This window comes from Muscardinus avellanarius, assembly GCF_963383645.1.
Source record: "Muscardinus avellanarius genome assembly, chromosome: 2".
Taxonomy (NCBI): Eukaryota; Metazoa; Chordata; class Mammalia; order Rodentia; family Gliridae; genus Muscardinus; species Muscardinus avellanarius.
The window spans coordinates 53522249-53644144 of NC_137787.1; the positions used below are offsets into that span (position 1 = coordinate 53522249).

At 36.7% G+C, this 121896-nt stretch overlaps 1 protein-coding gene across 4 annotated transcripts; it reads left to right on the forward strand.

Annotated features, from left to right (window-relative positions):
- Positions 1-18464: 18464 nt before the first annotated feature.
- NCKAP1 (NCK associated protein 1) lies at positions 18465-119420 on the forward strand (the record flags this gene model as incomplete). 4 transcript variants are annotated; one of them, XM_080688775.1, is made up of 32 exons in its annotated part: positions 18465-18572; positions 36254-36271; positions 37354-37464; positions 58553-58645; positions 59143-59199; positions 60072-60214; positions 60511-60601; positions 63844-63981; positions 65190-65238; positions 66760-66916; positions 71546-71602; positions 77556-77652; positions 77969-78075; positions 78775-78907; positions 82098-82179; positions 82969-83027; positions 86293-86438; positions 88890-89022; positions 92382-92501; positions 95957-96096; positions 97189-97320; positions 98321-98539; positions 98988-99118; positions 99296-99393; positions 101849-101942; positions 103314-103396; positions 104064-104144; positions 110228-110321; positions 113171-113287; positions 114125-114234; positions 118160-118249; positions 119304-119420. In XM_080688775.1, 32 exons carry the CDS (start codon positions 18465-18467, stop codon positions 119418-119420), a joined length of 3405 nt encoding a protein of 1134 aa, XP_080544901.1. The 4 variants fall into 4 exon arrangements, with proteins under 4 accessions (XP_080544901.1, XP_080544903.1, XP_080544900.1 ...); XM_080688777.1 differs by having other exon boundaries at positions 58559-58645; XM_080688774.1 differs by lacking the exon at positions 36254-36271.
- Between the last annotated feature and the right edge of the window lie 2476 nt (positions 119421-121896).

Consider the following 121896-nt stretch of genomic DNA (forward strand, 5'->3'; position numbering starts at 1 on the left):
AGGAAGTATTTTCTCATTATTTATGTTACATGTTATTATCCTTTTAACTTGATGCAAATTACTTAATGATTTATTTTATTATTTTTATTTTTGGTACTGGAGATTGAACCCAGAGGCATTATACCTCTAAGCTATACCCCCAGACCAATTTTATATTTTATTTAGAAACAGGGTCACACTAAGTTGCTGAGAGTCTTGTTAAATTGCCTAAACTGGTTTTGAATCTGCCTCAGCCTCCTAAGTACTGGGATTACAAGCATGTGCCACCACGCCCAGCTTTAATGATTTTTTTTTTTTTTTTTGATGTGGTCAGTGGTACTGGGTGTTGAACCCAAGGGCATTCTACCTCTGAGCTATAACCCCAGCCCTATTTTCATTCTTTATTTTGAAACAGTCTCACTAAGTTGCGGAGGGCCTCACAAATTGCTGAGGCTTGCCACAAACCTGCAATCCTGTCTCACCTTCCCAAGAACTGGGATTACAAGTGTGCGCCACCACACCAAGCTCTGATGATGTTTTTAAAAAGTGGTTTTGGCCAGGCGTGGTGGCGCACGCTTGTAATCCCCGCATTTGGGAGGCTGAGATAGGAGGATCACATAGGTTCGAAGCCAGTCTCAGCTACTTAGTGAGGCTCTCGGCAACTTAGTGAGACCCCTTTTCCAAATAAAATATAAAATAGGTCTGGGAGTATAGTCTGGAGGTAGAAAACCTCTGGGTTCCACCCCCAGTACCACAAAAATAAATAAATAAATTTATTTTAATTTAATTTAAAAAAAGTGGTTTTGACAATGTTGTAAAGTATTATACTTAAAAATGTTTAGAGTTTACAAGCCCTTCTACCACCAGAGGTAAGCAAGGCATGAAATTTTATTATTATTATACTACAAAAAAGAAAGGTATGACAAAACTTTAGCTTGCATGTATGCATGGGCTCTTGTGTATCTGTGTACAGAGAGAGCTATTTACATCCTAGTAGCATAGATGACTCTAACTTGCCAGCTGTAGAGTCACACACGTGTGTTCATCTCCATGGTAACCATTTCTAAGATAAATGCACTTCTGAACAATGGTCCCAAAATAGTCTATTACCCGTTTTTGTAGATTTCCATTGTGGCAGCAGAGACCAATTATGAACAACCTTGATCCATTCCTTAACCAACAAAAACAACGACAACAAACATATATCCAAACCTATAGAGAAAATATGGGTAAGTGATAACAATATCTGCAATAAACTCAAGATTTCATGGGGGCTGATTTTTATTTTGTGGATGATCTATACTTCTGCAATTTTTTGACTTTCTGCGCTTAGCTACTTATCTTTCGGCATTTTCTCATCTATAAAACGAAAAACATAAATGATCCCCCAGGCCTCTTTTAACTTTAACATTGTGTGATCTTGTTATTTCTCCAGTCATTATGAGAAGGTGAGCAGAAGACTGAAAGCAGTTGAAACTTTAGTCATCTTCCCCTTGCTAGATTAGTTTTTAAACTACCATAACAACTGGATAGTTTTTATAAATTCCAAATGCTTTAGTCTTTTTTCCTATTAAAACTGATTACATTTTATTCAAGTAGAACATATTAGCTTTCCAAAATGAAGTTAGGTTGAAAAAGAGTCTCACACTGGGGCAAACCCCTTTTTGTTTTAAAAATGCTCATTCTTGCCAGGTATGGTAGTGCATACCTGTGATCCCAGTACTTGGGAGGCTGAGACAGGAGGATTTCAGGCTCTTGGCTAGCCTTAGTAATTTAGCAAGACTCTTTGCAAAGTAGTAAAACCCTGTTTCCAAATAAAAAATAAAATTGCTCTGGGGGTGTAGCTCAGGAGTAGAATGCCCCTGGGTTCAATCTCCAGCACCACACATACACACAGGCATACACACATGGACTGCTCATTTATACATACCCTTTCACATCTCTTTGCTGGACTCTGTGTCAGACTTCCTCAAGGAGCAGGGAAGACTGGCTGGAGAAAATGGTAAAAAGCAGGGCTGATTCTACCCAAGCCTTTTCAGCTCCTGGGAGTCAAAAGCTGACTCCTTGCCTCCAGTAGATCTACTCTTTTCTCTCATACAACTGTGTAGTGTCATTGCCATTTAATTCTCTGTTTACAAGAGAGAGAGAAGAGAGAAGAGAGAAGAGAGAAGAGAGAAGAGAGAAGAGGAGAGGAGAGGAGAGGAGAAGAGAAGAGAAGAGAAGAGAAGAGAAGAGAAGAGAAGAGAAGAGAAGAGAAAGGGGAGAGGGGAGAGGGGAAAGGGGAGAGGGGAGAGAGGAGAGAGGAGAGAGGAGAGAGGAGAGAGGAGAGAGAGAGAGAAAGAGAGAGAGAGGGGGAGAGAGAGAGAGAACACATAGGGTTTTTATTTATGTAAAAGTAAACTAATTTAGAACAGCCTTTGGTAGAATTTCACACTCTCCTGTTTTTTGTTTGTTTGTTTTTGTTTTTGTTTGTTTTTAGGATGATCCTTACTTCAGGCCCAACTCTGAGTAGATTCCTCTTTCTGGTTTCTGGCTCTGGGAGAACCACATCTCTCATAGCATTCCAGAATGCTGACATGTCTTCTCCTGCTCTCTTCAGTGAAGGAAAATCTCTTCCTTCTCATGGCAGGGCTCAGGACACAGGACTCCTTATAGCATACCTTTACCAGACCACAACTATCACTGTTAATCTCTCCCCAGTTCCAGACCCACTCCCAAATATACTGACCCTCGAGTCTTCTGTGTTTTCAAGCTTAGGGCTAACAAGGGTAAAAGAAAGTTTGGATACAGGTATATTTTTAAAAAAGCAGTCCTTTCAGCTGGGTGTGGTGGCACATGCTTGTAACCCCAGTGCTTGGGGGGCTGAGACAGGAGGATCACACAGGTTTGAAGCCAGCCTCAGGTATGTAGTGGGGGCTCTCAGCAACTTAGTGAGACCCTGTTTCCAAATAAAGTATAAAATAAGTCTGGGAGTCGGTGCCACTGTACTTTTTGGCTAAAGTAAAGGATTCTGTGGACTTTAATGGGTAAAGCAGCAGCATGGAACACCTGTGAAAGGAATAGCCTGGGCAATGGCAATCCATGGCTCCTATGAAGTTGTCACAGAGAGTATAAATCATCCCAAGGACTACATTTTATTTTGGTGCCTGGAAATTTGTCTGGGTTTGGACCTTCAGCTGGAAATCTTTTTGTTAGAACTTAGAGAGCTGAAGTTGTGGCACACGCTTGTAATGCCAGCATTTGGGAGGCTGAACAGGAAGGAGGATGGCAATTCGAGAACAGCCTCGGCTACTTAGGGAGGCCCTTTGCAATGCAGTGAGACCCTGTTTCAAAATAAAGAATAAAAAAAATAGGGCTGAGGTTGTCGCTCAGAGGTAGAATGCCCCTGGGTTCCATCCCTAATACTGAAAAAACAAAAACAAACAAACAACAACAACAACAACAAACTTAGGCTGGGCTTAGCAGGACCTTACAAGTCAGACTCAGTCTTTGTCCACAGGCCAAGTGGTTGAGATAACTAAACCTGCCTTGTCCTCAGCCTCCCTCAGACCACCAAGGATAGGTACCTCTTGAGGCTCCACAGGTCTGAACAACTGGATCTTTGTCTGTGATTATAGCACCTTTAGAGAGGCGAGTATATATCAGGTTTTATTTATTTATTTTTCTTTTTCTGTGGTACTGAGGATTGAACCTACAAGCATTCTGCCTCTGAGCTATAACCCCCAGCCCTATTTTTATTCTTTATATTTTGAAACAGGGTCTCACTAAGTTGTGGAGGGCCTCAGTAGCTGAGGCTGGCTGCAGACCTGCAGTCCTTTTGTCACAGCCTCCCAAGTACTGAGATTACAAGCATGCACCACCACGCCTGGCTTCATCAGGTTTTAGTCAGACCTGGTATCCATGTTTTCTTTCATTGACATGTAATGTTTTAAAAAGGTCTGAGTGTGGGTATACTATAACTCCTGTAACTGTTCTCTACTGTGAGGATTTAGATTGTGTCTAATCTACGCTATTATAAATAGTATCCTTCTGTATAATTATTTTTATTCAGGATTTGTTCCTTAGGGACTATTTCCAGGAGCGGAATTATTCAAATGTATAAGTGCATATTCATATTTAGAAGGCATGAATAATTTGAATGCTCTTGATAAGTGTGGCCAAAGTGATCTCCAAAAACATTCCTGGATATTTTTGTATACTATAGAGAGGAAAGGCATTTGATTTCATGAACAATACAAAATCATAAAGGTTCATATTTCTCTATTTTATTATAGTTCTTTTTCTTACAATGACTCAGGCTTCACTTAAAATTGTGTGTGTGTGTGTGTGTGTGTGTGTGTGTGAATGTGTGTGTGTGTGTGTGTGTGTGTGTGTGTTGCTGGGGATTGAACCCAGGGATGTTCTATCTCCAAGCTACACCCATATACTGACTTTATTTTTTATGTAGAAACAGGAACTTGATAAATTGCTGAGAGTCTCTCTAAGTTACTGAGGCTGGCCTTGAACCTGTAATCCTTCTGTCTCAGCTGAGTCCCAACTACTGGGATTACATGCATGTGCCACCACACCTGGCTTAAAATTTATAAATAAAAGTTAAATAAAGAGTGTATTACTCAAGCTTGTCAATAAAACAAGTTAACTTTCCCAAAGCTTCAGCCAACGTTTTCAGCAAAAATGCTCTTTTATGATTCTTTGGAGGGAAGAGGGGGCCATCCTACCATGGGTCAGCTGAAACAACTTTGTAATTTTTCACTGGTATACTTACTTAGCAAAATGTTTAATACTGAGAAAAAAATTTAGTCAATAAAATACTTCACTATGATTCTGAATATTATCTGATTTTCTAAAATTGTTTTTGCTACACCTACAGAGCAGCTGGAGAGCTTTTTACATAATCAAAATGCTAGCTTACCATGTAGCTGCTTTATAATAAAAATATACTGAATAGTCAGTGGGTAAGAATTGTTATCTACAGAACAGGTAGCACTAAACTTGAAGGCTTCATGTTTCAAAGTCCTTAAAGAAGAGGGAATTATCTGGAAGAAAAAAAAAAAAACCCTCTGATTATTCAGGAAGTGATTTATCTTTCTCTCTCCCAACCTGGTGACTCAGCATAATGAAAACACTGGGTGTGTTCTTCATTATGCTTCTTGGAGAAACCAAGATTAGGAAGAACTACTCATAAAGCCATGGTAACACATGCTGTTAGCGTAGGTTCCGTTTGATGGAGAGATATGTATTTAACTGATCTTAATACACTTTACCCCTTGGTATGCCAAGTAGTGGCATATATTCTTACAATCTCCTCTGTCAAAAATGTTGCTGAAAGCCAGGTGTGGTTGTGCACATTTGTAATCCCAGTATTTGGGAGGCTGAGACAGGAGAACCGCAGAGTCTCGGCCAGCCTCAGCTACTTAGTGAGGCCCTCTGCAACTTAGTGAGACTGTGTTTCAAAATAATAAAAAGCAGGGCTGGGGATGTAGTTCAGAGTAGAATGCCCTGAGTTCAACCCCCAGTATCACAAAAAGTTAAAAAAAAAAAAAAAAACCAAACTCATTGCTGCTGCTTCCATTTTTGTGACTCTTTCACATCATATCTTCTGCCTCTTTCTTCTTCAGGCTGACTTCTGCTTATTAGGACTGGGGTATGAAGAGAGTTTCCAGATGTGCTCCTTTGCGCAGAGCAGGTATGATAGCTGAAAGGCTGGCTGGGTCTGCATTAGCAGCTTCTGAGACTAAATTTACAGATTTCTGCAATCATTCTGAGGCAGACTAACTATGGCTTATGTAATGCGTAGAAGTTACAGGCTCTCTTTAAAACACTGCACATTTCTTTTTTTATACTTTTATTGGTGCATTGTAGTCTCACATCATAATGTAGTTCATTGTGATGGTGACAAACACGCGCACAGCACTTGGTGGGCTTTCCCTCTTCTCCACTTCCCCCTTCCCCACACAGGATATTGAAATTGACATTGTCAAATACTCTCACATATGTACATACTGTCAATGGTAGTGATTCCTTCATTTATTCTCCTTCCCCACACCTTCCTCTGGACCACCTTCCTGGCTCCAGTGGAGTTTCTCCTCCATTATCTGAAGTCCTTCTGGTATTCCAATTACTCCCTAGCTTCCCTACATGAGAGAAAACATAGGATCCTTCACTTTCTGTGACTGGCTAATCTCACTTAACATAATGTTCTCCAGTTTCATTCATTTCCCTGCAAATGATATAATTTTGTTCTTCTTGACTGCTAAGTAGAATTCCACTATGTATATATCCTATAATCTTGTAATCCATTTATCTGTTGATGGACACTTAGATTGGTTCCATAATTTGGCTATTATAAATTGTGCTGTTATAAACATGAATATGCACATATTACTATAATATTCTGATTTCAGTCCTTTTGGAAAGATACCCAGGAGTGGTATAGCTGGATCATATGGTAGATCCATTCCCAATTTTCTGAGAGATCTCCATAGCAGCTGCACTAATTGAAATCTGACCAACAGTGTTGCTATTTTCCCACATTCACACCAGCATTTATGTTGTTTGACTTCATGATGATTGTCATTCTGATTGGGGTTAGATGGAATCTCAGTGTTGTTTCAATTTGTATATCCCTGATTATTAATGATTTGAGCTTTTTTTTCAGTATTTATTGGCCACTTGTATACCACCACCTCCTCCTCCTCCTCCTCCTCCTCCTCCTCCTCCTCCTCCTCCTCCTCCTCCTCCTTCTTCTTCTTCTTCTTCTTCTTCTTCTTCTTCTTCTTCTTCTTTTTTTGATGGTACTGGGGTTCCTGGAAGCCCTTCTACCTCTGGGCTACACTCCCAGACCTATTTTATATTTTTGAAACAGGGTCTCTTACGCCAGCGCAGCTGGCTTCCAACCAGCGTGATCCTCCTGTCTCTGCCTCCCAAGTGCGGGGATTACAAACGTGCGCCACCACGCCCGGCACGTATTTCTTCTTTTGTGAAGAGCTTACAAAATGGGAGATCTTTGCCAGTAGTCCTCTGACAGATTTTTAATATTTAGAATATATAAAGTACTTAAAAGACTTAAACATTAAAAAATAACCCAATCAAGAAGTGGGCAATTGAACACTTCACATTTCATTAAGGAAGCAGCCACTGCTGTGTTGCAATAGCACTGAGAAAAAGGGATATGTGGAAGAATGATAACTTGCAGATAATTCAAATACTTAGTGCTAAACAGAAGTTTCTCTTTTTCCTTTCTATTAAACTATTAAGACAGGGTGTCCAATTAAAAAGCAAAACAAAACAACCTAAAAGTTTCTGTTTTCACTTCTCCTTCAGTCTGTTGGAGGTGCCAAAGGTTTGGAGACAGATAGAGAAAACTTGAATAATTGATCTACAGTGATATAGTCCTGATAAAATGTCAACTACAGAGTATACTCTGTTACCAGAGGCAATTGGAAAAGAGACACTTTTTACAGTTCTGGACTATGTTCAAAACAGTTTGTTTTCTAACATTTAAGTCAGGTTAAACCTGGACACAGGATGGGATTACTTGGGTATACAATTGTTCCTATATACATGTTACAACGCAGAGTGGTTGTGAATCTAACCCTGAAACTTTATGTGGACCAAGTAAAACCATAAATTCTTTAAAATTGTGTTAAAAACTGTACTTTGTTTTGTTACAGTGCTGGAAATCAAATCATACTACACAAATGCTCTACCACTTAGCTACATCACCCAGCCCCATATATTTCTGATGAATAGAAAACATAGCTTCATTTGATGTATATGGGGCAGAGTGTTTTATTACCCAGAACTAATTACTAATCTTAGTTAGAAGCAAGAATTAATTTGGCCTTTAAATACCATTCTAGCATGTAAACAGAAAATGATGGCAACTTTATTTCTGCTTTGACTCCTTGGGGAAAAGGAGTAAAGATGAGCTGTTTATATCATTCCTTTCTTCTGATATAATTCATGGGCTTTAAATCTATCTTGCTCTCTTTTAAAACAAGAGTATGAGATAGGCTAACTTTATTATTTCCAGAATCAATTGCATAGCCAAAGTTCTCTTTTGGTGTTTGGAATTTCTATAGTTTGTAATCGAACAGTTGTATTTTTATTTAATTAATTAATTAATTAATTAATTTTGGTGGTACTGGGGTTCCTGGAAGCCCTTCTACCTCTGGGCTACACTCCCAGACACCTATTTTTTATATTTTTATTTGGAAACAGGGTCTCTTAAGCTAGCTAGGCTGGCTTCGAAACTGCACGATCCTCCTGTCTCTGGCTCCCAAGCTCGGGAATTAAAAACATGCGCCACCATACCCAGATAACAGTTGTATTTTTAGCTAACATACTAGATAACAGAAGTACCAGCATTAAAAAAAACTAATAAATTAAGTGACATAGCTAATTTCTTTCTTTCTTTTTTTTTTTTTTTTGTGGGTCTGAGGATGGAACCCGGGAGCATTCAATATCTGAGCTACAACCCCTGCTCTGTTTTTTATTCTTTATTTTGAAACAGGGTCTCACTAAGTTGCAGAGGGCCTCACTAAATAGCTGAGGCTATCCAGGAACTGTGATCCTCTGATCTCAGCCTCCCAAATGCTGGGATTACAACCGTGAGCCACCACGCCTGGCCACATAGCTAATTTCTACTTAAATTGACCTACAAATAGTAAATGTTCATGTCAAACAATTTTATAAAGACTGACACAAGAAACTATTTATACATAGATATGTATATGCTAAAGCTTGCTTTAATATGTTTCTGTATTTTAACTGATAGACTCAATATAAAATAAGTACAGAAATTGGACAGTAGTTAGGAAATATACCATTTCTCTCTCTCTCTCTCTCTCTCTCTCTCTCTCTCTCTCTCTCTCTCTCTCTCTCTCTCTTTGTGGTACTGGGGAGTGGAACCCAGGGGCTTTCTACATCTGGGCTATACCCTCAGACCTATTTTATAATTTATTTGAAACAGGGTCTCACTAAGTTGCCAAGAGCCTCACTAAGTAGCTGAGGCTGGCTTTGAACCTGTGTGACCCTCCTGTCTCAGCCTCCTAAGTGCTGGGATTACAAGCGTGCACCACCATGCCCGGCTACCTTTCCTCTCTTAAGAAGCTAAAAAATTTTTTCATCCTTTCATTTCAAATATAGTAAGCCAGGAGTGGTAGCTCATTTGGGAGGCTGAGACAGGAGGATTGCTGTTCACGGACAGCCTTAGCTACTTAGTGAGGCCCTTTGCAAATCAGTGAGAATGACAAAAAATAGGGCCAAGGGTGTCGCTTGGAGGTAGAATGGCTCTGGGTTCCATCCTCAGTGCCACAAAAAACAAACAAACACCAACAAGAACAACAAAAATCAAATATAGTACAAATGAGATCATCGAATAGGAGAAATGCAAACAGTAATTGTGAAAAATGTGACTAAATTCTGATTCTAAAAGTTCATGAAAAGACGGGTATGGTGGTGCGCGCTTGTAATCCCAGCAATTGGGAGGGTGAGACAGAAGGATCGTGGTTTGCAGTCAGCCTCAGGTACTTACTGAGGTCCTTTGCAACTCAATGAGAACCTGTTTCAAATTAAAGAATAAAAAATAGGGCTGGAGGTGTAGCCTGGAGGTAGAATGATCCTGGGTTCCATTCCCAGTACTGCAATAAATAAAATAAAATAAAATAAAATAAAAATTCATGAAAGAGCAATGAGTTGAAGCAATTAAAAATAATGTAAGAAATAGTAAAGTTTTAATATGTGAACAATCTGGGTGGGGCAGGATGGGTTTAAAGCAAAAAAATGCATTTGACATGAGCAACATAGTTTGTATGATAGTGGTTAAGTAACAATGGATTTGAACTTAAGTAGGAATACAAAGTTAAATTTAAGCACCAGTGAACACCTGATTTATTGTATACATGTAGACTTCAGCGGTGTTTTAATGTGGAAAAAATCACCTTATAATGAGTTTATAATATTTCAGCATAATGTACATTTTATAATAAGGAAAAACTTAATATCCTTAACATTTGTGCATAATCAACACTTAGAAGTAAAATGAGTATGGTGTGTGCCTAACATGAAATAGAGAAAATGTCCTATTCAGAAATTATTGCTTTGAAATAGTTTATCAAGCAAAGGAATTTAATACAATTAGGTAGGTTTTTGAAAATTTTTTGGCTGAATGCTAAAACACAATGAGTTAGCTATTTAAAGTAGGCTATTATTCCACAGCCACTACTCTACTCCTTTTCCGTTGTTCTTCCATTGCATTAATCTAAAAAAAGAAAACCACAATTCTCTATTTTTTTTCTGAATGTGAAGCCATATACTAATAATGTAGGAGATCACAAAACTGGGAAGACAGGGGCAATAATAATGGCCATAAGAAAAGTAACAACAAGCAACATTTATGGCTCATGTTAACTCTATAAGATACAATGCTTAAAAAAAAAATGACCTTAATTACTTCTTCACAACAATCCACTTAAAATGGGTACAATTTGCTGGCTATGGTAGTGCACACTTGTAATCCCAGTACTTGGGAGGCTGAGACAGGAGTATTACAAGTTAATGGCTAGCCTCAGCTACTTAGTGAAGCCCTCTGCAACATAGTAAGGCCTTGTTTCAAAATAGAGTTAAAACAGGGCTGGGGTATAGATGGGAGGTAGAATGTCTCTGAGTTCTATTCCAAGTACTGCAGGAAAAAAAGTAGGTACAATATTCTCCTTATGAGGTAAAAAGTTTAACACATGTTCAAGGTCACACTGAGATAAGAAATAAAGACAGGACTCCAACTCTGTGAATCTAAACATCAGAACTTAGGGTTTTGTTTTGTTTCTTGCCCAGTTAATCATGTAACTATATGATACAAATCTCAAATAAACATGTAACACTTTCTGACACATGCTTTCTCTTTTAGGATGATAAAATATTTCTATTTTGTTAGAAGATATGAGAAAACTTTCACAGCTTCCCCAAATCAATTCTACTGAAGTGCATTTGGCAGTGGTTAAAAGTAGGTCCAAAAAGCCAGGCATGGTGGTGCACGCTTGTAATCTCAGCATTCGGGAGGAGGAGACCAGAGGACTGCGGTTCGCAGACAGCCTCAGCTATTTAGCGAGGCCCTTTGCAACTCAGTGAAACCCTGTTTCAATAATAAAGAATAAAAAAATTAGGGCTGGGGCTGGGTATGTCTCTCAGAGGTAGAATGTCCCAGGTTCAAATCCCCAGTACTGAATAAATAAATAAATAAATAAATAAATAAATAAATAAAGTAGGTCCACCATCCCTTACTAACTATGACCTTAAGCACAACTTCCTCATCTGCTTAAATAGAAATGATAACGTTTGGCTACTTTAAGAGTTTGTTATGAAGATGAAACACAGCTGGGCATGGTGGTGCATGCCTGTTGTCCCAGTACCTGGGAGGCTAAGACAGGAGGATCACAGATTTGAGGCCAGCTCAGCAATTTAACAAGAACCTCAGCAACTTAGCAAAAGTGTTTCAAAATAAAAATAAAAGGGCTGGGGTTGTAGAACACCCCCAAGTTCAACCCCCAGTACCAAAAGGACAAAAAGTAAAAAAAAAAAAAAAAAAAAAAAAAAAAGATGAAACACATGAATACATGTAAAAGAGCTGGAACAGGGTATGGCACATTGCAAATGCTCTATAAGTGTGAGCTGATATCCTTATCTTGTTTTCTTTTACTCCCATCCTACCCTTGCCCCAATAGAAGTTTCATTTGGCCTTATTATCATGTATTTCCTCTCCATTTCATTCTCTCTTCTTTTCTCAAGGAAAGCCCTGCTTCTTTGATAATTCCTTTATTCTCTACTGAATCTTAAAACTTTTTTCTCTCTATAGGATAATATGACAAAGACTATTGAAAATAAATAGATAAAGCCCATCCCTTAGCCCTCTAGGTACTGTCCTGCTCTCCAGTCACCTGAACAATCAAAGGTTTTAAAAGGTTTGTGCTATGTCTGGATCGTTATATCCCATTCCTATCTGAAGTGTTCACTACTCTGCTGAAACTGCTCTTCTCAAAGTACCAAAGAGCTTACAAGTTGCTAAGTTCAACGAGTACTTTTCTGCTGTGTTCATCTTGTCAAGCTTCTCGGCAATTAAGCTATTTATTTGTTTTGGTTGCATTCTACCTCTGAGATATACCTTTAGAGCAATTTTTATTTTGAAACAGAGTCTCAAAATAAATTGCTGAAGCTGGCCACAAACCAGCAATCCTCCTGTCTCAGCCTCCCAAGTACTGGGATTACAAGCGTGTGCAACCACACCTGGAAAAACTATTTATTTGTTTATTTATTTATTTATTTATTTATTATTTGTGGTACTGGGGATTGAACCCACGGGAATTCTTCTGATCTGTGTGTGTGTGTGGGGGGGGTATTGGGGATGGAACCCAGGGACATTCTACCTTTGAGCCATACACGCAGCCCTATTTTTTATTCCTTATTTTGAAACAGGGTCTCACTGAGTTGCAAAGGGACTCACTAAGAAGCTCAGGCTGGCTGCCAACAGTGATCCTTCCTCTCTCATTCTCCCAAATGCGGAGATTACAAGTGTGTGCCACCATGTCCGGCTCCCAGCCCTATTTTATTCTTTTATTTTGAAATGGAGTCTTACTAAGTTGCAGAAGGCCTCACTCAATTGCTGAGGCTGGCTTGGAATCTGCAATTCTTCTGCCTCAGCCTCCCAAGTATTGGGATTACAGGTGTGAGCCACCACTCATAGCAGGCAAAACAATTTAAAAATGAAATAAATATTCATGTTAAATTTTTTTTTTTTAATTAGCTGGGTGTGGTGGTGCACACTTGTAATCCCAGCGCTTGGGAGGCCGAGACAGGAGGATTGCACAGGTTGGAAGCCAGCCTCAGCTACTTAGTAAGGCTCTCAGCAATTTAGTGAGACCCTGTTTCCAAGTAAAGTATAAAATAGGTCTGGGAGTATAGCCCAGAGGTAGAATGGTACCTGGGTTCCAGCCCTGGTACCACACACACACACAAAATTTTTTTAAATTAAATCAACCCTAAAAATGTCAACCATTATTTGTTTACATGGATATGGATTTCATCATGTATTATTTACATATACAAAACAAAACTCACAAATCCTTTGCATTGTGAAAATAAGCAAGAATAATTAAAACCAGTCACAAATTGTTCATTACATTAAATTTTTTTCAGAAAAATACTGAAAATTTTGAATGATTTTTTAATTTACTTATTTTTGGTGGTACTGGGGTTCCTGGAAACACTTCTACCTCCGGTCTACACTCCCAGATCTATTTTATATTTTTATTTGGAAACAGGGTCTCTTAAGCCAGTGCGGCTGGCTTCGAACCAGTGCGATCCTCCTGTCTCTGTCTTCCAAGCACGGGGATTACAAGTGTGCACCACCACACCCGGCGCCAGATTTTGAATGATTTTAAAAGGAAAGCTAAGTCTATAGTTAATTTTGTGGGGCAGAAGCAAATAAATGTGCATGAGTTGCAATAGCAAAGATCAGCAAGCTATAAGATGAATTCAATTGGATATGAATGGTCACATTGAGGTTGTGAGTAGTAGTAGTAGTAGTAGTAGTAGTAGTAGTAGTAGTGGTAGTGGTAGTAGTAGATTTGGTACTAAGAATTGAACCCAGGGGCATTTTACCTTTGAGATATGCCCCTAGCCTTTTTTCTATTTTTTATTTTGAAACAAGTTCTTGTTAAGTTGCTACGGTTGTTCTTGAATCTGTTATCTTCCTATCTCAGCCTTCCAAATACTGGGATTACAGGTGTGTGCCACCATGCCCAGTTTGAAATTAATTTTTCATTACTTTCTTTTTAAACTTCTCAGATCAGTTCTATTTCTGTCATCTCTTCTGCGGACTACTGGAGATATCTTGTGTTTCAGTTAGGCCTGTCTTGGGCTACTCTTCTGCTATACAGAATTGCACTCTCTGGCTGTCTTAACTCCTTACTTGGTTTACCACAGACAAAGGTATACTGTTGCACCATCTTTTCCCTACTCTCTTAGTGTCTTTTAGTGAATTCCACACCTTATGTTCTTTGCCATGTAGGAGAACGGAACTTGAATTACTGGTTTAGCATATATCTTACTATCTAGCCTTCTATGATCACTGTTAAACTACAGTAAAACCTATCATCCTTTCTCATGGGATGTCACCCAGAGTAAGTTTCGTTATGGTATGAATATACACAGTCTTCAAACAATTTAAAAAATGACAATTCCTTGAAAATCTCCATTAATTTGCTATTTACTGATGTCTGTCCCTTCCCAGTTTGACTTTTTACTCTCATCATTCTATTTATTTATTTATTTATTTATTTATTTATTTATTTATTTATTTATTTATGGCACTGGGGTTCCTGGAAGCCCTTCTACCTCTGGGCTACACTCCCAGACCTATTTTATATTTTTATTTGTAAACAGGGTCTCTTAAGCCAGAGCAGCTAGCTCTGAACCTTTGCGATCCTCCTGTCTCCACCTCCCAAGCACTGATATTACAAGCGTGTACCATCACACCCGGCTTGCTTATTTACTTATTTATTTATTTATTTATTTATTTATTTATATATTTTTGTGGTACTGGGGATGGAATTATGGGCATTCTACTCTGAGCTACACACCCAGTCCTAATATTTTTATTCTATTCTATTCATTTATTTGTGGTACTGGGGATGTAACCCAATGGTATTCTACCTCCAAGCTAAACCCCCAGCCCTATTTTTTATTCTTTATTTTGAAACAGGGTCTTACTGAGTTGCAAAGGGACTAAGTAGCTGAGGCTGTCCGCAATTTTCCTGTCTCAGCCTCCCAAATGCTGGGATTACAAGTGTGAGCCACCACGTCTGGCTTTTCCTCATTCGCTTTTGTCAGAATGTTGCTGTTTCCCAAAATCGTGGAGAATAGATAAACCTAATATATGTCTACTACCCTATTCTTGAACTGCTTAGAAGGGAAATTTTATTTCCCTTCTCTTTTTTATTATTTTTTACGAGGAATCTTATTCCTAGTAGAGATATTATAATGTTGGTCACAGAAACAGTCATTATTTTAAATCAAGTTTAGCTGTGAGTAGTAGCTCTCACTCCCAAGAAGCTGAAATAATTTCACATTATTTCTCTTTCACATAAAATCCAGAACTAGCTGGGCCAGGTTCAATATGATAGTTCTGCTCTAAGAAAACCCCACATACAACCTTTACCTCCATGTTCTGCTATTTTTACTGAGTGGTTTTTCTTCTAAGATAAAGGTTGTTATACCCTCACTAAATGTGGTTGATTGAAAGAAATGGGGGGAAAGAAAGCAGAGCAGGTTCTCAAAGACAGTTCTTGAAACTTAAGTCATATGGGCACAATAAGTTGCAAAGAAGGCTGGACAATATTGCTTTTTATATATATTTAAGGAAGAGAGAACACACATAAATCTTAACATCAAAATTATTTTTGATGCAAAATCTAGAGAACTGAAAAAATTGTTAAGACTTATTTAGATTTAATATTTTTTACAGTCTGGGGCTAATATGTCTAAATTGCCTGGCGTGATGGCACATGCTTGTAATCCCAGCATTTGGGAGGCTAAAACAGGAGGATTGAGCAGGTTCGAAGCCAGCCTCAGCTACTTAGTGAGGCCCTTTACAACTCAGTGAAACCCTGTTTCAAAATAAAGAATAAAAAAATAGGGCTGGGGGTATCACTCAGAGGTAGAATGCCCCTGAGTTATATCCCCAGTACCGCAAAAAACAAAAAAAGAAAAATAAATAAATAAAAATGAGACAGGAGGATTGCAGGTTCACAGCCAGCCTTAGCAACTTAGTGAGGTCTTCCACAATTTAGTGAGACAATAGTGCTGGGAGTATAGATCAGAGGCCAAACGCCCCTGGGTTCAATCCTCAGTACTAACAAAAAAGAAAAAAAAAGAAAAAAGGAGAAAATGAGCCAGTGTGGTGGGACACACCAGAACTCCCTGTACCTGGGAGGCTGAAACAGGAGAATCACAGATTTGAGGCCAGCCTGGGCAGGTCTCAAATTTAGCAGGGCCCTTAGTAACTTAGGCTTTGTTTCAAAATAAAAATATAAAAAGGCTGAGGTTGTAGCTTGGAGGTAGAATGCCCCTGTATTTAGTTAACCCTCCCCTAAAAAAAAAAAAAAAAAAAAAAAAAAGTTAAAATTGAGATAATCTTTCACTGATGGGATTAGGTCTGTGATTCTTGTGATTTAGTCTCTAGAATTGTTTTATTTGTGATTTCCCCAGTGTCTAGTACCTTTAAATTTCCTTACCTGGCTGCCTTCCCTTTCTAGGTCTGCTTTAACTATCCCAGACTTCAGGCCCTTGCTTCCTTTAAATTAAGATGTTATTATCAGTGAGGAAAGTAACTGAATAAATTAAATCTCTCAACCATTTAATGACTAATAGTAAATAACTCAGCAAGTGATCTCTCTGAGGAATTTGTTTTAAAAAAGGTTATATACAAAGTATTCATTCAAGGTAATGCAGCTCTATGTATAGAATTTCAAGCATAATGGAAATTCTGTATATGACTTTTTTCATAGGAACAGGGTTCAAAAATTTTTTTTTGTGGCACTGGGGATTCCAAGACTCATTCTACCTCTAAGCTACACTCCAAGTTCAATTTTATTTTCAAACAGGGTCTTGCTAAATTCCTGAGGGCCTTGCTAAATTAGGGAGGCTGGCTTCAAACTTCTGATCGATCTTTCTGTCTCATTCTTCCAAGAATTAGGATTACAGGCTTGTGCTACTAAGCTTGATTGGAGAACAGGGTTTTTTTTTTTTTTAATAATAACCATTAAATAAAATACGGTATACTCCTTTCTTGTTAGGATACTAAAATGAAGATTTTCATAATAGTAGATAGAATAGCTTTAAAAATGTTAGAAAGGTTATTCGTTACGATTGCCCTTTCAAGGTTTTTATGATCCAATGATAGCTTATTTACTCTTAGATTATTTTTTGGGGGGTGGTGGTGGTACTGGGGATGGAACTCCAAGGGTTTCAACCTCCGGGCTATATTCCCAGACCTATTTTTAAAATTTTTATTTTATTTGGAAGCAGGGTCTCACTGAGTTGCTAAGAGCCTCACTAAGTAGCTGAGACTGGCTTCAAACCTGTGCGATCCTCCTGTCTCAGCCTCCCAAGGCAGGGAGTATAAACTTGCGCCACTACGCCCGGCGAATTCCTTCCTTCCTTCCTTTCTTTCCTTCTTTCTACTCTTAGAACGTCTTTTATTGAAGGGGACGGGACATTTTGTTACTGACATTAAATTAATGAACATTATATAACAGATCAACACATAGAAGGTTAAGCCTAAAATATCAAAGCATCCCGGGTTCCCTGGCCCAGAATTCCTCAACCCAGGCAATTACTTAAGGTCCTTGATTTGTTCACTTTGGAACCCAGTCTAATGTATTTGATCAGAGGGAGTAGACCTGGAATTTTGATGAGAAGAAATTGATCGGGGTGTGACAGGGGGCGGGGGAGGTAGATGGAAAGGCAGAATGTTTCCAAGAAAGTGTGGAAATTAGGGTGGAGGTTGGAAAAGAAAAAGAAAAAGAAGAAAAAGGGAGAGGAGGGGAGCGTTCCCTCATTCACTGAGCATCTACTTTTGCCCAGGGCGTGCCAGGGCTTTTCTCTGTGCCTCCTCCGGATGGGTGCTCCGGGTCGACAATTCCCGATTCCGATGATGGCAGGAACTCCTCACTTCCGACCTCCGGGCTCGCGGGCCGGCGGGGGGCGGGGAGCAGGGAGCGGCGCGGGGTCGGGAGCCGGGGCGAGGCGGGCCTCGCCGAGCTCAGCATCTGCTGTGTTCCGTGGGGAGCGTCTGTCGAGCAGTGGGAGGGAACCGCGCCCGGAGCCGCCAGCCCGCTCCCGGGAGCAACTCGCCGGCCCAGCGCCCCTCCCTCTCCCCCAGGGCTTCCGCCGGCTTCTTTAGGGGCGGTGAGCCCGGCAACTCCGGGGAACTTGGCGCCGGGAGGCGTGGGGTGGAGCGGGGCGCGAGGACGCGACCCCCGCGGGCGCCGCGGCGGGGCCTCCCGGCCGGGCCCGCAGGCTGCAGCTCCCCGGCCGGCCTCGCGGGGGCGCCGGCGCGGCCGATCAGGTGACCGAGCGAGCGCCCGTCCGGGGCTGCGGGAAGCGGCCTCGTTCTCAGCCGCCGGAGACGCCGCCGTCGCCGCCGCCGCCACACCTAGTGGAGCAGCCGGGGAGGCGGCTCGGAGGGGGCTGGGGGCGGAAGGGCGGCGCGCGGGAGGCCGGCGGCGGCGCGGCAGGGCCCGGGGCGTCCGCGCGGCTCGCTCGGTGCCCGGCGCGGGCCGGGGCGCGAGGCCATGGGCGCGCTGCCCTGAGGCGGAGGTCGCGGGCGGGCGGCGGGGCGGAGGCCGGACAGAGGCCGCTGCGGAGGCCGCGGGCCGGTGACGGGGCGCGGGGCGGCCGGCGGCGGCGGCACCAGCACCACTACCACCATGTCGCGCTCCGTGCTGCAGCCCAGTCAGCAGAAGCTGGCGGAGAAGCTCACCATCCTCAACGACCGGGGCGTCGGCATGCTCACCCGCCTCTACAACATCAAGAAGGTGCGCACGGGCCGGGAGGCCGCGGCGGGCGGCGGGCAGGGCGCGGGCGGCGCCGGGCTCGGCTCGGCCTGGGCGCGGGGCGCGGGGATGCGGCGCGGCCTAGGCGGCGTCCGGGCCTCCGCGGGGGCTCGCGGGCCGGCCCGGGGCCGACAGAAGCCATTTCCCGGCTCCGGCGCGACGCGGCCCCGGCCCGGGCGAGGGGCGCGCGGCCACCTCCCGCCGGCCCTCGGCGCCCTGGCCCCCGGGACCGCGGCCCCGGAACCGAGGTGGGGGCGAGCGAGGTTCCCGGGGGGCCGGAAACTTGGGTGCCCCGGGCGAGGTTGCATAGCGCTGTGTGCGCCGGGATTACCGCCCCACCTCCCACAATTTTTGGTGTTTTTTTAAGCGTGGGAATGTGGGGGCAGGAATGGCCGACCGGGTGAACCCGGGTGTCCTTTCCACTTGGCCACTTTCTTTCAGATCGCCAAATAAAAGCCTTTTGAGAGCGTGTTGGCGATTTGGGATTATTTCGTTTCGAAGGTGGAGAGGAGGGAGAGTGAGGGTGGAACCAATTTTCTTCTGAGATACTTCTAGGCAGTGAGTCACTAGAACAGGAATAACAACCTTTTTCTTCCCTCTTTACTCCTCCTCATCTGAGTTTTTCCAACCCTATCTGATAGAACCAAAACGCCGTTTCTTAAAAGTACAGTGTTTGTACAAAATAAAGCTCAAATATATTGCTGTTCCTGCTGGTTTATAGGTTAGTCCCCGTAATCTGAGTGACTATAGCTAATAAGCCAGTTGAAAATCTACATACCTTCAGATCAAGCCGTATTGGAGTTAAGAAGAGTAGGCATAAACATGGAAAAAACTACATTAATTTATCTTACCAAATCGCTTTGCTTTTTAGGACAAAGTTGATAAAGTTTTAAAGAACTTGAAAAAAAGAATATTGAAGATTTGAAAGGGCATGATAGCCTAAATCTTTGTGAGGTTCCATTGTGTATTTGATTTCATATCTTCATAACTATTTTTGTTGGCTTTATAATATAACTGTTACCTTTTTAGTTTAGAGTTAGAGCTGTTGATTTTTTTTAAAATTCATATCAAGGGGTTAGACTATAACACTGATTTATTTCTACAATTTGATGTAGACAATGTAATTCTAAAGAAGACTCTTCTGAATATGATACATTTTGAAGAAGTATAGCTAGATTCTTTGACTGCTCACCTAATTGTAAGGATTAATGGACTTTAAAGCCTGTGCAATCCAGAAAATAACTACAGATCGCCCATTCATATTGTTATGTGGCAGGAGCTCAGTGTCACTACAAAGAAGCCTTTCTGCATTTACCCTGGAGCCTTGATTATAAATTTATATAGATTAGGAATTTAATTTTTAATAGTATTGTTTATGGGTTGGCTTAACCTGAATTTTTGGGTGAGATTATGCTGCTTAATGGAATTTGAAAATTGGTTCCTATATCAACTTACGAAATGAACAAGTCAAACATTACTAAAAGTTACTAGGCCTGTGGTATTGTGGTTAAAGGAAATGGTTATGATGGTTTCCAGAAGAGGAAGTGAGAGTAACATCAAAAGTGATTTGGGCATTTGGGCAAAATACCTTTTTTTAAAGCAATCATTAAACACTTTTATAGTATAAATGCCATCAAACTTTGATATCCATTTTCATAGATAAGATTAAAAGCTAAACATTCAAACTCTTATAATTCCAGTTCACTGCCTATTATAAAAGCACTATTTTTCACTTCCTGTTTTGAGAAACTCCAGGCTCTTGTATTATTAACTACTGAAATTTAAAATAAGTTGAATCTGATTATTGTTATATCCACATGGCAGATATTTTCAGTTATTTAAATATATTTCAGAATATGATATATTTAGAGCTTATTGAAAAACATTTTGCCTACCTTGCCTGATTATGAGTTCCCTTTGGGAAGCATAATTTATTTTTAAAGTATTAGTATTCAGAGCATTACTTAGCACATAAGGATATTGGTTAGGGATTGTTAAATGTAATATGCACACACACACAGAACAACACATACTGTTACTTTTAATTTTGGTTTGTTCCTCTTGTGTAATTTGCACATAAATGCATCCAGTAGATTTCGAATTTTTCAGCCTATGGAATTGTCTTTAAGACTGTTATATCTTCCCAGCTGGCTAGAGATTGAAACATTTGTTCAAATATCTTGCCAAAGAAGTGAGTAAGATCTGTTCACCATGTGTTTGTAAGGTTCATGCTGTCTGCATTCTTATGGGAATATTAAACCACATAATCTTTGCAATCTTAATCTTATGGTCCTCAAAAAAGTCTTCCACCTCATAATACATGTCTGCCAACCAGTTATCACATTTTTTATTAGTACATGTGCACACTAGATTGTCTACCAAATCTGATTTTTGTGCTCTATTTCAGTTGAAAGTAGAGATTGAAGTGTTTGGGATCAGAAGTATGTTGGATTTTGAATTCTTTTCAGATTTTAGAATATTTGAATATATGTGAGATATCTTGGCGATGGAACCCACATCTAAACATGAACATTTCATATGTATCTTATATCCATAGCTTGAAAGCAAATTTATAAATATTTTTATTGCACCTGCAGTTTAACTGAATGGGCTACATGAGGTCAGGTGTGGAATTTTCTGCTTATGGTGTCATTTAGATAATCAGAAGGTTTCAGGTTTTGGAGCATTTCAGAATTTGGGATTTCAGATTAGGGATGCTCAACCTGTATATAGTGGAAAAGACATTAGTGAGGTTATACAAAGGAAAATAGTGAGCTAAATAAGTTACGATAATACGATTTAACATTTATTAAGGGCATATAACATGGTTACTGAAAAATGTCTGCTTTTTAACTCATCTCAAAATTTTTTGGGATCTGAATAATTACAGGTTATGAGAATTTTAGGGACATGTAGTTTAATTGAAGATAAAATAACTCATAATGGAGATGTTATGAAAAATATGAAGATGACTGGTAGTTTTATGTTTAAATATTCCTTTTTTTGGGTCTGGGGATGGAACCTAGGGACATTCAGCCTCTTAAGCTACCCCCTCCACCCTATTTTTTATTCTTTTTTTTTTTTTTTTTTTTTTGGTGGTACTGGGGTTCCTGGAAGCCCTTCTACCGCCAGGCTACACTCCCAGACCTATTTTATATTTTTATTTGGAAACAAGGTCTCTTTTAAGCCAGCGTGATCCTCCTGTCTCTGCCTCCCAAGCGCGGGGATTATAAGGGTGTGCCACCACGCCCGGCTGCATTTCTGGATTTCTGAAATGGGGAAAATTAACTGTAAGAGGAATACTCAAGTCTATTCTAGCTCTGATTATGTCTGTTTTTATTAGTTCATTGTGAAGTAGTAGGTTACAAGTTATGATCCATTTTAGACTGTAATTGAGCTCAGTTTAGTTTTCTGTAAAATAGGGATGATAGTGCCTGCTCAGTCCACTTCAGAGGATTGATTGTAAAGATGAGGGATGATGCTACTATGTGAAAACCGTTTAAGGTTTCTTTGAATGTTAGGTAATATTTATTTGAGTCTGAGCAACTTTTTTGGCATTTGTTTTTGTTTTATGGCATTTGTTTATTGCTGCTTAACAAAACAAATACCCAGATCTCAAAAGAAAACATTTCTGCTGACTTTAAAACATATTTGGGGGGCACATTTATTCTTTTTTTTATCTCTCTCTCCGTTATCTCCCTACATCATCACCAACATAGGATTTATTTCTATCAAAGAGATCTCAGCACACACCTGTAATTCCAGGAGTTGGGAGGCTGAGACCAGGATGGTCATAGGTTTGAGAGTAGTGTGTGGTAACTTAGGGAGACTCTATTTTAAAATTAAAAAAAAAAGGTCTTGGGATGTAGTTCAGTGTTATTTGGGGGGTTTTAAGCACTTTTAATTTTTTTTTATTTTACAAATCTCCCCACTTCCCTGTCCTTTCTTCATGAGTTTTGATAGTCTTATTTCTTAAGAAAAATAGAATAGCAGTGCAAATTGAAAGTCTTTAGCTGCTATCTGCTTAATGAGTGGGGGGAAAAAAAGCCGCTTGTGAAGGGGATACTGCAGGGAGAAGGGAGGGATCTGGCTTTAGTGTTCCCTTTCAGAATTGTATTTGTCTCTATTTAGGGCAGTTTTCTCTGCTGGTCAATCAAGAGCAGGGAAATCAGGTCAGTCTTGTTCCAAGATGAATTGTGGCAATTCTATGCTAATAAATGTTATTAATAGAATTTTTTCTATGTTGGGTTTCATTATTGAGAGCCTTGAACATATTTTTAAAAATCCCTCAGTAAAGCTGAATTTAAATAAGATGTATGTATTTAAATAAACCCTATTATGTCTGCTTGTAGCTTTATTTTTCAAGGAAGCTGGATATAAAAGTAAGGGTTTGACATTTCTTTTTATTGGAGGGAGGCTGAGGAGATAAGATCATTGGGCTAGGGTGTAGCTCAGGGGTACAGTTCTTGCTTGCCTAGCCTTGGGTTCAATCCCAGAAACACACACACACACACACACACACACACACACACACACACACACAAATACACACACACTACAGGAAAATACAGAGGAAAAATAGTTATTTTAAATTTTTTAAAAGTGGTAAGGTTAGATTTTCCAAATTGTATTTTCTTTGTGGAATTGTTATGTAACTTAAATATTTAAAAAACATTTAATAATTACAAAAGATATGTTTATTATAAAAACTCTAATGATGTGTGACTTTTAAAAATTCATTGCTAATCTCCCTTTTTTTTGTGTGTGTGTGGTACTGGGGATGGAACCCAGGGGCATTGTACCCCTGAGCTACACGCACAGCCCTATTTTTTAGTCTTTTTATTTATTTATTTTTTTGCGGGTCTGGGGATGGAACCCAGGGGCATTCAACCTCTGAGCTACACCCCCTGCCCAGTTTTTTATTCTTTATTTTGAAACCGGGTCTCACTGAGTTGCAGAGGGCCTCACTAAGTAGCTGAGGCTGTCTGCGAACCGCCATCCTCCAGGTCTCAGCCTCTCAAATGCTGGGATTACAAGCGTGCACCACCATGCCCGGCTAGTCTTTTTATTTATTTATTTATTTATTTTTGGTGGTACTGGGGTTCCTGGAAGCCCTTCTACCTCTGGGCTACACTCCCAGACCTCTCTCTCTCTATATATATATATTTCTATATATATATTTGAAACGGTCTCTTATGCCAGCATGGCTGACTTCGAACCTGCGCGATCCTCCTGTCTCCGCCTCCCAAGCGCGGGGATTACAAGCGTGCGCCACCATGCCCGGCGCCTTTTTATTTTTGAAACAGGGTTTCACTGAGTTGCGAAGGGCCTTACTAAGTAGCTGAGGCTGTCCCCAAGCAGTGATCCTCTGGTCTCCACCTCTCCAGTGCTGGGATTACAAGAGGGTGCCACCATGCCCAGCTTAATCTCCCATTTAAAAAAATAAGCTGTATATACTTATACCTATTTCTATACAAATGTTAACATATGTGCATGCATATTTTATTATATTATTTAATTTGGTAGATTTTTTTTTTTACAAAAATAGAAAGTGTGATGCAGGTTTTTTTTTATAAATGAATTTAGAGCCCTTAGTTTGTTGTTTATGTATTTATACTAAAGAAAATTGTTAAAACACAGAGAGGCCAAGATGAAAAAGTTTATCAGTGTAGACAGTTCTTCTCCTTTCTGGCTAGGATGATTGAATATCTAATTCACATTCTTTGATAATTTGCAACAACAGGAATTATGGGCCAAATTTAGTGAATGTACATTTTTTTGTGTTATTGTTTGTAGAACTAATCACTTTTGTCCTATCAACTTTCTTAGACCAATTGTTCAATAATAATAGTTCAAAATAAAAGGGAAGCTAGCCAGCACATTGGCAACTGTATTGGGAGGCGGAGGCAGGAGGATGACAGGTTGGAAGCCAGCCTGTAATTTAATGAGGCTTCCAGCAACCTACTGAGACAGTTTCCAAATAAATAAAATCCGGCTGGGGGTAAAATGCCTCCGGATTCAATTCCCAAATACCAAAAAAAAAAAAAAGTAATGATAGCTGTTTACTGAGACTTTGCAGTTTGCTAAGAGTTTTTTTCTTTTAGGTATGCTTTAAGCATTTTTTCTTTTAGGTATGCTTAGTTCTATGATGTAGCTACTTACATTGTAAGGAAATTGAATTTTTGAGAGATTAAGTAACTTGCCTGCGTTCACAGAAAATGTGAATTTGGATTGATACCTTCTTTTCTTGACCCCTGATTCTTGGCTCTTAATTTAATTATTTTTTGTCATTGATTTACAGTCATTAGTGAATTATTTTTGGTAGAATGAGATTGAACTTAGGGGCTTTCTACCTCTTTCTCCTTTTTTGAAACAGGCCAGACATGGTGGCACACACCACTGATTTACTTCAGTCAGGCATTGATGAGAACTAGACACCATTATTTCATATTCTAGAACTTTTGTTCAGTAGAATAAATAGGTGAAGATACAAAATATACTAGGTTATAAAATATCCTAGTAATGCTTTTCTTGTAGGCATACAGCCTCTAAACTTACATTCTAAACCTTTTTCTTACCTGTAGGATACTCTGTAGACTGAAGACTACATTGTAGGTAAAGCTCTTAATACTAACTTATTTTTAAACTTGGGTAAATTATTCTTTGTGGGCTATACTTATATATAAAGGTAGGAGATCAGTAGTTCTTTGCTCCGATAGAATTAATTTTAAAGGTTTTAAAATCTTTTCACATATCTGATTTCTGACATAAACCTATTCAATCAGAAAAATCCCTGAAGTAATTCTGAGATTAAGAACCACTGAAATTAGTATAATGTAAGTTTTTAATACTTCTGATTTCTTTTTCTGGTAATTATGCACTGTCATGGCTCAGTTTTGTTATCTGGGTTATAACTAAATTTCTGAAAGGCTGCATATAGACTCTTGTTATGCTCCAAGATAAATATTTTGGCTTTCAAAATCACACTAGTTGTACTGATTTAATTCTGTAATCTTAAGTAGATACCCCAGTTCTCCCATGTTGTAGAATACCCTTTAAACTAATCTCATAGGTGGATAATTAAATGAGTTTATATGAAGTATTAGTACAGTATCTGATAAAATGTTAATGAATAAATGTTGGCTGTTAATAGTTCCATTTCTGGATCAAACTCAGGGTCTCAAACATGTTAGGCAAGTGCTTATCACTGTGCTGCCTCCCACCTTTTTCATTTTCCCCTACTGAATCAAACTCATAACCATGTTCAGAAAACATTTTTTACTTGTTTCATAGTTTGATATCTACTTATTGCCAATTACAAAATAACTAAGAAGTGTATTCTACAGTAGTGTGTTGAAACAGTACTTAAAAAACAACTATGACAATATATAACATTCTAAGAAACTATCTGTGTTTCATAAGCTGAAATGTTCTTATGAATTGGTAGCTGAGAAATGTTTAAGGGCAATAGTGATTTTATGAATTGAATAGTAATTAGTAACTCATTGAATCACTAAAAATTTTAATAAAGAACTTTGAAAGATATAATGGTTCAGGATCTTAGTTCATGATTATACTTGAATTTATGCCTAGAGAACAATAACCATAATTTCTGTTTATTTAGATCTGTTATTATTAGTCTTAATTAGGAAGTATAGTTATTAATAACATTACATTATTTGAAAGCATTTTCAATAACTTTATTGAACTCTTAATCTACACTGTTAACAATGGAGAAGTATTAATTTAAAACAGATTGGTTAGCCAGGCATCATGGCACAAAAACATCTGAAATCCCAGTACTTGGGAGGCTGAGACAGAGCATAGGTTTGAGGACAGCCGCAGCAACTTAGTGAGATTCTCAGCAACTGAACAAGACCCTGTTCCAAGATAAAATATAAAAAGGCTCGTGGTGTACCTTAGAGATAAAATGTCCCTGATTTCAACCCTCCTACTACCAAAATATAATAGTAGTAATAGTAAAAAATAAAGTAGGTTGGTTGGCAAAAATATAAATGATACCCAGGATAAAAAGAAATATTAGAAATTAAACCACTGAAACCAGAATTCAAGCTTTGTTTTGCTGTCCATACGTTTCTAGATATTTTTTATTGGTGCACTGTATTCATACATCATAATGGGATAAAAAAAAAAAACTTTTGTAGACGTACATGCACACATCGCCCAATTAGCCCCTACCCAATCCCCACCCCGTTCCATCCCCATCCCTCCTTCCCGTGCTTGGCTTAGTGGTTGACATCTAGTATTATAGCAATTTATCCAAAATTAAAAATCATAATCTCACATAACAGTTTCATTTGTATGATACCAAGCTTTTGATGACTTAAAGATAACATTTCAATATTTCTTTTTGTTTTCTTTCTTAACAGAATATTTTTTTCTTTTTAGGTGAAACTATCATACATTTATTTATTTATTTTTCAGAAAAAAATCTATCCTAATATGGAATATGGACTCTAGATACCCAAAATGATCTTGAAAAAGAACAAAGTTAGAAGATGTATATTTTCTGATTTCAAACCATATAAAGCTACAATAATTGAAACAGTGTAGTACTGTTATAAAGTCAGATATATAAACCATTGGACTTAAATAAAAGCCTAGAAATGAATTTTTCCATATATTGTCAAGTTATTTTTGACAAGGTTTCCACAAACATTTGGTGGTGGAAATAATAATCTTTTAACTAAATATTGTTGAAAAATAATTACATGGAAAAGAATAAAATTGGACCCTTACCTAACACCATATACAAATATTAACTCAAAATTGATAAAAGACCTAAATATAAATCTTAAGACTATAAACTTTTAGAAGAAAATTTGGGTCATAAAACCTCATAACATTGAAATTGGCAGTGATTTCTTGGATATGATTTCAATGGCACAGGCAACAGAAGGGTAAACAAACATAAAAAAAAAAATTGTATATCCAAAGACAATGTAGACAGAGTTAAAAGTTACTGATAGAATGGGATAAAATATTTCCAAATGCTATATCTGAAGGTATATTAATATTCCAACTAGAAATCCTAAAACTTAGCAACAATAAAAGCAAACAATACAATTTAGAGATATGTAAAAGACTAACAAAAATAATGAATCTCCACAGATAACCAATCTTAGTTGTCTGTTGGATGGAAAATCTTGTTTCTCTGGTTCTAGTGTGTGTTACCTAATTCTTCTTTGTAGTTAATCTCTTTGAGTATTTTCTCTAGTGCTGGATTTGAAGACATAAATTCCTTCAGTTTCTGTTTGTCGTGGAAGCTTCTTATTTCCCCATCTAATTTGATAGAAAGTTTTGCTGGGTAGGAAATTTTTGGCTGGAAGCTGTTTTCTTTCAGAGTTTGGAATATGTTACTTCAAGCCCTTCTGGCTCTCATGACTTGGTTTGGGAAGTCTGGAGTGATTCTAAATGGTTTGCCTCTGAATGTCACTTGGCCCTTTGTTTTTGTTGCCTTTAAGATTCTCTGCTTGGCTTCCACATTGGTCCTTTTGACAATTATGTGGCGTGGGGATCCTCTTCTCCAATCCTGTCTAAAGGGAGATCCTGTCTAAAGGGAATTCAGTTTCCTGGACCTGTGTATCGACCTCTTGCTCTATGTTTGAAAATTTTCTGCTATTACTTCCTTGAAGAGATTGTTGATCCCTTCCTTTGGTTTTACCTTCTTTTCCCTCCTCTATTCCAATTATTCTTAGGTTAGCTCTCTTAAAATGGGCCCATATTTCTTCAATGTCATATTCCTGCTGTCAGATATTTTTTTCTAGATTAGAAACTATGCGTTCATTTTTGGATTGCTCATCTTCTAAGAGCGAGATTCTATTCTCTGTCGCGCGCAGTGACGACTCTTACACGATCTTCCTCAAGCAGTTTTATTACCCCAGTTTCAATGCTCTCTCAACGCCCTCTCAGGTAAAACAACATCAGTCTTCTATCTCCTCCCTCATCACTCCACCAACCCTCCTCCGTGGCACTCTACGTCTTTGCTGCAGCACACACCCGTCACAGTGGTGGCTTTGTGAACATGTCCGTCCCAGCTCGGAGCCCGGAGCAGTCCGCCAAGGAACTGCTCTTCCTGTCCACCAACCCTCTTAGCTCCTTCTCCCTTTTCCCCGCTAGGGCATGCGCGCTTTTAACCTTCTCCTGGGCGGGCAGGTGGTAGCACGAGGCGTTGCGTCACTAATTATCCGTAAGGCGCCTGATAGGGCTCACTGCGCAGGCTCAGGGCACCGCCAGCCTCGTGAGCCTCGTGACTTGGCTGCAAGCCCAGGCGCCATCTTGAGTCCACGCTGGCAACAAGCCTGGGTGCCACCTCGGTCCTGCCGAGTGGGCCCCAACAATTCTCCATTTGGTCTAATCGGTTGTTTGTACTTTGAATTGAGGACTTTACTTCATTAATTGCATCCTTTATCTCATTTTGGCTCTCTCTGAATTCTTTTAGAGACACCTCTATTATTTCTACAGTTATTTTCCTGATTTGATCTTCTAGAAATCTCTGATTTTCTGTTTTATCGGGTTCTGATGTTGTGGGGTTGTGGGCATTCATTGCTCCAGTGTTATTCCTCTTTCCCATGATTTCGGAAGATTGTGCCTTCTCTGGGTTCTTCTTTTGGGTCACTATGACTTCACTTAAGGTGCTCTGGATCTCGAGTCTGTGGTATCTCAGTCTCCACTACTCCTTTACTAGGTTGTATGGCAGAGTCTCAGACCCAGGGAGTCAATCAAGGCTGCTTTAGACCATTGGGGGGGTGCCAGGTTGCACGTTCTCCTATGGTGTGATATCTCTGCCACCACCACTCCCCCACTGGGTCAAGTCCCTGGGAGTGCAGTACTGGGATTTCTTCTCTAGGGGCTGCAATTTGACTCACTGTTGTTGAGTGCGCTGATGGAGCTGTCGTGGACTCGGTGAATTCGCTGCTGCTGCTGCCGGTGGCAATATGGCGCCGCTGACACACCCTCGGCCGTGAGGCTGGCGTATTTCTTCTCTGGTTTTGAGCTCTGCTCTGAGCCCCTGCAGAATGTGTTGAGCCCAGCAACTGGGAGCTTTAGATGCTTCCTGCGCCGAAAAATCTGCCGAACTCTGCCCAGTTGTCCCGCAGAGGCTTACCTCAGCTCGCTGTCCGCCACTCCTCTCTGGAGCCTGGTGGGCTGTTGAGTGCGTTGGCCTGGAGCTGTCTGGTGAACTCGCCGCTGCCGCTGGTAGTAAGGCACTGCTGCCGCATCCTTGGGCGTGAGGCGGCGTATCTCCTCTGTGGCTCTGAGCTCCCTTCTGAGTTCCCCTTCTCTCTGGGGCCTGGTGCTGCAAGGGAAGATGGTGACTGCCGCTCCACGCAGCGGCTCCGGTCACAGCACTGCGGTCTGGTTTCTTTCTGGTGTCTCGTTTTTTCAGCCCTCTTTTTCTCTGTTTCTTGTAATTACATATTTTTTTTTCTCTGCTGATGGTGTTTTCTGGCTATGAAAGATGCTGATTTTGTGGTAATAGAGATTGGTTGTTAGCGGGGCTCGTAAGTCCCGCTTTTCTCCGTCGCCATGTTCCAAGTTTCTAGATATTTATTGGCAGTTTTTCTCACTATTGTAGTTCCTTTTTTTTTTTTTTTGGCGGGTCTGGGGGTGGAACCCGGGTGCATTTGACCTCCGAGCTACACCTCCTGCCCTATTCTTTATTTTTTATTTTGAAACCGGGTCTCACTGAGTTGCAGAGGGCCTCCCTCTGTAGCTGAGGCTGTCCACACGAACTGCAATCCTCTGGTCTCAGCCTCTCAAATGCTGGGATTACAAGTGTGTGCCACCACGCCCGGCTTTGTAGTATTTTAATGAGCTTAAAATTCAAACATAAAAGAATGACTAATAAATTGCTTTTATACTTCCTCAAGTGATGGCTAAAACTAAGGGGAAATCTTGGTTCCTTTGTGCCTTCAGTTTTGCGAAAACTTAAACTATGACACTTTTTAATATTGAGTAAAAGTTATATTCTAGCATAAATTGGTCACAGTTCATTTTTCTGTCCTCTCCTTGACATAATTCAAGTGGGTTTGGTTTCTTTTATGAACCCTCATAAATAGCATTCCTATTCTGGCCCCTGAGATTTTATTAATTTTTTTAATTTATTGAATTAACAAATCATTTTGTTCTTCAGTATTTTGTTAAAAGAATATATTTTACTGCAGAGTTAGACTAGAATTTAAAAAGTTAAACTGAGCCGGGCATGGTGGTGCACATTTGTAATCCCTGCACTTGGGAGGTGGAGACAGGAGGATCACGCTGGCTTAAGACCCTGTTTCTAAATAAAAAGTACAAAATAGATCTGGGAGTGTAGCCTGGAGGTAGAAGGGCTTTCAGGAACCCCAGTACCACCAAAAAAAAAAAAAAAAAATAATAATAATAATAATAGAATTAAAGATGTTTATAGGTACTCAGGCATGGTGGATCACACTTGTAATCCCAGTACTTGGGAGGCTGAGACAGGAGCGTCTGGGTTCTATTTTTTTTATATTTTTATTTGGAAACAGGGTCTCTTAAGACAGCGAGGCTGGCTTTGAGGGATTAGAAGCGTGCACCACCACACTCGGCTGCAGCATATGTATTTTTAGATAAGCTTTTCTAGGGTTCTGGAATCAAGTATAAATTTGTATTTGGGACCCCCCCAGTTAGTAGTTAGAAAACTTTAATAATTCACTTAATTTCTCTGAAGCTTAATTCTTCTCTGTTGATAGTTTAGACAATTTCTAAAACCTAGGTGTTTTTTTTGCAAGCAAGATTTGAGTCTTGTTTCTTGATTGTTGCTTAGTCTCTTATGAATATATAGGATTTTTCTCTATCTGATTTTTTTTAAAGAGTTCAGTTTTGGTGGTAGGGTTGCAGAAAGATTTTTTTTAAAGCCTTACTTTAAAATCCTATCATATCTAGCCTTGATATTTCTAGCCAGACTTTTTTTGTGTGTGGCCTGAGTGAAATATTATGTTGTTTCTAGAACATTTTTTTCTTTACTTTTGGCAGTAACATCACATATGTATTTTGTGAGAAAATGAACTTGGGGATATTGACTGAACAATTAATATTGACCTGGTATTGGCTTTATGGAAAATCTTGTGATAATTTTGAAAATCCTATTTCAGAATTCACTGTATATGTTCATAAATATATTGAAAATTTTTATTTTAAAAATGAATATTGGGTAAGGGCTAATTGGGTGATGTGTGCATGTATGTCTCCACAAATCTTTTATCCCATTAAAATGTATGACTACAATGCACCAATTTAAAAAAAAATGAGGGCTAGATGTGTTGCAGGCCTGTAATTCTAGTATTTGGGAAACCTTGACAGGAGGATTTCAGGTTTGGGGCCAACCTCAGCAAGTTAATGAGCTCCTGTTTCAAAATTAAAAATAAATTTGGGTTGAAGGCTATAGTGTGGAGGTAGAATGCCCCTGGGTTCAATACCTAATACCAAAAAACAAAACCAAAGCAAAACAACAAAAAACCTTGAAGATAATTATTAAGCAGTTATGTGAAATAAGCACATTAAAGCTGGGCGTGGTGGTGAATGATTGTAATCCCAGTACCAGGAAGGCCGAGACAGGTAGATCCTAGGTTCACAGCCAGCCTTGGCAACTTTAGACTGTGTTTCCAAATAAAATCAGGATGAGGGAGTGATTTGGAAGTAGAATGCTTTTGGGTTCAATCCCCATTACCAAAAAGCAAACAAACAAAACAAAACCAAAGAGTAAAAAATAAGCACTTTATATGTACTGTATTTTATTTTTTAAACATCTTAACAATTTCCCTATGAAGGTAATAACACTATCCTTTGTATTTAAGTAACTGAGGCTCAGAGATAAGCAACTTGCCTAAGGTGATATAGGCTGTTTGAATCACTTGACTCAAGAGATAGGCTTCTTAATTATTATATTTAAGTAGTTTCTTACAACAGTACTGTGATTTTATCGGCCACATTAAATAGTCCTAACCTCTTTAAATTTAAAGATCATAATTAAAATACTGGAGAATAAAGTTCTAATTCTGAGAACTAGAAATTTATATAAATTCATTTTGGATCATCTGGAATTTGGAATTATAGTACTTATACATTGTAAAAACATACTGAATTAAGAAAAAGTAAATAAGGTAGCGAGGAAGCACATTTGAAAAGAAATTCTTAGTGAATAGTGTTTTATTTAGTTCTTTTCTTTTGTGGTATGGGGTATGGAACCCAGGGGCATTCTACCTCGGGCTATACCCCCAACCCTATTTTTTATTCTTTATTTTGAAACAGGGCCTTGCATAGGGGCTCACTAAGTAGTAGCTGAGTATTAGCTGAGGCTGTCCTTGAACCTCCATCCTCCTGTCACCAAATGCTAGGATTACAAGCATGTGCTACCTCGCCTGGCTGTTTTCTTTAGTTCTATAAAAAATATCTTTGGTAGTGCCATACAGTTTAAGAATTTAAATGTAATTTTGCACTGTGTTAATTTTTTTTCCCTTTTGGATGGGGGTGGGGAAGGAACAGAATTGTTAAAAAAATATTAGTTGGTAATTTTTAAAATATTTTTATTCAGTCTTTCAAGTCTTCATTGTAAACCTTTCTGAAATGTATTAGTCTAAAATTTATTGGTAAGTATAGTAGTATACATAGTTTTAAAAAATTTGCTCATTCAAGGATAATTTAATAGTAAAGGATTCATTTTGTATAATATAGCTGTAGTAGAATGAGATACGGTTTCATGTGTGCTAACAATAGGCTATATTCTGGAAAATGCAAGTTGTCATCTTACGATTTCTTTGTCCTTGAAGTGAAATTTTTTTGTGAGGGTAGGGAAGAAGACTAATCTTTATGAATTGACTTCTGGCTAGTTGAAATTTTGCTCCATTGCTTTAGTATAATACAAAACCCTCCTTAATTGAATTACAGTTATAGTCTTTTGCTGGAATATTATGTGGATGGGAACTTTGTCACATCATAGGTTTTTCTCTTACCTTTCCCTTTTTGCCTATATATTCCTCATATAAGTGTTTCTTTTATAATCAAATAAATCAACTAAGTTTATTGTAGAAAAAGTAAAATGAAACCTATTAGCATCTTTTGAATGATCGTGGTATTCCAGATACTCTTGTAAGTCTCAGTCTGTGTCTCTCTCTCTCTCTCTCTCTCTCTCTCTCTCTCTCTCTCTCTCTCTCTCTCTCACACACACACACACACACACACACACACACACACACCATAATGAGTGAAAAACTTATTAGGATAGATTGTAATTACTTTCAGCAATATAATAGATGAAGATACTGAGGCATAGAGATGTAAAATTATTTGCTCATCATTATGCAGCTCTAAATGATGGTGCCAGAATTTGAATGTGGATAGACTATCCTAAAAACACATGTTCTAGCTGGGCGAAGTGGTGCATGCTTGTTATCCCTGCATTCAGGAGGCTGAGACCGGAGGATCGTGGTTCTCGGACAGCCTCAGCTACTTAGTTAGGCCCTCCGCAACTCAGTGAGACCTGGTTTCAAAATAAAGAATAAAAAATAGGGCAGGGGCTGGAGCTCGGAGGTAGAATGCCCCTGGGTTCCATCCCCAGACCTGCAAAAAACCCCAAAAAACCCACATGTTCTAACTGGGCGTGGTGGCTCACGCTTGTAAATCCAGTACTTGGGAGGCTTAGACAGGAGGACTGTATGTTCACAGCCAGCCTCAGCTACTTAGTGGGGCCCTGTTTCAAAATAATAAAAAATAGGGCTGGGGGTGTAGCTTGGAGGTAGAATGCTTTTGGGTTCAATCCCCAGTACTACCCAAAAATAAACAGAAACACATGTTCCTCCAGTCACCTACTGTTGGATATTTGATTGTTTCTAGCTTTTGGCTCTGGACATCACATACAAAAAAAGCCAAAAAACCAACCCAAGGTCTTTGGCTCAGGGTGCAGCTCACTTAGCATGCTTGATGCCCTGGGTTAAGTCCCAAGCACCAAAAAAGAAAATAAAACAATTCCCAAAACCTTATGTTCTTAACTGTAAGGCTAAACTATTTTTATAAGTCAAACAAATATGATATATTTAGGCTTAGAGTAAATGAAGGAAATATTTGATTGATGGGGGAATCCTAGACACATGAGGAAGTTAACACTAAATTGCTGGTTCTTACATATTAAGATAAAGACTATTATGATTACTATTCACAATGCAGTTTTATTTGGATATATATTATTATCATTATTATAACTATTATTAACAACAGCTAGCATTTTTAGAGCACTTTTGTGCCATTTTGCTAAATGCTCTTCATGGATTAATTACCCTCTTCATGTCCTCATAATGACTAAGAGGTATGTACTGATTCTCCCCATTTTACAAATGAAGAAACTTAAAAGTAGATGTTATATATATTCAAGGTCCCATGACTAGTCAGTGGTAAAGGTTGAAACTCTACTAGTTTTATTTCAAAATTTGTGTTATTAACCTCACTGGTAGAGTATGTTTAGATAAGACCACTGGACAGTATAGTATATAAAAAGGTAAACCAATTCTAAGTAAGGGACATTATGTAATGCTCAGTTTTTCTTTTTTCTTTGTGTTTTCAATATAAGAAAGCTCTACACACACACACATACATGCATTTCTTTAGTTTATTAAATTATTGCACAGTAAAATTTCTGATTATTGGAATTGGTGTTGTAGTCTATATTTTTATTTTTTGACAGTCACTGTTAGAATGGCTAGCTGAATTTTTAAGTAAAATATGAAAGATAATATATATCATGAATAAACAACATAATATATAATTGCTTTAGGATTCTGAGCTACTTCAGGCATGTTTATGAAACTTAATTTTTATTATATCATTGCTATAAGGAAATCCTAATATGGTTATTTTTTTAGGCAAATTTTAGTTATGTGTTCTTAGCTTTTTGTTATTATGTAATATCTTGAAAAGAAGAAGATAAATTGGAAGGTTAATTTATAAGAAATAATATTCAAAGACATGCTCTCTACTTTGAGGAAAAGTCAGCTATATGCTCATACTATGATGTTGAAATGGGATTTACATAGCATCCTTGTGTCTGGTTAATTGGTCAGTTTTCAATTTCAAATTCATTTTGTTTAATTATATTTGAGAATTAAGATTTTTTACCCCATTCCTATTTTCATTTATAAAATATAGGAATGTTTATGTTGTACTTTATACTTTGGCTTGGAAGGAAGCTAGGTGATATTTGAAAAGTAGTTAAAATTTGAGCTGAAGTGCAAAAGTCATCCAATAACAATTTATTTTTATTCTTGGCTACCGTTTCTTTTTAAGGTATGTAAAATTTAACTGATGGTTTGCTCCTGTTTTTATAGCTGCATGTAGTTTTTATTTTTTAATTTTTTCTAGTATTTAAGTTGGTTTAGAAAAGAACACTAAGATACTGACATGGTTGTACACGTACACAGTAGTATTTATATATGAATAGTATAAACTCAATAAATCTATTGTATACTAAAACTCTCTACTTAATATACCTTTAAAGTTATAGCACCATATAGTTCTGATCTTGTTTTGTTATTCAGTCTTCAGTGCATAAGTTTCTACTGAAAAGTATGTCATAGTTTGGCAATCATTGTTTACACGTAATTTTCTCTCTTTTTATTACAATGCTTCCCCAGCAAGGACAAGTTTGGAAGGTTTGCAAAGCTTTTCACCTTCCCTCTGCCCGCTTGCCCGCTTTCAGATCAGTTTCATGTTTCATAACTTCTCTTTCTGTAATCCACAACATAGCCATAGTAAATAATGAAAAGACATTAAATTGCAATACTGTATTTCCTCACACACGACAGACAGAAATAACTTTTCAAAGAACATATCCTTTTTAAAAATGGAATAAAATGAAATTAAATAGTGATGTTAAAATTTTAGTAATTCCCTAAGAAATAACATCTTACTAGCAAAGCAGTTAATTAAATGTCACATAATGAAATAGTGAACAGTATTCAAGATTATATTCTATATTGCTAAGAATTCAGGTAAAGGTTCTTTCTATAATACCTTACATTTGTATAGTGCTTTATAGTTCACTTACAAAGAAGGCTATGCTGCTGATGTGGTTAAATGTAAACATTTCCAATTGTTCTGTGCTTATGAGACATAGACCAGATGTAGATTCATCGTCTGAAGTGTTGCTGGTATAATGGAAAACAGTGTTGTAACTCAGATGTTCAGAGGAACAGGCAACACACTTTAGCACTGTAAAGACAATTTTAGCAGCTTCCAGTTCTTTTGAACTAGGGCTCTTGTATTAAAATGTTTAGAGTGAATGAGGAAAACATTTTGGAAAAAACATTTAAACTTAAGTATTTTATAACACTTAGAAACATGTCCAGTACTCTACTTAATATTTAATTTTGTACTGTTTTATTAGCTTCAGATGAATACAATCCTACCTCAAACCCAAAATTTTTCTTTTTCTTTTCTTGTTTCTTTTTCTTTTGTTTTCTTTTTTCTTAGGTTTGAGCTTTTTCCTTCACTGCTGTTCTGCGCTAACTGCTTTGAAACTTTCCATGCATTTTTTTTTTCAGTAGAAGAACATCTCTGTACTGTCTCCCATTGCATATTTCAGCTGTGACAATCCCTGCACTTTGCCTATTCATTTTATCACCTGCTCACCAAAAACAATAAATACCTTTCTAATTTCGGATTGCAGATGTGCTGTTATTCCTTGATTTTAGGAAGAAGATGCATTTCATTTTTTATTACTGTTGTTTTTTAGGCATGTGGAGATCCCAAGGCCAAGCCATCCTACCTTATTGACAAAAACCTGGAATCCGCTGTGAAATTCATAGTCAGGAAATTCCCTGCTGTAGAAACCCGAAACAACAATGTAAGTCATCTTTAGTTTTCTTTTACTTGTTTTTAGCTATCTGTAAGGAAAGTAATGGTTAGAAGAGTGCTTGTAGAAACTCTTTATTATCTAAATCTTTTTACTTTAATATACAGAGTATATACATTTGTTAAGAACATTTAAAGACAGTATTTACCTCTGAAACTGAAAAAATTACTTGCAGCTGCACTGCCATATCATTACAGAAAACAAAATCTCAATTTCATACACACTGTTTCAAGTTGCAACAAGAAGAAATAGATGTGTATATAGTATCCCAAATAGTTATGTGAATACTTGCAGTGTATTTTTTTCTTATAGTCATAAATGAAACTTTTATAGTTATTAATGACTTCAGAGCTTTTTTTATTTTGGATAATTAGCTGTCTAGTTCTTATAATTAACAAAAACATTTCTGAAAATAAATAATATAATATGATGGGGTTAGAATATTTACTATGCCTTTGTTATTAATCATGTGAGAATATTTTTTTCTTATATATTTAAGTATAGCCCTATTCAGAATCTTACTGGTGTAATTTACATATTTTGGTAGTTCTTTATAACAACTTTTTAAATAACTGATTTTAGAAAATTAGTTTTCCTCTAACCATGGCATTTTTATATAAATTTTATTGACTTAGAATCATTTTCTATTTTTTTCACTTTTGCAATTAATAGAGAAAGGATAGGACCAGCTCTCCAACATATAGTTATTGGTGGAGACTTCCTTAAGACCTTGTAAGCTCAAGAAATAAAATTGAGAATCAATAAATAAGATAGCATCAAATTTAGAAGCTTCTGCACATCAAAGGAAGCAAGACTGAAGAAAGCCTACAGAATAGGGGAAAATCTTTGGTAGCTACTCTGATAGCGAACTAATATGTAGAATATACAAAGAATTTGAGAAATTTAACACTAAAAAACAACCTAGCCAAAAAATGGGCAATTGAATTGAATAGATGCTTCTCAAAAGAAGTAATACAAATGGCCAATAAATATATGAAAAAATATTTAACATCATTAGCACTGAAGGAAATGCAAATTCAAAACTACACTGAGATTCCATCTAATTAGCTTCAGTTAGGATGACAGTTATCAGAAATACAAAAAGCACAAGCCTATAATTCCAGTTCTTGGGAGGTTGAGACAAGAGGACCACAGGTTTGAGGCTAGCCTCAGCAACTTAGGGAGAGTCTCAACAACTGATAGAGACCCTGTTTATTTATTTACTTATTTTTTAAAGGCTGGAAGTGTAGCTCAGAGGTAGAATACTCCTGGATTCAATCCCTGTTTGAAAAAAAAAGAATAAAACAATAATAAATGTTGGTGAGGATTTAGGGAAGTAAGAATTCTTGCGTACTATTGCAGGGCGTGTAAATTAGTACAACCACTAATTTACAGTATGGAGCTCAGTATGGAGAGTCTTCAAAATAAACTAGGAATGGAATCTCTATATGAGCCAGCTAAACCACTCTAGTATCTTTCCCAAAGAATCAAAGTCAGAATACTATAGTGATACATGCATATCCATGTTTATAGCAGCACAGCTCACAGTAGCCAAATTATGGAATCAAGCTAGGTATCCATCAATAGATGGAAAAATGTGCTATGTGTATAATAGACATAGACACACACACACACACACACACACACACACACACACACACACACAGAGTGAAATTTTACTCAGCCATAAAGAACAACAAAATTATGTCATTTGCAGGAAAATGGATGGAACTAGAGAATATTATGCCAAGTAAGTCTCATGAAGACAGGAGCCATATGCTTTCTTTCATATGTAGAAACTAGAGAGAAAATGGGAGACAAAAGGGACTTAAGTTAAATGAGGAGAGAGACCTATAGAAGAGTGAAGGAGATTGGGGGTAAGAGGTGAGGAGGGAAAAAAGGAGAATTGATGAAGGAAACAGTTCAAATAATGCCATGAAAAGGAGAATTGATGAAGGAAACAGTTCAAATAATGCGATGTCCATATATGAAGATATCACTACCAGTTTTGGTGACCTACACTGGGATGAGGGCAATAGGGTGGGATCTAGAGGATCATACCAACTACTGTGCACATATATATTTGTATCAATTTGAACTTCACTATGATGTATAATTACAAGGTACCAAGAAAGTTTAAAAATTTTAACATTTAAAAATTTTAACAATGCTAGAGTTCAAAATAAGTCAGGTAAGCTGGGCATGGTGGCGCACACTTGTAATCCCAGCATTCGGGAGGCTGAGACTGGAGGATCACGGTTCGCAGACAGCCTCAGCTACTTAGTGAGGCTTTTTGCAACTCAGTGAGACCCGGTTTCAAAATAAAGAATAAGAAATAGGGCAGGGGGTGTAGCTCGGAGGTCGAATGCCCCTGGGTTTCATCCCCAGCCCCATTAAAAAAAAAAAAAGAAAGAAAGAAAAAAAAGTCAGGTAAAGGTATTTTTAAATAATTTTTTTAAAGTCTATTGTGGTAGTACAGGATAGCAGACAGAGGTCTTGGCTTTATAGAATATTGTGTTTTAAAATCAGGGCATTACAGTTAATTATTAATTACACAAAGGATGATTCAAAACCTGCATTTCTTAAAAACATTGTGTGGAAACTCACTACTTACTGACATTTATTGGCTAGCTTATCTAAGAGATACATTCTAAGTGAGAATCCTTATGACTTATAGAATCCATCTGACAAACTCTTCAAGAAAGTCTTAAATTTAATATTTCTGTGTAAATTTTTATATATAGTTGCTGAGAATGATGTCTTTCTTAGAAAATTACCAAAAGCTAGCAGGGTATGGTGACGCACACTTGTAATATCACTACTTGGGAGGGTAAGACAGAAGGATCACACACAGGTTTGTGGTCAGCCTCAATTATTTAGGTTCTTTGCAACTTACTGAGACCCTGTTTCAAAATAAAGAATAAAAAATAGGGCTGTGAGTGTAGCTTGGATGTAGAATGCCCTTGGGTTCAATCCTCAGTACCACACACACACTCAAAAGAGAAATTTACGAAGAGCTGATTTATTAACAGCAGATTTTTTTGATAAAGGGCTGATTAAGAATCTTTGCTGCTCTTGATGTATTTAGCAAACTTGTATAGTAATGATGGTGTGCTTTTTTGTTCTTTAATAGTTTTATATCACTTTCAACTTTTGACCCATAAAATTAAATTTTTTTTCTTTGATGGTACTGAGGATTGAAACAGGAACATATTCTGCCTTTGAGCCACAACCCCAGCTCTGTTTTAGTTTTTACTTTGAGACTGGATCTCCCTAAGTAGAGGGCCTCCCTAAGTTGCTGAGGCTGGCCATGAACCTGTGATCCTTCTGTCTTAGCATCCCAAGTACCAGGATTATGCTATTATGCCTGGCTACAAATTAATTTTTAATAGAAACTTTTATTTATATATAAATGATACTGTGGTATTTTTTTTTTTTTTTTTTGCCGGTCTGGGTATGGAACCCAGGGGCATTTGACCTCTGAGCTACACTCGCTGCCTTATTTTCTATTCTTTATTGTGAAACAGGGTCTCGCTAAGTTGCGGATGGCCTCACTAAGTAGCCGAGGCTGTTAGCAAACCGTGATCCTCTGGTCTCAGCCTCCCGAATGCTGGGATTACAAGCGTGCGCTACCACACCTGGCTCTATGGTATCATTTTAAGTGTACCATTCAGTGGTTTATATTGTAGTCCCATGCTATACCATTCACCCATTTGGAGGGTACTATTCAGTGATTTTTAGTATATTCAGTATTCCAATTGATTTTAGAACATATTATCACCCCAGAAGGAAATTCTGAGCCTATTAGCATTCACTCCTGATTTCCTGCTAATACCCTAGCTGTGGGAAAACACTAGTATACTTTCTGTCTCTGCCTTATTCTTGAGATGTTCATATGTATGTGTGTATATATGTTAATATATGTGCATATATATATATAATCATATAGTATGTGATCAATTGTGACTGGCTTCTGTCATATAATGTTTTCAAGGTTTGTAAAAGTTGTAGCATGGTCATTACTTCAATTATTCCTCTCTATGGATGTAATTTCGTTTTATTTATCCACTCAAGAGTTGATGGATGTTTGGGTTGTTTTTACTTTCTTGGCTATTATGAATATGGTGCTCTGAACATTTTTATGAAAGTTATTGTGTGTATGTGTATTTTAATTTTTAGGAACTTATATACCTGGAATTAACATTGCTATGTTAGGTATAATTCTGTGTTTAACCTATAAAATTTATTGTGTAGTGTTACTGAATGTTATGACTACTTGTAGAATTTTCTTAGTTTTTAATTTTAGTTTTTAGGGTTTTTTTTTTTTTTTTTTCGGTACTGGGGATGGAACTCAGAGATGCTCTACCATCTGAGCTACACCCCAGCCCTATTTTTTATTCTTTATTTTGAAACAGGGACTTATTGAGTTGCAAAGAGCCTCACTAAGTAGTAGCTGAGGCTGTCTATGAACAGAGATCCTCCTGTCTCAGCCTCCTGAATGCTGAGATTACAAGCGTACGCCACCATGCCTGTCTTATAGAATTTATTCATTGTTTGCAAAACCTGAATTTTGTCATATAGCCTTTGTAGTATTTCTATCTGCTGAAGTACTAGGTACTGGATATTTGTGAGATTTAGGATTTTGGTTTTGATCTGAGTCTCCTGAACTATTAGAGGTTCCTAGCCTGCTTTGAGTTAGGAAATGAGAAATGGGGAGTTTAGTTTTATTATTAATTTTTAACTTCATAGAATGAGTTAATAGAGGTGTAGGACTTGGAAGGACAAATAGCATCTGGGATTGATAGTAGGGTGCAGCTTTCTGGCTCCAAAGTGCACTATAGAAATGGTATTGATATCATAGTCTTTGTGTCACAGAATTTATTACATTTATTTCCTCAAGGTTGGCACCATTTTGGTTAATTCCCATTTTATTTTCATTTATTTACTTTTTTTTGTGTGTGTGGGTCTGGGAATGGAACCCAGGGGCATTCAACCTCCAAGCTACACCCCCCTGCCCTATTTTTTATTCTTTATTTTGAAACAGGTTCTCACTAAGTTGCAGAGGCCTCACTAAGTGGCTGAGGCTGTCTGTGAACTGCGATCCTCCGGTCTCAGCCTCCTGAATGCTGGGATTACAAGTATGTGCCACCACGCCCGGCTAATTCCTGATTTAGATGTTTATCTTGTCCCTAATTTCAGAAGAGGCACTCATTAAAATACTAAGATTCTAAGATAGGTTCTTACATGAAGGTTATTTTTATATTTGTATCCAAAAATGTATTAGCTTTTGATGGTCTGAGGAACTTTTCTCATCCCATACCTTTTTATTTCACTAGAAGATGTGAACACATATCTATCTGAAATATTTTGAGGGAGGGCTTTTCTGACAGATGGAAGGATTGGTGTATTATGTAGCTAAATAGTGATGCTGTTGGACTCTCAGGAGTCATTTTTATTGTCTCATTCATGCCCTTTTGTGGTCATTTATAATCTGTATTTAGCAAAATTTTGTACCAAGGTGTAAGGTTCTTTTCTTGGCGATGATGTTAAACTAAATGGCCCATGCTTCAAAGTAGCTTGATGAAATGTGAAACAAAAGCCAGACCAATTTCATCATTTTATCAACCACTTATTTTCTGTCTAATGTGTACCAGGCTATGTCTTAATAGATTTCTTTAATTTCAGGTTACAGAAAGCATTTCTGAGTCAGGTGTGGTGGCATACGCTTGTAATCCCAGCATTCGGGAGGCTTAGATCAGAGGATTGCAGTTCGCGGACAGCCTCAGCTACTTAGTGAGGCCCTCTGGAACTCAGTGAGACCCGGTTTCAAAATAAAGAATAAAGGCCGGGCGTGGTGGCACATGCTTGTAATCCCCAGGCTTGGGAGGCGGAGACAGGAGGATCGTGCTGGTTTGGAGCCAGCCTCTCTGGCTTAAGAGACTCTGTTTCCACATAAAAATGTTAAAAAAAAAATAGGTCTGGGAGCGTAGCCCATGGGAGTGTATACTGGAGGTAGAAGGGCTTCCAGGAACCCCAGTATCACACAAAAAAAAAAAAGAATAAAAAATAGGGCAGGGGGTATAGCCCGGAGGTTGAATACCCCGGGGTTCCATCCCCATACCCGCAAAAAAAAAAAAAAAAAAAAAAAAAAAAAAAAAAAAAAAAAGGAAAAGAAAAAGCAGTTCTGAGTTGTGTCAAGAGATAATTTATCTCTAATAACACCTTCCATTATCTTGAAAGTATAACTGTCAAATGAAATTTGTTTTTCAGAGGTTTCTAATGATTTTCATGGGTACATAGGAAATACAAAGCAATTCCAGTTGTCAAAACTAGCAATAAAGTTGGTTCAAAGTTCTGTTAATTAGGGTCTGTTTTTTTAAATATAATATTTTATCCCTAGGACCTGATAGGTAAGAGACACTTAAGTAAATGTTTGATGAATGAATAACACCATTTGATATACTATAACCTCGCCAACTTTTACTTGTATTCAAATACTTAGATTTATTTCAGGACCCCAACTTAGACTTTTTCATATTTTTTAAAGTTAATTTCAGCTAAAAAAAGTTGGTGCTTTTTAGTAGTGCTATACAAATAAGACATCTCATTAATTATATTACTGAAAATGGGAGTCCCAGCTTCCAGAAAACATAAATGTACTTTAGGGGCAGAATGTAGAATTAGATGTAGGAAGGCTCTGGATATATACCCACTTGCTTTCATAAGGAGTTAGAAGGAATGATAAAGACACTTAATCTCCTACTTAGCAGGTCTATAAACTGGCATTTATTTTCTTCTCATGGTTTTTAGTATGATAGCTGTATCCTGGTTAAGTGGATGGATTTTGGAATCAGTGATCCCAAATTTGAATTTTGGTTTTCCACTTATTAGCTGAAGGACTTTGGCCAAATCATTTGGCGGCCTAAGGCAGAATTTTCTTGTGTCTAAAAGAAAGATAGTACCTAACTCAAGGAGCAATTCAGTGTTTCTTGAAACACTTAGCACAGATTGGTCTTTAAGACTGAAAGCTATTGTTTACATTACTTCTTTAACTTTTTGCTCTATTCTCCTGACTTTTTTTTTCTAGTGATACTTTAAATGTGGCTATCTCTAAACAACTTTCTACCCCTGCACTGCATATGTATAAAAACATTTAATTTTATGGCTACAGTGAAGTGATAACACTCTGTTCTGTCTTTGGTACCATGGAACCAAGTTTCAGTTACCCTTTGGACAACCCCACAAGCTAAACAGCCAGCTTTCATATGTATCTAACAAACACATGTTTTACCTTCATTTTGTTTTTTCTTTTCGTTCTCTCCCTTGAGCCATCCTCATCCACTTTGTCACCTAAACTAGAACTGTCACCATCTCCTTGGCCATTTTATAAAACATCAAGCTGGTCATTTATGGCTCATCATTTTTTTTTTTTTTTTTTTTTTTTTGGTGGTACTGGGGTTCCTGGAAGCCCTTCTACCTCTGGGCTACAGTCCCAGACCTATTTTTTATATTTTTTTTTATTATTTGGAAACAGGGTCTCTTTTAAGCCAGCACGGCTGGCTTCGAACCCGCGCGATCCTCCTGTCTCTGCCTCCCAAGCGTGGGGATTACAAGCGTGCGCCACCACGCCCGGCAGGTTGGCTCATCGATTTTGCCACTGTAATGTTTTCTGAATTTATCCCTTTCAGGTCTGTGTTGTCTGTTGGGATAAATGCTTTGATAATCCAAACACTGGTATTTTCATGTATGTCTCCAAATCTGTCAGCTTGATGGCCTTCCTTTCTTCCTCTAGTCTCCACCAGGGGAAATAGAACAAAACAAAAACAAGATTTTTCTCTGGTACCCCACATATCTGTCTTCTTGGACCATGCACTCAATCTTCGAATTCCTGTTGACTGGGAGTTAGCAGGCCACAATTAAGATTTTGATTTAAAAGGATGTGTTAGGTTGGAGAGTCCTATTGGAAATCTGAGTAGAAATAATGAGTAGGCACTTATTTATGTGAATCTAGAACTCAAGCTAAGGTTACCCTGAAGTGTCAAAGTGAAGAATTATTGAAGCTTTTAAGAGATAGGAGAAGGGCACAATTATTGGGAAAGTGGGTGAATTGACAATGAAATTGGAGTAGTGTTGTACTCAGTTAATGATCACTGATTATGAAGTCAGATTGTGACCAAGTCAGCATAGGTATATAATTTCTCCTACCGAAGGTTCATCAGGCAATTGTAATAGTGGAAGGGAAGGACAGTAAGTAATTATAATGATGGACCATTAGAATTAAGATGTGAATGTGGTGGTGCATGACTGTAATCCCAGTATTTGGGTAGCTGAGACAGGAGGATTGCACATTCAAGGCCAGCCTTAGCAACATAGCGAGACCGTTTAAAAAATAATTTAAAAATTGTAAAAAAAAAAGGGGGGGGGACTGGGGTTATAACTCAGAGGTAGAATGTCCCAGGGTACAACACCCAGAACCAGAATAAAAAAGATAAAAAAATTAAGATAAGTGAGAATGGAGGTAGGACATGAGCCAATGAATGGCAATAAAAAAGATGGTAGGATGAATAATAGGTGCTTCTTGGAGTTCAAACAATTGAAACAGGATAGCAGAGGTTTGAGTGAAAATTACTCTCCCACTAATGCCACCTCACCTGGTCTCCCAAATCTAACAAGAATAATAAGTGTCCAGAAAGACTGGAGAGTGGTCAAAATGCCTTAAAGACAAACCTTATTCCTGTTATGTATCCAGGTACCAGAAACAATAATACATGGGTGCCGCTCAGCACTGGGCCCACCTTCAACTTTTCCATATTTCTTAATATCCTCATTGCTCTTAGAAGCTCTGATTTTCTTACTGTAATTTTCATCATAATGTTATATAGGGTTTTTAAAAAATTTTTTGTCCCATTCCTGTTTTTATTGGTTGATGAGGTCCATTGTTTTGAAGGGAATGTTAATACATCAGTGTAGTTTTTCCAATCATCTTTTGAGCTTTGTACCTACAAGTTACGAAGTACTAGGATTACAGGCATGTATTACCAGGCCCTGCAGATATTTACCTAAAAAAAAAAAAGTGGTAGTGCCCTTTGTTACTTACATATTTATTCCTTGCTACACTATAAACTCAGGGTAGGGTCAGTGCTTTATTCATAATTTCTGTCAGCTTCTCCTATAATGCCTGGAAATATTTGTTCACAAATAATAAGCCGGGAGTGGTGGCACATGCTTGTAATCCCAGCGTTTGGGAGGCCGAGACAGGAGGATCGCACAGGTTCAAAGCCAGCCTCAGCTACTGACTTAGGCTCTCAGCAACTTAGTGAGACCCTGTTTCCAAATAAAGTATAAAATAGGTCTGGGAGTATAGCCCAGAGGTAGAAAAGCTCCTGGGTTCCACCCCCAGTACTACCCCCCCAAATAATAATATATTATTACAGTAAGTCTTTAGAGGTCAATTCTCATTCATTTGCTTGTCAGAATCACATCTGAGAACAGCTAAGAACTAAGGAAGGAAGCAGTTGCACTCCTAGAAATCTTCCCAAGAGAAAAGAAATGTTCCCATCCAAAGATATGTTTACAGTAGTATTTGTTATTCATAATTGCCCCAAACTGGAAAAAATTTAGATGTCCATCTTTTGATAATGGATAAATGAAGTGTGGCATATACTTTTACCTGGCTACTATTCAGCAATTAAAAGGAACAAACTATGAAATAATACTACAACTAAAAGAGGTTCTAGTACAGTGAAAGAAGCCAGGTGTATGTAAAGAGCTCTGCATAGTGTGTGCCTCTGTTCTGTAGGGAAGATCTAGAAAGATTATTGAGAGAGTAACCAGATTAGTATTTGCCGAGGGCTAAGGATGAGAGCAGGGATAATTATAAATGGATTCAGGGGAACTTTGGATGATAATGGAAACATTTTGAAGTTGGATGGGGTTGATGGTTTCATAACCATAAGTTTACCAAAATTATATAAAAATGAATGATTTGAGCAATAAGAAATGTATTTAATAAATGAAGATTATTAAGAGAGACTTTTTGGTGATCCTGTGACCAAACTTTTTGAGTTTACCTCGGAATTGTAACAGGTATATTTTCTAACCAAAGTTTATTTTCTAACATTAAAGTGTACTCTCAAGTCAGATGTGGTGGTGCATGCCTGTAATCCCAGTACGTGAGAGGCAGAGACAGGATTCCAGGTTCAAAGCCATCCTCAGCAACCTAGTAAGGCTCTCAGCAGTGTGGCCCAGAAGTAGAAGGCCCCATGGTTCCATCCTTAGCACCACAAAAAAAAAAAAAAAAAAAAAAAGTGCTCTCATCAGGAACAAATGATAATTGAAAGAGAAAGCCTTAAAAAATTATAGCAGGTAAGGACTATTTATTGTTGCCAAATTATGTTGTTTACAAACATGATAGCTTTTACAATCTTTACATAAATAGCTTCATACAGTTATTGATTACAAAGATGGCATCTAATCAGTAAAAAAGTTTGATTGATGTCTGCTGTCTTCAGGTTATGAAAGCAGAGTAAGCACATAATTTAAATTATTATCATTAAATGTAAGGGGACTAGCTTATTTATGTTTATACTTTTGTAATGGAAAATGGTGCGTGGTGGCACACACTTGTAATCCCAGAATTTAGGAGGCTGAGATAGGAGGATCACTGGTTCCCAGACAGTCTCAGCTACTTAATGAGGCCCTCTACAATTTAGTGAGACCCTGTTTCAAAATAAAGAATAAAAAATAGGGCTGGGGAAATAACTTGGAGGTGGAATGCCCTGGGGTTCCACCCCCAGTACCACATAAATAAATAATGGGTTGGGGTGTAGCTCGAAGATAGAAAACTCCTCGGCTCAATCCCCAGCACTGCAAGAGAGAGACAGACAGAGACAGAGAGAGAGAGAGAGAGAGAAAGAGAGAGAGAGAAGCTCGAAGATAGAAAACTCCTCGGCTCAATCCCCAGCACTGCAAGAGAGAGACAGACTGGGGGGAGGGGGTGTCATTAAATGAAGTAAGTTGTGTCATCCTTAATATGATGTGATGTCTTTTATGCAAAAATATTACACCTGACCATCTTTATTTCAGTAGGGAATATAATTTGTGATTTTTCTAATACTTAGGGTAAAATTAATTTCTTTGGCTTGCTTTAGTTTTACCATTAAATTACCAAGATTTTTACCTAAGACAAATTAATGTGCTCAGGTAGTGAAGTAGAGGTTATTTCATTACTGAGCTTTATAGTAATCATTATTTACAATTACCTATTGCTGCCTAACAGATTACTATAAAACATGTTGGCTGAAGACCAACAATAGCTTATTTTAACTTAGTGATTCTGGGGCTGCCTGACTAGTTTCTCTGTTGGTCTCACTAGCTCTAGGTTATAGTTGCACTCATCTGGTAGGTCTGCTAGTAGATGAGCCAACTGGGTCAGCAGATATGTTGAACCTCTCTTTCTTTGGAAAGATGTTGCAGGCTTCCTCACATACCTTGAGAACCATATCTCAAAAGAGCAAAATCAGAAGGTGTAAGGTCTGTTAAGTAAAGCCCTAGCTTTATAAATGACACCGTGCCACTTCTGCTACTTTTAATTGGTCAAAGGAAGTCACAGGCAGGTTTGAATGGAAGGAGAAATAAAATTTTATTTCAAGGAGACATGGACATACTTTTATGTCTCTATTGATTTTTTTGACTTTTAGTTCCTTTTCAGAATGAATTGACTTTTTATAATTATTTAAAAAATGACTAGCACAGTAACTTTGAAAACGTCTTTTTAATATACAAAATTGGAATTGAATTGGAAAAGTTTGTACAAGTCTCGGTATGTTTCGACTATAAATACAAATGTTTAGCTGGGTGTGGTGGCATAGGCTTGCAATCCCAGTGCTTGGGAGGCCGAGATAGGAGGATTGTAAAGGTTTTCAGCCAACCTCAGCTCCTTAGGCTCTCAGCAACTTAGTGAGACCCTCTTTCCAAATAAAGTATAAAATAGGTCTGGGAGTATAGCCCAGAAGTAGAAAAGCCCCTGGGTTCCACTCCCAGTACACCCCCCACACACACACACAAATAAATACAAGTATTTTCTAAGAAGAAAACATCTTTAGCTTTGCTTTTACAGTGCTTTCATTTTATTGTGTGGTGTCTTGAACATCGAAGAGGTTTCAAGCCTGAAATCTAATAGACTTGGGTTTTTTTTTTTTGTTTGATTTTGGTACTGAGGATTGAACCTAGGGGCATTTTACCTCTAGGTACACCACTAGACCTATTTTATTTTTAGTTTGAAACAGGATGTCACTAGATTGCTGAGGGCCTTGCTCAGTTGCTGAGACTGTCTTTGAACCTGCAGTACTCCTGTCTCAGCCTCCCAGGTACTGGGATTATAGGTGTGCACCACCCTGCCCGGTCGAAACTTAAATTGTTCTTACTTTTTCCTAGTGTACCAAAAAAATTATGATTAGGGGTCTGGGAAGATGGCGACCGAGAAAAGCGGGGCTTAAGAGTCCCGCTAACAACCAATCTCCATTACCACAAAAAGAGCGCCTTTCATAGCCAGAAAACACCATCACCAGAAAAACAAAAAAAACCACCAGGCTCCAGAGAGAAAGCGGACTGAGAACAGAGCTCAGGGCCACAGAGGAGACACACGCGCCCGAGGACGCGGCAGCAGCGCCATACTGCTGGCGGCAGCAGCGCCATACTGCCGGCGGCAGCGGCGAACTCAACAGACGGCTACAGCAAGCCAGGTGAGCCGCTGCGGAACAGCCAGGCGGGATCTTTCGGCGCAGACAGCATTTAAAGCTCCCAGTGGCTGAGCTCAGCACACGCTGCAGGGATTAAGAGTGGAAAACAAAACCAGAGAAGAAAAAATACGCCAACCTCATGGCCGAGGGCGTGGCAGAGGCGCCATATTGCCACCGGCGGCGGCAGCAGCAGTGAATTCACTGAGTCCAGTACAGCTACATCTGCGTACTCAAGAACAGTGAGTCAAATTGCGGGCCACAGAGGAGAAATAGCAGTATTGTGCCTCCTGGGACTTGACCCAGTGAGGGAGTGGTGGTGGCAGAGATATCACACCATAGGAGAACGTGCAACCTGGCACCCCCCATAGTTTAAAGCAGCCTCTATCGACTCCCTGGGTCGGAGACTCTGTGATACAACACAGTAAAGAAGTAGTGGGGTCTGAGATAATACAGACTCGAGATCCAGAGCACCTTAAGTGAAGCCATAGTGACCCAAGGGAAGAACCCAGAGAAGGCACAAACCTCCAAAATCATGGGAAAGAGGAATAACACTGGAGTAATGAATGCCCACAACCCCACAACATCAGAACCTGATAAAACAGAAAATCAGAGATTTCTAGAAGATCAAATCAGGAAAATAACTGTAGAAATAATAGAGGTGCTTCGAAAAGAACTCAGAGAGAGCCAAAAAGAGATAAAGGATGCAATTAATGAAGTAAAGGCCTCAATTCAAAGCACAAACAACCGATTAGAACACTTGGAGAACAGAATCTCACTCTTAGAAGATGAGCAATCCAAAAATGAATGCATAGTTTCTAATCTAGAAAAAAATTTCCAACAGCAGGAATCTGACATTGAAGAAATATGGGCCCATCTTAAGAGAGCTAACCTAAGAATAATTGGAATAGAGGAGGGAAAAGAAAGTGATACCAAAGGGATCAACAATCTCTTCAAGGAAGTAATAGCAGAAAATTTTCCAAATATAGAGCAAGAGGTTGATACACAGATCCAGGAAACTTATAGAACTCCCTTTAGACAGGATCGGAGAAGAGGATCCCCACGCCATATAATTGTCAAAATGACCAATGTGGAAGCCAAGCAGAGAATCTTAAAGGCAACAAAAACAAAGGGCCAACTGACATTCAGAGGCAAACCAATTAGAATCACTCCAGACTTCCCAAACCAAGTCATGAGAGCCAGAAGGGCTTGGAGTAACATATTCCAAACTCTGAAAGAAAACAACTTCCAGCCAAAAATTTCCTACCCAGCAAAACTTTCTATCAAATTAGATGGAAAAATAAGAAGCTTCCATGACAAACAGAAACTGAAGGAATTTATGTCTTCAAAACCAGCACTAGAGAAGGTACTTAAAGAGATTAACTACAAAGAAGAAATAGGTAACACACACCAGAACCAGAGAAACAAGAGTTTCCATCCAACAGACAACTAAGATTGGTTATCTGTGGAGGTTCATTATTTATGTTAGTCTTTTACCTATCTCTAAGTTGTATTGTTTGCCTTTATTGTTGTTAATTTTTAGGATTTCTAGTTGGAATATTAATATACCTTCAGATATAGCATTTGGAAATATTTTATCCAATTCTATTAGTAACTTTTAACTCTGTTTACATTGTCTTTGGATATACAATATTTTCTTTTATTTTTTAGGGAGTTTGTATATTCTTCTGTTGCATGTGCCATTGAAATCATATCCAAGAAATCACTGCCAATTTCAATGTTGTGAGGTTTTATGACCCAGATTTTCTCCTAAAAGTTTATAGTCTTAAGATTTATATTTAGGTCTTTTATCTATTTTGAGTTAATACTTGTATGTGGGATTAGGTAAAGGTCCAATTTTATTCTTTTCCATGTAATTATTATTTTTCAACAATATTTAGTTAAAAGATTATTATTTCCACCACCAAATGTTCGTGGAAACCTTGTCAAAAATAACTTGACAATATAGGGAAGAATTTAGCTCTAGGCTTGTATTTAACTCCAATGGTCTATATATCTGCCTTTAGAACAGTACTACACTGTTTCAATTATTGTAGCTTTATATGGTTTGAAATCAGAAAATATATATCTGCTAGCTTTGTTCTTTTTCAAGATCGTTTTGGGTATCTAGAATTCATACTCCATATTAGGATAGATTTTTTTCTGAAAAATAAATATATAAATATATGATAGTTTCACCTAAAAAACAGAAAAAAATATGCTCTAGTAAGAAAGAAAGCAAAAAGAAATATTGAAATGCTATCTTTATATCATCAAACGCTTGGTATCAGACAAATGAAACTGTTATGTGAGATTATCATTTTTAATTTTTGATAAATTGCTATAATACTAGATGTCAACCACTAAGCCAAGCATGGGAAGGAGGGATGGGGAGAGAATGGGGTGGGGATCGGGTGGGGGCTGACTGGGCGATGTGTGCATGTATGTCTACAAACGTTTGTATCCCACTATGATGTATGAATACAGTGCACCAATAAAATAAAATTAAAAAAAAATTATGATTAAACTGTACTTGATTGAGAAGGTGAAAAAATTCTAGAGATGGATGGTAGTGATGTTTGTACAGCAGTGCAAGTGTACTTGATGCCATAGAACTGCATACTTTAAAAAACGGGTTAAGATGATAAATTCTATGTTATGTATATTTTATCAAAATAAAAAGATGTACCTTGAAAAGTAGTTGTAAAATTAAATTTAGTGGTGCATCTTGTTTTCTACCTCTGAGCTACATCTTCCTTCCTTCCTTCCTTCCTTCCTTCCTTCCTTCCTGTACTGGAGGTAGAACCCAGGAGCTTTTTTTACCTCAGGGCTATACTCCCAGACTTCTTTTATACTTAATTTGGAAACGGTCTCATTAAGTTGCTGAGAGCCTCACTAAGTAGCTGAGGCTGGCTTTGAACCTGTGTGATCCTCCTGTCTCAGCCTCCCAAGCTCTGGGATTACAAGAATGTGCCACCACGCCTGGCTTTTATTCTTTATTTTGAAACAGAGTCTCACTGAATTGCAAAGGACCTCACTAAGTAGCTGAGGCTGTCCTGGAACCGGGATCCTTCAGTCTCATCCTCCCAAATGCTGAAATTCCAAGTGTGCCCTACCAAACCCGGCTTAGTGGCACATTTTATTACCTAGGTTAGACTTAGGATACTTTTCCCCAAAGTTTATTTATTTGCTCAGGAAGATGTGTTTCCAAAATATTTACTGCTAGTAGAATTATTTTTGTATATGACAAAAGGAAAATTTGAGAAAGGATTTAAACAGGATTCTGTAATCCTTATTAAAAAATGACTAATTACCAGGCGTGGTTTGCATACACGTGTGATCCCAGCATTTGGGAGGCTGAGACCTGAAGATTGAGGTTTGCGACCAGCCTCAGCTACTTCGTGAGGCCCTTTGCAACTCAGTGAGACCCTGTTTCAAATAATAAAGAATAATAATAAAGAACAAAAATAGGGCTGAGGGTGTAGCTGGGAGGTAGAATGCCCCTGGGTTCCATCTATAGAATCACATACACACAAAAGCGACTAATCTTTGTATTAATTTGGATTTTTAGTTAACTTTAGGAGATTTATTTTATATACATACATAATTTTAGTTGCTTTTCATTTCTCTTTTATGGTTTCCTATTCTAGGATGACATGAAATATTTTGTCCAACTTTGGAGGCTTATTCAAGGGAGTAAGTTACTGCTCTGTGATAGCATACAGAAACTCAGTTGGATATGAGTTTATACCCCATATTGAATTTGTCAGCAGTGGGGTTTTTTTTCTTTTCTTTTTTTTCTTTTGTGGTACTGGGGATCAAGTCCAGGGACATTCTGTCTCTGAGCTGTACCCTCAGCCCTGTCTTTTTATTTTGAAACAGGATCTCAGTAAGTTGACAAGGCTTCAGGCTTCACTAAGTTGCTGAGACTGGCCTCAAATCTGTGATCCTCCTGTCTCAGCTTCCCAAGTACTGGGATATAGGCATGTACCGCCATGAATGGTTTGAAATTTTTAAAATTAGGACTTCATGATTTTTATGTTGAGAAACTTGACCATTTATTTATTTGTTTATAGTGTGCCTACTATGTACCACCATTAGGAAATAATACAGACTCTTTGCTCTTAGGGAGTTTAAATTCAAATTGGAATGTTAGAAAACAAGTAAAGTGAATAAATAAATACTTTCATTTGGAAATAAGTGGTAGGAAGAAGTCGGGAGCAAGAAAAGAAGCTAGAAAATAATGGGGCAGAGGAGATTATTTTAGATAAGTGTACTTAATTATAGCCTTGCTGAAGAAAAGTGAGATGGAGTGAGCTGTGCTGAGAAGAGGAACATTCCAGACATGAGGAAGAACAAGTGCAAAGCCTGAGGTTAGCATCAGGCAGGAAGACAGTGTGACAGCTCCTGAGTGGAGGCTCACAGGAGAAGATGAGGCCACGGCTCCTGTCTAGATTGTATTTTGAGGCACTGGTCAGGACTTCCTGTTTTATTCTAATGTGGTGAGAAGCCATTGGAGTTTAAACACACACACACACACACACACACACACACACACACACACACACAGTATTTTGGAATAATACTAGACTTACAGAAAATTTAACAAAAATAGTAAAGAGTTCTCATATGCCCCCTTTTCAATCGTCACACAGAGAGAGAGAGAGAAAAATAATAATTTGTTAAATTTGTTAGAAAAAAGTTTCAATAATGAATGAAGGTAATGGTTGAAATGGGTACATAAAAAACTCTAGCTACATTTCTTTGTATTGAAAGTGAGTTAGATCTGCTAGGCATTGATTCTTCATAGTAATCTGCCAGTGCATTTTCTTTTCTTTCTTTTTTTTTTTTTTTGAGGGGTGTGGGGATGGAACCCAGAGGCATTTGACCTCCGAGCTACACCCCCTGCCCTATTTTTTATTCTTTATTTTGAAACAGGGTCTCACTAAGTTACAGAGGGCCTTACTAAATAGCTGAGGCTGTCCGAGAACCGTCATCCTCCCGTCTCAGCCTCCTGAATGCTGGGATTACAAGCGTGTGCCACCACGCTCGGCTTGCCAGTGCATTTTCTTTGAAAGAAATTATTTTAGATACTTATTTTTTGAGTGAAAAGTGCCCTGCCCTCCCCTTCTCCCTCCCTCCCTCCCTCCCTTCCTTCCTTCCTTCCTTCCTTCCTTTTTTTGGTATTAGGAGTATTTGGTATTCTACTTTGAGCTACATACCCAGAAACATGGTCTTGATACGTTGCTGAGATTGGCCTAGAACCTACAGGCCTCCTGTCTCAGCTGCCCAGTGTGCCATTGTGCCTGCGCAGCTTGAAAATGTTATCTAATTGAGCAAAGCATTAATTACTAATAGTTTCCAGTGCAGAGATGCTATCTTTGCAGTTTGCATGTTTGATGCCTACCTTCTTTACTTTCAGTTTTTCCACATTTTTCTTGAATATTAAGAATAATGATCACTAGCTAGAAATCTTGATGAAAGCATCATATAAACATTTCACCAAAATTTTTGTGTTATCACATGAATATACTTTTAAAGTATTAGTGAATAGAATCAATATTTTCAAAATTGTACTTTCTAAAGGTTCTATTGTATAACATCAAACAATTTACTTTTGATCTATGTTTTAAAATTATTTTATTTTTATTTACTAAGAACAATGAGATGTTGAATTAAGATAGCTTTTTTTTTTTCTGGACGTTGAATCTGAAATTCATACTTTTGGTAGCATCTACTCTCCTTTAAGAACTAAATGGAGCTCTCCCCCAACACTCCTGCCTTTTTTTCTTGTAGTTGAAGCTTGACAATTGTGGTTGTTGACCTCTTTCATGCAGGTCTTTATGGAGTTTATTTTCACTACTGCATAGGATGTTAAGAGGATTGTATGAGATACTTGAAAAATATTTAAAATAGTGCCTGACACTTAGTGGGTGCTATGTAAATATTTGCTCTTATTAGAAGTACTATAGAAGCTGGCTGTGGTGGTGCACACTCGTAATCTCAGCATTCTGGAGGCTGGGATAGGAGGATTTTGGTTTTTCAACAGCCTCAGCCACTTAGATCCTTTGCAGCTCAGTGAGACCCTGTTTCAAAAATAAAAAAAATTAAGCTGGGCGTGGTGGCACACACTTGTAATCCCAGCATTCGGGAGGCTGAGACCTGGAGGACCAGGGTTCGCGGACACCCTCAGCTACTTTGTGAGGCCCTCTGCAACTCAGTGAGACCCGGTTTCAAAATAAAGAATAAAAAGTAGGGCAGGGGGTGTAGCTCAGAAGTCAAATGCCCCTGGGTTCCATCCCCAAACCCGCAAAATAAAATAAAATAAAATAAATAAAATTTAAAAAATTAGAAATAGGGTTAGGGATATAGCTCGGAGGTAGAATGCATCTGGGTTCCATCCCTAGTATCGCGAAGAAGGAGAAGGAGGAGGAGGAGATTTAAAAGTTTTATTTTTTATATTTATTATTTATTTATTTATTTATTTATTTTTGGTGGTACTGGGTTTCCTGGAAGTCCTTCTACCTCCGGGCTACACTCCCAAACCTATTTTTTAATACTTTTCATTTGGGAACAGGGTCTCTTAAGCCAGTACAGCTGGCTTTGAACCTGCTTGATCCTCCTGTCTCCACCTCCCAAGCGCGGAGATTACTAGCCTGTGCCACCATGCCCAGCTATTTTTGATTATTTTGAAGAAGTAATCTACACACCTTTTATTATTCACCTAACATTAACTGCACAATTTCTGTATCCCAGGCATTGTTATATGTTCTCATTACCTTACCTTCGTTAATTTTCCACATTGGCTCCCATTTGATGATAAGGAAGCTTAAAGCTCTGAGATGTTATCTTACTTAGCCATACCTACCAAAATATGTCATCTGACATTGATTTATAAATGCAAAATGTGCATTATCCCCATCTAATAGATGTTTATATTGGATCCTTTATAATAGGAGTTGTATGATACGGACTGAGGAAATTAAAACTCTAGGCTGCTACATTGTTTTGTAATATTGGAGATAGCTGTGATTAAAAGGTGATAACTGCTATTAGAAATTATACGTATTTAGTGGAGAGAAATGGTTGTAATCAGGGAAGAAGTTCAAGCAGGAATAGTTTATTGAAAATGGGATTAGCATTTAAGTAGTGATTTAGGAGAAGCGAGGTTTCAATATTTGTTAAGTGGTGGGATTTTGACATTTCCATTAGGGAAAGTGCGGGCTTTATAGCAAGTTTTGATACTTTGAAGTAGTTTCTCATATTTTCTAGGTATCTCATGTTCTTTGTAAATGCTTCTCAGACATTTTGTGTGTTAGATCACTTGGGTATATCTTGTTAAAAGAGGACATTTTATTTAGCAGATTTTTAGGCAGGTGAGAGCCATTTCTCTTTTTTGATGAAGTCCTAAATAATGTGGAAACTACTGTTTGATAGACTATACCCAGGATATCATGGTTTTGGATAGTTTATTGAAATTCTGGCAGTCCTATTATAAAGGACTACTATTAGATTATTTCAAAAATCATATTAATAGTTTATTTTAAAGAAATACTAAGATTTAAAATTTTAATTATATCATGGTTTTGGATAGTTTATTGAAATTCTGGCAGTCCTATTATAAAGGACTACTATTAGATTATTTCAAAAATCATATTAATAGTTTATTTTAAAGAAATACTAAGATTTAAAATTTTAATTATATAGTTGATTGAAATAATATTTGTCTTTCACATTTCTCTCTTTCATATCTTAACTCTAGTTTTGCTTCTTTCTCATTTCTTTTTTTGTTGTTGTGGTTTTTGCTTTTGTTGAATATATTATTGTGTTTTGTGGATCTGGTCAGGGAACCGTTACTGTATTTTATGTTTGTATCTACATTTTATTTTGCATGCGTAACGTGGCTTTGCCTGGATGTTCTTTTTGGTAAGTTCCAAATTTATATAGCATTATTGTTTTTTGTAGTGGAAGTCGTAATGTTTTTCACCTTCTTTTCTCCCACTTCTAGTAATGTGATCATGCTCATGACTTATTTTTTAAATTTTCTTTGAAGAGTTCATTTGATAATTGTTTTTTCCTAACATTTTCCAATTTTCCTTAATAGTGGTGCAATTTGATACTAATCTGCTTTGACTTGTTTTATAGCCTCACACTATCAGTTGCTGATTACTATTAGCAGTTGCTGTCTCCTGTACTTTGGTTTTTTTTAAAAAAAGCCTTAGTCATTTAGCAGTATTATTCTAAAAGCTATGCTTCCATATAGCAGTCAATAAGAAGGTAGTTTATAGTAACATTAAATACTAATTTTTTCATGAAAATACATTCTAATTTTGTTTTTACAGCAACAGCTTGCACAACTACAGAAAGAAAAATCAGAGATTCTGAAAAATCTGGCATTATATTACTTCACATTTGTAGATGTTATGGAATTTAAGGTAAGTATTTTAATATAAAAAGTTAATATTTCAGAAGTGGATTTAATATGTTCATTATATAAATTGTTCTGTTACTTACAGATAATATAATTAGAATTTTCTGGAACTGAAATTGAAAATATATTTTATTTGTTTTCTCTTTTTTGTTATTTTGGAACTAAGGACTGAACCCAGGGGTGTTCTGCCTCTGGGCTAACCCAGCCCTTTTTATTTTTTATGTTTAAATAGGGTCATGTTAAGCTGCTGAAGCCATCCTCAAACCTGCAATCCTCCCATGTCAGCTTCTCAAGTACTGGGATTCCAAATGTGCTCAGCCATTCCTAGCTTTTATTGGTTTTCTGAATTTTTAAACTATTAATATAGGGCTACAGATGAGGCTCTGTGGGAGATCACTTGCTAGCATGTGTGAGGCCCTGGTTTGATCCTTGGAAGCACACACATGTGCATACACAATCAAATTGTGAAGAGAAAAGATTAAAATAAGCTTTTCTTTTCAGGATCATGTTTGTGAATTGCTGAATACTATTGATGTTTGCCAAGTCTTCTTTGATATTGTAAGTATCATTTTTTCCCCCAGAAAACTTTCTAATTCTCTTTTTTCTGTTTCCAGAACAACTCAGGAGACTGATTGCTTTTTTCTTAGAGAAAGTTACAAAACTGCAGTTAAAATATTATTAATTTGGCTTGTTCAGTAGCTTTTTTAAAAAATAAAAATTGATAATGTGTTTTTGTATTATCACTGAGTTTAAGTCTTGTACATACAGAGCAATATCAGTTAATAAAAGGTAAAATGGACAATTTTTTTTTATAAAAGGCATAATTGCTAAAAAAAAATTTTTTTTTGTACTGAGGATTGAACCCAAGAGCATTCTGCCTCCTAGCTATAGCTCTAGCCCTTTTTATTTTTTTTATTTAGAAACAGGGTCTTGTTAAGTTGCTGGTGCTGGACTTGAACCCACAATCCTCCTGTCTAAGTCTCCAAAGTGCTGGAATCACAAGGCATGCACCACCATGCCTGGCAGAAAGTTTTCTTAGTGTGACCATTTCTAGATATAGTAAGTAGAAATGAGAAATGTCTTTATTGACTTAGTGGTGAAACTTAAAAGCGTACTTCTTTTTCCCCTTCGATGAGATTGGTATAAGTGGTTTTATTTGTTGTTATTTTAAATTCTGATTTTTCTTTTGAGCTATTACCAATTTGAGTACAGTGTTCACAAGCTGTTATCAATAAACTGTATAACAAACACAGAACTGTAATACCAAATTTTGGTTGCTTTTAGTTAAAAGAATTAGATAGCATTTCAGAAGTAGAGATTAGATATAAATAATTATAAAAATTACTTTCAGTAGCTGCTATGAAACTAGTTGTGTGTGTTTAAAAGTTTGACAAATAGGAAGGAGATAAACTTGATGGTTCTTTTTCTAGACTGTGAACTTTGATTTAACAAAGAACTACTTAGATTTGATTATCACCTATACAACATTAATGATACTGCTGTCTCGAATTGAAGAAAGGAAAGCAATCATTGGATTATACAACTATGCTCATGAAATGACTCATGGAGCAAGGTGGGTCCACATTATCAATTTTTTAAGATTTATTTATTTTTGGTGGTACTGGGGTTCCTGGAAGCCCTTCTACCTCCGGGCTACACTCCCAGACCTATTTTAACATTTTTTTATTTGGAAACAGGGTCTCTTAGGCCAGCGCGGCTGGCTTCGAACCTGCGCGATCCTCCTGTCTCTGCCTCCCAAGTGCGGGGATTACAAGCGTGCGACACCACGCCCGGCCACATTATCAAATTTTTAATAAAATTCTTAATTTTATGGCTTACAATTCATTGAAATTTAATGTCTATTTTAAGTGACAGAGAATATCCACGCCTTGGTCAGATGATTGTGGATTATGAAAACCCTTTAAAAAAGATGATGGAAGAATTTGTACCCCATAGCAAGGTAAGAACTGGCTTTTAGATATGCTGTAATAGGCATAAGTGATCACTGAAGCATGGATAGGTAGATGAAGGAATAAACACCTTTTGGGAGAAAATTATAATGGGATATGAATAATAACCGTGTGAGTTTTTTTCTAATTGTGTACCAGAGGACTAGATTCACGATACTGTTTAAACACTCAGAAATATATTGATTCATTAAAGATTTTAGATTCAGTATAGTTTGAAGAGATATATAGTATTGTATCCTATCAGTATCTGAAGGTTATAATCTCAACTCTTGACAGTTACTGTCTATATAATACTGAATAAATTGCGCCACCACCACGCCCAGCTTAGACTTTTTAATAATATAATATTTACATACAATTTTCTCCTATTAAAGTTCTGAAAAGCTATCATTATAGTATACATACATTATAGTATACATACATGGTATATAGTACAGTATACATACATCATTATAGCATACATACATTATACTATACATACATATTCCAAAATCCAAAAATATCCCAAACACTTCTGATTCCAGCCATATTATGATGATGATGATGATGATGATGATGATGATGATGATGATGATGGTGTGTGTGTGTGTGTGTGTTACTAGGGATTGAACTCAAGGACTTTCTACCTTTGAGCTACACACCCCAGCTCTATTTTTATTCTTTTTTTTTTTTTTTTTTTTTTTTGGTGGTGCTGGGGTTCCTGGAAGCCCTTCTACCTCCGGGCTACACTCCCAGACCTATTTTAACATTTTTTTATTTGGAAACAGGGTCTCCTAAGCCAGCGCGCAGCTGGCTTCGAACCTGCACGATCCTCCTGTCTCTGCCTCCCAAGCGCGGGGATTACAAGCGTGCGCCACCACGCCCGGCTATTTTTATTCTTTATTTTGAAACAAGGTCTCATTAAGTTGTAGATGGCCTAAGTAGCTGAGACTGTCTGCGAACCTGCAATCCTCCTGTCTCAGTTTCCCAAGTACTAGGATTAATAATGTATACCACCACGCCTGACTCTCCAGGCATTTTAGATAAAGGATAGGCAACCTTTACCTACAAATTTATATAGGTTTAATGTCATAGAGTTAGCTGAATCATTAGTTTGAAAGAGGCTAGTGGATTGTTTCACTGCTGTAGTAAAACACATCAGGATAATGGATGGAAATGTTAAGATACATCAGAACGCTCGGCGTATCATGGTTGTCTCCCACCACTTTGGTTTTGGTGATGTGTTTTCCTCATCTAGAACTGTCTTCCTATTCCTCTCTTCTTTTCTCTCTGGAGCCATGTCATATTTTTCATATATGGCCTTATTTTTATTTAGCCACTTCAAATTTGATTCTTTACCTAGGTGATTATGCTTTTTAAAGTTTTTTTAAAGTTCTTTATAGTTCTTTAGATAGTGTTCAACATAGTAGGTTATTGATAATTACTTAGGAGAATTGTTTGAATCAGATCAGCTATTTCATAACTGATTTTTCTGATCTTCCCTTATACCTAAGAGTTTTGATTAAAAAAAAAGAAGAACCATAATACTTCTGTCAGATTTTTTTTTTTTTTTTTGTACTGAGGATTGGACCTAGGGCATTTACTTCTAAGCCTTACCCCAGCCTTTGTGTGTGTGTGTGTGTGTGTGTGTGTGTGTGTGTGTGTGTGTGTGTGTCTGTCTGTCTGTCTGTCTGTGTGTGTCTCATCGGAGATTGAACCCAGAGGCATTATACTTCTGAGTTAAATGCCCAGCCCAGTTTTATTTCTTATTTGGAAACAGAGTCTCATTAAGTTGTGGAGGGCCTTGTTAGTTGTTAGTTGCGGCTGGCTTTGAAACCGCGATCCTCCTATCTCAGCTTCCTAAGTACTGGGATTACAAGCGTGTGCCACCATGCCTTACCTACCATGATTTTTAAAAAATTAAATTCACACATCCTAATTTTAAAGCATTCTTAGTTGACTACATGAGAATTATTTGGTAGAGCTTAATAAAATAATGGATTCTGGTGTTTAACTCCCACAGATTTAAGTTCACTAAATTTTAAATATAGGCCTGGATTTTTTCTGATCAAAGACTCCTGTCATTTTTTTTTCCCGTGTGTGTGCACACGCACATGTGCTAATTACTAGGAGTTGAACCCAGGGGCATCTACCTTCAAGCTAAACCCCCAGTCCTTTCTATTTTTTGTTTTTAACAAGGCCTAACTAAATTGCTGAGGCCCTTGCTAAATTGCTGGCACAAGTAATCTTCACAAAGCCCAGCTATGCCTGATAGTTTGTGTATGGATAGATTAAAGAATCATTCTGTAACAGAATTATTATAAAGCATAACAATTGTAGCAAAGCAAGAATTGAAATGAAACATTAAATATCTTGATAAAATGGTGATAAACAAATCAAATAGATGTTAAGTAATTAAGATAGGATACAGTATATTATTTTTATAAACCATTCTTTTCTTTTTTTTTGCTGTACTGGAGTTGAACTCAGGAGCATTTTACCTCTGAGCTACACCCCAAGTGCTATTTTTTATTCTTTATTTTGAAACAAGGTCTCACTAAATTGTGGAGGCCTCACTAAGTAGCTACCTGGGATCCTCCTGAATCAGGCTCCCAAGGATTGGGATTACAAGTGTGTGCCACCATGCCTGGCCTTTTAGAAGCCATTCTTTTTTTTTTTTTTTTTTTAACTTTTTTTTTTTTTTTGGTTGTACTGGGGGTGGAACCCAGAGGCTTTCTACCTCTGGGCTATACTCCCAGACCTTTTTTTTTTTTTTTTTTGAAACAGGGTTTCATTAAGTTGCTGAAAGCCTCACTAAGTAGCTGAGGCTGGAGAAGCCATTCTTTATAAAGCATGTTAAGCTCTCTTAAAAGAGCTACACAACCCTGAAGTCTTTTTCTCCCTAAAATTGAGTTATCAAAATAGTTGTACAAAAGAATGACACTTGCTTTGTATCCCTTTTAATATAAAGATCCCAGAGTTGCCACACATTTTAACCTTTAAGAAAGTAGCATCATTTCCTGAGTTAATCTCTTGCCCAGAAATGTAAAATCTATGTAGCTTTTGTAGAATTAAGTCTAGAGGAAGGAAGCCATGATCCAACTCATATATTATAGGGAACATAGCTTTAGTTAGTAGGTTTTATTGTTTTAGAACGGTATAGTTAGAAATGCATAGCAGTTACAGCTGAAATTTAAATGGAAATGGAAATATATTTTTTATTATTCAACTTTCTTTTTCCTCATTTTACTAGTCTCTTTCAGATGCACTCATTTCTCTTCAGATGGTATATCCTCGAAGGAATCTTTCAGCTGACCAGTGGAGAAATGCTCAATTGTTAAGTCTCATCAGTGCACCCAGTACAATGCTTAACCCTGCACAATCGGACACTGTATGGTTCTGTTTCGCCCTTTTTTAATGAAAATAAGTAATTTTTAAAGCAGTGTTGAACATTTATGCAATATTGCTGAATTTTTCTAATTAGTAGACTGTCAGTGAAATTGACTATAAAGTGCTCAAGTCATACTAAACTTTAATAATTTTAGTTCTCAACAAAAACTTCAGTTGAATATAAATAATAACATAAGCATTTTTTTAAAGTTTTTGTCTTAGCACAGTAGAAAAATCAGGAAAGGTAGAAAAGTATGAAGAAAAAACCTCAAATTATCACAAACATAACCAATTAGTGAAAACCATTATTCTATTACATTTCTTTTCAGTCACTTCTCTGTATATGTGGACATTATGGAGCATAGACACACAGTTAACTGATTTGGGGGATACTGAGCATCCAGGCACATAAATCTCTTCAGTTGACCAAAACTTTATCCTTTGGACTTTTGGAAAAATGTAAATTTTGAAATAGGTCTGAACATTGGGAAATTGTCATTTACCAGACTGAAAAGAATTTAGCAATAGTGTTTTGTTAATGGTACTAGGGATTGAATACAGGGGCATTCTACCTCTGAGCTGTACCCCCAGGCATATTTTATTTTTTATTTTGAAACAAAGTCTCATTAAGGTGCAGAGGTATTTGAGTTGTTTTGGCTGTCCTCAAATTTGCGATCTTCCCATCTTAGTTTCCCAAGTCCTGGGATTACAAGTTTGTGCCACCATGCCCAGCTGCAATGATATTTTTAAAGAGAGTTGAGGGTGTGCAAATGTGAAAGTGGCACATCTCTCATTGTCCTTTATTGGCTGCACATTTCTATATAGGTTTTAAAACTTTTGTCCAAGCTGGGTGTGGTGGCACATGCTTATAATCCCAGCATTTGGGAGGCTGAGACAGAAGGGATCCAGGTTTGAGAACAGCCTTAGCTACACTTAATGAGTTCTTCTGCAATTTAGTGAGACCCTGTTTCAAACTAAAGAATGAAAAATAAGGCAGGGGGTATATCTCGGAGGTAGAATGCCCCTGGGTTCCATCCCTAGTACTGCAAAAAACAAACAACAAAAAAACAACTTTTGTTCAGCTTTTAAAATTTGTTATGTTATTTAAGCCAAGAATTGAGGAGTAAGAATTCTTAGAATAAGAGGAGAGTGACTTAATATGGAATTTTTGTAGAGTTTCTATTAATCACAAATGTATTTTTTTTTAAGATGCCTTGTGAATATCTTTCTTTGGATGCAATGGAGAAATGGATTATTTGTAAGTAAAATGGATTAGTTTTAGAATTACCCCTCAGGTTTTAAGTTTTAGAGAAAAACATTAGACATATTATGTCTTACATCTGTGCTTTGCACTGTCTAAGCCATCTGTGCTTTACCTTATTCAGTTATCTTCTTGAACCTGTCAGATTGTAGTCTATCTTATAGATGAAGTACAAAGCTTGGGTACACAGCTAGTGAGTGACAGAGATAAGGTAAGAGCCCAGGCTAACTGCAAGACTCATGAGCTACTTTGTATTGTCTTTTCAGTGTACCTTTATGTTTCTGTTTTGTTTTTTGTTTGTTTTGTACATCACATCAATTCTGTTATTAGTAAATACTTAGGATTAAGTCCTAAGTTTATTACTTTAATAATAATACAACCTTAGTTAAGTCATTACTTTTTCAACCTTGATGAAAGAAGGCTTTGCCTGTCTTGTCTACTACATAGGATAATCACATGAAATGATAATGTGAAAAGACTTATAAATTGCTGTGAAAATATAAGATGCTATTATTACCCTTTTTCTTTTGACAACTTAGAAAAGTAGATTAGCTTTTTGTGTGTGTGTGTGGTACTGGGGGTTGAACCTAGGGGCATTCTACCTCTAAGCTCCACTTCCAGCCCAATTTTTTATTCTTTATTTTTAAACAAGGTCTCACCAAGTTGCAGAGGGCCTCAGAAGTTGCTGAGGCTGGCTGGGAACCTATGATCCTCCTCTCTCAGCCTCCCAAGTACTGAGATTACAAGCATATGCCACCATGCCAGGCAGCTTTATTTTTGTTATTTTAACAACTGTAACGATTACTGTGTTATGTGTTAATTAGTAATTTCTAATCTTTTTTTTTTTTTTTTTTTGGTGGTACTGGGGTTCCTGGAAACCCTTCTACCTCCGGGCTACACTCCTAGGTCCATTTTATATTTTTATTTGGAAACAGGGTCTCTTAAGCCAGCGCGGTTGGCTTCAAACTAGCACGATCCTCCTGTCTCCATCTCCCAAGTGCGGGGATTACAAGCGTGTGCCACCACACCCGGCAATTTCTAATCTTTTGCTAAAAATATTTTTTAAATATTCCTTTCTGAGAATATTTTTTTAATTAAAATGACTTTATTATAACTCAGAAGTGACATTTACCCATATATACATATAGTATGTATGCAGTATTACCTCTCACTTAAAATTTAAGGCATAATTTAGTGATTGTGGTTATATATATATATTTTTTGTTTGTTTGTTTTTTGGTGGTACTGGGGGTGGAACACAGAGGCTTTCTACCTCCGGGTTATACTCCCAGACCTTTTTTATATTTTATTTGGAATCTAAGTTGCTGAAAGCCTCACTAAGTAGTTGAGGCTGGCTTCGAACCTTTGCGATCCTCCTGTCTCAGCCTCCCAAGCGCGTGTGCCACCACGCCCAGCAATTGTAGTTATATTTTTGTAATTTTACAAAGCTACATTTTTTAAAAAAGAACTTAACTTTGAATGTTTAACATTTGTGTTTGCTTTTCTTTTTATTTAAAGTTGGCTTTATTTTGTGCCATGGGATCCTTAATACTGATGCTACAGCATTGAACCTCTGGAAGCTTGCTCTTCAAAGTAGCTCTTGCCTCTCTCTCTTCCGGGATGAAGTTTTCCACATTCACAAAGCTGCAGAAGATTTATTTGTAAACATACGAGGGTATGTATGGCATTTTCAGTTATTTTGTCAGTTATTAAGTGGATTTTTTTAATGAGGTTTGGGGATAGAAAAGATGTTAGAGTATGCAGGAAGATGTAGCCTATATCATCTTACCCTGGTCCCAACAAGTTATTGTGTGTGTGTGTTGTGGTACTGAGGGTGGAACCCAGGGTCTTTTCTACCTCCAGGCTATACTCCAAGACCTATTTTATACTTTATTTGGAAACAAGTTCTCACTAAGTTGCTGAGAGCCTCATTCAGTAGCTGAGACTGGCTTTGAACCTGTGCAATCTTCTGCCTCAGCCTCCCAAGTGCTGGGATTACAAGCATGTGCTACCACGTCTGGCTCCAACAAGTTATTTTTAAAAACCATGCTGAGATAGTAGTGGTCATATTTTTAAAAGTAACTTCACACACACACACACACACACACACACACACACACACACACACACACGGTGAGAGCTGGGCACGGTGGCATACACTTGTAATCCTAGCATTTGGGAGGCTGAAACAAGAGGATTGCATTTCTTGGGCAGCCTCAGTTATTTAGTGAGGCCCTTTGCAACTCAGTGATACCCTATTTCAAAATAAAGAATAAAAAATAGGGCTGGGGTGTAGCTTGGAGATGGAATGCCCCTGAGTTCCAAGTCAGTACCACAAACAAACAAAAATCATTGTTCTTGTTCTTTGAAAACTTATGTTCTTAGAGAAGGAAAGAGATGTCCTCTTTTGTAAACAATACATGTTTTTTAGACATAAATATTATCAAATTTGCCATGTATGTTTTAGAGTTTTGAATTTTTTTTCTTTTGGTACTTAGTTTTTAGTCTTTTAAAAAAAATTTTTGAAACAAGGTCTCAACTGAGTTCCAAAGGGCCTCACTAAGTAGCTGAGGCTATCTGTGAACCACGATCCTCCAGTCTCCACCTCCTGAATGCTGGGTTACAAGTGGGCGCCACCATGTCTGGCCCTTTGAGTTTTGAAATCTTTAAAAGTGTTATTTAGCCGGGCGTGTTGGCGCATGCTTGTAATCCTAGTACTTGGGAGGCTAAGACAGGAGGATCGTGCAGGTTAAAAGCCAGCTTCAGCTACTTAGTGAGGCTCTCAGCAACTTAGTGAGACCCTGTTTCCAAATAAAATATAAAAAGAGGTCTGGGAATATATCCTGGAGGTAGAAAGGCCCTGGGTTCTACCCCCAGTACCACAAAAGAAAAACATTTGTTATTTAGCTGGGCATGGTGGTACATGTTTGCAGTCCCAATACTTGAGAGACAATGAAGGTCCGCTGCTAGTCTCAGCAACATGGGGCCCTCCATAATTTAGTGGGACCTTGTTTAAAAAAAAATTAGGGCTTGATACTGGGTTCAGTATCCAGTACCCCCCCCCCAAAAAAAAAAAAAAAAAAACAAATGGTGGTGGCACATGCTTGTAACCCAAGTATGTAGGAGGTTGAGACAGGGTGATCACAGGTTCGAGATTAGCCTCAGAAATTTAGACCCTATGCAACTTCGTGAGACCCTGTTTTTTGGGGGGAGTGAGGGGGTTATTTTGAAACAGGGTTTCACTGAGTTGCAAAGGGCCTCACTAAGTAGCCAAGGCTGCCCGAGAATTGCAATCCTCTTGTCTTAGGCTCCCAAATGCTAGGATAACAGGTGTGCGCCACCACACTCGGCCCATAGCCTTTTGTTTTAATTTGTGAATTTACCTTTAAAAATTAGATCACTACCATTACAGCATGGTTTTTATTTATTTAGTTAGTTTTTGGTGGTATTGGGGTTCCTGGAATCCCTTCTACCTCCGGACTACACTCCCAGACCTATTTTTTATATTTTTATTTGGAAACAGGGTCTCTTAAGCCAGCATGGCTGGCTTCGAACCTGCACGATCCTCCTGTCTCTGCTTCCCAAGCGCTGGGATTACAAGCGTGCGCCACCACGCCTGGCTACAGCATGATTTTTAAAAGTAACTTGTTGGGACCAGAGTAAGATGATATAGGCTATATCTTGAGACCCTATTAATAAAAAAAAAAAAAGTAGAGCTTGGGTGTAGCTCAGAGGCAGAATGCTTCTGGGTTTAATTATCAGTACCAGAATTAAACAAGAACAAAAAGTTGTTTAAGAAAATATTTCAAGAGATTAATTATAAGACTTAACAGAAGCCAGACCACTACAATGGGAAATCATATATACTTGTAATAGAAGGTATCCTAAGTGAATTCTTTCATGAAATTCTTTTGAAGCAAATAATTTTCTGAAATTTATTTCCTTGAATTTTTTTTTTTTTTTTTGTACTGGGGGTGGAACCCAGGGGCTTTTCTGCCTCTGGGCTACACTCCCAGACCTGTTTTATACTTTATTTGGAAACAGGGTCTCACTAAGTTGCTGAGAGCCTCACTAAGTAGCTGAGGCTGGCCTTGAACCTGTGCGATCCTCCTGTCTCAGCCTCCCAAGTGCTGGGATTACAAGCATGCTCGGCTCCTTGAAATTTTTAATGCTTTCATTTCTCTCTACCTGAGTTTCTGTAGCCAATATATTAAAAGTCAAGTAAGTCAAGTTGGATTTCGACTTGGTAGCAATTTTAAAGTCTTTTGAAATAAGGAACATCTAAAATAGCTCGGATCCTCTATACTTATGTTGAATAATTATGCCAGACTTGCTAGCATCAGATAAAAATAAAATTTGCTTATATTTTTTTCATATCTAATTTAATAATATCCCAATAAAATTGAGATAAAATTAAGCTTCTATTATTTATTAAAATAAGAAAATATCTAGTATTAATATAGTAAGTCAATATATATCTCAAATTTTAGTGTGTATAAGAATTACCTTGGGGTACAAATGAAAATCTAGGTTCTTTGGCATCATTTCTTTTTTTATATATATTTGTACCTTGGAGAAGTTAAAGGAACTTTTTTTTTATTCCTAGTACTTTACTGAAGTAAAATTTACAAACAGGAAAATAAACACAGGTATATAGTACAATGACTGTGTATATGACTACTCTATTGTGGTCACCACAAAGGAGTAGAACATTTTCATCATGGTAATAATTTTATACCTTTTCTGATCAGTTTTGCCACTCCTTGTCTCCTGTCCCCCCCCCCCCCGCCCTTCCCTTCCTTCCTTCCTTTTTTTTTTTTTTTTTTTTTTTTTTGTGGTACTGTTGATGGAACCCAGGAGCATTCCCTCCAAGCTATCCCCCAGCCCTATTTTTTTTTAATTATGAAACAGGATCTCACTGAGTTGCAAAGGGCCTCATTAAGTAGCTGAAGCTGTCCAAGAACCGTGATCCTCCTGTCTTAGCCTTCCAAATGCTGGTATTACAAGTGTGTGCCATCATACCCAGTTGAATTTAAGAGAGGTGTGTGTGTGTGTGTGTGTGTGTGTGTGTGTGTGTGTGTGTGTGTAGTATTGTATATTGAATCCAGAGGCATTCTGTTTCCCAAGCTACACCCCCAGCCCAATTTTATTTTTTATTTTGAAACAGGGTCTCACTAGGTTGATGAGAGTCTCACTACTTTTTGAAGTTGGCCTTGAACCTGCAATCCTCCAGTCTCATCTTCCCAAGTACTGGGATTATAGAAGTGTGCCACCACACCTGGCTATGAATTTAGAGTTTTTATAGCTAGTATTCATGAAATTATTTATTGTTATTTTTCCCTCAATGGTACCTTTAATATTGAAGTTCTATTTCTTTTAGTTAAGTCCTTTTTGAACTTGAAAATGAGAGTTTCCTAATGGTAAAAATCAACCATTATTCTCTCTTAAAATAATGTAAAATCAGCAAATGCTTTCTTGCTTAAAGCATTCATCACCATAAAACTCCTATGCTCAAAGGGTCAGTTAGGAGTTGATTTTAAGGTTTTATATGTCCTTTCAAAGTTTTTCTGTGCTTACAAGATAGTCTTTATAAAAAATCAGAAGCAATAGCTTTGTTAGCACTTTAGATTCTTGGAAATCACTCACTGTTAGTTACAATGAAAGTATAATTTTAATGTGTCTATCATAATAAAATAATAATATTTAATAAAATAAAAATATGATTTGGATGTGGTGGCAAATGCCTGTAATCCCAGCTAATCAGGATGTTGAGGCAGGAGGATCTCAAGTTCTGGACCCATATGGGAATTCAAGGACACCCTGTCTCAAAAGGGTTGCGGATGGAGCTCAGTGATAGAACACGTGAATAGCATGTACAAGTTCCTAGGTGAAATTCCTAATCCCCAGTACCACAATAAATAAGTGAAATAGAAACCTACATTGTGAAATACCTTATTTTTTGATTTAATGTAGTGTGAAATTTATTTTTCTAGGAAGGATTGAATTGGGCACTTAAGGTTCTAGGAAAAGATGTGGGTAGCTTTATCCATCATTTTGTTTGAAGGCTAGTTTTTTATTTATTTATTTTATTTTATTATTTTTAAAATTTTATTTTATTGGTGCACAGTAATCTCACATCACAATGTGTTTCATGTGACAGTGGCGTATGTTGACATTCACCCAGCACCTGTGGGCCAGTTTCTTTTTGACACTAAGTCATTTTAAATTGACAGTACTTATTTCTTTTGACTGTTATTTATCAAATTAAGATTGACATGGTTCAATTTTTTTGTTTTGCACATAGCTACAATAAACGTATCAATGACATAAGAGAATGCAAGGAGGCAGCTGTGTCGCATGCGTGAGTAGTTCCATTTTATGTTATACTTTAAATCGAGAAGATTTTCTTAAAGCATTCTTTTGTTGAAGTAAGTATATATTACCAATGAGTAAGTTGTGGTAATAGAAGAGGGGGACTTTCAATCAAGAAATAACTATATCAACCCTATATCTATGTAGATATGTTTAAATTAGTGTAAGATTTTAAGCATTTGAAGTATAGATGAAGTTCTCTAAGCAAGTACCATACAAAGAGCTTTGATTTTAGGTATCATCTCTTACTGTCTTTATACACCCCATACCAATATGTTGTGCTAAGTTTACAAGCTGTTCTGATTTTTTATTCATGGAAATCGATACAGTCTTACATTGACCCAAGTAATGAATACTTTTGAATGTATGTTCACTCCACATCTTTCCCCAATTTTAGTTTATTACATTAGTAAATATAAAGCTATATTAAAGTAGAAATTTGTATATTTAAGACCTTTGAAAAACTTTCAAGTTTTCTTATGAAACAATTCTACATAATTTGTTGTTGTACCTTGTTATATATATTATGCACTTAAATATTTTCTTCAATGAGCTTAGGTTAATAGGGAGATAATATTACCTAATCTATCAGTATTTCTGTAAGGCCAGCACCATTCCATGTGTGAAAATATAAAATCATTAAGTAGTTTTAAAATTTGTTTAGACTGTTGGATGGATATTGAGAACTTAAGCAATTGTTATTCATTATACTCATTCATTTGTTCCCTTTTTTTTTCACCTGATTAAAGCATACGTGCTAACATTATTTAAAAAATAATTCCTAGCCAGGCGTGGTGGCATATGCTTGTAATACCTGCGCTTGGGAGGCAGAGACAGGAGGATCACACAGGTTCGAAGCCAGCCTCGCTGGCTTAAGAGACCCTGTTTCCAAATAAAAATATAAAATAGGTTTGGGAATGTAGCCTGGAGGTAGAAGGATTTCATCCCCGGTACCACACACACAAAAAAATAATAATAATAATTCCTAAAACTAGCTGTGGTGACACAGCCTTGTACCCAGTTATTTGGGAGGCTGAGACAGGAGGATTGTGGGTTTGAGGACAGCCTCAGTAACTTAGGTTCTTAGGAACTTAGACCCCGTTTCCAATTGAAAATAAAATAGGGCTCGGGATATAGCTGAGAGATTAGAAGTCCCCTGGGTTCCACCTCCAGTACTACAAAAAACAAAACCAAAAATAATACTTAGTGCAAATAGCATACTTTGAAGTTTGTTAGAATTTCTTTCTAGCTGCGCATGGTGGCACATGACTATAATGTCAGTACTTGGGAGAATGAGACAGGAGAATTTCAGGTTTGAGGACATCCTAAGCAATGTAGCAAGACCCTATTTCAAAATAAAATCTAAAAAAGTTTGAGTTTGCAGGTCAGAGGTAGAATGCCCCTGGGTTCAATCCTTAGTATCAGCCTCTTTCCCCAAAAAAGAATTTCTTTATAGACATAATGAAATACATGATTGTCTTTTCTTCATCGGTAAATACACAGTATAATAGGTACCTTTCATAAAGATCTTTACAAACAAGATTTTTGTTCCTTTTATGCTATTTTTATATAAAAATAGTTATGAATAATAACCAGTAGTTAAGTCCTATAAGTTGATACCATTTACCAAACCTACATTCTTTGGAGACATTTCTCCTAGTGTTAATAAACACCACAGCCTACTCACAACAACTCTGAGTTACAGTAGTCAAAATAACATTCACTCTTCTTTGTAGAAATGATATCAGATGACTTTACTATTGTTAATGAAAAGAACTTGTCAATGAAATTATAGTAACATATCATAGAAGTACTATCAGGCCTTATGAAAGACATGTATCTTTTGATGTAGGTATCATACTTGTTTTATAGATGAGAAGCTGAAATTTAGAGAGTTGGAGTCTGAACTTAAGGGCACAATTTGATTTTAATTCAACTCATCTAAAACCAATGTATTGTGTTTTCATAGAATAATGTGTATTGTATACTTGGGATTTTGGAATGTATATTGTGTGTGTGTGTGTGTGTGTGTGTGTGTGTGTGTGTGTGTGTGTGTACATTCATTTATTTACCTATTTAAATTTTAAAACTTTTTTTAGGCAGTGTCTATTTTCATAGTATGAGGATTTTTTTTTTTTTTTTTTTCCGGGTCTGGAGATAGAACCCAGGGGCATTCGACCTCCAAGCTACACCCCCCACCCTATTTTTTTTATTCTTTATTTTGAGACCGGGTGTCACTGATTTGCAGAGGGCCTCAGTAAGTAGCTGAGGCTGTCTGTGAACCGCGACCCTCCAGTCTCAGCCTCCCGAATGCTGGAATTACAAGTGTGCGCCATCATGCCCGGCAGTATGAGGTTTTTTTTTTTTTTTTTTGGTACTGGGGTTCCTGGAAGCTCTTCTACCTCCGGCCTACACTCCCAGACCTATTTTACATTTTTGAAACAGGGTCTCTTACGCAAACGTGGCTGGTTTCGAACCTGCATGATCCTCCTGTCTCTGCTTCCCAAGTGCGGGGATTACAAGCGTGCACCACCACGCCTGGCCTAAGTATGAGGTTTTTGAAAACTTTGTAAACACTTCTTTTTCCTGTTAATATGTGAAAATAGGTTCTAATTTGCATTTTAATTAAATATACCAAGTATATGAATTTTATGTTGATTTTCCCCCTATTTTTGAACATAATTTTATATACTTAATAGTAATATACTTAATAAACAAGGGTCTAGATAACCAGATAATGTTTATCTCCATGTATGACAAAAATGTATATAAAAATGCAGTGCTTCCCTTTAAGAATTTCACAGTCCATTTTATAAAATGCTAAGATTTGTGTTATTGAAATTACAGAAATTATTTATTTATTTATTTATTTATTTTTTCAAAATAAACATTTTATTTTATTTATTTTTTTAATTGTTTTTATTTTTTATTGGTGCACTGTATTCATACATCATAGTGGGATACAAACTTTTGTAGACATACATGCACGCATCGCCCAGTTAGCCCCTACCCGATCCCTACCCCATTCCCTCCCCATCCCTCCTTCCCATGCTTGGCTTAGTGGTTGACATCTAGTATTATAGCAATTTATCTAAAATTAAAAATGATAATCTCATATAACAGTTTCATTTGTCTGATACCAAGCTTTTGATGACTTAAAGATAACATTTCAATATTTCTTTTTGCTTTCTTTCTTACCAGAGAATATTTTTTTTCTATTTTTTTTAGGTGAAACTATCATATATTTATATATTTATTTTTCAGAAAGAAAATCTATCCTAATATGGAATATGGATTCTAGATACTCAAAACGATCTTGAAAAAGAACAAAGCTAGAAGATATATATTTTCTGATTTCAAACCATATAAAGCTACAATAATTGAATCAGTGTAGTACTGTTCTAAAGGCAGATATATAAACCATTGGAGTTAAATACAAGCCTAGAGCTAAATTCTTCCCTATATTGTCAAGTTATTTTTGACAAGGTTTCCACGAACATTTGGTGGTGGCAATAATAATCTTTTAACTAAATATTGTTGAAAAATAATAATTACATGGAAAAGAATAAAATTGGACCCTTACCTAATCCCACATACAAGTATTAACTCAAAATAGATAAAAGACCTAAATATAAATCTTAAGACTATAAACTTTTAGAAGAAAATCTGGCTCATAAAACCTCACAACATTGAAATTGGCAGTGTTTCTTGGATATGATTTCAATGGCACAGGCAACAGAAGAGTATACAAACTCCCTAAAAAATAAAAAAATATTGTATATCCAAAGACAATGTAAACAGAGTTAAAAGTTACTAATAGAATTGGATAAAATATTTCTAAATGCTATATCTGAAGGTATATTAATATTCCAACTAGAAATCCTAAAAATTAACAAAAATAAAGGCAAACAATACCATTTAGAGATAGGTAAAAGACTAACATAAATAATGAATCTCCACAGATAACCAATCTTAGTTGTCTGATGGATGGAAAAACTTGTTTCTCTGGTTCTGGTGTGTGTTACCTATTTCTTCTCTGTAGTTAATCTCTTTGAGTATTTTCTCTAGCACTGGTTTTGAAGACAAATTCCTTCACTTTCTGTTTGTCATGGAAGCTTCTTATTTCCCCATCTAATTTGATAGAAAGTTTTGCTGGGTAGAAGATTTTTGGCTGGAAGTTGTTTTCTTTCAGAGTTTGGAATATGTTACTCCAAGCCCTTCTGGCTCTCATGACTTGGTTTGGGAAGTCTGGAGTGATTCTAATCGGTTTGCCTCTGAATGTCACTTGGCCCTTTGTTTTTTTTGCCTTTAAGATTCTCTGCTTGGCTTCCACATTGGTCATTCTGACAATTATGTGGCGTGGGGATCCTCTTCTCCGATCCTGTCTAAAGGGAGTTCTATAAGTTTCCTGGATCTGTGTATCAACCTCTTGGTCTATGTTTGGAAATTTTTCTGCTATTACTTCCTTGAAGAGATTGTTGATCCCTTTGGTATCACTTTCTTTTCCCTCCTCTATTCCAATTATTCTTAGGTTAGCTCTCTTAAAATGGGCCCATATTTCTTCAATGTCAGATTCCTGCTGTCAGATATTTTTTTCTAGATTAGAATCTATGCGTTCATTTTTGGAATGATTATCTTCTAAGAGCTAGATTCTGTTCTCCATGTGGTCTAATCGGTTGTTTGTGCTTCGAATTGAGGCCTTTACTTCATTAATTGTATCCTTTATCTCTTTTTGGCTCTCTCTGAGTTCTTTTCGAGCACCTCTATTATTTCTACAGTTATTTTCCTGATTTGATCTTCTAGAAATCTCTGATTTTCTGTTTTATCGGGTTCTGATGTTGTGGGGTTGTGGGCATTCATTGCTCCAGTGTTATTCCTCTTTCCCATGATTTCGGAAGTTTGTGCCTTCTCTGGGTTCTTCCCTTGGGTCACTATGACTTCACTTAAGGTGCTCTGGATCTCGAGTCAGTAGTATCTCAGACCCCACTACTCCTTTACTGGGTTGTATCACAGAGTCTCCGACCCAGGGAATCGATAGAGGCTGCTTTAAACTATGGGGGGTGCCAGGTTGCACGTTCTCCTATGGTGTGATATCTCTGCCACCACCACTCCCCCACTGGGTCAAGTCCCAGGGAGTACAGTACTGGGATTTCTCCTCTGTTGCCCGCAATTTGACTCACTGTTTTTGAGTTCGCAGATGTAGCTGTACTGGACTTGGTGAATTCGTTGCTGCTGCCGCCAGTGGCAATATGGCGCTGCTGCTGTGCCCTCGGCCGTGAGGCTGGCTTATTTCTTCTTGGTTTTGAGTTCCACTCTGAGTACCTGCAGCGTGTGCTGAGCTCAGCCACTGGGAGCTTTAGATGTTCCCTGTGCTGAAAAATCCCGCCTTGCTATTCTGCAGCGGCTCACCTCGGCCTGTTGTGGCCGTCCGGTGAACTTGCCGCTGCCGCCGGCAGTATGGCGCTGCTGCCGCGTTCTCGGGCGTGAGGCCGGTATATCTCCTCTGTGGCTCTGAGCTCTGTTCTCAGTCCGCTTTCTCTCTGGAGCCTGGTGATTTTTTTGTTTCTCTGGTGATGGTGTTTTCTGGCTATGAAAGGCGCTGATTTTGTGGTAATGGAGATTGGTTGTTAGCGGGGTTCTTAAGCCCCGCTTTTCTTGGTCGCCATCTTCTACAGAAATTATTTAGACAAAGCTGGGTACTGAGAAATACTTCTTTGTGGGCTTAAAAGTTGGGTATCATTTTGATAGACGAAGATCAACAGAATAAGTGTGGCTGCAAAAGTAACACAAGGCAACATAAGGTTAGACAAGTATAAAGAAGATTCTTTTTATTGGGCTTTACGCTTTCTAAAAAAAATACTTTGGAAATACCTAACATGATAGATAACTCTGCTATTAATAATTCTAGTAGAAACAAACTGTATTGGTGTCTTTCCCTATAGTGGTTCAATGCACAGAGAAAGACGCAAATTTTTAAGGTCTGCACTGAAGGAATTGGCTACTGTCCTTTCTGATCAGCCTGGCTTGCTTGGTCCCAAGGTAATTGATTTAATTCTTCAATAAGTGTACCATATGAAAAAATTTTAAAAACATTTCTTCTATGTGAGATTTTGCTCCAGTTTGAGTCAAGATATTTTTATTTAGCTGAGTATCAATTTGTTGACACTCCTACATCACACTTCACATTTTTCTCACTTTTTTGTGTGCATGCTTTTCCTTATACATACCTTTAAGTTCTTTTCTGTCCTCTTATACTCTCTTTTGAATATAATATAACTTTTACTTAGAAAAAGATTGACTAGATTTTGTTTTTAATCTTTGAATGAGACTAAACAATGTTATTTTTTTTAAATAGGCACTTTTTGTTTTTATGGCATTATCTTTTGCTCGTGATGAAATTATCTGGCTTCTTCGTCATGCAGATAACATGCCAAAGAAGAGTGCAGATGACTTTATAGATAAGTAAGTGAGCAACATTAGAAAAAGACTCTCTGTTTATTCTGACTTGTATTTTGTGGAACATGAGGACTTGTAGTTGAAGCAAAGTTATCTTTGAAAACTTTAGGGCTTTTTATGTTTGTTATAACAAAAATATTTGTAACATATCACTAGATGATATGAATTAGGGTACAAAATCAGCTTCTATTTGAAATTAAGAAATTTAATGTTTTCTTTCTAGTTTACTAGGTGATGATAAAATTGTTTTTTCTCTTGCTTTGCCCAGTAATAATTTCCTATGAGTTTATTTTTTGAAGCATTTACTACACAAAACATTTAAATAGGAGTCCTTAACAAAGTAGAGTTACAACCTAGGGTGTCAAATCAATGAAGTCGAGAAATGAGTGCATGCAGAGAGGAAAAAAATTATTTCTTGCTCATCCTCTTGCACCTGTGATTTAGCAATGTGTTTATGAGATATTCATATTTCGTTTTTATTTTAGATTTCTTGCTAACAATTTTTAGTCTTAGCATTTTTTTGTTTTTATTTCTTTCATGATTTCTTTAGTCATAAAATAGTTTTAAAGTGGAGTAATCAACATTAAATTAAATATTAAACAATGTTCTTTTTAAGGAAAAAGGATTTTAGAAACATCAAAAGTATTTAATATTTTCTTTGCTAACAGTGAGTTCTTGAAATGTTCTTCTTGAATTTTTACAAAGGCACATTGCTGAATTAATATTTTACATGGAAGAACTTAGAGCACATGTAAGGAAATACGGACCTGTAATGCAGAGGTATTATGTGCAGTACCTTTCTGGCTTTGATGCTGTTGTTCTCAATGAACTCGTGCAGGTAAAAACTATCTTATATTATTCTTTCTTTTGTTCTTTCCTCCCTGACTTTTTATTATATGTTTTGTTTGTTCACAGTATTTGAACAGACAACTGTTGTTGTCTAACTGCTTGTGCCAAGCAGTGAAGATAGAAATGTAAAAAATTCATGGTCATTATTTTATCAAGGAAATCATTGTGGAGATGAGGAAATAATTAGCTGTAGTGTAGTGTGGTAGGTGTTAAGCCTACGTGTATACAGAGCTCTGAATGAGCACGAGAAAGAGAACAATTATTCTCATGATGGAGGTATACCCTAACCAAATTATAGAGGACTTGGAAAAGAGCAGGTCAATCCTAACTCCAAAACACTACTTAGAAAGATCACGCTGACTCATTGTGGGTGAATTGCTTGGAGGCCAAGGGAAGAGGCCGAAAGTCTAGAGAGAAGAAAAATTACTACAGTAGGTTAGGTGAGAACTGATCAGAACTTGGACAGTGGCTATGGAGATACAGAGGAGATGACTGAGACATTAAATTAGGTTTTAGAGGAAAAGAAGAAAAACTATTTTTGAATACTGTATTAGAGAATGGCACGTAAATATTTAATCCAGACGTTCTGAATTTTTTTCTTTTGGGATTTTCCTCTGTTGAATTCTAGCCTTAGTTTTTTTTTTTTTAAATTTCCATCTTGTCTTTATTCATTTTTTTCATCTTAATATAAATTTCCTATATTTCTATTCAAGTAAATGGACTGAAAGGAAAATGTATTTTAATTTGCTTCTGAAAATTTGATTTGATTTCTAAAAGTCACAGATCTCTAAAATCACTTTAAGCCAATAAACAGAACAGAGAAAAAGCAGTAAAAAAAAAAAAAAATTCTTCTCTATTAAGGACACTCTGTAGCTTTTGGTTTTAAGCTAATCTATTTCTTCATTTATCCACTAGATGGAGCTCAGATACTTCCTTTTAAGAATGACCAATAAGAAAGAGAACAGAAAACTTGTTATATCCCCAGAGTATTACTGCCTTGTCCCAATTTTACTTGTGAATAGTTATTACCAGATAATCCAGGCTGTAGTTACTGTTCATTATTTTATTTCTACTAGAATCAAGTCTACAAAGGAAACCAAAAACTCCTGGTTTTATATTATTTTTGAAACTATTTTCTGGCTATTTGAGTAGCTATTAATAAATTTTACAGATTTTTTGATACAGTGTTAAAACATTAAAGTCACTTGAAGTCTATTAATGTCTTATATTAAGTGAGAAAATTAATTCCTAGTTTCCTGGGATTTTAGTCATATAAATAGTAGTTATTAGCAGGCATGAAGCTGGCATTAATAGTTGCTGGATTTGTTGATAGCATCTATTAAATTTATATGAGAACTCTGTGAGGGCAGGTATAGTTATCCTTGTTTGTTGGAGGAAAAAGATCTAATGTAACTTGCTTGAAATCACATAGTCCGTAAGGAATAGAGCTATTCACACTCAAGTCTTCAGTCTAAATTTGAACTTTTTACCACCCTCTTCTGTTGCAAAATACATCCATAAAACTTTAACTTCTTGCTAAGGTAAATTTAGAACAGAGTTTGTAAATGTGCTAATATAGTTCATTGTAATGTTAATTTTTTATTAAGGTAAAGTATGAATAACATATACCATTTTTTTGATTGATTGATTCATTGATGGTATGCCACCATCCAGGGGCTTTCTCCCTCCGGGCTATGCTTCCAGACCTATTTTATATTTTTATTTGGAAACAGGCTCTCACTAAGTTGCTGAGAGCCTCATTAAGTAGCTGAGACTGGCTTCAAACCTGTGCAATCCTCCTGTCTCGCCTCCCAAGAGCAGGAATTACAAGCGTGTGTGCCACCACTCCCAGCTTAACATATACCATTTAGGTATAGTTTAACGATACATTCAGGTTGTTGTATAGGTCTCAGTATTTTGAAAATGTATTATGTATGTTGCTTGTAAACTAACCATACTTTAAAATATTTTAGTACTCACTTTTTATTCAGTTTATCAAATATTCATTTTCCTTTCTTAAATTTTTTTCAGTGTTGAGAATTGAATCATGCTAGACAGGTGCTTTATCATTGAACTATACCCTCAAGTATTCAATCATTTTCTTAACCAATTTCAGAGAGGGGAGGATTTTTTTTTTTTTGGTCCTGATTTTATTGAGATGTAATTTGTATGTATTAAAATCACCTGTTTTTAGTGTATGTTTATACTTTTGGTAGTTATATATATTCATGTAATTACCTACCACATTCAAAGTGTGGAGCATTTGCAATACCTTTAAAACTTTTCTTGTGAAGCCGGGCGTGGTGGCGCACGCTTGTAATCACAGCATTCGGGAGGCTGAGACCTGTAGGATCGCAGTTCGCGGACAGCCTCAGCTACTTAGTGAGGCCCTCTGCAACTCAGTGAGACCCGGTTTCAAAATAATAAAAAGCAGAGCAGGGGGTGTAGCTCGGAGGTCAAATGCCACTGGATTCAATCCCCAAACCTGCAAAAAAAAAAACAAAAAACTTTTTTTGTGTACCTTTATGGCATATTTCCCCATATACCCCCAACAACAAATGATTTGCTGTCATTACAGTTTTCCCTTTACTAAATTTTCATATAAATGAAATCACAGGCCGGGCATGATGGTGCATGCTTGTAATCCCAGCGCTTGGGAGGAACTTAGTGAGACCCTGTTTCCAAATAAAATATAAAATAGGTCTGGAAGTATATAGCTCGGAGGTAGCAAGCCCCTGGGTTTCATCCCCAGCACCACAAAATAAATAAATAAAAAATAAATCACATACTTTATAATTACTTTCTACTTTTCTCACCTAGAATGTTTTTGACGTTCATGTTATAGTACATATTAGCATTTCATTCCTTTTTATGTCTGAGAAATATTCCACAGAATGGCTCCATTATCCATAAGTTATGGACTTAGGGGCTTTTTTTTTTTTTGTGGTAATGAGGATTGAACTCAGGGGCATTCTACGTCCAAGCTATACCCACAGCCCTATTTTTTATTCTTTATTTTGAAACAGGGTGTCACTAAGTTTTGGCAGGCTTGGTAGCTTAGACTGGCTGAGAACCTGTGATCCACCTTGTCTCACTTCCAAGTATTGGGATTACAAGTGTGCATTACCACATCTGGTTCAACTGGATGTTTTTAACATTACTCTTTCTTCATTTTCCAGAATCTTTCTGTTTGCCCTGAAGATGAATCAATCATCATGTCCTCTTTTGTTAACACTATGACTTCCCTAAGTGTAAAACAAGGTAAATCTTTGAAATATAGGCATAGTTTCTTCTAATTAGGTTTTTTAGCTTGATTATTTAGAGAATTTAACATTGCCATTGGAACCATTTTCAAAATAGAGTTCACTAATGTTAGGTTTGTTTATATTTGTTACATAGTCAAGCTCCAGAAATTTTTCATTTTAAAAAGATGAAAACTCAGTCCACTAAACACACTGTTTTCTTCTCTATCTGGTCCCTCAAAATCACCATTCTACTTTGTTTCTGTAAGTTTGACTGTTCTGGATACCTCAAATAAGTGAAACCATATAGTTTTGTCTTTTTGCAACTAGCTTCTTTCTTTTTTCTTTGGCGGGAGTCTCATTATATCTCCCAGGCTAGCCTCCAACTTCTTGGGCTCAAGAAAACCTGCTTTAGCCACCCAAGTAGCTGGGACTTCAGGTGCAATGCCACCACACCAAGCTTTATATGACTGTTTAATTTCACTGAGCATAATGTTTTCAAGGTTTAACTATGTTATATTGTGTGTCACAGTTTCAGTTTTAGGACTGAGTAATATTTCAGTGTAATTATATGCTGCATTTTGTTTTTTCCTTCATTTGTCCAGATGTAAGTTTGCTTCCACCTTTGACTATCATGAATATTACTGCTGTGAATATGGGTATAAAATATTTCTTTGGGACTGATTTTAATTCTTTTGGTTATATACCCAGAAATGCAGCAGTCTTTGCTCTTAAATTTTAATACATTATTATAGATTTGTAAAAACATTAATTTGCTTTGTTATCTTTTTTGTTCTCATCATTGCAGTTGAAGATGGGGAAGTATTTGACTTCAGAGGAATGAGATTAGATTGGTTTAGGTTACAGGTAAGAATAACTTTTATTGTTGTTCTCTTTTGTTGCTGAATAGTTAACATGAAAACTTTTATAAGCAAACTACATAAATTGTTATATGCCTATTGAAAAAACTTCTTAGTATAACTAACCATAAAAGATACAGTTCATACTAGTTATTAAAGTTGGATAAATATATTTCTAATTTAAACCAATAAAGAAGTTTTTAAATACATTTAAATGAAAGCACCCAGCTAGGCATGGTGATACATGCCTGGAATCTTAGTACTTGGGAGGCTAAGACAAGAGAATCACAGGTTTGAGGCCATCCTTACAACTTCATGTGACCCTCAGCTGTTTAATAGAACCTTGTGCTAGCTGGGCATGGTGGCACACGCTTGTAAATCCCAGTGCTTGGGATGCTGAGACAGAATTGCACAGGTTCGAAGCCAGTCTCAGCATAAAGAACCTGTGTCCAAATAAATTATAAAAAATAGGGCTGGGGGTATAGCCTGGAGGTAAAAATGCCCCTGGGTTTCACCCTTCAGTACCACACACACACACAAAAAAAAAGACCTTGTTTCACAATAAAATAAATAAATAAATGAAAAAAAAAGGGCTGGGGGTAGAATTCTACCTTGGAGGTGGAATGTTCCTGGGTTCAATTCCCATTACCATGATTAAAAGGAGAGAGGGAGAAAGGAAAAGGAAAAAAAGCACCAATTTTTTTTTTTTTTTTTTTTTTTTTTTTTTTTTTTTTTTTTTGGTGGTACTGGGGGTGGAACCCAGAGGCTTTTTACCTCTGGGCTATACTTTATATTTTATTTGGAAACAGGGTCTCACAAAGTTGCTGAGAGCCTTACTAAGTAACTAAGGCTGGCTTTGAACCTGTGTGATCCTCCTGTCTCAGCCTCTCAAGCGCGGGGATTACAAGCATGCACCACCACGCCCGGCAGCACCGAATCTTTGTTGAAAAATATTTATAATCCATTTGTTGACTGCTTTAGATCAAAATTTTAAGGCTTATACTACTCAATTCTACTCGTATAGTATGAGAGCAGCTATACAGGGTTGTGGCTATGTTCCAACAAAATTTTACTTATTAAAACAGCTAGTTCAAAGGCCATAATTTATAGTCATCACATGGTCTAGTGCCAAAAGCTTTAAAGTTTTTTATTTTTATTTTATTTTTGGTATTGGGTATTGAACCCCAGGGGCATTCTACCTCTGAGGTATATCCCCAGCTCTATTTTATTTTTATTTTGAAACAAGGTCTCACTAGGTTGATGAGAGTCTCACTATTTAATTATTCACAGTATAGGAAGCCACATGAGTATTATCATATACACATCATTTTTTCCATGTCTCTTTGTCCTGCAAGAGTGGTGGGCAGGTGGAGTAGGGGCAGATGAATGCTTAGTATGCAGTGGGTTTGTGCTACAGGTAACGAACACTTAAGTTTAAGGAACCTGTTGTTCTGTCATCAACAGTGTGTGTTGCTCTTTGTTCCAAGAAAAGCATTATTTCATGTCTCAAGTTTGATAGCGTCTAAACAGTCCTAAAAAGTAGCCTAGGAAATGAGTGGTCCAGACTTTATATAAAGCCTTGCATACCTAACTAGAGATATAGGAATACATGAGAATCATGAAGGAGTATTTTCCAACAGCCAGAACTCTGGCCAGAATCTTAATTCTTCTGTTGCCCATCACAGCTAGTTATTTCCTAGATTAAACTTTTTTTTTCTTCCCGGTACTGGGGATTGAACCTAGGGCCATTCTACCCCTGAGATACACTCTCAGCCCTGTTTTTTAATTCCTCATTTTGAAATAGGATCTCACTAAGTTGCGAAGAGCCTCACTAAGTAGCTGAGGTGGCCATGAACCTGGGACCCACCTCTCTCAGCTTCCCAAGTACTGAGATTGCAAGTGTGTGCCGCCACACCCGGTAGATTAAACTTGTTAAACTGTCACCACTCTAGATGAGACTATCATATCCTGCCCAGTTTCTTGTCACCATAACCTCCTAATAGATTTCTGCCTCCTTTGGTTTCCTGGTCACACAACCCCATATTTCCCACCTTTTTTAATACAGAGTCTTCTTTCTAAAAATAAAAATTGGCCATCACACAGAACCTCAGTGATTCACCAAAAATTTTAAATTCTTTTTCTTTTTTTTCTTTTTTCTTTATTGTGGTACTGGGAACTCAGAAACAGTCTACCTCTGAGCCACATACCAATCCTATTTTATTTTTTATTTGAAAACAAGGTCTCTAAGTTGCTTAGAGTCTTTTTGCGGGTCTGGGGATGGAACCCGGGCATTCAACCTCCAAGCTACACCCCCTGCCCTATTTTTTTTATTCTTTTATTTTGAAACTGGGTCTCACCGAATTGCACAGGGCCTCACTCAGCCTCCCGAATGCTGGGATTACAAGCATGCGCCACCACGCTTGGCTTTGCTGAGAGACTTGCTAAGTTCCTGAGGCTGGCTTTGAACCTGTGATTGTCCTATCTCAGCCTCTCTAGTATCGGGATTATAGGCTTGTGTTGTAGTGCCTGGTGTAATTTTTCTTTAATACCATGTAAGGGTGTATATAATCTAGTTAAATCTCATCTTTCATCATTTTCCTTCGCTTGTTTACACTCATTCTTGTCATAGTGACAAGTACTTAATCTGTAGTCAACTTTCCTATTCTTATTACCTGTTCATTATTCTGTTCTCTGTAGTATGGTATCCCAATTGTTTAAGTTTCTTTCCCTACAAACTGTTTTGATGGTTTTGTTGAAGTCCCACTACCTTTTTGTCTAGCCTACACTAATTTTTTACTATTTTAGTACTTTTATAGAATTCATCAAATTACTACTACTATCTTGTTTTTTGTGATTCTATATAATCTAAAACCTCACTGAATCAACATGTATAAATAGTACTTACTTTCCTTTGATGTTTTCTGCATTTGTTTTCTTTCTTCAAAGTAGGTTACAAATTTCTTTTGGTAAGTTAAGATGACAGCTAATTATTTTATACTGTAGGTATTGTAACATAAGTTTCTTTGGTGTTTAAGGTGAATATGTTAGATTCTACTTTATAGATGTTAATAGTTCAGTTTATTTATAGAAATTCTCGATGGGAATTACAAGTTAAGATTATTACAGTAAAGATTAAAAAATATTACTGATACAGTGTCACAATAGGTAGTTTAAGTCTTTTTCAGTAATGGATTTTTTTCCCTGTAAGATGAAAAATCTAAAAATCACTGTGTCTATTTAAACTACTTTTACTGTTTGTTGTACTTTTACAGGCATATACTAGTGTCTCTAAGGCTTCACTTGGCCTTGCTGATCACCGAGAACTTGGGAAGATGATGAATACAATAATATTTCATACAAAAATGGTAGATTCATTGGTGGAAATGTTGGTGGAAACATCAGATCTCTCTATATTTTGGTATGTTATAATTTTCCTTAAATCTGGATTTGAATTTTTCAGTACCCAAATATAAGTTCCTTAATTATTTATGTCTAGTATAGTCCTTAAGACATTCAGTAAGAGACTCTCAAGAATAAAGAAACTAGTAGTTTTCTATAAAAACTTGTTATAAAAAATAGTTCAAATTACTGTTAAGTCCCACTTTTGCATGATTTGACTAAGGGAGAAAAATGTTGTGAATCATTGTCAATGTTGGAACTAGTAACTTTACTTTGGTGGTGTTAAATATTGGTGTTATGATGATGTGAAGACTATTCCCTGCATTGTGCTTTACTCTCTTTTGCTTCGGACATAGCCCTTCTTATTATACTTAGTACTGTAGTTTACTTTTCTCCCCTTTTTTTGCCACCAGAAAATATGAAAGAAGGTTATGTTTTTGGCACATAATAAAGAAATACATGTTTGAATGAGTAAATGAACTTGGTTGGGAGCAGACTAATCAACAGTGGGGCCAGAATTCAAACTGAAGTATTCTGGTTCATAGCTCTATAGTATCAACTGTATTTATTTCCTGCTTCTTGCCCCCCCCACCTCTTTCCTTTATGAAAGTGAAATGGAATAGCCTATCTCTAAAATGCTTATATAATCTAATTATTTCTAAAATGCTTATATAATCTGGATAGATAGTAGTCATAATTTCTACATAATGAATAAAAGTCATTACGAAAAGCATTTTCTTTTATATTGGAAAATAATCTACAATGAATTAGGTGATTCATTCAAATGCCACACGTGCACGTGTGTATGTGTATGTGTGTGTGTGGTTACTGAGGAATTGAGCCCAGGAGCATTGTACCTCTGAGTTACACCCCAATCCTATTTTTTATTCTTTAGTTGGAAACCGGGTCTTACTAAGTTGCGGAGGGCCCACTAAGTAGCTCAGGCCAGCTATGAACCTGTGATCCTCCCATCTCAGCCTCCCAAGTACTGGGGTTACAAGCATGCACTACCATGCCTGGCTAGGATGCCTTTCATTAGTATGGTAAAAGAAATCTAAATCACCAGGTAGAAAGGCCTGCTTCTTTAAGAATTTTAAAGATTATTTGGAATCCTGTATTATCCTAGAAAGAAAATTAAAACACTTTATGTCTAGATACTTTTAGTTATGGAAAGATTCCTATTGCAAAAGAAGGATTCAACAATTAGTACATTCAGTAATGTTTAAATTTTATAATTTTCTGTTATATTTAATTTTTATCTGTATTTTCTCACAGTTGCTTTCTAATTTACATGCTGATATCTAATGTAAAGATATATTTATTATTTTTTTTCCTTTTTTTTCCTGGTACTGGGGCTGGAACCCAGGGGCCTTATACCTTCAGGCTACATTCCCAGACCTATTTATATTTTTATTTGGAAACAGGATCTCACTAAGTTGCTGAGAGCCTCACTAAGCTGAGGCTAGCTTCAAACCTGCTCAATCCTCCTGTCTCAGCCTCCCAAGTACTGGGATTACAAGCGTGGGCCATCATGCTTGGCAACTATTTCTTTTTTGCTCATTATTCTAAGATGTATTTATATACTATCAACTTACATTCATTGCATTTATTTATTTATTTTTTATTTATTTATTTTTTGGTGGTACTGGGGTTCCTGGAAGGCCTTCTATCTCCCGGCTACACTCCCAGACCTATTTTATATACTTTTTATTTGGAAACGGTCTCTTAAGCCAGCACAGCTGGCTTCGAACCTGCGTGATCCTCCTGTCTCTGCCTCCCAAGCGTGGGGATTACAAGCATGCACCACCATGCCCAGCTTCATTCATTGCATTTAGATTAATATCTTAAATTTGTAAGTAAAGCTGGGCATGGCAGCGCACGCTTGTAATCCCCGTGCTTGGGAGGCAGAGACAGGAGGATTGCGCAGGTTTGAAGCCAGACTGGCTTAAGAGACCCTGTTTCCAAATAAAAAAATATATAAAATAGGTCCAGGAGTGTAGCCCGGAGGTAGAAGGGTTTCCAGGAACCCCAGTACCACCACCCCCAAAAATAATTTTTAAAAATGTGTATGTCGTTTAAAATTGATAGCATGTGACTATTTGGCATTGTTTTTCTTTCTTAATATTACTTAAAATAGTGGTATTTCTTAAAGTTGTTAATGACTTAGCTTTAATACTGTATAAGTCTTAAATGTCATATAATAATATTCCATAAATGGCTTTTTAAGATTTTATTTTAAAAATGGCAGTTAATATATAAATAGTATTACTCTGAAATGATTATTCTCATAGAAAAGATATTTTATTGGGAACAACTATGAAGGAAATAAATGCAACCCTTTAGTAACTTTCACTTGAATCAAAGTAAGTTAACTATAGGTTACTATTTCAGAAAAATTTTAACTATAAACTATATAACTATACTACTACAAAAATTGTAATTTTGATTTTCAATTTGTTTCTCAATGCAGTTTTTATAGTCGTGCTTTCGAGAAGATGTTTCAACAGTGTTTGGAGTTACCCTCTCAGTCAAGATATTCAATTGCATTTCCACTACTTTGTACTCATTTTATGAGTTGCACACATGAACTGTGTCCAGAAGAGGTAATTTCATTATAGTGCTATAATTTATATGGATATAGAGTAAACTAATTAAACGTATAACCAACCCATTACCCAATTTCATGTCATATCTAAAGCATCTCTGGGCACAGTCAGAAAAATGCTGAGTAGCTAATGTTTTAGAAGTGTAATAGATTAGATATATATGTGAATAGAGAAACATACATGTGTGTGTCACATATCAACATACACATATCAGCATATAGTAAAGCCTTTATTAAATGATGGATCATAGCCGGGTGTGGTGGTGCATGCTTGTAATCCCCGTGCTTGGGAGGCTGAGACAGGAGGATCGCATAAGTTTGAAGCCAGCTACTTAGTGAGGCTCTCCGCAACTTAGTGAGACCCTGTTACCAAATAAAATATAAAATAGGTTTGGGAGTATAGCCAAGAGGTAGAAAAGCCCCTGGGTTCCACCCCCAGTACCACCACCAAAAAAAAAAAAAATGATGGATCAGATATTTATGATAATGAAACATGCAGTAATTAAGTTTGTATACTTGTATTTCCTATTAATATTATTAAAAGGACTTGAAAAATTAGTTTCTGGGTTATTGAATAAACATGAAATAAAGAGAAATCTCACTGTTAATATAATAGATGTATTAAAATACAAGTTTATTGATATTTGTGAGGCAGACACACATATGTGTATACACACAAATGCAATTAATGAGAAACTGAACCAATCAATAGTTTTATTGATCCCAAATATCTATCAAAAATATACACACGTTCAAAGTGTCGGTTTGACCAGAGGAATATGTTTCAATGTTCTATCACATAGCAGGAAGACAGTAGTTTATATTATATGTTTTTAAATTGCCAGAAACTAGATTTATTTATTATTATTATTATTTTTTTTTTTTTGGTGGTGGTACTGGGGATGGAACCCAGGGGCCTTCTACCTCCGGGCTAAACTCCCAGACCTATTTTATTTTTTTTATTTGGAAACAGGGTCTCTTAAGCCAGCTGAGACTGGCTTTGAACCTGCGTGATCCTCCTGTCTCAGCCTCCCAAGCGCGGGGATTACAAGCATACACCACCACACTCAGCTAGAAACTAGATTTTTAATGTTTTTACTACAAAAAAAATGAATTGATAAAGTAATATGTTATTTAGTTTGATTGTATTTTTCTACAGTATACACATAGATTAAAACATCATGGTGTTGTGGGGTATAGCTCAGTAGTAGAGCTCTTGGTTGTGTAAAGATGGCTCTTGGTTAAATACCCAGCAGTGCAATAAAACAAGAAAAGCAACCCATCACATTGTATCCCATAAATATACAGTTATCATTTGTCAATTGGAGATAAATAAAAAGAGGGGAATATTTGAAGATATTTTGTTGTGAAAGTGATTTAAGAATACATGTTAAAAGAAAGTAGCCAGGTGTGGTGGTGCACACCTATAATCCCAGTACTTGGGAGGCTGAGACAAGAGGATTGCAGGTTGAAGACCAGCTCCAGCAACTTAGCAAAACTTTTTTTTTCTTTTTCTTTTCTTTTCTTTCTTTTTTTTTTTTTTTTTTTTTTTGTGTGTGTGTGTGTGTGTGTGTGTGTGTGTGTGTGTGTGTGTGTGGTACTGGAGTTGGAACCCAGGGGCATTCTACCTCTGAGCTACACCTCCAGTCCCATTTTTTATTCTTTATTTTTAAACAAGGTCTCACTGAGTTGCAAAGGGCCTCACTAAGTAGCTGAGGCTGTCCACGAACCATGATCCTCCTGTTTCAGCCTCCCAAATACTGGGATTACAAGCATGTGCCACCACACCCAGCTAGCAAAACTTCTAAGAACATAGTGAGACCCTGTTTCAAAACAAAAATTAAAACTGGGCTGGGAGTGTAGCTTGGAGGTAGAATGTCCCTGGGTTCAATCCCTGGTGCCACATTAAAAAAAGTGGAAGATGAGAGAATGAATTTTAAACATTTTATCTCTTTGTAAAGTATTTTAATACATAATAAAAAAAAGAGAAAAAAAAAACAGAAGCTGGGATGTGGCTCAGTAGTAGTATACTTGCCAAGCTTGCTTGACGCCTTCAGCTAAACCCCCACTAGTGCAGATAAAGAAGAATAAAGTAAATTTGAAAGTGTGTGTATAATATCCTCCAAACTAAATATAATTTTCCCCTCTGTTTTCAAAGAATGCATATTAATCTTCTCATCTTTTTCTTTTATTCCTCCCCCAAGGGTGGAGGTTGATTTCAGAAATTTTGAATGTCTTGTAATTTATTAACTTGATTCCCAGTGTTTTTACTTAAGAATTTGAGCTTTTTTTTTTTTTCTGTTTATACATTAGAGTTGTGTCAAAGTTTACATTGCTAGTTGTAAATTTTTAAATTATATGATTGGAAAACCTTAAGTCTGTTCTTGGTCATGGTATATATATTTTTGGTGGTACTGGGGTTCCTGGAAACCCTTCTATCTCCGGGTTACACTCCCAGGCCTATTTTTATACTTTTTTATTTGGAAACAGGGTCTCTTAATCCAGTGCGGCTCCTCCTGTCTCCACCTCCTAAGTGCGGGGATTACAAGCGTGTGCCACCACGCCCGGCTAGTTTTTTAATGTTTAATAACTAGATTTAGGACTTTGTGGAATTTGAAAATAAAATGTATTTTTTGTGGATCTCCCACCCCTTTGGTACAGGGGATTGAACCCAGGGAGATTCTACTTTGGAGCTATACCCCTAGCCCTTTTTATTTATTATTATTATTATTATTATTATTATTATTATTATTAATTATTATTATTTATTATTATTATTACAGTACTGGGGATTGAACCTGGGGGATTCTATTTCTGAGCTTTATTCTTTATTTTTTGAAACAGAGTTTCATTAAGTTAGAGAGGGCCTCACTAACTGTGAGGCTGTCTGTGAACCTGCTATCCTCTTGTCTCAACCTCCCAAGTACTGGAATTACAAGCATGGGTCACCACACCTGGCCTGTTTTACTTTTTGTTTTGAAACAAGGCCTTGCTAGGTTGCTGAGTGTGTCACTGAGTTGCTAAGCTTGGTCTTAAACCCGTAATCCTCAACTACTGGTTTTACAGGTGTGCACTACCATACCCTGCTGAATAGATTTTTATGTTAAGGAAATATTGAACTTTAAAGATTTCTCTTAAACATACATTTCTTATATAACCAACAAGTACTTATAATTTTATATTAAGTATGTGCAAATAAAATTGGTCAAATAAAAAAGTCAGTTGCTACAAGAGATAAATCGGTTACTCTCTTTATTGCAAAATAGAACTTGTAACTTAATTTTCCATGTTTATTTAAAATGTTTCAGATCAGACTACTTTTTTGTAACTATTATCATCATCATTCTGCCTTAACAGAGACATCATATTGGAGATCGCAGTCTTTCCTTATGTAACATGTTCCTGGATGAAATGGCCAAACAAGCCCGAAATCTCATCACTGATATTTGCACAGAACAGTGTACTCTTAGTGACCAGGTAGGATTTTTTGTTTTTTTTTTTTTTTCAAATACTGAGGATTGATCCCAAGGGCATTCTACCTCTGAGCTGTACTCCCAGCCCTATTTTTATTCTGTTATTTTAAAACAGAGTCTCACTTAGTAGCTGAGGTTGTCTGGGAACCTGCAATCCTTCTGTCTCAGCCTTCTGAATACTGGGATTACAAGCATGTACCACCACACCCAGCTAACTAGTTAATAATTTAGATGTTTTTTATTGATAGGAAATTTGTGTGTGAAAACAAGAAAATAAATGAGATATAGTTACTACTTTACCTTCCTTTTCTAGATTCTTAAACTCTCAGTTAAGCCCATTATCTTTTTTTGTGAAACTTCTTTAACAATTTATTGTCTTTCAGATCTGATACTTTTGACAAGATTATATGTAGTATTTGTGGTTTTCATCAAGGGATACATAGTGTCTAGTTATTTGGTATTTTTTTTTTTGTGGTGTTTGCACACAAAAAATGATTCTGTTCTTTCAATGGTGGTTGCAAAATACTGTTGTTTCTTTTTCATATATAATTTGTGATACATTTTCAAATATATTATCCATATTGAAGATCACATTGTACCATATTTGTCCAGTGGGGGGACTTTCAGTGACTTGAGAGCTTTTATACTGTCTTGCAATCTAGCATGATAAGCCTCGTCTTTATATGTTTGTAGTCAGACTTGGAATCAGTTACTTCTCCTGGTTCCTTTTAGTGGGAAATAGTATATCTTTCTGTGTATGTGTTTGTGGTATTGGGGATTGAACCCAGGGACATTCTACCTCTGAGCTACACCCTAGCTCCATATTTTATTTATTTATTTTTTGGTGGTACTGGGGTTCCTGGAAACCCTTCTACCTCTGGGCTACACTACCAGACCTACTTTTATACTTTTTTATTTGGACACAGGGTCATTAAGCCAGGGCGGCTGGCTTCGAACCTATGCAGGGATTACAAGCGTGCACCACCATGCCCGGTTTATATTTTATTTTTTATTTTAAAATAGAGTCACACTAAGTTGCAGTGGGCCTCGCTAGGTGTCTGAGGCTGGCCACAAACCTGTGGTCCTCTTGTTTTAGCATCCCAAGCACTGGGAGTATAGGTGTAGGCTCGCACGCCCAGCCTTAATCAAACTTAACTTTAGTTAAGGACTAAAATGTACATATTCTAGGTGTGTGCAATGTATGGGCTCTGCTACAAGTTCTCGGTTCTGCCAGTGTAGTGGAAAAGCACCTATACAATAGCATTTGAACAAATGAATGGCTGTCTTCCTTTAAAACTTTATTCACAATAGTAAATAGTTGGCCAGATTTTGTCCACTGGCAATTTTTGACACCCTATCCTTAGTATATTCTATAGGAAGGGCATATAAGGATCAGTATTAATTCCCTATGATCTTTCATGCTGCTTATTGTTTGTGCCCTTTGTACCAAAATTTCTTGGCTTTTTGCATAATCCTGTTTTACTTATCTGAATATTTTAAACATTTTTTCATTTTTCTCTGGTATAAAGCTTTGCCATGAGAATCTTATGAGATTCCAATTTTCTTTTTTTAGATCACTTGCAGTTTTTTACTAAATAGCTGTAAAACGCGTGTGAAATTAATTTTTCTGGTCTTGTGCAAGGAGTTGTTCAGGATAATTTTTTCTTTCTCTCCAGATTATGGTTTTCTGTTATTTACATTTAGCATTAACAAATAAGATTGCTTGAGCCATGCATGGTGGCTCACACTTGTAATCCCAGCATTTTGGGAGGCTGAGACCTGAGGATCGTGGTTCACAATTGCTTGCTATTCCAAATTTTCTCTTTTTCCTACCTCCCATATGTATTTTCTAGTTTCTTCATCTCTTCTTGTAATACTGTCTTGGTAGAGAGCCCTAGATGATCATTTTGACAACTAATCAGGACCAGAGTATTTCAGCCCATTTAAACCTTACTGTAGGCCCTTGTAAACACCTACTGTCAAGTGAATACTGTAAATTCTGTGGGATTCCCCTTTCTCAGGTTCATCATTGTTTCTGTTGCTTCTCTCTCTTTTTTTCATAGATATCATATTATTATATATCCAAAGAAATATCATATGAACCACATATGTAATTTAAAATTTTTGAGTAGCTATGTTAAAAATATAAAAAAGAGCTAGGTGTGGTGGTGTATGCCTATAATCCCAGTACTTGGAAGATGAGACAAGAATCACAGGTTAGAGGCCAGCCTCAGTAATGTAGCAAGGCCCTTAGCAACCTAGTGAGACCCTGTTTCAAAATAAAAATAAAATGAAGCTGGTGGTAGAGCTTAGGTAGAATGTCCCGGGGTTCAATCCCTAGTATCAAAAAAAAAAAAAAAAAAAAAGTGTGTGTGTATGTGTGTGTGTGTAGAAATAGAAAACAGTTTTTGTAATATATTGGATTAACCTAACATGTATATAGTTCATTATTTAAGCATATTATCTTGGTAATAAAATATTTTGCATTATTTTTAACTAAATTTTAAAAATCTGGTATGTATTTTACACTTAAAGAAAAACTGAATTTGGGCTAGGCACATTCCTACTGTACAGTAGCTGTATGTGGTACTTTGCTGCTGTATTATAGTACAGCTCTGCTTCTGCCTATAAATAGTCTTTCTCTTTTTGTTTGCCTGGTATGTTTCCTGTCAAACTGAATGAATTATTTACTATTTTTACCTTATGTGTTTTTTTGTAATAATGGTATTAGCAGATTAGATTGAAACCTTTGTGTCATTTTGATTCTTCTTTATTGCACCGCACATCTCAGTTGCCAAATTCTGCTAATTCTCTCAGAAGTCTCAAGTATGGGTGCTTTTCTTAATTTTTATTTCATGTGCATTATTTTTTACCACTATTTAACACATTTTCTGGTTGTCCTTGTTACTAGTTTTGTTTCAGTGTGTTCTGCTAGCTTTTTAGAGTTAGTCTTAGAAAATAGCTCCTCATGCTTTAGTTCTGTTTGTAAAAACTGCCACCATCATTAGGATTGCTTACAGTTTAAAACCTAACCTCTGGCCTGGCATTCAGGAACCCTGACAACTAACACCTCTCTACTTCACCTTGCACTTTATGCTCCACACCACTCCAATTCTCATTACACTCTGAGTTCATTGTTTCTTTACGTAGTTTGTTTTTATAGGTCACTTAATTCTAGTAAATGTTCTTATTACTTGCTTGCCTGGTATGTTTTTACATACTCTTTAAATAAGAATTTAATAGTCATGATATAATTTCCTCTGTGAAGTATTTATTCACAAAGATTTACCTGTTTCTGTGTGGCTACCCAAGTTGGCTAGGTAAGCTGGACTACTCGCTTATATCACTGTTGTTACTACTAACATGATATTTGCTACGTAGTTGGCTTCAGCTAAGATTGTTTGAATAGTTATGCTTTCAAAGTGATTGATTTAATGTTTCATTCTTATCTAAATTCAGTTGCTGCCTAAGCATTGTGCCAAAACCATCAGTCAAGCAGTGAATAAGAAATCGAAAAAACAGACTGGTAAGAAAGGGGAACCTGAAAGAGAAAAACCAGGTGTTGAGAGCATGAGGAAAAACAGGCTGGTAGTCACCAAGTAAGCCCACTACCTTTGTTTATCTTACTTTTCTGGAAGAAACTTTATTTTATCCTTTTTACTTTATTCCTGTGGCAGTAGTGCTGAGAAAATGGTAGTAATTATGTATTCTTTATTTTCCAGTCTTTATTATTTTAATCTTTGTAAGCTTGATTAGCCTGTTAGTGTTATTTTTTTCTAAAATGTAGATTTTGGAGTTGTAGAAAATAACATATATAATAAATGGTGTTTGTCTTGATGTATTCACTGTAGAAGTCCAAAAATCTGTCTAAAATTGTCTGGGGTACACTATTAGCATGTTGTAATTTTTAACTTACTTAAAATCAGGTAACAGAGACTTTATTTTGGCATATTATAGTATATTAGAATATGTCCAATGCCATTTCAAAATGGAAATATCAGGCCGGGCGTGGTGGCGCACACTTGTAATCCCTGCGCTTGGGAGGCTGAGACAGGAGGATCTCACAGGTTCGAAGCCAGCCTCAGCTACTTAGTGAGGCTTTCAGCAACTTAGTGAGACCCTGTTTCCAAATAAAATATAAAAAAGGTCTGGGAGTATAGCCCAGAGGTAGAAAGCCTCTGGGTTCCACCCCCAGTACCACCCCCCCCAAAAAAAAAAAAAAGGAAATATCAGAGAAGGTAGTATTTATGGATTCTTTATTTACTCATTTGATTATTTGAAGGGGGAGGTATAGATGGACAGGCAGTAATTGGGTGAATATTCTTTTTGCTTAAATTTCTAATAAAAAGCAAATTTTCTATTATTTTTCCAAGTTGAGCAAGCCATTGCCATTTTATAAACAGTGTTCCTTCTCTCATTAAAAAAAATTACAGCAGCAGTTGGGAATAAGTCAGTATAGCCCTTATATTAGCTGAATATAGAAACAAAGGAATAATACTTTTTTAAAAAGTGCTCTCATAAGTTAGTTGTACACATAAAGATCCTAAACTTTGACAGTTTAAGAAAGAAAAAAAATAAAATTCTTCCAGTAGTGGCTTTAGATAAGTTCTGATATGTTTATGAAAATTAATTTTGTATTAACTATGGTAATGTGCCATATACTTTATTAACTGTTTATTAATATTTTTCAGCCTTGATAAATTGCACACTGCACTTTCTGAGTTATGCTTCTCTATAAATTATGTACCGAACATGGTTGTATGGGAACATACCTTTACCCCACGAGAATATTTGACTTCCCATCTGGAAATCCGCTTTACTAAGTAAGAAAAAATATAAACTGTTTTGTTTGTTGGTTCAGTTAATAAGTTTATTGTATTATTAATATTACTACAGTGTTTACTTTTACGAGGAAAAGCATTAGTGGAATCAGTGTATTATAAAGAATAGTGAGCTGAGAATTGCTTAAATTACTCCTCAGATTTGCATCCCATACCTGTTATTAACAGGTAACACTGGGTCGTCCACTTCATCTCAGTGAGTCTTAGGTTCTTTATATGCAAAATTAGATAATTGGAGCACCTTATTGTGTATGTGGGGGTGTCTGAGGGTGAAGAACTGGGGTTGAACCAGGGATATTCTACTTCTAATCTATACCTCCAGCCCTATTTTATTTTCATTTTGAAATAAGGTTTCATTAATTTGAAGATTTTGTTTAGTTTTACATAAAGCCTAAAGTACTACTGAGAACAGTATCAAATGATTTCAAGCAGTGGACTAAATAAGTAATCCATTGTTCCTTAACATAAATGTATGTAATTTTTGAAACCCTCTTTATGGCTGGGAATGGTAACACATGCCTGTAATCCCAGTGCTTGGGAGGCTGAGACAGGAGGATTGCAGGTTCAAGGCCAGCCTCAGCAACTTGTGAGACCCTATCTCAAAATAAAAAATAAAATAGGACTGGAAGTATAGCTTGGAGATAGAATGTCTCTGAAGTCAGTCGCCAGTGAGAGAGAAACAGACCAACAGACAGATACACACCAGTCACATTAAAAAAAACTTCTTTTTGCTTATATCATTTTTGTTACTGTTCTTATGTTTTTAATCATTTAAATTTTTGTTTCATTGCAGTTTTAGTTCAGTCTTTTAACATTTTTTGGAATAATGACAGTAGTGATTTCATGGCTTTTTGAAAAGTTATTTTAAAAATCAGTTTTATTACATATTTAATATTAGATATTAATAGGTTAAATCACCTATTTATATAAACAGAAAAGCCATATCTCTTATATTATTCTCTGCCTCCTTCCTCTTCTCCAGGTCAATTGTTGGTATGACTATGTACAATCAAGCCACACAGGAAATTGCAAAACCATCAGAGCTTCTAACAAGTGTAAGAGCGTACATGACTGTACTCCAGTCAATAGAAAATTACGTGCAGATTGATATTACAAGAGTATTTAATAATGTTCTTCTCCAACAAACACAACATTTAGACAGTCACGGAGAGCCAACCATTACAAGTCTTTATACAAATTGGTAAGCACCACATTTGAAAGTTTGGAGTGGTGAGGTAATGGAGGGTAAAACCTCAGCAAAGCTGGAAAAGGTAGGGGAGGAAAGAGGCTGAGGTTGCTTAATGGAGGAGCTACATTGGATTATGTGTATAAGTGTGAATGTAGCATCATCAACCTGGACACCCATTGCTGGGAGGAGGGAGGGTACCAAGTACTGTGTGAATGTATGCCGTTGTCAGTATGATCCACATTATGATGTGAAACTACAGTGTACCAATAAGTATAAATAAATTCCCAACATTTAAAAAAAATTTTGGATAGAAATTGCTTTTTATAATGAACTGCCCAGGAAAAATTAATTAATTATGGATAAGTGCTCATTCATTTTATCACTCAACTTAAAATTATAAGCAAGATATAAGTTTGAATTAAATAATTTCTTTCAGTTATAAATGTACTTTTCTCTATAGGTATTTGGAAACTTTATTAAGACAAGTCAGTAATGGCCATATAGCTTATTTCCCTGCAATGAAAGCATTTGTGAACTTACCTACAGAAAATGAACTAACATTCAATGCAGAGGAATATTCTGACATATCAGGTGAATAATACTGTAACATGGTTTAGAGAATGAAGAAAACTACTTTTTTTAGCTTTTGATTCTGTTGTGACTATTTTCTTTATAACAGACTTTCCTTATGGTTTTGTGTTAATTTGTTCCTAAAATGGGATATTTTCATTCCATCAAAAGCATAAAATTAATTTTATTTATTTTCAGAAATGAGATCATTATCAGAGCTACTAGGCCCATATGGTATGAAGTTCCTCAGTGAAAGCCTTATGTGGCATATTTCATCACAAGTTGCTGAACTTAAGGTAATACAGTCTTTATCAGCTTTACCTTTTGAATTATTAATTTAAAAAAATTTCAAGAATGAGGACAGCAAGCCTAGAATGTCAAAGTAATAAACATGAAAATATGAACATGTGAGTGAAATTAAGGAGCTAGCAGAGCGTTTTTTGGCATCTTAGTTATCTTGGTTTTACAGGTGGGAAAACAGAATGCTTAAAGAGGTGAATTCACTTTTCAATTGGGAATGAAACCGTTTTCTTGACATTTTTAGTCAGCCCTCATTCTGTTGTATTTGATGTTGTACTTGAAGTAATCAAGGTTGAAATTCCAGCCAAAGTTACGTGTTCATATTTATATATGAATAGATGGTGATCCTCCTGTCTCAGCCTCCCAAGCACTGGGATTACAAGTGTGCGTTACCACACTCAACCTTGCTGTTTAATTGAATTTAATATTTTGGTAGAGCAATATAAATAAGCCTATTTTGTATCTCAGTATTCAAGAGAGTTCAGCATGTTCTTAACAGACAGCTGTAGAATCTGGCCTCCACTTTTTTTCAATGCTTTTCCTGCTCCAGCCTGGCTGGCCTACTTGGTGGTGTGTCATCAGAGAATACCCTACACCGAGAAATTGTCCTAGCTTACCTTCCTTCTCATAGCATTGATGTATGTTTCAAATGTCTCTGTATCAGAAAGAATGTCCTTTCCTGACCACACTTAAAATAGCAAATTGTGCTTTATTTTTTTCTAACCAGCTATATGTATATCTTACTTGTGAATGCCTGCCATTGTGTGAGACACTGTTTTTGTCTCACTGGGATATAAATTTAATGATAAATTTTCTTAAAACTTTTAAGAAATAATGTCCAGTACATAGTAGGTATTTTAGTAAATTTGTTGGGGTGAAAAATAAAAATTGCTAGCTTTCTTAGTCATGTGTAGTGGTGCACGTTTGTTATCCAGCATTTGAGAGGCTGAACAGGAGGATCACGGTTCAAGAACAGTCTTAGCTACTACTTAGGCCCTCTGCAAAACAGTGAGACCCTGTTTCAAAATAAAGAATAAAAAATAGGGCTCGAGGTGTAGCTCAGAGGTAGAATGCCCCTGGGTTCAACCTCAGTACCACAAAAAAAACAAACAAATAAAAAAATTTGCTAGCTTCCTTGACTTTGCTTTGCTCTCATATTAACTTCTTTTAAGTCCTTAATCGTCCTTAGAAACTAGGAAAGAAAGGTCAGGAAAGATTAGTGAGTAACTTACCAAGGCTCACATGTGTAATAGTAGCAAATCCAAAATTTGAACCCTTGTAGTTATAAGCTAGTTCCAAAGCTACTATGCTGTATCCTATCTAGAACCAAGAGCTATCTCAGCAGTCATCTAACCCACTCTTATCTGAGACAGGAACATACTATATTTCCCTAGGGGTTCGAGGCCAGCCTCAGCTACTACTTAATAAGGCCCTCTGCAACTCAGTGGGACCCTGTTTCAAAATAAAGAATAAAAAAATAGGGCTGGGGGTGTAGCTTGGAGGTTGAATGCCCCTGGGTTCCATCCCCAGTACTGAAAAACAAAACAAATAAAAGCTTTATAGAGATCAGGAGTTAAATCATAAATTTATTTGAATTATGAAGGAACTAGGAAAATGTGATAGTAGCAAACTTAATTGTAAAAGTACTTGGCACCCGTAACAATATGACAGAGAACAATGTCTTATTTGTTTGCCCTCATAGTTCTAAAAACTTAGTTTATTGTTGTCCAGGCTTATCTGTTAGAGTGAAATTAATCATTTTTAGATATAATTTTTAAGCTGAATTATATTTATGTGCTGCTTTTAACAAAAAAATTCAGTAATGTGTTACACTTTTCTTGAATAGCTCTTCTTCACTCCCTTCCTTTCCCTATATCTCATTCTTTTTTTTCTCTTTTCTTAGTGGCCCTTTAAGAGTAGATATTTTTATTTTATATTTTATTTGCAATAAAATAATTGCTTTAAATATATAATTCATGTTGGGAAACATTGCTTTAATGTAATTCCATCAAGTGGTACTACTTTGCAACACGTTATTCTCCCATTGATTGTATGTGTTTAGTGATACGCTCTTTAAACACATACAGTATCCTGTCTTTGGCCAGCTTTAACTTAAGAAAGCTCTTTTTGTTTTGGTTGGAATTTGTGGTTCTCTGTATCCACTTTAGAGTCTACTTTATATTGTTGATACTGTTCTGTATTAAAGCATGAGGACTACTTATCTTTGTTGCTTTTCCTGAACTCATCTTGAATTTGCAAACTGAAGAAAAACAATCCTGTGTAAATAATTTTAAGATTCTTTTATTGGTGCAACAAAAATATATAGGACACAGCATCTGGATTTTATGAATTTTGTTTTCTATTTGCCAGATAATAATTTTCAAGCATACTTTTATCTTATTTACACAAAGAGGTCTATGCCTGACCTAGGATCTTTCTTTTATTTTTTAGAAACTTGTGGTGGAAAATGTTGAAGTGCTAACACAAATGAGGACCAGCTTTGACAAACCAGACCAGATGGCTGCACTCTTTAAAAGATTATCATGTGGGTAACTTATGATACTTTTTATAAACATTAAGATGATCTTTATACTCAATATTAACTTTTGCCCCAAATTTATAACATAAATGCAAGAAACTATGAAAGGTACTCTTTAGCTTATGAAAAAAACTAGAAAATTTTTGTAGTAGAAAAAGTAGTATATGGTATATATGTTTCAGAATTTTTGACCATATTTTTAACAGGTGTCAGTTATTAAGTGAACATTGTCATTATCAATTAGTTCTTGAATCTGTTAAGTTTAATGTAGTAAATGTGCATCAATTTAGACGAAGAATTAATTTCTGAGCCTGTAGTTTTCTAAAAATCAACTTTATTGAGGTGTATAAATTACAGATAATAAAAATGTATGCATTTAAGTGAATAACATGGTAGATACAAGTATTTGAAGACTGAATTAACCATTGCCAAAGTTATGATACAGAATGGTTTTATCACCTCAAAACGTATTTTTGTAGTAAGTAACCCAAACCCAGAAAACATTGATCTAATTTCTGTCGTGATAGATTAAATTTGATTCTGAATTTGATAAGTGAAAACTTAAAATGTTTGTGAAATTCAGCTATCGTGTTAAGTGACAATTTGTCCCTTTTTATTACTAACTAGTATTCTGTTGCATGAAAACCTGAGCCTATAACTTAAAATTTTTTAAATGTCTTCGCAATATTCATTGCGAGTTGTATAGTTGAAATAGTAGAGAATCTTAAGTATTTATTGAAAAGTATTTAGATGAACAACTGTTTGAATGCATTTGAATTAAATTTATTTTATTTTGATTTTTATACTTGAATCCTTAAAGTTCTAATTAAAAATTATTTTAAATACACTTTATTTTAAAATTATCTCAACACTAAAAAAAAGACAAATTTTGAATAAAAGTTTTTATGCTGGAGAAAACTGAAGAAATACTTTACTTTTCTGAATAAAAATCCTGGGTTCTGGGGGATATAGCTTAGTAGTATTTGTTGACTCAAGATAACAACGTAAGTCTTCGCTATTGAGGATATAACTCCTATCTACTTTGATCATTATCATCTTCTATTTCCTGCCTCCTATGACCACCCTAAATACAAGTAGCTTCATAAAAGATTATTTGAAAATTCTGGTGAACTATATAACCCATTTAAAAGGAGTTTTTCCTATATATTTGAAGTAATAAACTATGATTAACTTCAAAGTTTAAGCAGTTAAATTGCAGCAGCTGTCAATACTTTTGTTTCTTTAACCATTTGTTGTAATCAAATTGCCATTAATCATGTCTTTTATCACAGAAATGTTATGACAAGACTTTCCTCCAAGGTTAAGGAAGAATCTAATTCACACTTTTTTCTTCTCCTTCCCACCCTTTAAATTTAGCTGTTGACAGCGTCTTGAAGAGGATGACAATAATTGGTGTAATTTTATCTTTCCGATCATTGGCACAAGAAGCACTTAGAGATGTAAGAAACCATTAAAAGTACATATCCTATATACAGATAACCCCTTTTACTTTCCCAGAACTTAAACAGTTACAATTTGAATTAAGAGCTGGCAATAAATTTCAGTTTTCATAGTTATATAAAATAAAGTATATATGAAGACTTTCTTAAATTCTTTGATTTGGTATTGAATTTTGGAATATATAACTTGTTTGATTATTGCACTACTTTTTCAACTTTGCTGTTTATTATTCTTTTCTTCTTTTTTTTTCTTTTGGGGTGTGTGTGCGTGTGCTGCGGATTGAACCCCAGGGTGTTCTACCTCTGTGCTACACCTCTGGCCTGATTTTTTTATTCTTTATTTTTTGAAACAGGGTCTCACTAAGCTGTGGAGGGCCTCCTTAAGTAGTTGAGCCTGGCTGCAAACCCAGATCCTCCTGTCTCAGCCTCCCAAGTACTGGGATTCCAAGCATGAGCCACCATGCCTGGCTAAAGCATTTTATTTTGACTATACTCAGTTTAATACTGATTATATTTCATTTCCATGTATCTTGGTACTTTAGAAAAATCACATGAAAATAGGTAAATAATTTTTATGAAAACTAGAATTAATCATTTGGTGATATTTCATAAATATAGAGATTACTATTTAACACTAACTCTGTGTTCCTATTCATTGTCCACTTAGGTCTTGTCCTACCACATTCCTTTTCTTGTAAGTTCAATTGAAGATTTTAAGGACCACATTCCAAGGGAAACTGATATGAAGGTAAAAATAAAACTTTCATTTGGATTTTGTGGTTTCTAAACTATAGTATTTAAGTTGCATATGAAATAAAATGTAATAAATTCCAAACGACTGTAAAGTTTGCTGTTTTAGAGTTAATATGCTTGCTTTTTTTTTCTTCATTTATTTATTTATTTATTTTTTAATTGGTGCACTGTATTCATACATCATAGTGGGATACATACTTTTGTAGACATACATGCACACATTGCCCAGTCAGCCCCCACCTGATCCCCACCCCATTCTCTCCCTATCCCTCCCTCCCATGCTTGGCTTAGTAGTTGACATCTAGTATTATAGCAATTTATCAAAAATTAAAAATGATAATCTCACATAACAGTTTCATTTGTCTGATACCAAGCTTTTGATGACTTAAAGATAACATTTCAATATTTCTTTTTGCTTTCTTTCTTACCAGAGAATCTATTTTTTCTATTTTTTAGGTGAAACTATCATATTTTTATATATTTATTTTTCAGAAAAAAAATCTATCCTAATATGGAATATGGACTCTAGGTACCCACAACGATCTTGAAAAAGAACAAAGCTAGAAGATGTATATTTTCTGATTTCAAACCATATAAAGCTACAATAATTGAAACAGTGTAGTACTATTCTAAAGGCAGATATATAAACCATTGGAGTTAAATAAAAGCCTAGAGATAAATTCTTCCCTATATTGTCAAGTTATTTTTGACAAGGTTTCCACGAACATTTGGTGGTGGCAATAATAATCTTTTAACTAAATATTGTTGAAAAATAATAATTACATGGAAAAGAATAAAATTGGACCCTTACCTAATCCCATATACAAATATTAACTCAAAATAGATAAAAGACCTAAATATAAATCTTAAGACTATAAACTTTTAGGAGAAAATCTGGGTCATAAAACCTCACAACATTGAAATTGGCAGTGATTTCTTGGTTATGATTTCAATGGCACAGGCAACAGAAGAGTATACAAACTCTCTAAAAAATAAAAAACATATTGTATATCCAAAGACAATGTAAACAGAGTTAACAGTTACTAATAGAATGGGATAAAATATTTCCAAATGCTATATCTGAAGGTATATTAATATTCCAACTAGAAATCCTAAGAATTAACAACAATAAAGGCAAACAATACCCTTTACAGATAGGTAAAAGACTAACATAAATAATGAATCTCCACAGATAACCAATCTTAGTTGTCTATTGGATGGAAAATCTTGTTTCTCTAGTTCTGATGTGTGTTACCTATTTCTTCTTTATAGTTAATCTCTTTGAGTATTTTCTCTAGTGCTGGTTTTGAAGACATAAATTCCTTCAGTTTCTGTTTGTCATGGAAGCTTCTTATTTCTCCATCTAATTTGATAAAAAGTTTTGCTGGGTAGGAAATTTTTGGCTGGAAGTTGTTTTCTTTCAAAATTGGGAATATGTTACTCCAAGCCCTTCTGGCTCTCATAACTTGGTTTGGGAAGTCTGGAGTGATTCTAATTGGTTTGCCTCTGAATGTCACTTGGCCCTTTGCTTTTGTTGCCTTTAAGATTCTCTGCTTGGCTTCCACATTGGTCATTTTGACAATTATGTGGCGTTGGGATCCTCTTCTCCGATCCTGTCTAAAGGGAGTTCTATACGTTTCCTGGACCTGCATATCGACCTCTTGCTCTGTGTCTGGAAAATTTTCTGCTATTACTTCCTTGAAGAGATTGTTGATCCCTTTGGTTTCACTTTCTTTTCCCTCCTCTATTCCAATTATTCTTAGGTTAGCTCTCTTAAAATGGACCCAGATTTCTTCAATATCAGATTCCTGCTGTCGGATATTTTTTCCTAGATTAGAAACTATGCGTTCATTTTTGGAATGATCATCTTCTAAGAGCGAGATTCTGTTCTCCATGTGGTCTAATCGGTTGTTTGTGCTTTGAATTGAGGCCTTTACTTCATTAATTGCATCCTTTATCTCTTTTTGGCTCTCTCTGAATTCTTTTCGAAGCACCTCTATTATTTCTACAGTTATTTTCCTGATCTTCTAGAAATCTCTGATTTTCTGTTTTATCAGGTTCTGATGTTGTGGGGTTGTGTGCATTCATTGCTCCAGTATTCTTCCTCTTTCCCATGATTTCGGAAGTTTGTGCCTTCTCTGGGTTCTTCCCTTGGGTCACTATGACTTCACTTAAGGTGCTCTGGATCTCGAGTCAGTAGTATCTCAGACCCCACTACTCCTTTACTGGGTTGTATCACAGAGTCTCCGACCCAGAGAGTCGATAGAGGCTGCTTTAGACTGTGTGGGGTGCCAGGTTGCAAGTTCTCCTATGGTGTGATATCTGCCACCGCCCCTCCCCCACTGGGTCAAGTCCCAGTGAGTACAGTACTGGGATTTCTCCGCTGTGGCCCACAATTTGACTCACTGTTCTTGAGTACGCAGATGTAGCTGTACTGAATTCGGTGAATTCGGTGCTGTTTCCGCCGGTGGCAATATGGCGCCGCTGCTACGCCCTCGGCTATGGGGCTGGCGTTTTTTTTTTTCTTGGTTTTGATTTCCACTCTGAATCCCTGCAGCGTGTGCTGAACTCAGCCACTGGGAGCTTTAGATGCCCTCTGCGCCGAGAAATCCCGCCTGGCTGTTCCGCAGCGGCTCCCCTCGGCTTGCTCTGGCCGTCCCGTGAATTCGCCGGTGCCGCCAGCAGTATGGCACTGCTGCCGCGTCCTCGGGCGTGTAGCCGCGTCCTCGGGCGTGAGGATCTCCTCTGTGGCTCTGTTCTCAGTCCGCTTTCTCTCTGGAGCCTGGTGGTTTTTTTTGTTTCTCTGGTGATGTTGTTTTTTGGCTTTGAAAGGCGCTGATTTTGTGGTAATGGAGATTTGTTGTTAGCAGGGCTCTTAAGCCCCGCTTTTCTCGATCGCCATCTTCCCGGAAGTCTCATATGCTTGCTTTTGAAATTGCATTTTTGAGAGTATAGCACTAAAATGCTACCTAGGCATTCTGAAAATTTTTGATCACCTGTGACAATGTAAAAATCAATCTTATTTTTCCCTTAAAGTGACAGCTGTATAATTATTATAGTAATAAAGCAAAATGGGAAAGATAGGAGAGTTGTCTTAAATACGGTTTATAATCAGGTTTTTAAGAAATTCATGGTAAAAAAAAAAAAGTCCTCCCCCCACCTCCTTGGTACTGAGGATTGAAACTAGGGACTCTAATGCTGAGGGGTACACCCTGCCCTATTTTATTAATTTATTTTTATTTTCTTTTGAGAGAGTGTCTTGCAAAGTTGCTGAGGCTGGCCTTGAACCAATAATCCTCCTGTCTCAGTCTGCCAAGTACTGGGACTTCAAGTGTACATCACCACCCAGCTATAAAAAGTCTTTTTTTAAATAAAAAGTTGTTGTAGGCTGTAATCAAAACAATATTTTAGCCGGGCATGGTAGCACACCCTTGTAATCCCCACACTTGGGAGGCAGAGACAGGAGGATCATGCAGGTTCGAAGCCAGCCTCTCTAGTTTAAGAGGCCCTGTTTCCAAATAAAATAAATATCAAAATAGGTCTGGGAGTGTAGCCCGGGGGTAGAAGGGTTTTCAGGAACCCCAGTACCCCAAAAATAACAACATTTTAGTGTCTTGTTTTTAATTAATAAATGTAAGATAGAAGATTGATAGCCTTGCGTGACCCTAGTTTTTGTTTTGGAAATTTATTGAGCCATGAAATAAAATCATTGATCTAATCCCAGCAATGATTTATATACTAGTGGTTACTCATTTAGTATGTGACATATCCAGATTCATATCTGTGTGTTCTAAGCTTTCATGTTTCTTGGAGAAGTTATTGCCTGTGTTGCATATCTTTCAGCTAAAAGTATTAGCTGAAGCCGGGCGTGGTGGCGCACGCTTGTAATCCCCGTACTTGGGAGGCGGAGACAGGAGGATTGCACAGGTTTGAAGCCAGCTGAGCTAGCTTAAGAGACCCTGTTTCCAAATAAAAAAGTATAAAAATAGGTCTGGGAGTGTAGCCTGGAGGTAGAAGGGTTTTCAGGAACCCTAGTACCACCAAAAAAAAGTCTTAGCTGAAAAAAATAGCATGGAAACTCTTCTGTAGGGCACTCAGCTCAGTTCTAAAAGCGATGCTGATTAAGCTTTTTGAGGCTTTTCACCACTTGTTCTTTCTTCTCCCGCTGTCTTCCCTGTCTTACTCTGCTTCTCTTTTCATGTGTATCCTGTGAGCTAGCCAGATTTGTGCGCATTCTGATGTGGATCTTTTTTATCTTCTTAATTTATTCTCCTGAAAACACTGCTGTTTTCTACTTCTGCTTTTTGAAATTGTGCCAGTCTTTTGAGGCCTGTTTTATTTGCTATTTTCTAGTGATAGGGAAATTTTTTCTTATGTTATCAGAGAACTTTTTGTATAGTAGAGTTGTACATATTCTGCCTCGTGTTATATTTTTTCCACATATATATTTACTAAATAGAAAACAGCTTGAAGATCAAAACTTTTCCTCCCTACTTCCCTCCCTTCTTATATACTTTTTGCCCAATGGCATTTTACCTTCAGACCATACCCTAGTCCTGTCTTTTTTTTGTGGGGTTTTTTGTTGGTTGGTTGGTTGATTGGTTGGTACTAGGGATTGAACTCAGGCATTCTACCTGTGAGCTACACTCCCAGCCCTAATTTTCTTTCATTCATTCATTCATTTTTGGTGGTACTAGGGATGGAACCCTTCTACCTCCGGGCTATACTCCCAGACCTATTTTTATATTTTTGTATTTGGAAACAGGGTCTCTTAAGCCAGCGAGGCTGGCTTCGAATCTGCGTGATCCTCCTGTCTCCTCCTCCCAAGCACGGGGATTACAAGCATGCACCACCACGCTGGGCTTTACTCCTTTATTTTGAAACAAGGTCTCACTAAGTTGCAGAGGGCCTCGCTAAGCAACTGAGGCTATCTGCAAACCGGTAATCCTTTCATCTCATCCTCCCAGGTACTGGGTTACAAGTGTGCACCACCATACCCAGGTTCTGGTTTGGTTTTTTTTTTTTTCTTTTATTTCTTTTCTGTGGTACTGGGGATTGAAACAAGAGACATTTTACCTCTGAGCTAAACTCTCAGCCCAGTTTTATTTCTTATTTGGAAATAGGGTCTCACTAAGTTGTGGAGGGCTTTGCTAAATTGTCAAGGTTAGCTTCGAACCTGCCATCCTTTTTTTTTAGCCTCCCAAGTACTGATATTTCACTATGCCCGGCCAGCTTCTGTTTTTTATTTTGAAGCAGGGTTTCACTAAGTTGCTGAAGCTGGCTTCACGCCTGAAATCCTCCTGTCTCAGCCTTCCAAGTACTGGGATCACAAGTGTGTGCCACTCACTACACCTGGTTAGTTTTTATTTTTTATTTATTTTTTTGTAAAAGTGCCTTACAGAGCCAGTCGTGGTGGCACATGCTTGTAATCCCAGAACCTTAAATTAGTACTTCTTAAAATTTTATTATAAGCCAGGCATGGTGGTGCATGCTTGTAATTCCAGTACTTTAAAGGCTGAGACAAGCGGTTCGAGGCCAGCCTCAGCAAGTAAGCCCTTCTCAACTTAGACCCTGTTTTGAAATAAAGCATTAAAAAAAGGGTAAGGATATGGCTCACAGGTAGAATGCCTGTGGGTTCAAGCCCCAGTATCACTATAAAAAAATTATAAGCAATCATATTAATAGATATGATTAAATATTTCACCATTATAATGTTTTATTAAACATCTAAGAACATAAACATAGGTCAAGTTATACTGATTCGCTTTTGCTTACTCATCTCTCTGACTTTGTGTCTGTGCTTCTAAGAAAAATAGTAATTTTAGAATGATTTTGTTGGAATTTTCCACAGAAAGTATATGTTTGGTCCAACAGTAGGAAGTTAAAACCAGGAGTGCATCAGAGTACTATATCAGTTCTTCAGTATAGGTTATACTATAGTTCTAGCTTAAGTGAAGTTTTAGATCTTCTCCAGTGTTCTTATGAGCAGATTCTGATTTGAATAGTGTATCTTTTCTTATTAAACTCCTAAGTTTTACCAGACTAGTTCTCACTCTGTAATTTTTGTGTTTTTATTAGGTTGCAATGAATGTATATGAGTTATCATCAGCTGCTGGATTACCTTGTGAGATTGATCCTGCCTTGGTGGTAGCTCTTTCCTCACAAAAATCAGGTAAAATGCATAAGGAAATATGTAGTGCTTGCAGTTAAAAGTATCAGAGTAGTCAGGTGCAGTGGCACACACCTGTAATTTCAGCTACTTCAGAGGCTGATGTGTGAGGATTGCAAGTTTAAGACCAGCCTCAGCAACTTAGTGAGACCTTGTCTCAAAATTAAAAAGCAGGGAATTTGGCTAAGTAGTTGAACATTCCTGAGTTCAATTTCCATTACCTTTAAAAACACACCAACCAGCACAACGTATAAGTATAGCTGTGATACTTACCCACTTAATTAAATGCCTGCTTTGTGTTCAACATTTCTTTTTTTTTCTTTTCTTTTTTTTTTTTGGTGGTGGTACTGGGGTTTCTGGAAACCCTTCTACCTCTGGGTACTCCCAGACCCATTTTTATACTTTTTTATTTGGAAACAGGGTCTCTTAAGCCAGTGCGGCTGGCTTCCAACCTGCGCGATCCTCCTGTCTCCGCCTACCAAGTGTGGGGATTACAAGCGTGCGCCACTACGCCTGCCGTTTCATTATTTTTAACAGTGGGAATATATCAACAGAAGCTTATGCTGTGACATAGTCGTCACGCAGATGTCCAAGCCATAGGACTGGATGCAGTTACTAAAGCTTTTGAGTGAATGTAGATGGAACAGTAAAGAGAATCAGAGTTTGAAATCTGAGCCACTCCACCTCTGAGCTCGGGGGGAAAGGAAGAAGTTGCCAAAAAAATGAATGGAAAAGGGGAAGGATCAGTGAAGTCGAAGAAAAATTAAGAAAGAGCAGCTTGCAGAATACTAGGAAGAGAATGATTGGAAAAGTTGGGGGGCAAAGGACTTTATTAGAGAGCACTTAATAGTGAATAGGAGATAAGGAATCAGAAACAAGTCTAAAACCAACTCTTTCAAAAAGTTTAATTGCAAGGAGAAACAAAGAAATAAAACTACAGCAGCTAGAGGCTAGAGAAAAATCAAGAGAAGGATTTGTGTGTGTCTGCTTGGGATCAAACTCAGCCTTGCACATGTTCAGTGCAGGGTCCGCCATTGAGTTATACTCACAGCCCATGAGAAGGATTTTTTTAAAGATTAGAAAGGTAAGAGTATTCATATACTAATGAGCAATGGTTCATTTGATAGCCAAAAAAAAAAAGGGTGTCCTATTTTAATTAGCGTTATTCACCATAATTTATACATTGTTATGTAATATTAAACATTTAGAAATTTTTAAGGTATGCTGTTTGAAATGTAGTACTCAGAATGCTCTAGATAACTATGGATTTGATATATATCTTTTCATCTGTTTCTGATATTGAAGTGCCCTCCCCTATCACCTTGAGGTAGTAGAATGGTGTTCAGCTGGTTCATCAGTTCTTTTTTCATTTAATAATGCTGTTTGGCAGCCGGGCGTGGTGGCACATGCTTGTAATGCCAGCATTTGGGAGGCTGAAATCAGAGGATCGTGGTTCATGGACAGCCTCAGCTACTTAGTTAGACCCTTTGCAACTCAATGAGACCCTGTTTCAAAATAAAGAATAAAAATTAGGGCTGGGGGTATAGCTCAGAAGTAGAATGCCCCTGGGTTCCATCCCTAGTACTGCCAAAAAAAAAAAAAAAATGCTTTTTGTTTCTTCATATAGTATATCAGCTATAGTCATCTGTATAATTATTATTTGATTTGCTACAGCTATTTTTTAAATAACCAAATTTTAAAAACATGCCTTTTTTCTTATTTTCAATTCTCTGTTATATGTAATGGTGAATAGTAGGATAACTCGAATTCCCAGATACCAGTCAAATGTCTCAATAACTCACTTTTTGTGTGTGTGTTGGGGATTGAACTCGGGGACATTCTACCTCTGAGTTAGACCCTGACCCCTCATTCTTTTTATTTTTTATTTTGAAATAGGGTCTGATTAAGTTGCTGAGGCCAACCTTGAACCTGTAATCCTCCTGTCTCAGCCTTCCAAGTACTGGGATTATAGGTGTGTGCCTTTGCACCTGGCTTGGTAACTTACAATTTGAGTATACATCACAAATATTTTAGAATAGATTATTGTTTTAAAATATTTAGGGTAGTTATAGATATTTTTATTCATGATTAGTTCCTTTTGTCTTCTTAAGTAGAGATACTGGAAATACAGTCAACTTTATACCTATGTATTTTTTAAATAGTAAATATCCAATCATATTCACATCTACTTCAGGAAAAAATAAGGATTATTTTTGTGATTTTGTTGTATTTATGAGATTAATAAAGTTACCAATTGCAGTATAAATTTTTTATGAAATAATTTTATCAGTTTTCAATTAGATTTTATAATTATCCTACTTACATTTTTACCCTATTTTCTCACAAATAAAACCTTGCCTTATTATATAGAAATTTTTGATATGTGCCAAGTAGTTGATAACAGCCAGTAGTAATAAATATTACTTCCACTATAGTCTGTATTTCTTATAATAAAATTAAGACCAGTTCTGTAGAGCTCTAATAAAAAATATTTTTAAGTAAAATAGTAAATTTTAAAATAAAGTAAATAATTTTTATTCAAAAATTTATTTTGTCTAGGTTTTTAACTATTAACTAAGCTTTTTTTTAAAATGGTATTTAGGATTGAGCATAGGGGTGCTTTACCACTGAGCTATACTGTCAACTCTTTGACTTTGTTGTTGTTGTTTGTTGTTGTTTGAGACTATATCTCAAAACAAAGTTGTAGAAGTTGTAGAAGTTGACCTCAAACTTGCAGTCTTCCTGTCTTAGCCTCCCAGTACTGGGGTTACAGATGTTTGGTACTACACATAGCTAACTCTTAACTGATCTTAGAGAAATAGCTTGATTTTATTCTTAAATTTCTCTCTTAGAAAATATTAGTCCTGAAGAAGAGTATAAAATTGCCTGCCTCCTCATGGTCTTTGTAGCAGTTTCTTTACCAACACTGGCCAGTAATGTGATGTCTCAGTACAGCCCTGCTATAGAAGGTAATAATGGTTTAAAATTGTTTTGGCAATTAAAAAAAAAATCTTTGGTTTTGATAGAGTAGATATTTTTGTCTTCAAGTAGTTGATGCTCTTTTATAATAAAATATGGCTTAAGTTTTGCCATTTATTAGCTGATAAACTTGGGGTAGTCTGTTTCTCTTTTTTTTTTTTTAAGCCCTCTTTTGCTGATAGATAAAATGTGAGCTCACTCATCATGAATGTGTGCATGTTACAGCATGCACACTGTATAGGTTATTTTAAGGATTGAAAGATGAAATACTTCAAAGCAGCTTAGCACTCACTCTTTCAGTTTCTAACATGGTATAAAGTAGATATATGATTTTTGGAAATATTTTCCTGTTGAATATAATAACATATCTGATCATTTGTTGCTGCCTTGCTATGCTGTTTTAAAAAATACTAGTCCTAGCCGGACATGGTGGTGCATGTTTGTAATACCAGTACTTGGAATGCTGAGATAGGAGGGTTGCAGGTTCGTGGCCAGTCTCAGCTACTTAGTGAGGCCCTCTACAACTTAATGAGACCCTGTTCCAAAATAAAGAATTAAAAATAAGATTGGGGGTGTGTCTCAGAGGTAGAATGATGCTGAGTTCAATCTCCAGTTCTTGGGGGGGAAAAAAATAGTGAGTAAAAAAATAAATAAAAATACTAGTTCTTATGAAAATAAAAGAGCAATTCAGTTTGTGCTCCAACTCTACTTTTAATCATTATTTATATGTAGATTGCAAAGTCATTGAAGACTTTTTGTCTCTTACTTGATATTTGGGGGTCACACAGATATTTTGGGCTTAACACAACCAATTTGCACTTTTCTAGGGCACTGCAACAATATCCATTGCTTGGCTAAAGCCATCAACCAGATTGCTGCAGCTTTGTTTACAATTCACAAAGGAAGCATTGAAGACCGTCTTAAAGAATTTCTCGCGGTATGTATAATTAGATAACAAGCTATTTTGTAAAGAAAACAAAAAGTTATGACTGAGATATAACAGGAAATTCTCTTTATTTTGTAACATTTTATTTAGTAAGCATCCACTAATATTGTTTTTTTGTTCTCAAATTATTTTTTCAAGTATGTTAATTATATTTTTCTTTTAAGCTTTTCTTTCTTTCTTTTTTTTTTTTTTTCCTTTTTCATGGAGGTTGGGGGGAGGAATGGGTGAAAGCAGGGCATTAAAAATCACTGAACAGGCCGGGTTTGATGGCACACGCTTTTAATCCCAGCATTCTGAGACCGGAGGATCTTGGTTTGCAGACACCCTCAGCTTTTTAGTGAGACCCTTCACAACTTAAGTGAGACCCTGTTTTAAAATAAAGAATAAAAAGTAAGGCGGGGAGTGTACCTTGGAGGTTTAATGCCTCTTAGTTCCATCCCCAGACCCGCCCCCCCTCAAAAAAAAATAAATCATTGAACAAAGGCAGGCATGGTGGCGTGCACTTGTAATCCCAGCTTTTGGAAGGCTGGCAGGAGGATCCAGGTTATAGCCAGCCTCAACTACTTAGTGAGGCCCTTTGCAACTCAGTGAAACCCTGTTTCAAAATAAGGGAAAAAAAAAGAGGACTGGGATTGTAGCTCAGAGTAGAATGCCTCTGGGTTCAATCCTGAGTACCGCAAAAAAAAAAAAAAAAAAAAAAAAAAAACATTGAACAAACTGGGTGCAGTGGCATAATCTGTAATCCCAGTATTTGGGAAGCCAGGCTGGAGGGATCACAGGTTTAAGGCCAGCCTGAACAACTTATTGAGGTCCTCAGCAACTTAGATGCTGTTTCAAAATAAAAATAAAGCTGGGGATGTAGTTCAGAAGTAGAATGCCATATGACTTTTTTTCCCGTAAGCTGATGTTTGGGCTTCCCTTAAAGTTTCCCAAGACTTTAGAAAAGGAAAGGGGAAAAAAAAAAAAAAATAGAAAGTTGTGTCTCTTTTTTAAAGAAAATATTTACTTTTAAAAGTTTTATTACTATTTCTATTACTTTGGAGGAAAAACATTAATGGTGACAAATTCAGCCAAGTCTAGCCCTTAATAAAATATGGTTCTTAGTTTCTAAATCAGTGTAGGTTTTTCTTTATCACTATAACCTTTTCATATTTCGCTTAAAGGAAAGATACACCATAGCATAATGAACTCCTGAATATTTGCTTCTTTTTTACTTGTGAATGCTATTAAGTTTTTTAAGTTTTTTTTTTTAAGTAGATATAGCAGTAACTTAAGAGGAAAACTTTCCTTTCAAGGAAAACAGTATTTAAATGTATAAACTTTCTTTCTTTCTTTTTATTTACTTTATTTCATTTGGGGCTTAATGTGTTAATCTCAGTATTTCTGTGACATCAGACCAAATGTGAGGTTGTCTTCTTATTTCAGACGTAACTACATAGTGCTCTTTTATGTTTAAGGGATGCATTCAAGGATGCTTGAAGCCATAGATAGCACCAAACCAGATATATATGGTTTATGATAAAGTTTGACTTGTAAATTAAACATAGTGAGAAACTAACAAAAATACCTTGTGATGAAATGGAAAAGTATAACAATGTACTGTAAGAAAAGTTACAGTGGTCTCTCCCTCTCTTTCAAAATACCTTATTGTATTCATCCTCCTTATGATGCTATGAGGTGATACAGTGCCTGTGGGGTGAGATGAGGTGAGGTGAATGGTATATATAGTCTTTGTGATGTGATATTAGGGTACCATTCATCCTCTGACACTACCCCAGAAGGAGAATCATCTGCCTCTGGTGATCCTGGGTCATCAGGTCATGAGCGTGTCAATGGTTGGATGTTAGGAGTAGATGATATCAAAGGTTTCTTGATAGTTTTTTGTGTTTTGGGGCAGGGTTTGGGGTTTTGTTTTGTTTTTGTTTTGTTTTGTTTTGCACAAACCTTTTAGAAGAACATTGTGATCATAAGTTATTCTTTTTGAGGTTATAATCCTCGGTGAAATCAAATGTTTCCTTTGCTGATTCTGCTTCAGTTTCTTCTTTATCTCTCTTCCTAATAGATGATTCAGTAGGTTAATCCAATTCCTCATTTGTTAACCTTCCCAGTGGCCTGTAGTGTGTTGTGCCACTTAGTTCTTCTCCACCAACTTACCTTATTTTATGCATGATTTTTTTGACTTTTCCATTCATCCTCAGAAAACCTTTAAAATCATTTATAACTTCACTCCATAAGTTCTTCATATAGTTTCTGCCTTTTATTCATTGCAGTTTTGATGAATGTTGGTTCATAAACAATAGTAATGATTTTCCAGTACTGCATTATATCCAGATTAGAGTTTGCATCAATTGCTGGTTAAATGCTTCAAATATCAGATGAGTGTATGTGGCCTAGACATACTGGGTAATGCCCAGCTCAGTGGGCTAACACAGTGAGGTATTTGGAGGCAAAAATAAAACTTCTACATTTTTATTGTTTTAGCAGCCAGATCGAGGATAGCCAGGTGCATTCTCTATTATTAATAGGGCATTAAGTTCCAACATTTTTTCTTCCACATATTTTTCTATGTCTCAGATGGAGCCTTGGTGGAACTATTCCACAGAACAGATAGTTGTCACCTACATTTTCTGATTATGTTGCCAGAATATGGGCAGGTAGTTTTTTGGTTTGGGTTTTGAGAGCACATGGGCTCTTGACTCTGAACACTGATGAGCTTTATCATATTCCCTCCTGTAGTGTTGCTACATAGTATCGGAGTTCATCTGTCCTTCATATTTTGTGCCCTACTGCTGCCTTTGTACTTTTATGAATGTAAACTCTTTTTCCAGAAGAGCCTGGTTTTACCTCAATCTATGGCTTGCTTTGGAGAACGTATTCTTTGACCTTCTGAAGCAGCTTTTTCATTGGCAGATGTAGCCTCTCCAATAATTTTAAGAGTTTGCAATCCAAACCTATTTGTGAGTCAGTGCAGCCACTTATAGTAAATGCCTTGAAGTCACTCTCAGGTGACCCCCTTGCTGTAATCCTTGGATATTTACAGTGCTTTCTGGCATAATGTGCTGTCATTGTTTGTAATATATTTTTTGTTATGTCTTCTACCCCCAAATATTATGCCGTTCCATTATAACTAAGTACTAACAACATACTATAGCTATAATATTCACAGTTTGAGGTATGATAGAAAGACTAGCACAAATTTCTCCTTCCTTCTTCACAATTGCAGAGAGATTTGTTCTTAACTGTAGATCTTAGCAGTCTAATAAGTTGAGAACTTTGACCTTTTCACTTAAAGAATGTACTTAATTGCTTCTCTTTGGAGTATTCAAATCGCCCACATCATTGCTATTGTGTTTTTGATGTCATTATTAAGTGAAATAATGTTTAGTGGATATAAGAATTATATTGCTGTGATAGTTAACTATATAGTATCGATGTGCTGGAAAATTATGATTCATTTTTCTAGCAAAGTAGAGCATGATAATTTCATCACCTTACTTAGAGTCATGTGTAATTTAAATCTTATAAATCATGTATTTCTGGAATTTTCCATTTAATAATTTCTAACAATGGAAAGTGAAACCATGGTAAGGGGTAAAATGGGGAGACTACTAGATAATTAATACAGATACTTGGAGGAGAGAAAATAATTTAAAGCATTTTAAGAAACAGACTTATTTTGAAAAAATAATAGTTTTAAAGGCCAGCAAGAATACTTTGAGTGCATTTATACCATAATAGCTTTTAAAATTATTGCTTGAAAATAAGGTATCTAAGCTCATCTTGTTATTTAATTACTCACTATTTTTTCACTATTTTATATATAATATATGATTGAAATGTGTTTGAAGGGGAAGCATCCTGAAAATAAGTTACTTGATGAATTATTAAAAACTCACTTTGTATATGTACTTTTAAGCTTGCATCATCTAGTCTACTGAAAATTGGCCAAGAGACAGATAAAACTACAACAAGAAATAGAGAATCGGTTTATTTACTGCTAGATATGGTGAGTCTCATTTTACTTTTTACTAATAACAAAAAAGTTCTAGCCACCCAGGTGTCATCTTTTTATCTTGTGTGATCATTACACCCAAGCCATATATTTTGTAGAAATTGTTGAAAAAACTGGCATCACTATTTTACCTATAGACTAATACCACAAAACAAGGAAATCAAAGATTAGCATTGCATAGCATATTGTATTATGGGTAGTTTTTAAACTTGTTGGGAAATACTTGGTTCTTACATTTTCCTGGTGTGTCAGTTTAATTTCTTTCCCAGTTACTTAAATTTTGTACATTCTGACTATATTTTGCCATGTAGTATAATTTTCTCTTGTTCTCTGCCTTGTCAGTTCCTTCTCTTCAGTTCCTATGGACCAGCTATGCTTGTTTCTACCATGTAGCTCTTTTTTTTTTTTAATTGGGGGTTGAAGCCAGGGTCATTCTACCTCTGAGCTGTACCCCCAGCCCTATTTTTATTCTTTATTTTGAAACAGGGTCTCACTAAATTGCAGAGTGCCTCACTAAGTAGCTAAGGCTGGCCATGAACCTTGATCCTCCTGTCTCAGCTTCCCAAATGCTGGGATTACAAGCATGCACCACCATGCCTGGCTTGGCTCATTCTTAATTCTTTCTCCTTATCTGTACCTCTCCTAAAGACTCAGTAAACCTCATAGTTTAAATCATTTTCCAGATGGTCTTCCCTGACTATTCTGGATTTTGCTTTCTAGCCTAGTCTTGAGTCCCTAGTTAAACTTAATAGTGTAGACCATATTTTGAATATTTTTATTTTCTCTTTTTTTGTCTAGCATATTGTTAAAGACAGAGAAAGTACTCACTATATTCCTGTTGATTGGTTCAATTGAAAAGTAACATTTTTTTAAAGTAGCATTTTAAAAACATTTGGATAGAATTTGCTGTGGCATGTTTACATTTTAGATTTTAAAGTAAAGGGAAAATTATCTGTGACTAAAAAAAAGAAATTATGACTTGTTCATTGTTAATAAATGTTCCCATTATAAGTAACTTGAATTTTGATGCATTTTTGGAATTTTTCAGATTGTACAAGAATCACCATTCCTGACAATGGATCTTTTGGAATCTTGCTTTCCTTATGTGTTGCTGAGAAATGCATACCATGCTGTCTACAAACAAAGTGTTACATCTTCTGCATAAATATCTGCGTATTCAAGACAAGCAAGCACGCATTTTCTTTTCTTTTGCCTCGGTTTTTTCTGTAAACTGTGGAACTATTTTACCTTAAGGCCTGAAAAACAGTGGACTCTAATTACAGTTTTGTGGATTATAATTTTCTTTCATATAGTTGTATTTTCTGATCATTGCTTTCTTAATATTGTTGTATTACAGTATACTTGGTTGATTTAGGTTGCACATCACTGAATTCACTGAAATTATTCCTATAATTTTAGAGTATCCTTTGTTTGAAAGACATACATTATCTATATGTTTTGATATTTGATAATGAAAGAAAACCTTTGCTTGTTTATTTCTGAAAAAGAATTGTATTTAGTGATTATTTTAGATAGTGATATTATAGCATTCATTGTGTGTAAATTATTTCATATAGGGAAGAGTTCAGATCAGTACCTATGGTTCTTATTGAAAACAAAATTGGATGTGCATTTCTGTGATGTTATGAATACATTTCTACTTTATTTTGAAACATTTGCCAAACTAAATACTCTAATGCTGTATAACATTAAAAATGTTAAAAGGACTGCTTAGCATTAGAAGCAGATCATGTCCCGAAATTCTAAAACAGCAGCATATGTTGTTACTTGTATAAAGCCTAGTGATAATTTTTAGACTAACTTCCATGGTGCCCTGTTGGCGTTAGCACTACCATTGTATCCTGCTGTATAATAAACAATCTTACACGTTTATCAACTGTTGATACAAATGTTAGTCCCTAACCACTTTTTATATGTTTTAAATTTTTGAAATTCAAGTGTATCTGCCATAACATAAAATAAACACTAGACTGTATCACAGTTTGAATGATTTCTTTTATTAAGATGTTTGGAAATCTATTCAATGGTGTGAAGGTGTTAATTCATACTTAATTTAAAGTAAACTTTGGTTTAGGAATATCTTCAGGATAGCATTTGATACCAAATCTCCCAGCTCCTTGATCTTAGGCGCCCCAGACTTTCCAACTGTGTGAAACTTCTGTAGCCATCTAGTCTAAGGCTTTTGTTAAAGCAGTCCAAATGTACTGATGACTTGGTTCTATGTGGCAATGGAGTAATGTAACTGGCTTTTAAGATGAAAACATTGCTTCTGAATGTGCATTTGTAGATCATCTTTAATTGTATGCACAACAATTTCAGCGTCTTGAGCCAAGCTACAGGAAGTATCATGTGAGAAATACTTGCATTCTGAAGGCACATTCACTTTCAGTTGATGGATACAACTTAACATAAAAACACATAAGGAAATTCTTCAATTGAAGTTATATAAACAATGCTTAACTTTATTTATAAGAGAATATTCAATTGATAATAAATCAGAATGACATAGTAAGTAGGACCATAACCTGTATAATCAAATGACCACTGATTGCACACAGTCCTGGATGCCAGCAAGCACAATAAAGCAGATGTTGAGCTGTTAGACCTTGCAGAGGCTGAGGTAATTGCAATTTCTCAGATTGAAGCTGAGCATGCATTCATTCCTGATTCTTACCTTCATCCAAAATGTACAAGGGTCTTTGTGTGCAAGGTCTGGCTGGCAGAATTGGGGATGGCAAAGAAGGGAACATTTGACCTTGGATGATGTTAGGGGTTTTGTCCAAGCCAGAAATCCTGGCTAGAGGAATAGTTACCAAGAGCTCACCATATACCAGACACTGTGCTGTTTTATCTAACTTAATCCTCTTTAAGCCTTGCTCACTTAGTCCTCAGAATAACCCTATATGATGATTAGCTTCATTTACTCTTGTGGAAACTGAAGATAGAACCATTTGTACAAATTCACATTGGAAGGGAGTGGAAAGGCTGAGACCAGAGGATCGCGGTTTGCGGACAGCCTCAGCTACTTAGTGAGGCTCTTTGCAACTCAGTGAGTCTGTTTCAAAATAAAGAATAAAAAATTGGGCAGGGGGTATAGCTCGGAGGTCAAATGCCTCTGTGTTCCATTTCCAGACCCACAAAAAAAAGAAAAGAAAATCCCACCTCAGTGCTGAATTCTAAGTGTAGATCTCTCACATCTGAATGTATACTTTTCTGTCCAATAGCATTTAAAGCTGCTTTACACTAATTTAACAACAGCTTAAGGGACAGAAAGAAATATGCTTACATGACGTTCTTGGTAATAGATATTTTCATGCCCGTTGCCTCATTGAATCTCTACAACCAAGTTGCCCAGTAGAATTTTTCCTCAGTTTTCATAAATGAGCGAGGAAATTGGTTCTCAAACTTTGAATCCCTTGCCTAGGCTGGGATTATTGGCTGAAAATTCTGAGATTAACAGCTGGGCTGGGCGTGGTGGCACACGCTTGTAATCCTAGCCAGCGCTTGGGGGAGCTGAGACAGGAGGATATCATAGGTTTGAAGTCAGCCTCAGCTACTTAGTGAGGCTCTCAGCAACTTAGACCCTGTTTCCAAATAAAGTTTAAAATAGGTCTGGGAGT